The following is a 117,663-nucleotide window of genomic DNA, read 5'->3' as shown; positions in this document are numbered from 1 at the left end:
TTCGTATATATCCAGTCGTACGAAATTAAGGGTCTTCGAATCAAGCGTGAAGTCTGCCATTCTGAATGGCTGCGAAACATGGAACACGGTAATGTGCGATACTCCAGCTCTGCACGGACTGTGCGCGTTGTCTGGCCAAACACCATCGTCAACACTCACCTCTGGAGTTTGACGAAGCAGGTTTCTGTCTATCTCGATTTTCCGCGATGAAAATAAAAATGGATTGGGCCTACACTTCGGAAGATTCATGCAGATATTACAAAATCAGCCTTGGATTGGTGCCCACAAGGAAATCGAAGATCATCCAACACGTGGAAGCGATTTGTTGAAACAGAAGCGATTCAAGCAGGCCGTTCCCGGCAGGAAATCAAATTCCTTGCATTTAATAAACCTAACTTTAACTTATTTGTTGAGGCTCTATGTTCCTCCTAGTAAGCGCGGAAGCAAACATGTAATTCCTCCTCCTTTTGTTTGTTTTGTTTTGGAAGGGGAGCTGACGTCAGAATTGTCAAAATCGCGAAAAATAAAGTATCCATTTTGGCAAGGCGCTATCTAAGGTATTGAATTCGCCCTGAAGACTCCGCTTAAGATTTTGTTGATTTCAACTAATTTGATTTCGATTCGACTTACAGTTTAACGACGCGTGTGGCCGCTTTAGAGGACGTCATTGAACAGTTGGTCGGCGATGCTGATCGAACAATGCGAAAGGTTTTGCGGCGTCGACTTAGAAGACCAAATATTAGACAAGAAACGTCGTCAGAAGTTGAGAGTCGTCAAGGCTGATTTCTGTAAAAATAGTTTGAGTTATTTTTTCCTTAACAGAATTGTTGTGTTCGTTTGACTGGTAGATAGATGCCTTATTTGTTTTGTGAAAGTTATGATTTACCTCTAGTGGATGTCTGAAATGAGTTCAATTTCGTAAACATTACAAGTAAAACGAGCTAAAAATGAAGAACATTATAAAAATAGTTTTGCTTTTGTTTTTAATGCAGAAAATATAGAAATTAAAAACATTTCTATAAAATTTCAAACAACTGAGTTTATGTTTTTTTGATATTTCGAAAGTATGGTACTGTGCAATTTGTATGCGGAAATTCCAAGTATTAAAGCTTCTACAGCCCATAAACTAGGTAGACGGCGGTTCGCGCGGTGTTGTACCTCAAACTTTAAACTGATTGATCGCGAAACGACTTTTTTCGGCCTGGCGTTGTGAAAAATAACTATTCCAACGAGTCGTCAGAAATGTTAATATGTTGTTCACAACATCAATGATAATCGCCCGTACTAGAATCATATTATTATTTCAATTAGGTATTTCGTATTTTTTTGATTAACAAAACTGAAAAAAAAACGTTTTTAAGAGTATCAAATTCAAAGCCGCGTAATTTTGTCAACTTTTTTTCTTCTAGTACGGAACATAGCTACGGTCATACTGATTAATAATTTTTTTGGTTTTTGTGTTTCAGATAAACAGAAGAGCCAAAATGGACAAAACCGTACCAGGTCTAATTTTTCGAGAGGGTCAACTTCAGCGTCATTATTCAAATTATTAAAATTAAAAACAAATTTTTTTCTTTTTAATTTTTGTGTGTAAAAGAAGTTAAATAAAAAGCCCAAAAAATTTGAATGCTGCTGCTAAATCACCGTAGCTGTTTAAAAAGAGAGAGAGAGAAAAAAGCAAATATGTTGAGTAAACTCACCGCCCCATGTTCTCCTCCAACGGCAACACGATTCAGCAGTAAACCTATTTTAAGTGCATATACATACATACATACATACAAGCGAGAATATGATTAAAGACGGCTTTGGGATATGTAAGGGAATTTGTTAATGAAAACCAATTAAGTTACAAGAAAAGTTTTAATTACAAAGAAGATGTGGCAAAAATGTGGCAAAAGTCACCATCCAGCACTACTAATAAATCCTGACTTCTAAATTGCTGAAGAGGTTGAAAGCCAAGGATGATAGTTTACTAGGTTTGGTCAATAACTATGGTGAACAACAAAACTGTGAGCAGAACTTCGGCTGCCACTTCACGGGAGTATTCGCCAGCCGAAATCTGCACATACATTCTGTCCAAAAAAATATCGGGAATTGTTCAATTAAAAAGCGGGCGTTACACATTTTTATCTGGTAACCCATCAACGTATGAAAACGTCGAGAAAGTCAAGGAAATGGTACTGGAAATCCATCATGTAACTTCGAGGAAGGTAGCCCGTGGCCTTAGCATGTCTCACAAATCAATTCGCAACATTTTACACCATCAGTTGGGAATGAGAGGTTTGGCTGCTGGAATCGTTCCAAGAGAGTTGAATTTCTTTAAAAAACAAATCATCGGAAGAAGGAGGCTGGCAACGTTTATCCAGCGCATCATAGCAGGTGATGAGACGTGCGTATATGAGGTTGACATGCAAACCAGTCAACAGGCGGATGAATGGCGCCATCCACATGAGTCGAAACCCAAAAAACCTCGTCAAAGTCGGTCAAAAGTGAAAGTCATGCTACTCGTTTTCTTTGATTCTGGTCTGGATCGTGGAGTTGTGCACTCAGAATTCATTCCAAACGGTTCTACGGTAAATGAAGAATATTATTTGGAAGTTATGCGACGTTTGAGAGAGAATGTGCGTAGGAAACGGCCAAATTTGTGGAAAGAAAACTCATGGATCTTGCACCATGATAACGCACCGTCTCAGAAGGCTCGTATTGTGAACACTTTTTTTAACAAAAATTCGACGAATATCATCGAACAACCCCCGTTCGCACTAGAATTAGCACCATGTGACCTTTTCCTTTTCCCAAAACTTAAATTGCCACTCCGCCGACGCCGCTTTGAGTCGATAGAGGCCATTAAGGAGAATTCGCTGAAAGAGCTAAAGAAGATCTCTTCAAATGCGTTTAAAAGGTCCTTTGATGATTGGACTAATCGGTGGCATATGTGCATTGCTTCAAATTAAGCATATTTTGAAGGTGAAAAAATAAATTTTGATGATTAAACAATTATTATGTATTAACACATTCACCCAACAAGTCATTTTTTCCTAAATAAACTGATTCGTTACCCGGACTATGTCAGCTCAACCGTTGATTCTGTCAAATTTGCTTAGAGCCGGCTAATGGTCTGATATTGGCTACACCGTTAAACATCTTTTCGCCATGATTATAGGTTTCTTCTACCCTCCTGTGGTATGTTCTGCAAGGGGTGCGACTCATCATGGGGAATAAGAAAAAATCATATGAGGTGATATTGAGGTTATAAGGTAGGTGCGGCGACTTTGTCCGTTCTTTTTTTTTGTTTTCTGCCAAAAGCTCTTATACAATGAACGAGGAATTTCCAGCCCATTTCCGCGGTGCAAGATCCGGCTTTCTTGTATTCATATTCTCACGTAATGTCTTGTGAATGGTGTCTTTGTTGTGATTTAACTCGTCAAAGAAAGCATGAATGCTCAGTCGTGATCAGCAGCGCAGAGAAGTCAACATTCGCGTTGTTAAGAGAGATGACGGAAACTTGGTTACTCTTCTCATCATTTACGATTAGCGTACACTTTACACCACTTCGTCCTTTCGAACAAGCGCGTTTTTGACTTGCACTCATCTCTATATAAAGGGTGGTTAAATTTCAAGGGCCTTGTTGAATGTGAACCACACCTAAACGTCAACGACACCGTTGGACTTCTTTCTTTGGGGTTATTTGAAAGCAAAGGTGTACGTCGATAAGCCAGCAACAATTCAAGAGCTAAAGGATGAGATAATTCGGCACATTAACGGCATAGAACCTCAATTATGCCTCAGCGTCATCGAAAATTTGGATCATCGGATAGAGGTGTTCCGCCAAGGCCAAGGCCGCGGCCGCCATTTGGTCAATATTTTGTTGTATGCGTAATTGAGCTATATCAGTATTATCATAATAAAGAGAAATGATAATAATTTCGTAAAAAAATTGTATTTTGTTTAAAATAAACACCGGCTCTTGAAACTAAACCACCTTTTAGATAAGGAACTATTTGCATTTGGTGGTCTTTGGAGGTGTGCCGCCAAGGCCGCGGCGGCTATTTTGCCAATATTTTATTCCACGCGTAATTGAGCCATATCAGTATTATTAGAGAAATAATAATAATTTCTTAAAAGACTTGTATTTTATTCAAAATTAACACCGGCCCTTGAAACTTAACCACCCTTTATAATCTGCAACTTTCAAGGGTTTTACTTCTTCTTCGTCTTGATTGGGGCGATAACCGCTTAGGCGATTTTGGCCGAGTTTAACAAAGCGCGGCAGTCAATTCTGTGTCGTGCTTACCGCCGCCATGTAAAGCCAAGTCCTTCTCCAACTGATCTTTTCAACGCAGAGGAGGCCTTCCTCTTCCATCGAATATTTTCAGAGCCGAAGCGTTTGTATCTATTCGGACAACATGATCAGCCAACGAAACCGCTGGATCTTTATTCGCTGCGCTATGTCTATGCCGTCGTAAAACTTATACAACTCATCATTCCATTTGCTTGCGATATTCACCGTGGCAACGTGCAAAGGTCCAAAAATCGTCCGCAGAATCTTTCTCACAAGCCCTCCAACCTTTCTTTACTTCACATTACGCTAAAAATCGTATCCCGACACACTGCTTGTATTGCTAGTCACTCATTTTTACTAAACAATTTACTGTAACGCAACTCACGGAACTTAATTGCCACACCTCGTATGGGCACCTGCTACGATAATAGCTTTTATAGCAATTTGCCTGCGGCACTCAAATGTCGATTGCACATTACAGCATTGCAATTTATGTGATGCTTATAAAACTTTAAATACATGCACACACACTTGTATAATATAAGTAGATATGTATGCAGTATAACAGACAGACGAGTAATTTTAAAACGTTAACTCGAAGTTTATGAGCGCATTTTCGAAAGATATTAAAAAAAAGAAAGTGTGTGGTAGTTCACGGAACCCGCACGATTGAAGTGAAACTTCTTTTATCAACAAATCAATAATTTAACTATTATTTCAATATAATGCATGCAGAAGTCATGGAAAGCATGGAATGGAATTTTATTAAACAGAATTATTTATTTATTTTAATATAAAAAGAAATGAATTTATTGTACTCAATTACATTTGGTTCTCGGCATTGTCATTATCATTATTGGATTCGTTTTCCAAAAATGAAACAAGGGCTTTATGGTAACTGAAATACGTAAAAAATGATCTATATTCTAATCTATCAAGGTATCGATGAAATACTGCATCAATGGTAGTTCCGCATCTTGTTGTTGGTACTACAAATTATCACTTATCGTACAACCGGAGGATTCACTGTCACGGTGTTCAACAGTAGCTCTTAATTTTTTACGCTCCAAATACTCACGTTGCCGTTCAGCACCTGTTTTCGGTTTCCGTTTTTGTTGATTTGATGCCATATTTAACAGAAATCAATCAACAAAACAAAATATGTTTGTAAGATTTGCTCAAAACTACACACACACTCTATGACGCGTCTCGCGTTACTAATATAATATTGTGTTTGGGATAATTGTCAACTGTTTCCACCGAAATGCGTTCGCAAAGTGTATGGTCTTTGGTATGGTAAACAGATTTATGATACATTATTTTGCGGCGACAGCACAGCGCGATAGCCCAGCGGCTAGCAATGTGGGCTTCCGATCCGAAATCCTTGGCTCGAATCACAAGAAAATTTTTTTTTTTTTTTTTTTATGCATTTATTTCATTTTGTTTTATGATATGTTTATGAGCAGATTTTTTTCATGGCAGAAATACACTCGGAGGTTTGCCATTGCCTGCCGAGGGGCGACCGCTATTAGAAAAATGTTTTCATTAATTTTGCTTTCACCGAGATTCGAACCAACGACCTCTCTCTGAATTCCGAATGGTGATCACGCACCAACCCACTCGGCTACGGCGGCCGTCAATCAAATGTCATATTTACAAATTACATTCGATAAGAATGCAATAATAAACGACCGCATTACATTCACGACGACACGCCACGCCAGTCTTTTAACAGATGGCGCTGGCATAGCGTGAGTTTTACGTAGTTTAGCGTAGTTTTACTCCTCACAGCGTTTCATCCACGCCACGCTTTTAACAGATGGCGCTGGCGTAGCGTCACATATCGATGAAACGCTATGGTTTTACTCCTCACAGCGTTTCATCCTTCGAGACAAAAGAAGTTTCACTTCAAAAATATTATTTTTTACTACGAATTCAATTTCTTATCAGTTTGCACAAATACACACACACACACATACGTACATTTTGTAATTAATTCTGATCTTATATTTTGCTTAAAGTCTTGCATCTATTAAATAATAAAAGAAATATTAACTACAAATCGCTTGCTCATGCCTCTCACCAGTAAAATATTCATGAGCGGTACTAAGCATTAGTGGTGAATTTATGGATTCCAGCAAGTGGTACTATAGGTATGCACATGTGTATGTGGATGTGTTATAATTTCTTTGATGAAAGCTTTTTAGTAGATGAAATTAGAAAACTTGTTTTAATTATTTTTATTATTCATAGGAATGAGTTCCCTGTAAAACAAATTGCAAGCAACTTCTGGGCAAAGAGTTTCGGGCTACTCCAAAAGCACTCTCAACCTAGGTATATTGGTTACGAATTGGCACAACTAGGGCTGCTGTAGGCCCACGGTGATACTACCAAGGCTGTTCCCTCTCCTTACTCTACACTGCCCTCATTGAACCAATTTGAGGCTTTTATTTATCGAACATTTTTTGTTAGTTGTAAATTGGCTACTTTTGCTAAATTATTCAAAAAACTTTTCCTACAGGGTCGAGCACTCGAAGTGTAACCAATTCAAAAGGCCATAAATTTAGTTAGGAAAATTACTTTTACTCAATTTAAAGTAAAAATGTGTGAAAATATAAAAAGAAATACTAAATTAAGAATCAGTTTACTTTTACTCGATATGACGACCTTTTGCCCTGACTATGGCCTTGAGACGGTCCAGAAACGAATCGCAAGCAGCCCGAATGTGACTTGCAGTTATTTTGGCCCACTCGCGGACAGTGACTTTTTTCAGCGCCTCTAGACTGGTGAATCTTTTAGTTCGCACCTTACTCTTCAAAATGGTCCAAAGAGAATAATTCATCCAATTCGCGTCTGGTGAATTTGAGAGCCATTGTGTGGACATTTTGAAGTTCGGAACGATGTTTTTGTCCATTCTTTTTTCACTCGAGCTCTGAGAGACGGTGCCGAGTCGAAATGTTTGTCTGCCCATGGCTTCAAAGCCACCTCCAGAATACTTTCCCGATAATATTTCGAATTTACCTTAACGCTAGGCTCGAGAAACCACTGGAGAGAGCCCATTTGCGGTTACAGCGCCCCAAACCATTATCTGTGGCGGGTGCTGCCTCCTGGTGGCCAATTGATGACTCAAATTCTCGTATGAACGGTCGGTCAAATAAACCCTATCGGTTTGGGAGTTAATAAATTGCTCAATTTGAAAAATTTTCTCGTCAGAAAACACAATGTTCAGAAATTGATCGCTTTCGGCCAAGCCAACAACTCCCTCGCTCTCTCAAGTCTGGCTTGTAGCTGCTTTAGTGTGAGATCAAGTCGCTTCTTCACTTTTCGAAACATTTCACGATTCGTTGCATTCTTTTGATGACCACTTCCATTCCGTTTCGCGATGCTGCCAGTATCAGTGTAACAAGTAATGGTGCGATAAACAAAAACTTTATTTACTTTAAGGTGCTCGAGCTCACGAACAATCGCTGGTTGTGAGTTTCCAGCCAAATATTTATAATGCAATCACACTATTACGTTTGAAATCCATTACTGATATTCTTTTTTTCGCGTTTGCTTTCGGCAGAATGTTTCCGCGCGCTTGTAAACAATACTCTGGACTGTCATTTAGCCAACTAACAGACAGCTGATGCCCGTGCACCAGCTGCGCGAGCGGTCTGAAGTTGGTTACACTTTGAGTGCCGGACTCTTTACGTAGGTAGGTATAGTAGTTGCCAACTGGCACACCTAGGGCTGCTGTAAGCCCGTTGTGATGCCACCAGGGCTGTCCCACTCCTCACTCTACACTATCCTCATTGAACCAACCTGTAGCTTTAACGTATCTAACAAAGATGTGATCGCCAAAATATTTCACATGGCTTCACTTGTGAGGACGTTGGTCGTTGATCTGTTGCATCCAAGCAGACATTTAATGTTTATATAAGAATAAACTAAAAATAAAGTAGCAAGAATTCATAGAAATATTTTTTTTATTAAATTAATTTAAGCAAATGAATAAATAGTCAAAATGTTTGGTGTATACTTTCCTTTGAGGCTGACAGTATAGTACGAACATATTTTTGGTTTAATTTTCTCAAAGGTGAATTTTTATATTTTTTAACTCCATTTCTGAAAGGAGTAGTTTTCTTTTAGAGCAATCATGGCAATAAGGTCTAGAAGTCGGCTTCTAAAACATTTTTTTATTTGATTTGGATTATGAAATAATTTATTTTGATGATGATGGTAGTGTCCTGGACTTGCCAATATATGGAGTTCACTTTCTTTTAACGTTGACTGTACTTATATATGCAAAAAAAAGTACGCGATTTACACACCGGGGTAAATTTGATCTTATCACCTTTTTAGATCTGCATAAATTCGGTGCGCATCAACTTCTGAGGACTTACTGCATGAATTTGAAGCAAAAAATCCACGTTGCTAAAATACAGCCAAAGGTATATGGAAAGACGTTAGAAATAAACAATCTACAACCCATGAAATATTTCGTAGGGTGACTCACACCCCAGTTCGTTTTTCGACGGTTAATGTAAATTATCTTTAAAACAGTCTATGAGTATAAATCTCGAATCGGAGCCCTTAGTGGCAAGTCTCTTGTTAAATTTTAGTGTATTGTAATTGGCGCTATAACCACTTATGCGATTTTGGACGCCAATTGGACACACCAAGTGAAGCCAAGTCCTCTTTCCAACGCAGAAGAGGCCTTCCTCTTCCTCTACTACCCCCAGCTGGTACCGCATCGAATACTTTCAGAGCCGGAGCGTTTGTACCCATTCGGACGACATGACCCAGCCAGCGTAGCCGCTGGATCTTTATTCGCTGCGCTGTGTCTATGTCGTCGTAAAGCTCATACAGCTCATCGTTCCATCGTCTGCGATATTCGCCGCTGCAAAGGTTTAAAAATCTTGCGCAGAATCTTTCTCTCAAACACTCCAAGCGTCGCTTCATCGGATGTTATCATCGTCCAATCTTCTGCGCCATACGTTAGGACGTGCATGATGAGAGTCTTGTAGAGTGTTAGTTTTGTTCGTCGAGAGAGGACTTTTACTCAGTTGCCTACTTTTCAAAGTAGCACTTGTTTGCAAGAGAGATTCTACGATGGATTTCAAGGCTGACATTGTTATAGGTGTATACACGAAGTCTTTTACAACCTCGAAATTATAACTGTCAACAGTGACGTGGGTGCCGATACGCGAGTGCGCCGACTGTTTGTTTGAAGACAGGAGGTACTTCGTTTTGTCCTCGTTCACCACCTGACCCATTCGCTTTGCCTCTTTATCCAGTTTGGAGAAGGCAGAACTAACAGCGCGGTTGTTAAGGCCGATGACGTCAATATCATCGGCATACGCCAACAATTGTACGCTCTTATAAAATATTGTGCCTAAGCGATTAAGTTCTGCGGCTCGTACGATCCTCTCTAACATCAGGTGAAAGAAATCACACGACAGCGAGTCACCCTGTCTGAAACCTCGTTTGGTATCAAAGGGCTCGGAGAGATCCTTCCCAATTCTGACGGCGCTACTGGTGTTGAGCAACATCATCTTGCATAGGATCGGGCAGAGCACACTTAAATTCCAATCGGCAGGCATGCCTTTATTCGACCATATTTTGCATAGGAGCTGATACATGCACCTTACCAGCTCCTCGCCGCCATGTTTGAATAGCTCAGCCGGCAGTCCGTCGGCGCCCGCGGCTATTATAATTATTACTCTTACAAATAAATAAAAAAAAATAATAATATTTTGTAGGCCTTTCGCTTGCATTAAAAGCTGTGCAAAAATTATGAATTTCGAAAGTTTTATCAATGGAATATATGACGACAAAAGCAGTAGCGACAAAAAGCAGCATTAGGTAAGAAATATTTCTGAAAAAATTTTAAATATTTGCAGAAGTAGTGTATTATGGCGCGTGCGGAAACATACGTGTACAGGTTCTGGAAACTCTGTCCGTGTTATATGTACGCACATACGTACATATACTCGTATCTGTATTTAGTATTGGTAGCGTTCTTTGTACCAACAAAGTCATTTGAAATATAAGAACTCACACACCTGCAAGTGCTAATCTAATACACATGACATCAGCGCCATTCCTATGGCTCTACGTATAGATATGTGTGTACTTATATGCACAAGCGTACATATACTTATTTTTATGTACGACTACACAAGTGTGTGTTTGTGTGTGTATGTTTAAATTGTAATGTGAACCACCTGTTCGATTATCTCAGATTATGCGCTCAACTTGCGAATAAATACTTTAAAAGCAGTTTACACCTTGCGATGGAGAATATTGTTTTTGTTTTGAAATATGGTATGCAATATCAGGCAAACCTGTAAGCACCACTACGACGACCAGAAGCCTCCACCCAATTGTCTGTGCGTTGCATGAGTGCAATTGAAGTGGTGACGAAGGTGTGCAACGCGATCGGTGGTTTATTTACATAAAAACCTGCAAATTCACCTCCAACAACAACAACAACAATGGCTGTAGCGCGGGAATGCTTAGAACGCAAAAAGTAAAAATTCAAACCACTTTATTTATCCAGCATTAGAATACAAAGAGTGGTGGCAATGCGTCGACCAACCGACCAGCCGAGCAATCGAGCAACCCAGCAAGCGGCCAACCACAACAGCACCAAGCTGATCGACTATTACAATTTTACGCGAGTCATGGGCAATATTTTCTTACTACCATCACTCGTTGCTTGCTGCTGGTGGCTGCTGAAAAAATGCCCTGACTGTGGCGGCTATGACCACATAACCATGTCCGCCGTCCGCCGTCCGCCGCCCGCCTTTTGTCTGTTTGGCCACCATTCGCTTCGGCCGCTTGTATGCAGCGTTGCATGGTTGTTGTTATTCTCATTATTGTTGCGTTAGTTATGGTTGATTTCAGACTTCTGGCGGGTGAATTGTTTTTGTGAAATTGTTATGTTTGCCGCTTGCGGTTCGTTGGCGATATAAAAGCGTACGACTCGTTGATTTTCTTTTGAGTTCGCTGTTTTGCTGGAGTCTGGTGCAAGTGCAAATTCGGTTTTTCTTCAAGTACGAAAAGTACCAAGCGTATTTGTAGTGCGCCATCATAAAGCAATTACAAAAACAAAAACAAATAGAAAAACAAAATAAAAAACAATATTTAATTAAATGACGAGGATTTACAAAAATTGTGTGAAAAATTAAAAGTTATAAAATTAACGAAAATTTCTAGCAGAATTAAGAATAAACAAAAAACTCTTTGTTTATTTCATATTTTCTGCATAAAATAGCGCAAAACTAATAGTGCTTGTGTTGTTATTGTAAATTGCGGATTATTTTGGATTTTTAAATTACGCAGCCATAATGAATAAATTGGTAAGAAAATGGAAAATGTGAAGTGCAATAAAAAGCAATAAAAATTAGCTCAACAGACTGCACAATTTCGAAACTTAATTACAATTTTGCTATTTCAAAATGGGAAAGGGATTTGAGTGAGTTGAAGTTTAGTGAAATGAAAATAAAAATACAATTTTTCAATTGCTGAATTAACTAAATAAATTAACTCACGGGAATACCGTTTTTGGTACCGTTACTTGCATATGCACATATGTACATAAATATGTAGCAGTCTATGCATGCAAAGTTTTATAAAAATTGCATCAGTCAAAAAAACTAAAAAAAAGCAAAAAACCTACAATAAAACAAAAACAAAAAACAACCTACAAAAGTTCTGAGTGTTTTTTCTTTTTATTACGACGAAATAGCTTCTAGATAGAGATATATATATAGTAAATAGATTATATGTATATATAATTGGCGCGTATACCCTTTTTGAGTGTTTGACCGAGCTCCTTCTTCTATTTGTGGTGTGCGTCTTGACGATGTCCCACAAATGGAGGGAGGAGCTTTTTTTTTTTTTGATGGCAGAAATATACTCGGAGGTTTGCCAATACCTGCCGAGGGGCGACCGCTATTAGAAAACACTTTTTATTAATTTTGGTGCTTCACCGAGATTCGAACCAACGTTCTCTCTGTGAATTCCGAATGGTAGTCACGCACCAACCCATTCGGCTCCGGCGGCCACCGATAAAATTTTCTAATAGGGTGATTAATTTCGCGCCACCTTGTATAAGCGTGCCATACTGTAATGCATAACTTCGATATCAGATTAAGCGTTTCTTTGTTTAAGTGCTTATTAAAACTTTTGCCTCCTAAATAAGTAAATTAGTACCCACTTTCCCTATATAAATCAAGAATCTTGGCATAAAAATAGTACAATAGAATTTTTTTTATTCTAAAAGTAACTCCACTTTGTTGTTAATTTCTGTCTGTTCCGGGCCATTGTGCAGCTTAATTCTATAACTCAGCCGAAGGTGGCCGTCACACCAATCCAGAGTCTATGTGGGCGTTAGCTATGGGTAAGCCGCAGTTGCATTTGTGTTTTTTTTTACTTTTGGTTTGCTTGTGCGAGGCGCTGGATTACTACAGTGAATTGCTGTCATTGCTTCAGTGGCGTAGACTCTTGCGTTAGTTTCGAGAATATATAAATTAACTTAAGGGTTACGCTACAGAAGCGATATAAAAAGTTCACTTACGTACACGTAATTCTCTTTTTATACGATTTTTTTACACAAATTTTATTTAACTCCAATTAAAAAAAATCTTTTTTAAACGAATTGTTTTTTTTAACACGTTTTTAAATATTTTATAAATTTTTTTTAAATCAAATAGAGCAAATAGAGTGAGACTTTTCGACGCATTTACGAAGCGTTTAAATTAGTCAAAGGAAAAGTTCCTGAGACTCGGTAGATTTTTTCTTCGTAATTTAATAATTTACTTTTTATAATATATTTAATGAATTAAAATGTGTAAGTAAGTACGAAATATATTTTTAAGTGATCTGTAAACAAAATTTTGTAATATTGTTTTCACTTAATTCTCTGTTTACACGATTTTTTTTTTAACGAGTTTTTTAGTAAAAAGAGAATTAGGTGTATATAAATTGGCTTAAGGGGTTAGGCTGTGTACTTTTTTCAGCGGATCAATGAAATAAGTAAAAAGTCAGAAAAGGGTCCTTTATTGCACACGGAGGTAACTACTTGTAATGGGTTTTCCAATAACAGGTGTTACAGGTGAGTGGGTTGTGCTATCGAGAGAGTATTAACGATTTTTTATGACCAGAATTTGATGGTATTGATCTGGACAACGTTTATTTTCAACAAGACGGCGCTACGTGCCACACATCACCAACGAAACCATTGATCTTTTACGGGAAAAGTTTTCGGATCATGTTATCTCTCGAAGAGGTGATCACAATTGGCCGCCGAGGTCTTGTGATTTAACACCTTGTGACTGTTTTTTTTTTTGAGGCTACGTGAAAGAGAAGGTCTACGCCAACAACCCAGGGTCGATTCAAGACCTCAAAGATGGATTTCGTAAGGCTATCGAGGACATAGGGCAGCCACTTTGCAATTCGGTTATGGAAAATTTCATGAAAAGGATATTGTCCTGTAAGCGAGGTCGTGGTGGTCATTTGCCTGATATCATTTTCCATGGCATACCTTCCTCTTTATAATGAAATAAACATCCGATGATTTATATTAAAAAATAACATTTTTCTTTGAATACCAAAATAACACCTCTTATTAATAAACCCTTTATATACGGTGCACTCTCTCTTAAATGGGCACTTTTTTCGGTACATATCACAAATCGTTAAGAATTTTCTTAAGAGAATTTTTAATTTGTTTTCTCTTCAGCTGGCAACCCTACCATAACACGTTAACCCTCAAATAACATATAATTCACTTTTTCTATACTTTTCCTATAAGCGGACAAATTTTTTACTCCCTTGCTGCCCGTTTAAGAGAGAGTACACATTGGTTCTTTTTTGCGTTTAAGTAAAATAAAACAAAAACTTTCTAGAAATGTTTCCAATTTTAGGTGCGCTTTAAATAATACACCTTCGATTATAGTTTTAGATTTGCTTAAGAAAAGAGACCAGGACTGCAACTACTTGTCTTTATCCATTCTTGGCATTTCATGCCAGCATCAATGGAGATAAAATTTCCGCGGAGAGGGCGATGCCATTTATGTAGAGCTCAACAGATATACCATCTTTGCAGGCAGCCTTGTCATTCGGTAACTGTTTTATTGCTGCAGAGATTTCAGCCAGATTTGGTGGTGATGTTTTTATTCTCGATTTTATTCCGATATTATCGTTACAAACTGCGGACTGGTCGATAAAGGGATCAAGTACGTTGTTGAGTACTGCCGAGAAATGCTCTTTCCACCGATGAAGTGGCTCTTACTCAGTATTTAGGACGCTACCATCCAGATCTTTTATAGGCTGCTCAACGGTGGGGCTTCCGTTAACCAACTTTTTGGTAATATTAAATAGCGATCGGCGGTCTCGGTAGTCTAGCGTAAGTGCACTAGCCATCTCAGAGGTTGTGGGTTCGCATTCCACGTAAAGCACGGTACTCGCACTTCCAAATTTACCTACTTTTCCTGTTTTTAAAAAAAATCTCATTTTTCGAACCCAAAAACTTATCCTTTCCATCCTTACTTCCGCACAATAGTTAAGGCATTATTTGCATTGTGGCTGTTTTTGGCATTATTTGCGTTGTGTAGTTATACATTGCATCAGTTGCGCCAGCAAGAGGAAGCGGGCGACCGTAGTAATAGCGCAGACAAAAGAGATTTAGCGAAGTCCTCAACCATCTGTGCGATCCTTCTGCCAGAAAAATTTGAGATACAGATGGCGCTCCAAGAAGTAAGAAGGCGTTTTTCCTAAGCAACGATAGGTGGGCATTCCCACTACTTAGGGCTGGTAGCGGCAGGCTAACCACCTACCTTGTCAGCAATCAAAACAGATTAACGAAACCAACGCAAGACCGAGTCTTCTCGAGGCCCTATGCTCCCGAGAGGAGTGAACAAGAAAATAAAAATAGCGATCGGGAGGCATCCGCACTGGCTGCACATACGCCGTCGACGACGAAGTTGTTGATATGCCGTCTCTTGTCTCCGCGACCGGAAGTTGGACACTCGTATACACATTGCGATACTACTCTTCCAGCTCTCTGACTTGTGGAATATTACGATTAGCTTTACTTGTGGTTTGTTCTTCAATCGACTTGTGTTCGCTTATTTTGTTCCACGTTTCGTCATTCATTCATGCCTTTTTTCCTCAGGACCGCAGGTTTTCATAATGAATTGGGTTGTATTCCATTTCGACTCTAGCAACGCATGCAGCAGTTTGGTGGTGTCTACATAGCGAGTCGCGGTACCGTGCCTTTACTTCAGCATTCTTGGCCGCTCAATGTTGTATTTCAAGGGCCGAGTTCTTTTTTTTTTTATTTATTTGGAGTGCAATGCCTATGCGTGTACAACCAAGTTACCTTGTGGCAGTCCCTATACTCGAAAAGGGTGCTTCCAATGACCAGACTACTTGCGTTACAAAAATCGACAAATCGTTCACCATTATCATTGCGAGTACATACTCCCTGCTTACCCATAAAGTGCTTTAATGAGGTATCATCAGTGTCGACTTTTGCGTTTCTCTTATTATAACTACGATTTGGAAACATATCACAACAGGATTAATTATTAATTCTTTTATTTTGATACACATTTTTTTTTTGGTCGGTTAATGCATTCTCCAGATATTAGAAATTCGTATGATCTACAATATTTTCTTTAATCAAAAAAAAAAAAATCACTATTACTACATAACAAAAAAAATTTAGATTTTCGATTTCGGAGCGATCGGTTTTAAGTGAGAATTGGATGGTTTAATTCTTAGCTAATACTCTAGACAGACAGTAAAGTTAATCAGGATTAACAATTTAATTCGGAACTATCTCAGGAATTAAGTGCAACTAATGCGGATTGACAACTAGAGTCAATTCTCATAATTTAAGCGGATAAGGAGAATTTTTGATGACAACACTGACGAAAAATGACTGTCAATATCTATTGTGAATTAGAAATAATGAAAGCTTCAAAGAGAAGAACAAGAAGGACTCAAAACAATCATTGCGGTATGGATGAGGTGGTACGGATACGATCGAAATTTCGTTAAATGTTTTAATATTTGAACAAGTAATTTACGATTTTTTAAGGGGCCCAAAAAATTTTTTTTCTCAAGACTGTTTTGACTTGACTTTAGCAAAATTTCAAAAAAGAAAATTAATAATTTTAAAAGTTATCGCTGTTTGTGGGGAGCCCGTTTCTCTAGAAGTCCCTTGCGGTGATCATCACAAGTCCTTGAAGATTCATCTCAAATTAATCGGACAAGAGAAATTAGTTTTATTAATAGATAATCTAACAATATGGGGACCTCAGGAAATATTTTACAGATTTTCGAGAAGAAACAGACAATTAATTGTTTAAAAAAAATCGAAATTTTTGAAAAAAAAATCCTTCGAGCAACACGAGTTTTTTATGTTTTCCAAAAGTAGTATAAATTTATTGAAATCTACTAAGCGTTTTTTAAGTTGCAGTGATCACCGGTTCAAAAAACATAGTTTTGAGAAAAACGCACTTAAAGTTTTGCTATCGATTTATGTAGAGTTATACGAATTATTTATTATTAGCAGCTTCTAATCAAATCTGGCCGCAAGTTAGGGTTGCTAGCAGTTAAAGATGGGAAAAATTGAAGGTTGAGTGAGAAGAAGCTAGCGCGTAACATCACTAGTCTAACAAGGATAGCGATTGCCAGCTGTACGACATTTTAAGGCTAAGAATAAGAAAATAAGAATAATAGTTTTTAACGAAAAATACTTCGAAATTAGCACTGTATAATTTATATTATAACTATAACCTGTATTTTTTGTATTAAATTGAAATTTTACTTACTGTAAGTGTTTTGCAAAAATTTTCAAATTCTTCTTTATCTTTTTGTTTTAAAACTGTAATTTTTTTATGACACTCTGTATGATATCCAAAATCCTCAAAACACTTACAGTAAGTAAAATTTCAATTTAATACAAAAAAATACAGGTTATAGTTATATATTAATATAAATTATACAGTGCTAATTTCGAAGTATTTTTCGTTAAAAACTATTATTCTTATTTTCTTATTCTTAGCCTTAAAATGTCGTACAGCTGGCAATCGCTATCCTTGTTAGACTAGTGATTTTACGCGCTAGCTTCTTCTCACTCAACCTTCAATTTTTCCCATCTTTAACTGCTAGCAACCCTAACTTGCGGCCAGATTTGATTAGGTTGCCGTATATCATAATAATGAGAAAAAAATTAGCTATATTTTGATTTATAACAGATCAATATACGTTATGGATGTATAAATATATCGAAATCATACCTGGCTGCGGAGAGGTACGGCCAAGTGCGCAACGGCAACTACGGTTTGTTTTAAGTCTTTACACCTATTGCAGTAAACCGAACGATATTTTATCTCAAAACTTGGTTAATTAAATTTAAAATACTTTCAGCCACATTTCTACTGGCACCGTGGTGAATTTTTATTCTCCTAATCATAAATGTGGGTAAAAATGTGGATTTCAGCATGTACTCGATGACTACACCAAATCTGCAGCCGGATCTTAGACTATTAGTAGAATATATTATTTTGATAAGCAAATGTTTCAACTAGATCAAACAGTACACGGATTTTTGAGATTTTTTTTCGGACGGGGTCTTGTGCATTTTCTCTATATAAGGCCTACTCCGCAAGGACAACCATTTACCCAACAAACGATTCAAAACGCCAAGATAGAAAATTGCATTGACGGTTTCGCCTGTTGACCCGTTGGTACGAACTCCTTGTGGACAATTCCCCTGGAATCTTGATTGGATTCCTTGGAAACTTGAATTTTGACGCGATTTTTTGGGTGATGGCTCGTCTAGGGCCTTCCATTCTTCACCTTGACGCTTAGTTTCAGGTTCAAGTTGGAAAAACCAGGTTTCAGCACCAGTTACGATATTGTAAAGGAAGTTCTCGTCTTTTCTCGCCTCTTTAATGAGGTCTTTCGAATGTTGAATTCTAAGCAATTTGTGGTCCTCAGTTAACTTGTGCGGAATGAGACCTTTCGTAAGCCCAAATGATCAGTTAAAATGAGATAAATCGATGGTTTGGAGATATTTAACTTGAATGCCATGAATTTCAACGCTAATTTCGGTTCACTTTTGATACATTTACGAACAATTCGATGGAGTTTTCGGTGATTACTGATTTCGGGCGGCCCGTTCGTTCATTGCCATTTACACCACTCATGAACTCTGGCACGAGATAGACAATCATCGCCATAAACTTTTCTCATCAATTCAAATGTTTCGGTAAACGTTTTACCGATTTTCAAACAAAATTTGATATTAGCTCTTTGTTCGAAACTCATTTTTGTATCGATGACACAAACATACTGACACTTTAGACGCAATAACTTCGCTTCCACAGAAGTTTTCTCTGGAAGTCAGCTAGGGATAAACTTCCAACGCACTAACTCATTAAAAAGATGGCGAAATTAAAAACATTTTTATGACGCCAGTCTTGTTTATTCTGGGCTTATCCTTGCATAATTCCACGAAAACTTTATACAGAGAATAGTGCTGAAAAGGTATATCGAGCTACTTTATAATTATATTAGAAACTAAAAACATCCATCGGAAGTAGTTCTATTTTTCATGGGATAAATTATTTTATGTAGATTACACATGAAATCCTGCTCACATTTTAGTCATGTTTGGCCACAGGTGCCAATGTGGAAATAACAGCATTCCTGTATAAACAAAAAATAGCAAAATATGCTTGGAATGCGATCAAATGTAAATATCCCCTCTCTCTCTCTCTCTCATTACCCAGCACGCCCTCACATCACTCATTCAAAATAAATAGTTTACTTACAAATACTAAACAACAACAACTACTCTAAAGAAACCAGTTCACTGAGTGAACCAGAAACCTCCATTGACTCATAAACACAAGAATGCTTATTAAAGCAACACAAAGGCACATATTTGTGAATGTGTGTGGGAATGTAGGCGCATAACTCGACAAGTTTGCACTGAAATAGGTACAAAAGCTTAATTAAGTAAGTGCAATCGGTACCAAACATGCAGACATACATACATACATATGTTCATATGGTGAGTGGCTCACACACATGCATATGCATATCGTTATAACCAATAACTGGTGCATGGGCATGGTAAGTATGAGCACAACAATGCGTGTTCGCATAGCGATTGCCATAACTGTTGAAAACACAAGACGGCCTTGAGAAACTGAAAACGCCTGTTGCAAGCTGCGGGTCCCCTTCAACTGCACGCCTACATTCTTGAATTGGTTTAACAATTAACTGGTGCAAAGTAGGCAATAATGAAAGGTGCTGCAATTATAGCTAAGACTTGCATGCTTAAATGCATAAATGTGTTATATGTACGTAGCCAAGTGCGTATGTATGTATGTATATATGTACCGGAGGCAAGTTCTAAATTAGCAAGCATTGCCAACACTTGTGGTAATATTTTAATTAGTGAAAAATTATATGAATATAATTTAATGGATACTGAAGAATATTTTTGCAGTCGTAGCTGGCGGACTGTGGAATAATTTGTATTCGTTATTTGTATTCGTTGCGCAATACTGTGAGGTAAAAATAAAAAAAAAATAAATAAAAATAATAAATCATTCAGAAATCTGTGCTACTTGTAACTTGCACTTTAATCACTGTACAGATCCATAAGTATATTAAAAACACTCTCAGCTGATCTTAAAAAAAGACCCACTGCTGAGATCAGCACATTGCAAAACGCCCTTTTATGGCGTTATACTATATACAGTTAGACGGCCGAAATAAGCTAATTTTCCAAAAACATTTCTGAGACACCTTTTAAATTTATTGATGTAAAAATGTGTACACATATTATGTTATCTTTTAACTGTATTTTAAGATTTAGTATTAGTAAAAATATTTATTTGGAAAGGAGCCTCAGCTGATCATCCTCCCAAAAAAGACGTTTTGCGGTGACCACTATATCTCTGACCTGGATCCTCTGAAATTAAAAAACCGAACAGATTTCGTTGAATAATGTTAAATCTAGTAATTAATCGAAGGAATAAGCAAAATAAATTTTTTTGACCAAATGGCGGTTTCTCAAAAAACAAAAAAAAAACAGATTTTTGACCAAAATTTCGGTCTTAAATTAATTATAAAAAAAATGCTTCGGTGAGAAAAAATTCTCGAGTAACTACTAAACACCATATTTAAGAAGCTCGTGTTAAAATTTGAGACTAATCGGTTTAGCCGTTTTCTAGTAATGTTGGTCACCGACTTTGAAAACACCATTTTGAGAAAAAAGCGCTGCCGCTCTGGTCTTGTACTTTCAACCACTCTGAAACCCCTTGGAACGCGTGTAACTTTGAAAATATTCACCGGAACGATATTAAATTTTCTGTGTGTTTTCTTAAATATATGTACATTAAGAAAAAAAAAATACAAAAAAAAAACGATATTTTGAAAATTCCAACTGTATATAACCTAGGCCGTAGCCGAATGGGTTGGTGCGTGATTACCATTCGGAATTCACAGAGAGAACGTTGGTTCGAATCTCGGTGAAACACCAAAATTAATAAAAACATTTTTCTAATAGCGGTCGCCCTTCGGCAGGCAATGGCAAACCTCCGAGTGTATTTCTGCCATGAAAAAGCTCCTCATAAAAATATCTGCCGTTCGGAGTCGGCTTGAAACTGTCCCTCCATTTGTTGAACAACATCAAAACGCACACCACAAATAGCTCGGCCAAATACCCAAAAAGGGTGTACGCGCCAATTATATATATATTATATATGTATATAGGATTTTAACAGTCGGCATTTTTAATACAGAATTTTATGCACAGAATATTCTCCAAAAAAAACTGTGTACTCAACTCGCATCAAAAATAACCCAATTGCGAATCTCTGCAGTCGTTTGTCAGGAAACTCATGATGGAAAGAATAAGGAGGTGGCGCCTATAGTGGTACCGTTACTTTGCTCTCAGCAAATTTGACAATGAGTGATGCCGTATTAGCACCAGTATAGCCAGGTTACCATTTTCGTAACTTGATTTACCATTTTCTTTGTTATTTAGTCTCGGAGTTTTAGTTCTTTCTTCATGGCAATTTTCTAGCCTGTTCTAATTAAAATGTATTGTTTATAATTTTGTAAAGTATACAGTTTTTAAAAATTAGTTCAATAATTCACTCAGTTTTATTTAGCTTTACTTTTGTTAGATATTAACTGGTCGCATTGCCCCTTATTGGGGTTATTGTTGGTCTTCTTTTCCTTTCAGCAATCAAAGCCCTCTCTCGCTACTGCAGTGTTGCCTAGCTTTGGATATAAAAACACACTAAAATGCCCATTTAAAGAAAACAAAATACCAAATTTTTATTGAATTACCTAAAAAACTTTGTAGTGGTGAGAAATTGTCTTTTAAATGTGCGTTTTTTTAAATAAATGTGTTATGGTTGCGTACAATTAATTTATGAGCTTTTTGTTAAGAGAAAATCTTTGGTTAAAAGAGCGACTTATTTGCTTTATTTCAGGTTATGTAACAAGATAAGGCACTCTTTTTTTTAAATGTAGTTATGGTTTCTTCAGTATTTTCTTGTATTTTGTTGCTTATGTTTTACATAGTAAACCACCTCTTGATGTCCCTTGTCCCACGAAGCATTGAGGACCGGAAGAAAAGGTTACGCCTCAATGATTTTAATTCGCATTCAATAAATTCAAACGCTTTTTATAATGTGTGAAAAGCTTTTCAAGGTTAAGAAGAGTTGAGAGAAGAAGATTTAATATTCTAACATAACCTTAAAAGGAGCAAAAAATTAATTTTTCAATTCAAAATATCAAATTTTGTAAGAACCAACAAATTTTCATTAACACTAAAATCTTCTCAGAGGGACCTTTTTTAACCTTCTTTTGTTTAATAATACCGTTTTTTTTTTTAACTTACAGATTCGGTAGCTTGAAATTAAAAAAAAAAGAAACAAACACCAAACTTAAAAATTTTCGCATTTTGGGTATAAAAAAGCACTAAATTTATTGCGAAGCGCAAATGGTTGGCAACACTGCACAACTCAGCTAATGCGACGTCACGCACTCTCTGATGGGCGCAAACTTTTTTCTATAATTCTTCAGGAAACTCATAGCAGTTGTAAGAGCTACATATGTATGTGGGCCGCGCTCTGAGCGGCTCTGGGGCGGAGAACAAAATTTGTTCAATGCTTAAATATTATACATTTTGAGTCACGCTTATTCTGTATGATATACAAAAACAAAATTACGTGCATACAGCGGCACACCTTTTTGCTAAAGGAAAATATCACACGCAAACTTTGGTCATTTAAAAAGCTTATGGTAAACATCTAAAGACATACAATTTTTATGTAATGCCAGTAGCGAAATTCAATAAAATCGGAGTCTCGTTATTCATATCTTAAATTGCCACCACAAATCCACAAAAATGTCGTTAATTTAATGCTCTAATAATGCAGTTCTTTGAATCATTAAATCGCCTTTAAGTATTAATTGCAAAATTGCTGCTGTTATTACGTCTGAGCCAATTCAAGTGACTCAAATTCAAGGTCGGCCACATTACCAAGTAGTTGTGTCATGGTGTGTGTAATTATATGAAAAAATACCCAAACAAATCCGTTTACTGCGCTTTGTTTATAATACTTTTCATTTTTTAATTATTTTTCTACCAGTATTTACCTTATCCACGTTTTTCTATTTTATTATTTCAGCTCATAGTCAGCTGCCTCTTATTGGCCATACAAATCCAACAGTCACACCAACAACACGACTACACGACACCAGTGCCTATATTGAAACAGATCGATCGCCACAATGACGATGGTTCATATACGTACGGCTATGAAGCGGCAGATAAGAGTTATAAAATCGAAACCAAATATCCTGGTGGAGAAGTCTTTGGCAAATACGGGTATCTAGACGATCAGGGCAAGTTGCGTGAAATCGAATATGGTGCTAGTAAGCGTGGCTTTGAACCTGCTGGTGAGCTCATTTGTAGCCTGAGATGAGCATTTCATTTTACTATAATACATTTTTTACAAACATTTTAGGCAGCGACATTAATGTGCCACCACCAACGCTCACCAACAACAATCCCTACCCGCTGGGACCGAACGAAATCGACGATGGACAGTATCGCGAAGATCCTGCTGTCTACTATAGGGATCAAAAGTACAATCGTCCGCCAGTGGCAGCAAGCAAATTCAGTTTGAATAATTTGAATCAACCTCAACGATCGCACTACAATCCGCCTGCGCCGCAGTACTATAACCCACCCCCACCACCACCACCACAGCAGCCGCGTTATCAACAATTTGGTTTCCAACATCAACCACCTCAATATAGGCAGCCAGCTCCCCCACCACCACCACCGCCACAGCCCCATTACCAGCCGCACTATCAGCCACAATACCAACATCGCTCATATCAGCCACAACCACAGCCTCAGTATCCATATGGCAGTTTGCCACAACACCACCATCCCGCGCTGAAGAATCTCGATATCTGGAGTGGTTCGTATAGCATTGATTACACGGGACGGCGTAAGTAAGAAGGTCGGAATGTGTGCCAGAATGTGGGTGGTTTTGAACTTGCAGAAAGCTGTGAAGGTTTAGTTGAGAGCGTGCGAAGCGGAATGAGCTGTGGCGAATGCGGTGAGATCGTCAACATAAAGACTTGTACTGATTTTGTTGATGACACCAATCAGTTACTAAGATTTTTTTTACATGTAAATACTTGTATTTGTAATTTTCTAATAACGCCGATTAGTTAAGGCGAACGAGTCGAAATATATGAATATTTATCTATACTGTTATGAAATACTTAAAAATTATTGATTTAAATAGAAATGTGCCATGCATGGAAAAATGATGGGAATTGTGTGCGATTGGAGTATTAATTCCATGCCGAGTTATCATTTCTAATTTTGACTGGTTGTTTTTTAATAGCAATTAAGGCTGATCCAACAGTAAACAGATCAGACGAATAGATATCCCATGAATTAAAGCTCTGAAAACACTCTGTGCTCACCACGAAACACTGCAGCTCACGACAACTTCAGTTTGGCATATGGAAGAATTTTTTTCTTCTTTATTTAATCGATAATTTCTTTTTTGTCGGGACAACTAGCAAGTGTAGCACTCAGACAACATTAAGTCCATTGTACAGCACTCGGGTTCCTTTTTTAATTTCATTTGAGTCTACCCGACCTCTGAAGAAATCTAAGTAGATCTTGTAGTGCAAAGGGGCCAAGGTGGTCGTTTCTGACCACCACAAGCCTGATTCGAGGGAAGGCGGGGCAGACGCGAAAAAAGTGGTCCGCAGTTTCATCTTCCTCTCCATATGCTGGACAGAGTGCACTGTCCGAGATGCCTACCTTTTCCATGTGCTTCGCATGCCATCAGCCCAACCAGCTGCCTTCAGTCCGTCTTGCTGAATGAGAGGAGGATCTACGACAGTTATTCGGACATGACAGGTAACATCAGTTTTGTCCATCTACAGCCTCTCTCAGCTTGCCAAGCTTGGCTCCAGAAGGGAGCAGCAGAATGGGCTCAGGGCCCATCCTAGCTAAAGCGTCGGAGGTTTCGTTACCCGCGATACCGACATACCCCGGGCCTCATGTTAGCAATAGGATATTATGTATACCGACATAGTCCAGCCGGGATTTACTACTCTTGCAGCGGCTGGAGGGCTGCCTCAGGCCATGAGCGCAGCCTGGCACACAGATCTGCTTCTTCACCTGTTTTCCACAAAATATGTAGTTCATTGCTTCTTGAACAGCATACACCTCCGCTTGAAGCACAGATGCGTACATTCCAAGAGCAAAGTGTAGATTTGTTCCGCTAGATTACACGTAAACACCAGAAGCGGAACCGTGCTCGGTCCTGGAGCCAACCGTGAAAATGCAGAAATCGTGTTTGCCGGACTCATTTTCAGAGTTTGACAACAATTGAGCCTCTGGCAGTACCACACTGCAACTCTTTTAAGTGCGACTCTTGATGGCATGGAGTCAAGGGGTATGGAGAGAATTGTTGGATCTAAGTGCATACCTTCTTTATTGTCCAATGCTGGACAGGGGCCGTATAAATTCCCATTGGGTTTTATCGTGCAGATGACCTTTTAGGCCTCTCCTTGGATGAAAACATCAAGTGCTGGTAGGCCAACCAGAGTATCTAAATTTTGTTTAATACTTTAATTAATTCACAGTGATCTGATTCCTCCAAGGTAACTCTTTTTCTTTACTGCACAGTAATCGTCTAAATGATTTCGACCGAGTTCGACAAAGCTGGGCACTTGCTCGCGTAAACTGCTGTCAATTAGAAAACAAATCAAAGATTTACCTCATGGAATACTCCCAAGGCTGGATTATTTGAATACATTCATTCAGCATAACTTATTTACGTTGGATCTTTATTCACTTGAGGATATACATATATCGAGTGTTTTTAGCTGTATGAGACATATAGATATCAATAACTATGGTTTGACAGCTGAGAATGGCAAAATGTGTTAACATTTTTCTTCAGCAAGGATTGTCAAGTGATGAGTCAGAACAGCGCTTCCAAATTGTGGAAATTTTCTTTGAAAAAAAATCTGTTCGCGGATTCCTAGAGCACTGGCGGCATTATTGGTCTTTATTTCTTTCAAAATGAGGAAGAAGCTGCCATTACGGTGAATAGCGAGCCAACCTTTGTTTCCAAAAATTAATCAGCTGAACATCGACTATATTTGGTTCCAACTAGGCGGCCATACATCGCGCTCAGCAGGCAAATATTTTAAAATATGCAAACCACCATTGACGCCATACGGCCAGATTTATTGGAAAAAGTAGCCAACAATTAGGCCGATCGAATAGACCATGTAGCTCAAAGCCGCGGCGGGCATACATATGCCGGATATCATATTCAAAATTAAATGGCATGAAATTATCTATCGGATTATAAGGTTATAATGAAAAAACTTTCATACCAACAATATTTTTGTTCTGTGTCATCATTTTATGTTCTGAATCTCTTAAAAAAAAAGCCCATACATGAGTGGCTGTAAAACACACGCAGCTCATCGACTCAACCTCTATGAAACTCGCGGTCCTCATAGCCACTTTCTGCGTTTGATTTACATAAGGATGGGTTCCTCGTTCGTTAATCTCCACAGTGCGTCGTTACTGATGGTGTTTGGCCAGAATATTATGCAGATGATGCGGAGGCATTTGTTGACGAAAGATTGTAGCCTCTGTGTGATGGTGTTAGAGACCAGCCATAATACGAACAATAATACGAACTTTACGCATGAGCCCAATACTGGTAGTTTAGTGCGCTTGGAGATTTGCGGACTGAATGCCACCCTTGCTTTGTTTAGCCTGCAGTTGACATCTTGACATCCACCATCTGCGTGATGATGCAGCCGAGCCAGCAGAAGTTTTTGACAAATTCTTCCTGGCATCTTACGAAAAAAGTCTTTTTTTCGATGAAACGTTCATGCAATATTGAATGGATCCTGGTCACACTATTTTTCAAGGATGACTCTATGTCGCAATATGTCACATGACGATCTCCCGGTATCAGTTGACGTACAGAATCGATTGTTTCTGGTACAGCAACCGTTTTTGGACGACCTTCACGAAATTCAGCCTGCAAGGATCGACGGTCCAGAATGATCAGGCTTTCGCAGTGGGTAAGTATGGTAATTCATAGCCAAAAGTTGAACTAAATTGATCGTAGTGCTTTGATCTCTATAATCCATGTCGTAAAGTGTAATAAATTATCACACGAAAAATTTCACGAGTTAATTCCTTCTTTTGGTCGAGATGAATTTTTGAACTCACTGAAAAAAAGCACAAATAAAGCTCTTAAGTGAAAATATTATATGTAAATTTATGCTAAAAATACCAAGTTTTCCATAAAAATATCGAATCACAGCTCATCACACGTAGTGCAGCAAAGGCGATCCTGTTAATATGGAATTAAATAGTAAACATTTTTGTTTGATCATACACAAGAATGCATGGACGAACTAAAATTTTTATACGACCAGCAAGTTGCATCCCTTAGCACTGTAAAAGAAAACCGGTGCAATGAATTTCCTTTTGGTCGCTGATCGCTGACCCACGAATTCAGAGAAGGTTGGCCAAAATCAGTTGCTGTGCCAGAAAACACCGATGCTGTGCGCGAAATGATTGAGACAGTTTGTCCAGTCATATGACGTGAGATAGAGGAATCTTTGGGACTCTTATTATGATGAACATCAATAATTTTATAATTTTCTATGATCATTTTGTGTTTTTCGCTTTGAATCTCAAGCCCTGGAAACGCGACGGGACAAAGTTCTTTGATCAAAATTGATATAAACGATTGCAAAAGTCTCCAAGTCATCATGGGACATATTTTTAAAAGCTATAAAACCGTTTTCAACCGCCAATGTTAGTCCTTTCTTTGTTAGGCTAAGCTAGTGCCTCTTTTTTGTAATATAGTTATTTATAATTATATTTCATTATTAATAAATAAATAAATAAATAAATAAATAAATTGCAATCCTTGCTCCATAAATGTGGGCTAGGGATTGGAAAAGCGTGAGAGTTACTGTAGATCTTACTGGAAATCGGTTGGTTTTATGGCGCATTCGAGTTTCTTTTTTGGTGGATCGAGCCTTAATCAGCTTTTGTTTTGATTGAAAATACTCTCAATATTTTTTCAACAATTCTATGAACCACAAATAAAAAATATCTTCGTTCGTTACGTTTTTATCATATTTTTCGTTTATGAAAAGTTATATATGTATTTCAAAGAAGTCATTTTGCAGTCATTCTATAAATATCAACACGGATTTGTTTTCCTTAATTTTTGTAACTTTGCCTAAGGGAGCTCTAAAAAAAAGGAAATCTTCCTCGCCACGTGTGGATCGGAGGCGTTCGAGGGATCTTATGAGGTTGACAAAAACTCAGCTATCGAATTTCGTGGGTATCCTAACAGGACACTATCCACGAGATGTGAGATTTCAAATTACATCGAGTCCTTTTGGCCTCAACTGTATGGAGGATTAGGTGGTATCATATCCTTAGCTGCCCTGCTCTCGCGGAGCTAAGATTTCATCATCATTATTTGGCGCTACAGTACTGTGTGAGCTTTGACCTGCTGCACAAAATATCTCCATTTGACCCGATTCTTGGTTGTTTCCCTCCAATCGGTGGCATCGAGTTTCCTCATGTTCCCTTAGTTCGTCAATCCATCTTGATCTTGGTCTACCTCTTGCTTTCGTTGCAAATGTTTTAGCGTTAATTACTTTTCGTTGAGCGCTCGTTGGGTCCATTCTCATGGTATGGCCTAGCCATATCAGTATTTGAGCTTTGACGAACCGCATAACATTTTCCCTTCTTATAAGTTGGTTCAGTTCATGGTTTCATCTTATATACCACTCGCCGTTATCTTTGACTGCACCGAAGATTTGCCTCAACATTTTTCTTTCGACTACTTGGAGGTTGTTTTTGTCTTTTTTACTTATTGTTCCAGACTCCGATCAGTAGCAAAGCACTGGTTGGACTATAGATTTATACAGCGAAATATTGCAAGCTCTGTTCAGCAACTTCGTTATTTAGACATCGTTCGTAATCCATAAATACTCAGCCCGCTCTTTCCCACCACTCCTTTTCTCACTCCTTCCATCCTATCTGTTGCCTCTACCTTACTTCCTTTGCAATGGTATTACAAAGGATGATTTTGATTTCTTCATTCAAGTGGGCTCACTCTCTTGGTTAGCATTCTAACATAACCTAACGTAAAAACGGGACTTAAAAAAATTATTGAAAAAGGGAATAAAAAGGGCTTAAACAAACAAACATACAAAAATGATTTCTATTATTAATGTAAATTAGAAAAAAAACATACCATTTTAAGTTTTATATTCAGAACCGATTTCAGTATATTCGCCAGTATTAGCTAAGCAAAACAAAGCAATGGTAATGAATTAATTGAAAGGAACTTTCAATTATGAAATCGAAATTCATTCGAACGCTAGCAATGCATTAGAGAGTGGGTGTGGAGCATAAAAAATAAAAATCTTGATCAAAAAAGTGACAGTGCGTTTAAAGAATTGGTAATCGAATGGTAAACACACATCGGCCTAACTACACTCAATTGTCGGTGCATATTTGGAATTTACACCAAACTTAGCTGGGCCCAAATGCTCTTTGTAGAATGGCTTCATAGAAAATTGAGCGATTTTCATACACAATTGTCCAACTAGTCTATCTGCCTGTGAACCATGAGCTTACCGAATCGATTGGGTAAATAAATAAATGACCAACTAGGCGCCAACGGCGCACTGGATAAACCGAACCAAGCCACCAGCCAACACCCAAATATATAAAAATATGTGTATAAATATGTAAATGTATAGATAAAGCTATATGCATGTGTATATGCATAGGTATGTATAGGATGCATATTGAATATTCTGGCCGTTTCGCGCTTGCATGTGCAGCGTATTCACTCCGCTCGACAAGGTGATTTGCTGATTGAGTTTGGAAAGGTTGTTTTTATGGTGCTTTGCCGCATTGCATAAGTATGTAAAATAAATCGAAAAGGAAAAAAATAATTAAAACGCTAACCAGAGCAATATTTGCAACGTCACTTGCTCTGTGCGCCTGGGCGACTAACCGCTAGTCTATAAACCTGTAAGTCCACCCGCCGCATGCCAATTCCTGATCCAGTTCAACGGCTTGTTACTTATCAGACTGTTCGGTTGCTTTTGTATTTTTTGTAATTTATTTTAGTTTTTAATGCAATTTGCCGCAGTAAACAATAAACGAATTGCATGTGGCATTAAAATAAAATTAACTGTAGCTGACACACATACACATATGCAAGTATATGAAATGGTTCCTTTCCTCGTCTTAAATTATTCAACTTTAAATTACTCGAGTTCACAAAGCAAACACAGAAAAATTGCTAAAACGGCACTCTGTTGGTGTTGGACTCGCAGTTTCTACCAAAACAAATTGTTGCCGTAATTTGGTTGAATGAGTTTTCTATTGCAACTTCAAAGCTTCAAGCGGAACGATAGAGCAATGCAATTTTTCCAATAGAAAAAAAATGTGTATCATGTAGTTATGGACAATACAAAAAGTAATGCATACTAATGAATTGAAATTATGGTATTTAGTACAAAATGCGCTTATTTTAGGTAAATAATTCATTATTGGAAGGTCGTCTTTGCCGCCATGCCGTTGAGTTATGTGAAGGTGGGCCATTCCACAAGTACGTGGTGGTTATAGTTTTATCAATGCCGAATTGTTTTGGTTAATGCATTTTCTTATTACAATGAAATTTGAAAAATACGAATTAGTACAGAATAATTATCGGGTGATTGTTATTGTATATCTACGTACATACTCTTATATGGCAGATCAGCTGTTAGTTCGTAGGCTTTGTATTGCTTCACATGCTTTCGAACATGAAAATCAGAAATACCCATCAGCAGGCTGTCTGACTCACCACAGAGCGCATTTCTCTTACAAAACATTTTTTTTAATAATAACAAACCCAAGCCTGCACTCGCTCAACAGGGCGCATATGAAGGGCGCGGACTGCATGACATACGAATAGTTATTGTTTTCACGCCGAGCCGTGAAGAAATTCATGAACTGAGTATAAAGATGAGGGAATATCAAAGCGGTATCCCAAGGCTGAAGCTCCACAAAGTTGCGGCCGACGATGGCATACAGCCTGACGTAATAATTGCCGACCCGTAAATATCAGCGGAAATTCTTCATCCCCAAATCACCGCCGTCTGGAGCAATGAAAAGCTGTCTCCGTCCTGAACAAAACGCATCATAGTGAAGCTCCCCAAGAAAGGCGACCTGTTCGACTGCGGCAACTGAGGAGGAATAACTCTACTTAACACCATCTACAAAATTGTAGGCGTGATCAAACAAAACAGGCTCAAAAACTTCGAATGCTCCTTAAGAGAGCACCTTCAGCGAAGCTGTGTTGACCAAACCAACACACTTCGGATTATAGTTGAACAATCAGTTGAGTGGCACTTCCCGCTCTACATGCTGTTCATAGACTTTAAGAAAGCATTCGACACTATCAAATGAGACGCAATATGGCTGCCACTGAGTGGAAAGGGAGTTTCCGCTAAAATAATCCGCGTCATCAAAGCCCTCTACTAGAACTCCGAACTGACAGTGCTCCACAAAGGCGGTATCAGCGATCCATTCACTACTAATTCAGGTGAAAGGCAAGGTCACTGTCACTCCTTCTCTTCGCCATCGTCCTTGATGACGTCATGAGCCAACTGACCCTGCACAAAAAAGGTACCGTATAGAGTTTCATCAGACATCATGAGGACTTGGACTTCGCCGATGACATCTGCCTACTCTCTCACAAACTCTCATCGCCAAGACCAAGGCTATGAGAGTTAACCACAATAACGTAAAGCAGGCTAAACAAAGCAAGGGCGGCATTCGGGCGAATGCATACAGTATGGGGGAGCTCCCAAATCTCCAGGCGCACTAAACTACGAATATTCGGCTCAAGCCTAAAGTCCGTATTGTTGTACGAAAGCGGAACATGGCTAGTCTCTAACACCATCACACGGAGGCTACAATCTTTCGTCAACAAATGCCTCCGCATCATCTGCATAATATTCCGGCCAAACACCATCAGTAACGACGCACTGTGGAGATTAACGAATGAAGAACCCATCCTTAGGCAAATCAAACGCAGAAAGTGGCGATGGATAGGTGACACGTTGAGAAAATCACCAGATAGCATCACCCGAATGGCACTAAACTGGAACCCGCAAGGGAGCAGAGATCGCGGTCGACCATAAACACTTGGAGAAAGTCGATGTTGCACGAACTAGCAGATGACGACATCACATGGAACGGCGCAAAAAGAACAGCCCAGAACAGTGCACGATGGAAGAGTCCTGTAGAAGGCCTACGTTCCCGATAGGAGTGATCAAGGAAAAAAAATTATAATAACAGGGAGGCCCTTAAATATAGCAAGACAATTTTTATATCAGACTTTTTAATCTTTAACCCCTCCTCGGTACTACTATAGGCGAAGATATGCAAATTTTAGTCCCAATTCGAGAAAGCTAGTGCAAAATTCAGATTCCTCTATGGAGACTAAAAAAATGAAAATAATTTTTTTTTTAATACCCAAAATCGCTTTTACTTTAAATGAAGATACCACATACAAACTTTGGTCACGATTGGAAACAGTTAATGTGGGCCAAAATTTGATTTTTTCTATGGAGACTAAACAAATTAAAACTAAATGAAAATAAATAAACGTTATATTTAAGCAGATATTTGCATATATTTAAACAGATATGTATATTCATAACAAATTTTTTGAGTAATAGATTTAAAAAATAATAAATTTCCTACGGTAATCTGAATTTGGAAGCCTGTGCGATGTGCCTTAACCGTCGGGACCAAATTTATACATGATATCTCTCATCGTGGTTTTAGGTATTGAGGAGTGAGACTGAAAAAATATACATTTTTTGTTTACAGACCACCCTAATGTATATATCAGCATGAAGGTTGAGCATCGTGCTATAAGTTATTGAGGAGATAGACTGAAAAAAAGTTAAGTTATTTTTATGGGTGGAGACTGAAAACATAGTTAATTTATTTTTTACCTACCCACCTCCACCCTAATGTATCTATATATCGGCATGTAGATTTTCTCTAAACCCGTCACATACATGAGTTGTGAATTGAAATAAATTAGTGATTCAGGGTTTTTCAAATTAAAATTTTCTTCATACTAGCGCATGTTTTTCACAAAAGTCACAGTCCCACGACGTCTAATCCGATAAAAGCCAAGTAGGAAATCAGCAAATTCATGAAAAGCTAGCATGAGAAGTATATATTGTAAAAAAAATGGAAACCTACTTTGGAAATATTGGATTTATTATTTTCTTGTTATAATATATATATATATTTGAGAATACACACAGAAAATTTAATATCGTTCCGGTGAATATTTTCGGAGTTACACGCGTTACAAGGCGTTTCAGAGTGCTTGAAAGTACATACTATACAAGGCCGGAGCGGCAGCGCTTTGTTCTCAAAATGGTGTTTTCAAAGTCGGTAACCAACATCACTCGAAAGCGACTAAACCGATTAGTCTCAAATTTTAACACGAGCTTCTTAAATAAATTTTTTAGTAACTAATTGAAGATTTTTTCTCACCAATAAATTTTTTTATAAGCAATTTAGGGCCGAAATTTTGGTCAAAAATCTAGTTTTTTTTTGTTGAGAAACCGCCATTTTGTCAAAAAAATTTATTTTGCTTATTCCTTCGATTAATTACTAGATTTAACATTATTCAACGAAATCCGTTGGTTTTTTTAATTTCAGAGGATCCTGTTAAGAGATATAGTGGTCTTCGAAAAACGTCTCGGAGATCAGCTGTAGCTCCTTTCCAAATAAATAGTTTTACTAATACTAAGTATTTAAATTCAGTTAAAAAATAACATAATATGTGTACACATTTTTAGATTAATACATTTAAAAATTTTCTGAGAAATGTTTTTGGAAAATTCGCTTTGTTCGGCCTTCTAACTGTATATAACCGCCAAGCAGTACCAAGAGAAAAAATTTCCCTCTGCAACCTCTCCATTCCACTGCCTTTTTGATTTTCCTTCTTAGATTAAATGTGGCTTTAGTAATACAATTAATTTGCCTTCAGTGTTTTTTTTTCATCCTTAAATATATTTTATATAATAATTAAACATAAAAATATTTTATATAAGAATTACATATTTTAAAAAATAATGAAAACACATTCTAAATTACCTTTCTGCGAATATTTTTGAAATGAAACTTCTTAGGCGTCGATGGATGAGCGAGAATGGAGAGTAAAATTTCAAGGCCATGCAACGTTTTGGGCATTTTCGTTCCGCGCGAGAGAAAAAAGATATAACGTAGAGGAAAAGGAGAGAGAGCTATACCTTAATATGTATATCTTAGATATACTTTAGGCTATTTTTCCTTTTGTGGTTGCTAATTTCTAGTGAGAAATAACACTGCCCACTTTTTAGCGCTTGTTTGTTGGTGCAAACTTGTAGGAAATATATTTTTGGTGCCTACTTTTTGGCGTTAACATTGCTTGGCGTTTACCTACACCGGTCGATCCTTCTCCGTTTTTTGTAAATTTTGTCTATTTGTATTCTCTGCAAATGTTGTGAATTTATTTAGATATATATTCTTTCTCTCTCTCTCTCATTCTCTCTCGGGTCTCTCCCTCTTTCTTTGTCTGCCTTGAAAGTTTCACTTCTGTTATGTGTACTACGCTACACGCACTTTTTTTTTATTCAGAAAAATTTAGTTAAAATTTTAGAAAAAATAGGGATAATTAGAAAATAACTCAGAGCAACAGAATTGAAGAAAAAATCGGAAACTCCTTTTAATGCAATTTTTATATTTAAAATTAAATTAAAATATAAAAGTAAGAAGGTAAATTAAATAACTAGTTTTGACAATTAGAAAGGCAAAGTTCTTGAGGTGGCATTAGATGATATTAAATAAGGAATTAAATATTTTTTATTTTTGTTTTGTTGTTCTGTAAAATTAGAAATACCAAAAAAAATTCTTTGAACGTTTCAAAAAATATTCTACTATTTAAATCTCACTGCATTTTACAGCATTTTCCTTCGTTGTGTATAGTCAGTTATCGACATTTACAACAATAAAAGCATTCACTCGTCTACCCAACAAAGTTGCGTATGCAAAATTACGGCAATGACCTCGCTAAGATTTTTTCTTTTCTATTTTGACCGCCCATTGCGCACTACCCACCAACTCCAAGTGCAAGTTCAGGAAATGAATGAGAAAAATAACCCAAGAAATGGTATTCATGCGTCACTGCAGTGTAACTTTTACGCACAAAGCGACAAATACAACACAAGCAAGTATTCAAGTGCATTTGTACGTAGGTAAGTATGGATGTATATTTCGAGCTAATTCACGCCATGCCAACCAGCCACAAACCGAAGCAATATTACCAACATAAAACCAAAAGGCAGTAGCGTAATTTTTTTTTTAAGACACATGTATATATGTATGTGTGTATATACGTTTGCTTAGAGACCTCAACTGGCTTTACTTGTATTACGTGCACATTTTTGAATGAATGGCTGCGTGTGGTGGATTTACCACAGGTGTGCGCATTCAGCTGTAAAACTGCGTAGCTGCATCTTTGTAATTACATACATACATAGGTATAACATAAATGTTATGTGCTTCGCTCTGAGCATTGCCCCTTGTCGAATGCTGACTGCAATTAATGTGTTTGCGCACCATCATCTCCCACAGATTTGTTAGTGCATATGAACCTACCCCACAAAGGGTAATGTTGTGAGTCAGAAGAATGTTGGTATTGGCAGTGCCGCTTGTGAAAAAAGTGGTAATAAAAGTGCAGTGACTGGGTGGAGCAATTCTTAAGTGTTCTCAAGGCTAACCAGCATTAGCAGCCAACAGTTGCATGAAATCCAGATTAAATGGCAATTCAAAGGCAGCGGTTGACAAACTATTTTGGTTCAGCTTTATTTCAGATGGGCTGCAAAAAAGAGGTTTCGGAGACATTCTGCTGGTGCTAGCAGAATTTTGTGGGCTTTGCTGATTCAAGTATACAGCTGAAGCTACTAAATTAGGGGCAGATAAGATTTGGATACGTACTGGGCGTCGTAGGGGCGGGCACAGATACACAAAGCTTTTTGGATGCCTTATTAATAAATCAAGCGACTGCGTTAATAGCTGTCTTGTTCTATACAAGTCCACGAGGCTATCTCAAATCCGCTAAGAAATTAGGAGTCAGATTGGAGTAGTATTTGGAAACAAAGCCCTGTGAACTTGTTCAGGAACGGCTCGAAGCTAGACGGTAAATTAGTCAGTCAGTCTTTTGCCACCGTTTCTTGTCCACCAAGCTTAAGTTTGAGCTACTGACTACCTATACTGCATATCAAGCGCAGATATCTCCTATCAGATAAGCAGTGTAGTAACTTTTCACTTTACGACTGCAACAAATTTCAAAGAAATACACCCCTATTCTGACAGCCAAGCCGCGATCAGGGCTCTGGGCTCTTTGATGGTGCCCTAGTCTAGACTAGTCACGGAATGCCTGACGTCCCTTTCGATTGCCTCTAATTACTCCGATATTCAGCTGAAATTTTTACAGGAACTTTGCTTGCCAGATGAGCTGGTAGGACAGAGAGTACAAGAGTTTATTTTTCGATACAATGGAAAGGATGCTCTTAGCATGGCTGCCTGTGGTTTGTTCCAGGAAAGGTTTTCGGTGAACTCTTAAGTTTACCAAAACCTCATGTTCTACTTGTCAACTCAATGGATGCTGGGCAAGAACTTAGATGCAGGTAACTCCTAAGACAGACTCCAAAGCATCAAGTCTCGATTGTAATGGGAGTTCTAGCTGTCCATGCTGCGAGGTTTGGCATTAAAATGAAAAAGGGTGATGTTTCCACTTCCACCTTAAAGTCTTTTGTACCCCGCCTGACTTAAGTTGGTATTACTTCCAACCAGAAGGATATTTCTATAACCATAACCGGGCTTTGCTCCATGATTTTGCACTTACCAAGCCCTACTTGCTTCTCCTATTTCCTATCAACGATACCACAAAATACGAATTCAGGGTTCTAGTCCAAGTGATCTATTCTTGGGGACAACCACCTAAGCTTGGGTTACTTGATGGCATAGGAACCCCACGAGTAAAACTTCAGAAAGAACCTCTGGAGCCGAATAAATAAATGAATAAGCAAAGCAAAAAAAAAACGCTAAGGAATTTAGTTGAGTTTCAAATTGAAAGGATAGTTTTATATATATTAAACGGAATGAGGTTTTCAAAAAGATGAAATTTATCATTAATTGAAAATGGTCGCTCATCAATGGAAAAAGCACAACGCTTGGAAATTTGATATCAAACTGTACTTAATGTTTTAAACGACGGAATATAAAGGCTGCAAAGGTTAGAAAATGGCGCCCGAATCTTCTTCCGGACAGAGATGCGCTAGCAATGGAGCGGTTATTGATCCATCAAGTAGCTAAAGCACTAAAATAAGCCGCACAAAAGAATAAAAAGCCCGTCAGTGAGTGGACAGAATGAAGAGCGCCGAGAAAATCGGATTGGGGGCCATCATCAAGCCACAAAAGCCAGAATTATCTGACAAAAAACCAAAAATGACCAGAACAGAACACTGATTTAATCACCATTAAAAATGTATGGGCTATTCCAAAGAAACGGCTAGCATCTTACGAAATGGCCTCATAAAACATCGACGAACTATGGTCAAGAGCTCAGAAGGAATGGTGTGATCTTCCACACTAAACAATTGAAAAACAGGTGGAAAGCATGCCGAGATGTACAAATAGCTCCATTGAGACTAAAGGTCTGTGAACAAAATATTAATATTAAGTTGTATGTAATAAAAGTTATCGCTAAGCAAAATTAGCTGGATAGAATTTTTTTTATTTCGCATCATACAGGGTGCGGCACTCGAAGTGTTACCAATTAAAAAGGTCAGAAATTTAGTTTGGAAAATTACTTTTATTCAATTCGAAGTAAAAAATGTGTGAAAATAATACAAAACTAAGAATCAATTTACTTTTGCTCGATATGACCACCTTTTTTGCCTTGACCATCATGATCTTGAGATCCTTCAAAAATGAATCGCAAGCTGCCCAAATGTGGCTTTTTTCACTGCCTCGAGACTGGTGAATTTTTTAGTTCGGATTTTGCTCTCTAAAATGAGCCAAAAAGAATAATCCATTCGCGTCTGGTGAATTTGAGAGCCATTGTGTGGACGTTATAAAGTTCGGAACGTTGTTTTTTAGCCGAGTCCTGTTGAAACGTCCATGGTCTACCACCGAAATGTTTGTCTGCCCATGGCTTTAACGCACACCCATTTGATTGGCACTTCGCCGGGGACTTCATTCAAGTTACTTCTTCACTTTTTGAACCATTTCACGTAACGTTGCAGTCTTTTGACGACCACTTCCATGAGGTTTCGCGATGCTATCAGTACAATTGTAAGGAGTAATGGTGCGATAAACAAAAACTTTATTTACTTTAAGGTGCTCGAGCTCACGAACAATCGCTGGTTGTGATTTTCCAACCAAATATAATAATATATTAAATAAATATATACATATATATAATTGCCGAGTACACTCTTTTTGGGTGTTTGGCCGTCGTCTTCCTCCTATTTGTGGTGTGCATCTTGATGTTGTTCCACAAATGGAGGGACCTACAGTTTCCAACCGACTCCGAACGGCAGATATTTTTATGAGGAGCTTTTTCATGGCAGATATACACTCAGAGGTTTACCATTGCCTGCCGAGGGGCGACCGTTTTAGAAAAACATTTTTCTTCATTTTAGCCTTTCACCGAAATTCGAACCTACGTTCTCTCTCTGAAGTCCGAATGATAGTCACGCACCAACCCATTCGGCTACGGCGGGCGCCATTACTGATTTTCTTTTTTCGCGTTTATTCTCGGCAAAATGCTTCTGCGCGCTTGTAAACTATACTCTGGACTGTTATTTAGCTAACTAACAGACAACTGATGCCCGTGCATAAGCTGCGAGAGCGGTCTGAAGTTGGTTACACTTTCGAGTGCCAGACCCTGTAATTCGTGGCATCCTACTACGGTTTTTGACGTGTATTTTACTGACTCTAACGGTTTCAGAGCTACCTGACTATCCGAGGAGATATACTTAAATAGTGTAAGTCTGGAGTAGCTGAAAAATTGCGTTGATTTTTCGATTTTTTTTTTGTTTTGCTGATGCAGTTGGGTGTTTTTCTATACTAATATTATAAAGAGGAAAACTTTGTTTGTTTGTTTGTTTGTAACGAATAGGCTCAAAAACTACTGGACCGATTTTAAAAATTCTTTCACCATTCGAAAACTACATTGTCCACGAGTAACATGGATTACATTTTATTTTGGAAAAAAATAGGGTTCCGTAAGATATTTGGATTTTTCGGACACAAACTGAAAAAAATCTTATATATAAAATAAAGTCAACTTTTTGTGTGTGTTCGCTAACCGGCCGTGTCTTTGCACCGAATTAAACCAAACTTACACACATTGTTAAGAAGGTATTGAAGATGGTTTCCGTATAGTTTGGATACCTATTGGTGGATAGGGCTCGAGATATAGGTCAAAACGTGGACCCGGATAACCTTCGGATGTGTATGTACAATATGGATATCAAATTGAAGCTGTTGGTAAATGCTTTAGTACAGAGTATTTTTAATGCCGCTCCGTGACTGGGGTCTCGAGATATAGGTCAAAACGTGGACCCGGGTAACCTTTGGTTGTGTATAAACAATATGGGTATCAAATGAAAGCTGTTGATAAGTGCTTCAATACGGGGTAATTTTCATACCTATTGATGACTAGGGTCTCGAAATATATGCCAAAACGTGGACCCGCCGTGTCTTTGCACCGAATTAAACCGAACTTACACACATTGTTAAGGAGGTATTGAAGATGGTTTCCGTATAGTTTGGATACCTATTGGTAGATAGGGTCTCGAGATATAGGTCAAAACGTGGACCCGGGTAACCTTCGGACGTGTATGTACAATATGGGTATCAAATGGAAGCTGTTGGTGAATGCTTTAGTTTAGAGTATTTCCATCCGCTCCGTGACTAGGGTCTCGAGATAGAGACCAAAACGTGGACCCTAGAATGTGTTTGTACAATATGGATATCAAATTGAAGCTGTTGGGGAATGCCTTAGTACAGAGTATTTTTCATGCCGCTACGTGACTGGGGTCCCGAGATATAGGTCAAAACGTGGACCCGGGTAACCTTTGGTTGTGTATGTACAATATGGGTATCAAATGAAAGCTGTTGATAAGTGCTTTAATACGGGGTAATTTTCATACCTATTGATGACTAGGGTCTCGAAATATATGCCAAAACGTGGACCCGCCGTGTCTTTGCACCGAATTAAACCAAACTTACGCACATTGTTAAGTAAGTATTGAAAATGGGTTTCGTAAAGTTTGGTTGTAATTCGGAGCAGTGGCAACGGGTACAGCGTTCTTTTGAGCCAACCATAATGTCGCTTACTTTTTTAACGCTTGGGGCGGAACTGAACTGTCAAATTGACAGTGTGAGTTACAATGTGTCAATATTTCTTTCTGATTTGGATGCCATAAGGAAAAAACGTAAGTGCAACATGTAATTGTTTGTTTGTTTGTGAATTTTTTTGGAGTGGGTTTTGGAACAGTGAATAATTTCTTACGAAATTTGAGAATTTAATGTGAAATCCGAATGAAATTATGTGTTCGTGAAAAAAACAATTTTTTTCGTTTTTTTTTTTTTGAAAAATATAAATGGATAATGGTTAAAAAAGCTCCAATGCTTAATAAAACATATAAATTGAAACGAAAAATTCATGGATGATCAGGAAAAAAGACGATTGTTTATTCATATGCGTTGATTTGAAATTTAAAAACAATCTTCTTTTTTCCTGATTTTCAATTTATATTTTATATTTACTCAAAAACAAATAGAAAAACAAAAAATATTGTTTATGCCAAAGCGCTTGAATAAAGAATAAAGAAATAAATAATATGAAAACCATATATTTCCTGTTCTAAACCATATCTATTCTATTTTAGTGTGCCCAGCGAAGGGGGCCGGGTTTGCTAGTATTTTCATATAAAGGGAATTTCGATCATTCGTTATGTGAGAACTAAATTACATTATTGAATTGAAGAAGTAGGTTTTACTAGAGTATTGGCACCCAATAAAATCATTTTCTTAATCTCAAAAAAGTTAGCTAATAAAATGGTTAGCTAAGCACATGTAAGTATGCACTTAAGAAGTATACACGCATACTCACATACATACATACACACGTACACACATCACATATTATATCACACACAAAACTCGTTCACTACCAGCTTCTATGGGTTTCCTGATTTGTAACACTTGCACCGTTCAAGTATGGCAATAATGCTCACAAACGCACCAACTGCTTGCATGGAGACAAATTATTCAGCTAGATTGGAATTTCGTAAAATATTCTACACACACTTTTACTCTTGTTTGCTCCACTTTGCGCTCAGCTTGCGACAATTTTACTTTCGATTTGCATTTGGTCAGAACAGGAAAAAGAATTTTTAATGTTGCATGTCTGTATGTATGCGGCCAGAATGGCACTGATATGTGCCTGTGTATGTATGTGGTATGCGTACACAAGTAAATCATGTCAACGATTGCTTATAGGTGTGGGGAGCTATTGCTTGGCGCCTCAAGCAGTCGCATGAAATGCTGTGTGAATGTGTGCGCGGACTAGTTTTTGATTTTACACAACTCACACAATTTTATCTACCCACGTGCCTGTGTATGACGGTTTAAAGTATTGTGTACACTTAGTATTTAACTGGTACGAGGGTAGTTGAATACGTGCGCGCATAATAATTGGACACACTCGATATTTTTACTTTGGCAATTCAATTTTCGATATTCGTTTTGCATATTTCTCAACTGCGTTCGAACGAAAAATGAACCTCTTTGGCTCCCTATAGATGGCGTCCAACCTCACTTTTATATCCTCCACTTTCCACCCAAATTCTAGTGAATGTCTTATCCGCTTGTATTCTGCGAGGAGCTCCCAATCAAACACAAATTAGGCTATTGGATCACCCTTATGTTTTCGTATCGTCGATAACTTACTAAACAGGGGACCCTCTAGAATATGTCACAGCCATATGAGAGGATTGGAGCTCTCTTGAGAACCTCTGGCCTTATCCTGTAAAGATGTGCTTCGTGTCAACTCAGCGAGTGCTGGGTTAGCACAACAAGCAAAGTCGCGAGATCCTTCTGATCACGGGTAGATCGGGGACCCTCGAGATGGAATCATCCCAGCACTTTGTCCTCAACTGAACAGCTCTCGTCGGGCTAAGATTCAGACATCTGGTCAGATTTACATATCACACACCTGGTGAATTTCATCATTCCTATATTTTCATTCAGGATTTCCCTGTATACCTTCCAAAGAATCCGGTTTATCAAGACCCAGTTTACTATCGAGATCGGGATAGTTTGCTTTCCCGTCATGGGAACTGCGATGAATCACAACCATTCTTTTATAATTACCACAAAAGATTTCTTTACGGTGATGTTAGCTGTCTGTGTTGCGGACACCTTCATTCTTTCGGCTTCATATCCCTTCACTCGATCTTTTGCGCTTGCCTTGCGAGAGTTGTTTTTGGCCTTCTCCCGGTGTTCGGCAATGAAGGCTCCAGTGCACGCCTTGCAGCCAGACCGTTACTCCATCAGATTCTCTAGTCCGATGCCTTTCAATCTTTCCTGGATTGTGAAAAGCTGATGGCTTGGGACGATGGTACCTTTTTGAAAGACTAATATGTTTCCGAAGATGGTTACTACTCGGGGAAGTGATGGTGTCAGAAGGGCGACATTGTTAGGAGTGTTAGTCCTTCCGGAGTTCTCGTCACCTTGAGTGATGGAGGCAGCAAAGTAAGCTTGTCTCCTGACAGGGCAGTCTTGCTTCCCAAGAGTTTAGTTGCGTGTGGGATTGGGGGCTACTGCTGGCTGCAGACGTGGATGGACCACCAACTTGTCTTGCGACAGGGTTGGGATTATTAATTTGGTGGCCAGTAAGTAGCCTTGGTGCCGTAAGCGCAGTCCCTGAAGGGACGAAGCGAAAGCAAGACCCTGGCGTAGCCATACGCTTTACATCACTCGTATGTCCGATCTTTCTTGCTAAAAGATCTGATCTTCCGGAAGGACTGAATCTTAATTTATTTGTGCCTTTATTATCCGAGGGTAGAGTTTTTTGTTCATTATATCATTTCATAATCGTTCAGGCTTCTCGACGTGGCAACCGGGAGGGACTAAAATTTTTAGGGAAACGTCGATAACGGCAGTCCCCTCTACCATGGCAAAGTCATTCCGTCTCCTGAGGGGATCCAGTTTCAGGAAAATGCCGTTATAATACTACCGGATACCCTACCTGTCAACTATCCAATGGGCATGGAAACGCATAACACCCTGGAATAGGGTGGTGCAAGGAGAGGACGTGATGGGTTGACGGGGGCTAGGAATAACAGGCGGACTATCGGCGCTCTGGTGATCTCTGCATAGTGTTTGGATGCCACCAATTTCGCCGTTCCGCGAATGGCTGGCCAAACCCCATATAGAGCTTCTCTCTTAGTTCGTGGCGAGTTAGCTCTCATGATATGGGGGTTCAACTCTCACATAAACCTCATCCTCGTGGTACGGAGTTGAAGCGATTATTACAGATGTAGTTAACCACCATCTGGTAGCTATCCTTCAACCGAATCCCTCTTTTGATTCTCCTCCCTCTGTTATTCCTGTATGAGGCATCAGAATGGACGAATTTGATTCTCTATCCAAGTAGGCCCCTCGCTTGGGTAGCCATTGATCCTAAACTAAACTTGTCCAAAGCGAATTAACCAATAAAGCAGTTTGAAATAAAATACAATTAACTTCGACATCCGGTAAAATGCGATAACAGCCTTCAGCCGTGCCATTTGTATTCAGTGAGCCACTTCTCGAACGACTCTCGTTTGTAAAAGGATTTTATTACATATACATAAGTATTTATATATACAGATATCTTCATATGCTCGTTTACATACCTGTGCTGTGTTTTTGCATATATATAATTGCCTTCCTGTGCTGCGAGTTCACTACACTGTACAGCGCGTGCCAAGGAAAACGAATTCCCAAACAAGTTTCAATTACTATTATCCAGTTTGTAGAGCAACAGCTCTAATTAATTGATTTATATTTTATTACACTAAATTACGAGTACACTTTACTTTTGTGGTGTCGGGTGGATTTGTTGAGGCATATGGAATGAGCAAGCTTCGTACTTGTACACTCATACATACATACATACCATTCGTTGCTCGACAACAGGATCGTCTGACTTTAGTCTGATCATTTCTACGGTGCGTCTTTTGGTCTTGGTTAACAAAATCATAACCTCTCAGGTACTTCAGGGTGCTTCATTTTGTTGAGAAGGCGTTTCGATTAAATAACTCGCTGTTTTCGTGTTTGCTCCGACATAAACTGTCTCCAGCGCATAACGCAGGAGTTATAGCGGAGATCTTCATGGATAAGAGCTTCAAAAACATTAAGTTCCTTCACAAGGGTATTCATTGATTTTAAAGAGTCCTTTATCAATGTTCGCTTGGCTTGCACTTGATGAATAAATTCAGCAGTTCGGACAGTGTTAGAACGTCCCTCGTATTTTTTGCGTTTTGCAACAGGTTCTACATCGACGGCTGATGCTTCCAAATCACGTCGAAGCTTATAAACGAATGAAAAGGCGCACTGAAGAAAATTTGAGATTTCCAATTCGGCGTGATTTGCACTTATAGCACCCATAACTGCATGTCACTTCATTTTTTGAGTCGTAGTCCTCCATTTCTTATCTGGAAAAGAGCAAAAAGAAAAATAATGGCTTCGGGATGTCATACCCACTTATACTTATATGCATGCCTTCAAATATCGTATGCACCCTGTATTTTTTCCTAGAGATATAACCCGCTACATTTCAAAAATGCATATCTATAGTGCGACTTAATTCATATTTGGAATATAACTTATTAGTTATTTGAAAATAAAAATGGGTATGCTAAATGACGGCCGCCATAACCGAATGGGTTGGTGCGTGACTACCACTCGGAAGAGAACAAGAAAGAAATTAGGAAAGCGAAATGTAACAGTTTCAGAAGGTTTTGCGTAAACACTGATCAAAACAACGAGGTTTCTAGACCGTACAAAGTGTTAGGTCGAGGAGGATTATATACTCGACCAACCCCAAGAAAGTGAAGATGAGAAAGTTATACTACTTCTTCCAACACATATTTCAAGCTCCTCCACGACGGTGAAGGCGAGAACATAACATATTGAAACCCTAGGAAGAATTGAGTGAATGAATGAGTTGAGGAATGAATAGATTATTGCTAATGAAAAATATGCGACAATAAGATATTGAAGTGAGCGATGAACAGCTTCGAGCCGCTAAGATCAGTGGAAGTTAATGGTGTCTTCTCCGCATTAATCCAACAAGGCATAGATCTGCTCCTTTAACCACTTACTGGGCAGCTAATACCAAATGCAGAAGAGGAAGACCCACTTTATCTTAAATACTTCAGACCGGTTTGTCTTACATCATTAACACTAAAAATGATAGAAAAGTTAGTAGCCAACTACATCAAGACCATACTTCTAACAGATGCTCCACAGCATTCATGTCAACATGAATACAGGGTTGAGCGATCTACAGAGACTGAGAAAAATAAAGCAAGGAATTCCGCAGGGTGGAGTTCTTTCACTCTTGCTTTTCAACTTCTATGCCCAGCCATCAGAGGGAGTCTTACTGGTCTCCTACACCGGCGACTGCACGATAATGGCGTCGGGCAATGACATTGGTGGCCTGTGCGCCAAGGTAAACAACTACTTCGCCTGCCTTTCTCGCTTCTTCACTGCGAGGAACCTACAACTTTCTCCCACGAAGTCCACGGCGACCCTCTTCACCACCTGGACAAAGTAGGTCAAACTGCAACTTAGGGTAAAAGTAGATGACACACCAATTCCGACTGTTAACAACCCCAAAATCTTGGGAGTTATCTTCCACAGTTTGCTCTCCTTCTCAGCGCATACAACCGCTATTGCCACTAAAGTCCAAAATCGCAAAAATATCCTCAAATCGCTTGCCGGCAGCACTTAGAGCAAGGACAAAGAAATGTTGTTATCGACATTTAAGGCAATAAGCCGGCCGACACCATCCACGCAGACACCTGCTTGAGCCTGAGCCGCCTCAACTACGCGGACTAGATCCACGACAAAACAGACAGACAACTACTGGATCGGACAGTGTTCAGACAGAAAATTAACGGCACTCATCGGTAGACTCTTACCACCTTTTTAAGCTCCCGACCCCCGAATGCCGACATCGGAGTCCAACCTCCACCCATTGTAGACGAAGAGCGCCAACTTCCCCGAGAGTCCCGCGTAATCTTGGCACAATTATGTTTTGGATATTGGAGCAAGCTAAACTCCACAACTAATGTGGAGCTTAGTAGTGATGGAATTAGAGAGCAACAGTTTATCAGTTGAAAGATATGCTGAGGGAAATTCGAAGAGATTAATATTAATATTAAACTAACTTTAGAAGGTGGTGTGTTAGGTTGGGCTGAACATAAATCCATCAAAAACAACAGTCGTAACAGTTGAAAGGAAATACAAACATCTTCAACCAATTCGCTTAGATAGAAATAATATTCTTGGAAATGACATTTAACCAAAATTTACTGAGGTACACATAGAAGAGAAGGCGAGAAAGGCCATTCGGGCATTCATGATGTGTAAATCGATTGCAGGAAAAAGTTGGAGATGCATCAATGGAAGTTCTTCTCAAATTCACACCTCTTCAGGGCTATCCTAAGAACAATCAAAGCTACCGTTGGCTCAGGTGTTCATCAAAATCGCAAGAAGTTGGACATGATGCTGCTGGGGTTCAGTTTTGTCAAAAGCTTCAAAACTGATCTAGCAATCAAAAGACTTAGGAAAGGTTATCTTAAACCAACAAGATAAACCTGAACAAGATGACATGGCAAATGAGCGGATCCCTCATCGATTAAGGTACAGGACCAAGTATTTACGGCCGAAGAAAAGATGCTCGGAGGCGCTAGGCAATAATACAAATATATTTCAAGCGGAAGTCTATGCAATAGAAAGATGATCTCACTTTGACTTTGAACGCAAATATAACAAGAGATCATTGTTATCCTCACTGATAGCCCGGTAGTAATCAAGGCCTTCAATTCTTTGCAGTTTACATTAAACTTGAATATCTTAGGCTAAGACAATCAGGTACCTATTTTACGGGTTTCTGGGACCATAGGTATTACGAAAGCGGCTGCCTCCACATTTATATGACTAGAGCTTTCTTATGGCCTAGGAAATGGTAACTTATCCTCTCTTATTCAGGAAGTAGAGGGAAGCTGAAAAAGATCATACCGGGTTTACACACAACAATAATAATAATTTTAGAATCATCACATCAACTCTAAAAAAGTCATTGTGGATTGAATCATCATCTGTGTTGCTTATGAATTAGGTCTGGGTATAACGTCAGCCGATGCTTGGCGACTTCATCTTCCCCCCTATTGAACCTATAAGTTCCCTTGAAGTATATTATATTTCCAGGATAGTAAGATTATAGTTCCAGCTACAATGTAATGCTAGTTCCCCCTGAGAATTTCTGTGATGATCCTAAAATTCTCTAATTTCTGAAATTTTAAAAATTTCTTTCTTTTTTTTAAACAAATTTCGTATGCTGTCATTTATTTTTGGTACGCCCTTAATTCTTGTGCTCAACATAAATCCAACTCTCTTGTGTGATGGAACAGACTCGATTTATCTATTTTATTTTATGCACTTTTACAAAAGATGGAAGGAAAAAGAGAATAATGTAGAGTTAAAAGTTAGAAAAAATATTTGTTGTATAGACATATATCCACGAAGTTATTATAAAGCCACCACATATTGACAAGTTTTGACTATTTTCTTCAAAAATTAAATTTGAGTTGGACGAGACAAAGAGCACCAAGAGATTTGGTTGCTTCTAAAACAATCAGGCTAAAAAGCTTAGAGCTCTGGAAAGAGGGTACATAATCAAGGAGGAAAGGAGAAAACATCAGAGAAAGAGATAGTAAAGAAGAAAGACAGAGATATAGGTAGTTAGTCACAACATCGGAGCCCAAAACTCGTAGTCTTGCTCTAGCAAACGCAGGACACTCACAGAGAAAGTACTCAGTGCTATCCGGCTCCTCCAAGAAAAACATGTAAATGGACCATCAACCGAACGTCTTTTCTATCAAGTTTTAGAAGAAAGTTCGACAGTTTTCTGTTAGGAAAACAGTTGCCATTCCTCCCATACCATAGTGATACTTATTAGTATCGTTTAAGTACCATACGGCCCTCTTTCATTCTTGGACAAATCGGTAAAGAAAATATCCGTCAAACCTCTCTGAATGCATTCTGGATTACTCCATTGCTCACGCAGTAGAAATCTGACATCAAATGTCTTTCCAAATGAAACTATAGGTATCAGGTCGTCTTTTGGTGCCGTAGATACTACCCAGATAGCAACTTAAAGATTTCTCTTCCTGAAGTTCCGTCTCCGTGCCAGAAACCATATTTATGGAGTCTACACATTACTTTTATTGCTTCCTGTTATATCTTAAGATCCAAGGTGAGCAAATCAAGCATAGAATTTAGAGCATCGCCGGAGGTTGTACTCATAACACCCGTTATGCTTATACATACAATTCTTTGCAGTCTGTATAGTTCCCGGATTGTGGACTTAACCATGCTTCGTCGCCAACAGACCACAGAGGCGCAAGTGATGATTGGTCTGATAAGTGCTGTGTATATCCATAGAACCACAGCAGGTTTCAGACCCCAGGTTTTACCAAAGGCTCTACGGCATTGCTAAAAAATCCTTCATGCGCGATTCACCTTCAGTGAAAAGTGTGTCTCCCAAGTGAGCTTCTTATCCAAGATTACTCCCGGATATTTAAATTCATCGGAAAATCCATGTGTCACACCTTTCAGAATTGGAAGACTAAGCCCAAACAATTTCCGTTTTCCCGTGAACAAGGCTATGGTGGTTTTGTTCGGATTGACGGAAACACCTTGTCTCGTGCACCAGTCATCGATTTTATCCAGAACTCTCTGAATTTCCATACTAAGCTTTCTTAGGGATTTATCCGATGTTAGCGCACAGACATCCTCCGCGTGTACTTGGACATGAAAACCGAGTTCCTGCATCTCCGCTTGTAGAGAGTCTACGACCAAGCATCACAGCAGCGGAGAAAGAACACCCCCTTGGGGACATCCTCGCTTGGGCCTGACGATGATTACTTATTTTTTAATTTGATTTTTTTCTTGTTTTTCGTTTATGAAAATGTAAACGTAATAATCAAATTTTTAAATTTTGTACAAAATTTATAAGAATTCGAAAAATTTTCACCAAAATTTTAAACTTTTTTATCAGACTTAAATAACAAAACAAAAAATTTGGGTACACAGCCATTTAAATTTTGTGTAAGAAAGTGCAAACTTGAAGTCGCTCAAAATTTTAATCGAGTTTTAATAATTTTGTTGTAATAATTTTTTCCCATAGCAAAAAAAAATCGTGCGTATAAAAAATATATACAAATTTCTTTAGTGCATAAGTAAACGAATTCTACATTGTGAGCCAAGCATTAATTTTATTATAAATATTTTGGAGCTGGTTATGGAGTTAACAAAATACGTCCGTAATGTTTTCTAGGGCTTATTTTGCTACCGCAGTATTTATTATTATTACGCTAATCCGCAATTGACGTAATGCGCCATTTGGGCCTTCGGGAGTAGAAAAAAACATGTTCTCACTCGCTCTACGTTCGATTAACAAAGTGCCACATCTATGCATAAACATACATGCGCCCTCACATAATCTGAAAACTATTTGTATACACACTTGGAAGTTTACAAAAACTTTATTGCAAACCAGCGGCAAACAGACCAGCTTACATACATACGTACACATGTTTGTAGGTAAATAGAGGTAAACAAGCAACGCTCAGCTTACGAGAATTGGCCGTCTCAAGCCAAGCGACCAAGCGACAGAGTGCTGAACAGCGCATAAGTACAAAATCAATCTGACTTGGCTACTTGACTTACATGAGCATTCAGATTTTTGAAGTAGCACAAAAAAGTGTGACTTGCATTTCTGTGCGGATATTTGCACGTTACACTTTGCCTTTCAATGGCCATCACCGTTTTTGGCCATATTTGATAAATGAGCTTCTGGCCGTAAACCTTGTTTTTCCTTATAGGCTGCAGCTTGTACGTCTACATGTAGAGATGTACGTAGGTGCCGTTACTCGTTAGTAAGTGCGTTTATTTTTCTCACATTTTTCACTGGCGTGTGACAGTTTGGTTGGATGTCCAAAAGTAGTAAAATCATGCGAACGTTGCGGTTGCCAAGTACAAAGGCATACACATTCTTGCATATTTATAGATGTGTGGCAGGTATGTATGAGTTTAGCAATTCTCTGTGAATTCACCTTTTTCGTATACTGGCATCCATGGACACGTTCGCTCTTATTCTTCGATTAATTAATTAGCCGCTAATCAATTACTTTTACTTTTCGGCATTACTTACCTGCTGCCTATCCGTTGGCGTGTGTGTTTGGGCTTCGCTATTCACATTTTACATATATTATTTTCCTTATTATAGCGGATATTTCCTCCAATATTTTCGAGCTATTTTCGAATGAAAATCTTAGTTGATAAAATATTTACCCTAGTTTATAAACATGAGTATAATAATATTTTTCCCGCAATTGCCAGACCATCCAATTAACGCAAATTCTGTCGCTGTGTCTGAAAATCGGCTTAATTTAGTAGTTTGGATTAAGAAAAAAGGTAGATAAAAAAAACGCGGTATAACGCATCTTATACAACGCGGTTTCGATATAACGCGATTTGGAAAAATTAGGTTTCAGTACATCGCGAAATTTAGGCTTATATAACGCGAAGGGGAAAATACATAATTATAAAATCTGGTAACACTAATTTGCGTCCCACATATTTATAATATGTAATGTATTTTTAATGTAAACCGGGAATTACCCTTTTTTGCCTTCACAACATATGTGAGTATAGCAGGCTTTGACGATATGAACGAAGATGACATTTATGAAATTATGAATGAAGGTACAGACCTCACCGAAACAAACCTAATTCAATTAACAACTGAATCTCCATCCGTCTCAAATCTCGCACAAGATGACGTCACTTCGGTAGAAGATATCTGTGAATCAATTCCCAGTTTCACTCTGAAGCGCATACGAGAGGGTTTAAGTTTGGTTGAGAAAATGAAATCTTTCTTTACAACTAATGACCCTTCGCTAGAGAGATCCAGCAAAATAATAAGGGAAATAGATATTAATCTAGCACCTTATTACGAAATTGAAAAGGAGCTTTAAAAAACCACCCACCAAAAACTGATAACAGATTTTGCAATTATAAAATCACAAGGTCCCACAACTAGTTTCTTATACAATAGCGAAAATAGCGAAATATCTTCTGATGAAGCTATTGCTCCCCCAAAACGCCCACGTGCTAAGATCTTTGAAGACAGTGAAACAGATTAATTACCATATGAAGTTTGAAGAATAACAATAAAGTTTTTAATAAACCTTTAATTTGTTTGTTTAGTTTGTTTTTAAATTTTTTAATGTGCACATAATTATTTAAATTTTGTTTTTTGAATTTTGAAATATGTATGTACATATATATTATATTACTGTTCATATCTTGTGTTTTTAATTGTATAAGAAAGTCTGAACTTTAGTATTGAGTTGAAATATATGTGCATCTGTTATTTTGTATGTATTTTATTTAAAAACCTATTGGAACATAGCCCCCAAATTTATATGAAAACTATGTTTTAGATAACGCGGAATTACATAACGCGCAATTCTTCTGGAACGTAACTATCGAGTTATACGAGGGATACCTGTATTAATATTTCGGGAATGTGCAAACCGACCAGCACAAGTGATATATCAAATTAAGGGTACTGAAATTTTCTATTTCATTAAAATAAATTTAAATTTCAAGATGTTTGCAAGGTTAAAAAATATTGATTTTTCATTTGAATTATTTGAATTAATTTTTTTTTGTATTGAGTCTATGGTGTAAAAACTATGCAGACTGCAAAATAATTTAAAACGATTGCAAATAATCGACATAATTCATTAATATTGAAGAGGTTGAAACAGCTACCTCACAGAAATAAGTATAAGTGCAAGGGTATTTTCAAATGAAAGACTATAAAGAAGCAGGAGAAAGGTTCAACCAAAAATTTTAATATTGTACATATTTAGGAAAAATAGGAACAAAAAATTATACAACAAAAATTCAAAGTTATAAAATTAAAAAAACTTCATATGAAATAAGTATATCGTCACATGAAATCAAAAAAGCCCTAAGTTACATTTTAAAAATTTTACAGGAGAAGCAAAAAACCTTTTAAAATGAAAATGTTTTATTCACCTTTTTTTTTAACACTGATTTATCAAAATTAGTTTCGTTAATCATTTTTAGAGATTTTTAGTTTTAATTAAATAAACTCTAACCCAGTAAAGCCTCTTAGAAACATACAAAAGAAAAACTAACTGTTAATACAGAGATGCAAAAAACCTTATCGTCAATACTTTTCGTCAGTAACTGATAAATAAAAAACTGATAAATAAGAACACACACAATGGCATGGCATACTATGCCTTCTTGTGTTTGTTGTTTATTATTTCTGTAAAAGCGTAAGTTACAGTTTTGGTTGGCAAATTTGTTACGCTTGCACTTAGGGCTTTTCGAATTTTGTTTATACCAACGTCATTATTGGTTGTTGGATTATAAAATTTTAAAGGAACATGTATTATGATACGGTGCATGATAATCAACTAAAAAGTCGATTTTGAATTTTTTGTAACTTAGGGCTTTTTTGAATTCATATGACGATATGTGCATTGGCCTTTCTTTACACTTTTTTTCAACGTTTCTATTATAACTTTCGACTTTCTAATAATTAATATTGTATGTTTTCCATTTTGAGAAAGGGCATTATTTATATGTTTAGTCATAGAGTCTGCCAAATTTTGAAGAGTGGAATCATCTATCTTATGCCACTCTTCCACTAAAGCACCTTTCAGGCCTTTGATTGTCTTAAACTGCTGAGCATTTTTATAAACACGAAACAATACAGACAATATTCCTCAGAGGTCCTCAATTGGGTTTAAATCAGGATTTAGTGCTGGGCAATCCAGAACTGAAATTTTTCTTGACGAAGGCCTCAGTTAAACGAGCCCGATGGATTGGGGCGTTGTCTTGCTGGGACTGGGGACTGGGACCGGGTTGTATCCGTATATGTTTCCCGCAAAATCAATGAAAGCATCTTCTAATATTTTAATATAGAATTCTGCGTTGGTTCTTGTCGGAATAAAACAAATTGGAGACTTTCTACCATATCCGAAAGCGACTCAAATCATCAAACACTCACCACAGTGGTTCCGCTTATGGCGCGTTTGCCGTGGTTGCCTAAGGTCCCGCCAACATTTCTGGCAATCATCTGGACCATCTAAATTGAACTTTTTTTCGTCCGAAGACACAACTTTTCGGAATTCGTTAGTCCAAAATTTATATTTTCTTTATATTACATTAATTACATAAGTTTAATTATTAGCTTTGCGGTAGTGAAAGAAAATTTAATTAAAGTGAGATTCTAACCAAGTAAAATTCTGCTTAAAACCATGTTTTTGAAACTAAGTAATTATAGTATAATAAATAGTAAATCACTATACATGTAAATTAGGAACACCAAAATTAGTGGTGGTAGTTGCGGAATATTTTAAAATAATTTCGGGATCCTCAGCTTTAGCAAAAAAAAAAGTATTTTTTCGGTTATTATTAATTTTATGAAGGAATTCAAAACAAGAAAGATAAATATTAAATAGTATTTGTATGTTCAAAGCAATTAAAATAAGCAAATTTTTAATGAAGTGACTAATTAATGAGTTCTTAAAAAAAATAAATAAAAAAAAATAAATTTAATATAAATACAATATTAATTACATACTTAAAATTATTACAAAAACAAAATATTTAAATAAAAACCTGCAAAAATGAGTTTTTTATACCCATTTACTGATGCCCAACACAACAAATCGTGTGTGGCCAAATACATATTTATGAAAATAAAAAATAATTCTCTTTTAGCGTGAAACATGTGGTTTATTACATTTGCCATCTATGTTTAATTTTAGTAGAGCATACAGATCAGACAAAAAACGATTGAAATTGAAATTACTAAACGTAAAGGGAAGGGTGGCCAGCCAGCACTCCTTACGCAGATCAAACCACGACATCACCAGTTGAGTGCAGCTGAGTGGAACCCGCAGTGCAGCTGTCGCAGAGGAAGACCATCAAACACGGAGAAGGATGATAGAGATGGAGAGAAGACGAATAAAACATGGAACGCAATCAAATTACTGGTGCAAAATCGGGATCAGTGGAAACAATGAGTTTCATATGTTCCATAGAGGAATTAAAGGATCAAATATATATAGTCCAAAATAAAAAACGGCACCATCTTTTTAATGAGTTAATGCGTTGGAAGTTACATCCCTAGCTGACTTCCAGTGAAAGCCTGGTGACATTCGGTTGAGTGGAAGCGAAGTTATTGCGTCTGAAGTGTCAGTATGTTTACGTCATCGGTACAAAAATGAGTTTCGAACAAAGAGCTAATATGAAATTTTGTTTTAAAATCGGTAAAACCTTTACCGAAACATTTTAATTGATGAAACAAGTTTATGGCGATGATTGTCTGTCTCGTGCCAGAGTTCATGAGTGGTTTACACGTTTCAAAGATGGTTGTGAGGACATAAATGACAATGAACATACGGGCCGCCCAATCGAAATTGTTCGTAAATTTATCAAAAATTAACCGAAATCAGCGTTGAAATTCACGGAATCGGAGTTGAATATATCCAAAACATTTAACTGATCATTTGGGCCTACGAACGGTGTGTGCACGTTTCATCCCACACAAGTAACTGAGAACCAAAAAATGATCAGAATTCAGCATTCGAAAGACCTCAGTAAAGAGGTGAGAAAAGATGAGAACTTCCTTTACAACATTGTAACTGGTGATGAAAGGTGTTACTTCCAACATGAACCTGAAACTAAGCGTCAAAATGCCGAATGGAAGACCTCAGACGAGCCACCACACAAAAAATTGCGTTTGAAGAAGTCAAAAATCAAGTCGATGTTCATTTGTTTTTACGATTCCAAGGTAATCGTCTATAAGAGGTTCGTGCCAAAGGGCCAAACCGTTAATGCAATTTTCTATCTTGTCGTTTTGAAGTGTTTGTTGCATCGCATTCGTTGAATTCGTCCTGAATACCGCGAAGGGGGAAGCTGGCGCTTATTGTATTATATTCCACCATCTCATCGATCCACTCTTGTGACTAATTTTTTGAGTAGAAATCGCATTTCAACCATCAATCACTCACCGTATTCCCCTGATATGGCTCCATATGACTTCTACCTATTCGGCAAATCGCATTTGGCCATGAAAGGAAAACTTCTTGTGTCCGTAGAGGCCATCCAAAAGGCATGTACCGACATCCTGAAGGGCATTCCGGATTCCGGTCAATGAACTGAAACACTCTTTCAAGAAGCATTTAGTTCGCGCAAAATAGTGTATCGAGGCCAGAGGAGACTATTTTGAATAATTAAATTCGAAGTTATCAGAACAAAGATCTTGTCGTTTTTATTTTAGCACAGTCTTGGTAATTACGGACTGCACCATATGTACTTTTTTCTGTTTCAAAACGTTTATTAACAAGAAATGGTTACACATTTAACTTTTTGCTTCACTTTCATAACCTTCTGTACACAGGTAGTTGCCAATAGAATGATTGTAATATTTACTATATCAAGCATCCCACGCTTTTAACTCTAATTTGAATTATTCTATTTGTATCTTAATTTTTGTTATAATTCTGTTCTGAGGTAGTTGACTATGACTGATCGTTCGATTTGCTATTACTTCATTATAGGTATCTTCGTCATTAAAATTTATTTTCTACTTTTTAGTTCGATTAGCAATAAAAGCGTGTTTTTTAGTTTTTTTAAACTATTTTTTATTCATCACCCGTAAATACAGTAAATACAGTAATACAGTAAAAAATAATAAAGAGTCGATGCTGTAGCTGACTTACTTTCAAAATTGAGAGCAACTTTCTTTAATTGAAAATATTTACCACAGTTATGTAAACCACGTTTTAATTGGGCTTGGAGGGCACTCAAATTAATCGTACAATTATTATTATTATTTAATAAAATACGAGCCTGCATAACATTATTAAGCTTTCGAAAATATTCATTTCCAATGCTCACAAAATAAACCGAGTCTAATGGGTAACCAAAAAAAAAGCAAAAACAACAGAAAAAGCTGCGCTAACACAAATATTTCACATGCTCCAATTAATTATGAATTTTATTTATATAATTGATCAGTGAGGCGAAACAAAAAAACTGGCATGACATATTTACGCCAAGCGCAATCAATGCAAAAGCTTGCCAGAAAGAGAGTTGTCGAAAGGATTTACGAAAGCTATCGAAACTGAAAACTCCAATACCAAAGTGTTGAGAAAAATACCAAGTTAATAGTTTTTCACTAGTTAACATACAAGTATATTATATTTTATATAGGTTGATGTATATACTTGACACTTACATACATAAGCATGCTAAAAACAATTTTTTTTAATACAAACTAATGAAATGAACCCTTACACCCTTGAATTTTTTCTGGCATTTAAGTGGGGTCCCGAGCTTTGATATATTAAGCGACTTCTGGTGGCATTTAATGCCAAATATAGTTTTGTAAATTTAAACCCGCTGAATTGCTCGTTATGCGTATTTTTTTAGAAAGAGACAACAAGTAGCTATCTATTGAGGAGTTAGAGGGTTGAAATGTTCCATAAAATATTTCTGTTTCTTTTTTCATACAACTGCCGAACAACTTAAATATCTCAAATGTAAGGATAACATAGTTTTCTATGTATAGTTTTCAGTGTAAAAAAGTGGGACGTAAACTCCCAGCCGCGACCTCCGTGGTCAAATGGGTTGGTGCGGAACTACCATTCGGTAGTAATAGAGTTCGAAATCCCGGACACGAACCCCAAATTATACATAGAAGAAGTTTTTTTTTACTAGCGGCCGCCCCTCGGCAAGCAATGGCAAGCCTACGAGTGTATTTCTGCCGTGAAAAAGTTCCTCAGAAAAAACCAACTGCTGTTCCGAAGTGGCGTAAAACAATATCTTTCCGCATTTTTGGGAAAATATGAAGACACGAATTTCAAATAGGAGGAAGAGCTAGGCCAAACTACCCAGATAGGGTGTAAGTAAGCGTCAATAAAATATCACCATGAATAAAATGTTCCTTGAACAACCGCCAGTTCACGCCCTAAGCCAACTGATTTGAGTTCTGTTTTTTTTTTGTTCGGGTGCCAGATCCGTGATTAACGTTCCCACCAAAAATTGTATAGCCATTGCTTGATATTTGTAAAAGTTACGTAGTCTTGAGTAAATCTATTTCTGTGCGAGTTTTCGATTTTTTACAGTTTTAAACATGAATTTTAATATTCGATAAAAATGGATTGAATGTTGCGAAAACTTTACAAGTATTGAGAAACTATTTCGATAATGGCACTCTAAAGAAGAAAGAGTCGACTGCCGTTTAGGAGTGGCATGAACGCTTCAGAAACATTGTAAAGCTGTCGAGGATGACGAACGTAGTGGCCGGCCGTCGACATCGAAAACTGATGAAACCAACGATAAAATGAAAGAAAAGTTGATCAATAACCACGAATCAATGAATAACCATCCGAGAGCTGGCAGAGGACTGCTTATGGATCCGTTCAGGACATTATAGTTAATGATTGGAATTTGTGCCATGCTGCTAAGTTTGCCCCAAAATACCTGACTTTCATGAAAAAAGTGAGAGCGTTGATATCGCCATGGTTTGCAAGGTTGAATTCGACGAAACACTCACGAAACGCATCATCACTGTACACGAGACGTGGGTTTAAGAGTGCAACACGTAATCCAGCCACCAGGTGAGTCAGTAGAGAACTCCGAATGACTTGCGACTTTTATCTGTTTGATCGGTTCAAAAACCACTGAGGGCAGAAAACCACTTCGCGTTTAAACAGTCGAAAGTAAGTAATGAAAAATCGATGGCTATATAGAAACGAGAGCTCCAGAAGTATTTCAAGATTTGGATCAAACGCTGGCATACGGCACAAATGCGTATAAGGTCGAACTGCAAACCTTCAACAAATCTAAATCTAAGGCAGTGCGTTGCAGTTGATGGGAGTACTTTCAAGTCGCTAATATAACTTTTGAGGAAGAAACTATATTAGTAATTTGAATTTTCTGAATATATTCGGGGAACTTAGGTATTTTTATTTTTGAGTTATTCTATTTTTTTAAATAAAATTTTTTAAGAAAACCCATAAATATTTACTTATTTTATATATTAATATTACTGAAAATATTTTATACAAAAACCGCCATTGAAAATATGTCCTGATTATGCACTTCTGCTGGAGGATAAACTTATCGTGTTTCTCTTGTAACTCTTATCGTTTTTCTGCAATTAGCAAAATATTTCTGTTATATTAACTCACTTGCTTTTAATATTCCAGATAAATTATGGCTGGTGTAGAGATTGGCGCATACACAAATTGATTATATTACCTAGGAGCGGATTTTCCAGTTTGCTTCTTGGTATACAAAATTTGGAATAGGTATAAACCACCGATCAGTATGTTTTTGTTTTTTCTTGTCCTCTCGACCAGAGTCTTTTCTAGGGAACTTTGCTATTTTTTATGTGTTAAACAGTGTAACCGATCCAAGTGCAAGATTACTCACTTCAAATCTGCACTTAAACACTCGTACGCTTCATTGCTTGCAGTTCTTTCGCTCACAGGGAGCAGTGGCTGGAAAAGCATACGCTCGCTAAATATTTATTTTCACCACAGTTGTTGCCAAGCAAAAACATAAAACTTCTTGTAAGCTCAGAAAATGGGAGAGCGCTGACGCCGACGGTGGTGCTGAGTGATCGCATAACTGCAAATTTCTGCAAAACTATAAAATCACCACAATGTGCGAATCACTATGCCGCTCAACAGGCTCTCAATTCTTGCTGTTGCTGTTGCTGCTGCTGTTGGCATTGGTATTGGAGTTGGTTGCGCTTGCACTTGCCCAGCATGAGAGTGTTGTATACATCGCGCTCTTTTCTTAAATGTTGTTGCTACTCGTAGCACTATGATTATGCAGCAAATATTCAATAAGCTTTTGATTGATCGAACTATTCAACTTGCTTACTTTGCCTGAGTCGACCTCAACGAATACATACGCATATATGTATATATGCGAACACTTTGGGCTTTCAAGTCCTGCGTCTGCCCGCGCCTATGCTACTTAAGTCGTTTGTGGTCTTTGGGGTTGGTGGTTGGTATAAAAAGGCCAAAACCACTTTGCGGCGGTTCAGTTGAAATACACGCTTAATACAAATACAAGACAATACCAAACGGGGCATGGTAAATAATATCAAACGAGTCGATCAGTACCGATAACTATAGTTTATTTTTCACAATATAAGAAACGGGCAAGAAAAGCGGCATAACGTGTAAAAAGCGTGGTGGGTGGCCACAGAGATTTCTTGAAACATCCGATAAAAACGATAGCGCAGCAAATAACAAAAAATTCCGTTAAAGGAAAAACTAAAAAGAAAAAAATAAATCAACGGAAAGTACATTTGGTGTGTTCCCAACAGCTCTGCAGATAATTGTGCAGCGATGAATGTGGTAGGTAGCAACAAAAACAACAGAAAACACAAATTTGTGTGGAAAGACTGTAGCGCACCAAGTAAATACATTCGTACATATACGCTAGTATACATATAATTTGCATAAGAAAATGGCAAAATAAATTAAATTACATAAATAAAAAGTTACAAAACAATGAAAATAAAATAAATGTAACGAAGTGCACCGAAGATAAAACGATAGAACTCAGCAACGGTGGCAACTGGACGGTTATTGGCTTACACTGCGAACAGCTTAACTTAACTTAACTTATCTTAAGCCAGTGATTGTGGTAAGGCCAAAGGTGGATTCGCGAGCAGTTCATAGTTAGCCGAATGCAAATATTATTCGGTACGGTGAAGTTTTTGCCGTCTTTTAACTTTAATTTCAACTTTTTTAACTTTAACTTTAACTTTTTTTTAACTTTAACTCGGTACAAATTCTCAACCAGTTCTAAGAAAACTTTTAAGTGTAGTGTGAAAGGTAGTGTCTTTGAGTTCCTAAAAAATCATTTGGAACTGGGTTTCTTAGTAGTGAACTCCTTAACATGTCAAAGCTCTCACACAAGGCAAGAGTCGTACCCAAGAGCTTAGTAAACATCAAGGCCTTAGGACTGCTATACACTTTTTTGGTGTTGCTAATATTTGTTTTGGTGCTGTTATTTTAATTAAAAAACAACATTACGTTTTTTCTTGCTTAAATTTACTTGAGACAGTTATTTGAAATAAAAGTTATTAACGCATGAAAATTTATTTCGAAGGCCATTGATGATGACGCCTATCACAACCATTCATGAAAGTGCAGAAAATGCCGATTACTTGATAGCTAAGCGGCCGCCGTAGCCGAATGGGTTGGTGCGTAACTACCATTCGGAATTCACAGAGAGAACGTACGTTCGAATCTCGGTAAAACACTAAACTTAAGAAAAACATTTTTCTAATAGCAGTCACCCCTCGGCAGGCAATGGCAAACCTCCGAGTGTATTTCTGCCATGAAAAAGCTCCTCATAAAAAAATATCTCCCATTCGGAGTCGGCTTGAAACTGTAGGCCCCTCCATTTGTGAAACAACCTCAAGACGCCCACCACAAATAGGTGGAGGAGCTCGGCCAAACACCCAAAAAGGGTGTACGCGTCTTATATATATATATATATAAGTTACCACCAAAAGTTTCGATTACTTCTAGGACATGAAAAGTTGCTACGAAAATGGTTTCTGCAGAAAAAAATTGTTGAAGAACATTTTTATTCTGCTGCTTATACAGATTTAATTTTTTCACTGGTGATGACACTCTTGGTAACTGTTAAATCTGCTATTGCGACTGCAATGATATTTGAAACTAATTTAATGATTGTACTAAAAATTAAAATCGAACAAGTTGCTAGCAGCTGACACAGCATTTAATATCTATTTGCCTTATTGTATGTTTGTATCAAATGAAAAGTGCTTATTAGTATAGTTTTATGTAGAATATGTATGCCAGATACAGTTCTATAAGGGTTCTAAACAATGCCTAGGAATCGTTAATAAAAAAAATATTTAAAACAATTAAAAAAAAAAAAAAATCAATTTAATTATCACATAAAAAAAATGTTTCCAATTTTTTTCACCACGGGATTTTCGGTATCTCCTTATTACAAATCCCTGGGAATTGTTAATAACAAAAAAATTAAAAATAAATATTAAAAAACAAAATTTTTTAAATTTTTCTTTGTTTTCAATTTTTTCACCACGGGATTTTCGGGATCTCTTGCTTACAATCCCCTGTATTCGGGACTAGTATCAGGATTTATATATTCGTTTTTTCACAACAACTTAACTCAACAAATTTTATCAATACAGTTCCAGAAATTCTCCAATTCTATAATATAATAACAAATAAATGGGTTTTAATTATATCATATTTTTCTATTTAAAGTGAAAAATAGGTTATAAGTAGCAATAAAAGACTCAACAGTTAAATTTATATGTACTTAAGAGGGCAGCCTCATGTAGAAGCCTCAAAATCGGTAATTTTTTAAACATATTTTTTAAGGTGATAAAATAATTATATTATTTTGCAGCTTTAACACAACTTCATTTAACCTTTCCAAAAAAAAAAAATTTAATTTTTAATTTTTTAAATGGCGGCTCAGGATCATTTCTTGTCAGATGCCTACAGCGCGAGGTCCCAAACTGCTCTATTTATTACTCATAATCTATCGATCTGAAACAAAAAAATGAAATTGGTTTTTTTTATAACATATTAACGGAAAGGATGAACCTATAAAATTTAAAAACAAGTATAAAATTAATTATAAAATAAGCCTTTGAAGAAAAAGTCAGAATTTAGGGCTATTTTATTGACATTTTTAACCCTCAAAAAGTTATTTATCAAAGCGAAATATCTGAAATTTTAGGTTTGTCCTTCCGATAGCAATGTAGAGAAAGGCCTCACCAAACTTCAAACAAATCAGTCGATAACTTTTTGAGTTACAACACGAGCAGTTTTTGAAAAAGTCGTTTCGAGATAATTGAGTTTAAAGTTTGAGGTACAGGAGCGCGCGGACCGCTCTCTATCTATAGTTAGTGGGCTGTAGAAGCTATAATATTGAGAATTTCGGCATGAAAATTTCACAGTATATTAAGATACTATATTTTCAGATTATCAAAAAAAAATTTTTTTTGAGGCTTCTACAGAAGGCTTCCCCCTTAATAATACTTTAAAATCGCATCTCCAAAATCGTTGGATAGCTTTTTATTCCACTCAAGAATGTTTTAAAATCCTCAACACCTTAGTATCAAGAAACTTTGTTACCTTGATGTGGGTTGCGGGACATGCAGGGCACGAAAAAGGCGGCAACCTTTCTGCGGGGTAAATAACAGTTTCAAAAGTGCCTTTCTACGTGAGCAGGAACAATGAGGCTTATTCGATTACTGGAGAGCTCAATCGGGCACGCGGCAATCGAAAAGACTCACAGATGCAGAACGGATAAAGGTAGAAGCAACCTTAACCTAACCCGAAAGGACATAAAGCTTTACAGTGAACTACTAACAGGACACTGCAAACTTAATTATCACATGAAAAAGATAGGAGCCATAGAAAACGATTCTTATAGACTCTGCAAGGAGGCACAACAAACGGCAAAACATATTCTATGCGACTGCCCAAAAGGGCACAAACAGCCAATCAATAATAATAATAATACTTTAGCGCACCTATATCCGATAAAATACCTTAAGGGATGTATAATAAAAAACATCGTTGCAAAAAATCTCATACAATTTAAGGCGAACGAGCGGAAAATAATAGGCTCTAATAAATAATCGTTCATTCATATACCATATGTTAAAACAAAAATAAAGTAAGTCACTTTTTACGATGGAAACTTACATATGCACGCATTGCTTTTCATATTAAAAAGAAAACAAAAAAATTGAAACATATCTATATTTCCTAAAAAGTTAAAGTCAAGGTTGCGTTTTTTACTACAAAGGGAATCTTTCCGTCTCCATTTGATATGCTACGTACGAAATTACAAATCCCGAAAGTTCCGAAATTGTAGACAAATAATAGCAAATAGATCAAATTTATTAGCAGGTGATTCGAGAGCTTTCTTATTGGAATTGAAGATGTTATCTCCCTAAGTATAAACAGAATAAAATCGATAAGCGGGCTTCAGCACAGCAAAGTTCGCTGATAAAATTAAAACACACTGCAGTACGCAAGTGTGCACACAGCCTAAGCAGGAACAACTTTATTCTTAATTTGGTCGTTATCGCCAGTCGACAAAGTCAGCTGTCAGTGAAAAAATTAAAATATAAACAAATCTCTTGCTCATTACAAATAGGTTATTTAAAACTTTGATAATTGGAATTATCATGGAATTGGAATGGCGTCACTGCCTCGTTGTGAATTTAAATTAAGTTTGGCTTGCACAGTTTCGGTTATTTTCATAAAGTGTAATTGGGTGGCCACTAAAATCGGTACATAACTCTTGCATTTTAGCCAATTAAGTAACGAATGAATGCAACGTAAGTAGCGAATTATATATTCCATTCTTTTTATCGTTTATTTATTTGTTGGAAGTTATCATTTCGCATTTGTATTTTTATATTTTTTATTTGCCAACCAGCTGTTACGAATTTCGTTTTGGTTATGTTTTAAGGGGTAACACCACTGTAGAAATTTCAAAAAATTGATTTTTTTTTATAAGCTTAAAAAATTCTTTGAACCTTTTAAAATACAGAACAAAAAGTTTTATACGTTACTGAAGTCTATTTCATAAATAGTTTAAGCTTTTAACCAAGCGTTAGTGACTGCTACCTAACGACTTCTCCAAATTTCCAAACTTTAAACGTGTTTTTCTCAAAACACGTTTTCTGAAATTGGCACGCAGCATAACTCAAACAATTTTAAATATTTTTAATCAGGTTTTTCACTACGTCTGTATAATAACCTTCTTAAGAGAAGAGCGTAGGGGATTTTCGATAAATTAATTTAAACGATTGTTATAATTATTTAAGTGCCGTTTTTTTAGTCCAAAATAGAGTTTTTTCCTTCAAATGCTTGCTAATTCCACAAAAATAAATATTTTTTAAATCCCCTACGTGTTTCTCTAGCTATTCTTATCTAGATTAAGAAAAAAAATGTTTCTTTGTTCCAGATTAAAATTTGCACCCTCTGTGCTGCGTGCCGCGGAGCTCCTTCAAGAGAAACCACATTACAAAAATGTCTCCAATGCCGCCATTTTGTAAAATTTTTCGATCAAACTTTGTAGTTTTGTATTTTAGTATATAAGTAATAACTTCCCAAATCAGAGTGATTGTTTCTCCTTTCCTTCTATACAAAAAAATTCTTTAAAAATCGTGTTTATTTTACGCGTGTACAGTGGTATTACCCCTAAATGGGCGAAATGTAGCGATGAATATAGCCCAATGCCCGCTCCGTGTGACGAAATTTGCTCAGCGATTTGGCTCTATTAATACGAAATGATTTAGGAAAAATGATAGGCTTTGTTTAAAAATTCATTTAGTTGTTTTATGTTTGTTTCTTATTATTATTTTTTTTTTCATCACACATTTTCTGGAGGGAAAAACTGTACATTTATTTTTAAATACTTTGACTGCCATATGGAGTGCTATATATCTTCAACATAAGAAAATACTGAAATATTGAGCAAAAAAGAAGACCTTCCACTGTCTCTGAGAGAAAGATCAACCCAAAGTAGGTTTATATAATATATCCAAAAGATAGGGCGCTCAACTGTACAAAGTTTTTGAAAGTAAATTTTGTATATTCTATAGTGTTCATCGTCCTCTTTGCAACCAGTCAGTTTCCCTAGGCTTAACAAATTGGACTTTCAGTTTCATTTTAGCGAACTTTTAGAATCGTCACGCTTGAAATGGTATTACCAGTGTTATTAGTGTGAGTTTAGGAACGCCAAGCAATTACAAAGTCATCATTAGAAAACCGGCATTTCGTCCCTGAATGCAATTGTATATTTTTATATTTGGGATGCAAGTAAAGTTTTAACAAAATAATTGCCGATTGGAATTTATGTAGATATTCGTAATCTGCCCTTACATTGGGTATCACAATAATTTTGTCCTTGCATATCGGAATAGAAAATAAAGCACTGCAATTCTGCTGGCAGAATTTTTATTAGAAGGAAATTCATACGAAAAGGATGTTGAACCGAGGATTACTTTCCAAGGCAGAACAAAACCTAGGTAGTGAGGGTGCACAAATGTTGACCAGAGAATCGACAATTCTGCGGTAAGGAAGTCGCAATCCTGCTATTGAACCAAAATCCTTTTGTTTGCGACGAAATGACGACAAAATACTTTAGCCTGAGACGAAATGAGTACAAAGCCAAAATCCTTAGGGAAACCATAATCCTGCAGCTACGGACGAAACGACGACAAAAAATATCAGTTAATTTATTCACTACAAATTACGATTTACAATTTTGACCCACCATTTACAAAAATATTCTCCTTTATATATAGTACATAAAATATTTCAACCCAAGCCTACTTATTTCTATAGAAAATCAAAGCCTACTTATTTCACAGAAAAACAAGTGCTGATAAACCTTAAAGTGTACAACTCACAAATGTCATATACTGTTTCAGTTTACATTATGAGTGAATATTTGAGTATTTTAATATTCGTTGCGAATGACATTAGGATGACCCAACATTCCGGCCCCGTTGAAAGTACCCTCTTTCAAGATACAAGTAAGATGGCTAATTTGTGTATCGGGCGACAACAAGACCCACTAGCAGTACGAAGATGTACAACGCGTACATAACCATCTTACCCAAGGACGGTGGATTCGACACGACCAAGTTTCCATCGCTGTGGTGGTAAATTGTCGTAGTGAATTATGACTAACGCTCTGACTGTGAGGTTTGGTGTAGGTATCAGCCACTTGACCCTTGCCCGTAGTTTATTAATATAGTCTGCAGACCAGCGACGCCAGAATCGTTGTTTAATTGAAGTGATAATTTCAAAATGATCCAAGTGGGAAATATTTTTATGTTCCATGGAAGGCTCATAAAGACCACGCAATGAATCACCAACCAAAAAGTGTCCTGCAGTATGAGCTCCAAAATCGTTCGGGTCTGACGACAGCGGCGAAAGTGGACGGGAGTTGAGTATTGCTTCTATTTCAGCTCTTCAAAAGTTAATTTCGTCTTTGCCAACGTGCGGTTAATGGTTAATGGTTGTAAAGGGTTAAGGAGTAGCCCTTTAGCACTGCGACCATATTGATCTATTGTGCACCCTATGCTGTCTATTGACTGTTAAGTATGCTTATGAATTGTACCAGCTCCTTCTGAGGGAGTGATTGAAGGTCTTCATCTGTAAGCATGAACTTGTTTAAAAACCTTTTCCTTCTATGCGTCAACCCCGGACATTCGATAATAAGATGTTCCATAGACTCCTCATCTTCGCAGCAGAATCTGCAGGTGCTGGTGTTAGTTATGCCTAATTTATGTAAGTGTTTGTTGCAGGTGAAGTGACCCGTGAGGGCGCCTGTGAGAGTGCGAATGCTCTTTTTGTTTAACGTGAGGGCCATGTTGGCTCTTTTAGCGTTGAAACTTAGGAACTTTTTGGAGTGTCTAAGACCCTCTACATTGTTCCAATGCTGATTTAATAGAGTTTTGGCCCAGTATTTTATTTTTTGTTTTAGGTTGTTTTTGTTGAATCCGAACATAGGACTAGGTCCGATGAAGTTTTCATCTGCCCCTTTTTTGGCTTGAACGTCTGCCTTTTCGTTGCCGTCATATCCCTCATGTCCCGGTACCCAAATTAATGAAACATTGTTTTTGGATGCCAGATTATTGAGTGCCTTGTGGCATTCTAAGAGGGCTTTTGAGTTGTAGGTATAGCTATCTAAAGCTTTTAGAACTGATTGGCTGTCCGAGAGTATTTTAATCCTTACTCTCTTGTGGTTTCTGCGTTGCATGATGTTTACTGCTTCCATTATTGCGTATAGTTCCGCTTGGAAGATAGTGGTGTCCCTGGTGAGAGTGTATGATTTGTGGATTCTGGGCCCCACTACACCTGCTCCTACACCGTAAGGTGTTTTTGATCCATCAGTGTACCATTTTTGTGAATCATCATTCATCCATTTCGGGTTTGTTTTCCACTCTATCCTCTCTGGAAAGGTAATTGAGTATCCTTTTGTGAAACAGAGGGTTGGGTCAATGTGGTCTGAAACTTGAGCCCTGCTTATGGTGTTTTTGATTTTGTTTAGGATATTTAGGTGACCGGTGAGGTTGCCAAATTTCAAATTTACTTTCATGTGTAGCATGAGTGCTTGCGTAGCTGCTTCCTCTTGGATTGCTATATGAAGTGGTGGGAGATTAAGGAGTGCTTCCATGCCAGCTGTTGGGGTAGTTCTCATAGCCCCTGTGATGCATAGGCAAGCGAGCCTTTGTACTTTTCCCAGTTTGGTGATCGCTGTTTGTTGGATAGATTTGCTCCACCATACTAGTGCCCCATACAGTATGATTGGTCTAACCATTTGGGTGTATATCCAGAGGGCCATACTAGGGCTGAGGCCCCAGGATCTCCCTAGTAATTGTTTGGTTGTCCACAAGGATTTCGTGGCTTTTTTTGTTATATTATTTATATGTGATTCCCAAGTGAGTTTTTTATCTAAGGTTAAACCTAGATATTTGACCTCTTCCTTTAGTTCTATCACTGTTTCATTTATTTTCAATGCAGGAAACTTTAACTTTCTTTTTCTTGTAAAGGGGATTATTGTGGTTTTGTTAGGGTTGATCGACAGCCCCTCCTTTTTACACCATTCCCATGTTGCGTTCAAGGCATTTTGCATTAAGTCCGTTAGTGTCCTTTCATGGTTGCCTTTTATTATAACAGATATGTCATCTGCATAACCAATGGTTATGAATCCCTTGTTGTTTAGGTGCTGCACCAAGTCATCAACTAGTAGGGACCATAGCAGTGGAGAAAGAACTCCTCCTTGCGGACATCCCTTTACTGTTGTGACATTAAGTTCAGCTTGGCCTAACGAGGCTTTAATAATCCTCTGATTAAGCATTTGGCTTATCCAGTGAGTTATTATTGGGTCTGCCCCTCTTTTTTCGAGTGCTGTTTCCATGGATTTGTAATTTGCGTTGTCGAAGGCTCCCTCTATGTCCATAAAGGAACATAGGGCTATTTCTTTTTGATTTAGGGCCTTTTCTATATTGACAACGAGTGTGTGCAGTGCTGTAACTGTGGATTTCCCTTTTTGGTAAGCAAATTGCAGCTTATGAAGGGGTTTTTTGAAGATTACTTCTTCTCTTAGATGGTATTCGAGTAGTTTTTCCATTGTCTTTAGCATGAACGACGATAGACTGATTGGTCTGTAAGATTTTGGAGAATCAGGGGGTTTGTTACCCTTGTCCCTTAGGAATAAATATTACCTTCACTTTCCCCCATATCTTTGGAATGTATTCCAATATTAGGCTAGCTCTGAAGATTTTCACCATGACTCGGATCAGTTCCCCAGTGCCTTTGGATAGAAGTGCTGGGAATATTCCATCCGGCCCTGGTGATTTAAAGGGTTTAAAGGAGTTAATTGCCCACTCTACCCTTTCGAAGTTTACGATTTTATTGACAAATGAGACCTTTGCGGTTAAGCAGACCCTTTGCGCTTTTTACAGCTGCTTCCCAAAGGCCACCGAAATGAGGTCTAATGAACAGAAGTGGTAAATACAAAGTTATTAGTATTTCATTTCTGTATGATTTTGGTTATCACAAATTCTTTGTTAAGCTAAGAGCTTTTAGATTCAGCATAATCATCTTTCTAAAACCTGATAAAAAATCAAATTTGGGAAACACTACTAAATTAAAGCTTCACTAACAAAAATATAGATGCCAACCAGACGCGTTCTCAATATGTGACAAATCCACGGGACTTGTTAAGGGGTTAGGCGTAATCCGAGGATAGAAAAAAGTATGATTTTCACTAATTTTTTTTTGCTAGTCAATTGCTTTATTTTACAAAAATAAAAATAAAGCATTAATGCGTCATGTTTGGACTTGACGTCAGAAAATTTTAGAAAAAAAATTAATAATTGTAAATGTTTGTGTGTATTTTGTTTCTCCAGAAGTCCCTTGCGGTAATCATCACAAGTTCTTGGACATTCCTCTAAGATCAATCGGACAAGAGAAATTAGTTTTATTAATAGATAATCTTGTGCCTGATCAAAGCTTTTCTCTTTTCAAATTTAACAATATGGCGTCCTCAGAAAATATATTTTTCAGATTTTCGAAAAAAAAACCGACAATTAATTGTTTAAAAAAATCGAAATTTTTGATTAAAAAATGCTGCGATCATGCACGAGTTTTTATGTTTTCCAAAAGCAGTATAAATTTTATTGAAATCTACCAAGCGGTTTTTAAGTTACAGTGATCACCAGTTCAAAAAACATAGTTTTGAGAAAAACGCATTTAAAGTTTTACGAACGTTCCGGAGCGCCCGAGCGGCCTTTGTTAATTGTTGAATAACTCGAAAAGTATTTGTCGGATTCACTTCAAATTTTCACACAATATTTTTAGGATATTATACTTTAAGAAAATGCATATACTTTTTGAAAATTCTGACTACCCCTTACCCCATAAAAAAACAAGAGTTCTCACCGCGGTTCACAAAAAAAACAAGAAACAATCGAGTACGGTGATTTGGGATGTTGACTTCATAACCAATAAAATGGAAACTTGTATTCAATTTATTTATTCACATGGACATACTTCAAGAAGTGATGCTCCCATTTGATGAAGAGGATATGCCAGTTTAGTTGGTTTCTCTGTAAGTTAATGATCCAAAACACTCCTTAATATGTATTAGTACTTGAATGGCTTTGACAAAACAATAATAAAGTGATGGATTGGCCAATTGAAGATTTGTTATCGAAAAATTTGTTTACACCAGATACATTTTGTGGCAGTGACAAGGTGACTTTCGCCCTCCTCCAAAGCTAATCTATTCTATTTATCAGCTCCACTGCGAATACTTAACATAAAAAAAAAACTTATAATTTCATCAATGCATTGATGGCTCTAATACTTTTGACTGTGTCTGCTTTTGCAAATACGTATAAACGCACATTTTATGGTGGTGCGGACGCATTAATAAACCTCAAGATGTCTGCAATAGGCTGATGTGATAATCGACATATTTTCCAAAATAAATAAAAGATAAATGTGAGAAAAATACACAAACACTTGCTACTCACATACAATAATTTCAACACACAAAGTTCAATTTAATTTTTTTTTTTTCGTTTGCTATAAAGTCATTGCTTTTGTCTCCCACCAGCAACCGAAGCTATAATTTTCTATGCAAATTCGCAAAGCCCCGCGCTAATTCAATATGCGCTTACCCAGTCGTAAGTACGTAGCTTGTGGCGTTGAGTATGTATATATATGTATATGTATGTGTGTATATAGAAATACCTGTGCACCACCGCCATTAATGACTTTTTACTTTGTAACTATTCTGCATGGATCAAACCGCTTGCCATTACAGGCATCTGCTTTGTATGCAGCAACCCGTTAAGTTATTTGCATTTATTGCACGCTGTAATGGCATTTCGTTCCAACTGAGATTGGGACCACCGTCAAGTGGATTGCCACGGTTTTTCACCTAATTTACAAAACCGGAATGCAGCACTGACTTTTTAGCTGCTGCAATATTTTCCGATTTCAAAACTAAAGTAGAAATGGTGGTTACGATAATTCTGTGGGCTGCATGCGATACTGTTATTTAGTGGCTTGGCCATTTAGTCACTTGCTAGATTGGCCTCACCGGTTCATTGGCTCTTTTGTACACCAGCAGAGACAAGTCGAATGAGAATTCGTTATGGTTGGCTTGCAATTGATTCGAGTGAATTTGAAATCGATAAAGATTCGTATCGTTTAAGAGGAAATCACAGCATTTATGAAATGCACTGGAAGGACTTTTCTTTGTTTTTGGATGTTTTGGAAATAACGAATTATAACAAATAACTCAGGCGCACACAAATTTTGATTCAAGAATCTTATGAAATCTGGGGAAATGTGTACCGAAGCTAGTACCTCTGACTTCACTGACAATGCCAAGATGAAATCGAGAGTTGGAACAGGGGTTTTCTTTAAATCAGCCAATTCTTCTATAAATACTGCCAATTCTTTCCAGGCAGAAGTCTTTGCATCTAGGGATCGCGAGAGCGAGGGAGATTTTTTTTAACTCCATTCATTAAATAGAACCCGTCCTAAAATATTAATCGCGGATAGAAGCACGTGTAGTTAAAAAATTAAATGGAATCTTCGAACGCGTATAAGAGGCATATTTTGCATTTTTTTATAAAAGTGGTAAATATGCAACACCTCCTGCTGCAGAAATAAAAACTGATCACGGAGAGGATACCGTGAGTGTAAGGACTGCGCAAAAGTGATTTTTAAAATTCCGAAGTGGTAACTGCGACTTGGAGGATGCCCCGCGCGCTGGTCGTCCTGAAGTCTTTAACTCCGACGCATTGTTCGAACTCGTGAAAGCTGAGCCAAATTTGACAGTCGATATGATAGCTCAGATGTTAAATTCGTCGCATGGAACAGTTCACAGGCACCTGGTTCAGTTTGGAAAGGTTACAAAGCTGGGAAAATGGGTTTCGTATAGACTTTCCGTCGCCAACCTTTAGCAGAGAGTGAATGTGTGTTCTCAACTGCTACAGCGGCTTGAAAATTAAAGTTTTTTGAACCGAATCGTTACTGATGATGAAAAATGGGTCCTTCATAACAATCCTGTTCGCAAACGCCAATGGTTAGATAAAGATGAAACACCAGAACCGACTCCTAGAGACGGCCTTCACCCCAAGAAGATTCTCCTGTCTATTTGATGGGATGTGACCAGTATTGATTATTATTCCCATCAGCTATCAAACCTGAATGGGGCACTTAAAAAAAATCGACCACCACAACGCAAGACCTCATATCGCAAGGCAAACATTAGACAAGCTAAACGAGCTCGGATGGGAGCTAATTCCGTATCCACCATGCTCTCCGGACATTGCACCTTGTGATTATCACCTTTTCCGTGGACTTCAATCCCATATGAGGAACAAGAACTGCTCCTCAAAAGAAGCTATAAAAGGCGATATCAAAGCTTATTTTGGCTCCAAGGAGAACACGTTTTTGAGCAGGGAATTAAAAATTTGCCTAAACATTGAGAAGACATTGTGAATAATTTAGGAAAATATATTATTGACACCTTTAAAAAATGGACGAACTTATGGACTGACCTGATAATAAATATCAAATCGCTTTTATCGGTTGCTTTTGCTTTTGGTTTTGCCAAAGTATTTTATAACTCGTAATAAATGAAATGAAAATAAAAATAAAAAGCACAGGTGCAGTCACGATAGCTTTTCTTTTGGCTGCGTATTTACGCCACTGAATTGGATTTCAGTGTAAAATGTTCAAATGCAGTTGTAAAACCCTGCCAGTGAAAAATAAATAAGAAATTATAAAAGTTTTGCAATGTGGTGAAATAAGGAAAGGAGTTGAAATGAGGTTAAAATTCACATATAAAATATGCGAAAAATGTTCCGAAAAGTTTCGAATGAAAAAATAAAATTTTGGTTCCGAACATTTTTTTCACTATATTTTAACTTAATACATTAAATATAAAAACGAAAAATGCATATAATGTTAAATAGAATCGAAAATATTTTGTTTAAAAAAATCTAAACCAAAATTTTCAGCATTGAAATCAATAACGCAATAAAATTTCCAAAGTACTGTAAGCAAGTATTGGCTATTGCGTGTGTGAGTGCCGAAAAGTATTTTTTCATTTTATTTATTTAAAAGAGTAACAGTTATTAATAACTATTCCACTTATGAAATAAGCACTGGCTGCCAGGGCCTTCGGCGTATGGTATCTTAAACTAAAGTAATAATATAGATAAGTAACCATGCAAGAGTATGGTAGGAAGTGTTAGAAGATTAGTGGGTAATGTGGGTTTGAGTGGAGTATAATTTTATATTATATTATATATAGTTTTCGCAAAGAGTTCAGGTTTTATTTTAGTTAGTTTAATAAATTTACAAATTAAGTTAATGCTATTGTTATCTGCGTTGTTGAGCAAATTCGAAAGTTCAAGGTTAGGATGAATTGCACTTCTATTGGGCATTTCTGCCCAATCCTAGGCAGGTGGGACCAATCCGAGGAGGTGTGTTGTCGTGTAGTCGTTTGAGTTGCAAAAAGGGAAGTCTGGTTTGACTGTGCCGCTTAGGATGTGAACATGGGTGGCTATAGTGTGACCGATTCGAAGGCGTGTAAATAACTTGAAGTTCTGAGAAGAATTTTACTTTTTGTAGTGGTGTTGGTAATTAATCCATTGACTTTTGTACGCATCCTGAAGAGATTTTAGTATAACTTTCCGAATATCTTTGACAGTGAAATGTGCACTGAAGTGAAGGGGTTCTAGGGCAGCTTCTTTGGCTCTGGTACCAGCGCACTCGTTGCTTTGTACTCCGGCATGACCCGGAACCCACTTGATCTTTATGGACTTTTTATTTAATAAGATATTATTTCGGATTTCGGTGATTATTGGAGTTTCGTTAGAATAGAGCGTCCATTAAGCATTTACTATCGCTCCAGGACTATGAATAAGTTCGTGCGGTTTTTTCCCATCTTTCTGGCAATTCACGGATTCCCTTTGTGAAAAATTCGGTCGGTTTTGCCGCAATCCACGAATCGATCCACTTTTTGACTTCATCGTAATTACGGAAGTGCTGGTCAGCCAGGCCATGTTGCATCGATCGGAAGAGATAGTAATCGGATGGCGCAAGGTCTGGACTATACGGCGGGTGGGGTAGGACATCCCATTTGAGCGTTTCTAAGTATGTTTTGACCACTTGTGCAACATGTGGCCGAGCATTGTCATGTTGCAAAATAACTTTGTCGTCGGTAGACATCCCCCGTAATCGTTTCATTCGGTTTCAGTAGCTCATAATACACAACACCCAGCTGGTCCCACCAGATACACAGCATAACCTTCAGGCCATGAATATTCTGCGCCGACGTCGATGTTGAAGCATGGCCAGGGTATCCATACGTTGCCCGACGTTTTGGATTGTCGTAATGGACCCACTTTTCATCGCCAGTCACAATTCGATGCAAAAAACCCTTTCTTTTGTGCCGTTGAAGCAGTTGTTCGCATGCCATAAAACGGCGTTCAACGTCTCTTGGCTTCAATTCATACGGCACCCAATGGCCTACCTTTCGGATCATTCCCATGGCTTTTAAACGTTTGGAAATGGTTGATTGATCAACTCCCAAAGTTTTTGCAACCTCTTCTTGCGTTTGAGCCGGATCTTGATCGAGCAATTCCTCCAATTCGGTATCCATGAACTTTGGCGGCGCACCCTCGCGTTCTTCGTCTTCCAAGCCAAAATCACCACTTTTAAAGCGTGCAAACCACTTCTGGCACGTTCGCTCAGCTAGAGCATGCTCACCATAAACTTCCACCAAGATACGATGACTTTCGGCTGCTTTTTTCTTCATATTAAAATAATGAAGAAGAATTCCCCGCAAAAACACATTATTTTGCACGAAATTCGACATTTTCAAGTGTGGTAAAAATATTGTTGTTTACGCTTCAAATAAAAAGCTTATACTGACGTTTGTGCCTTACGACAGTAGCTCTCCAATGAATGTTTGGAAATGTGGATCGATGGAATAATAATCAAGTTACGCCATCTGTTGTAAAACCGCACGAACTTATTCATAGTCCTATTAATAAATTTACTGTCTTTGTCGGAGGCATAAAGTACCGCTTCCAGCAATGAAGCTGCTTCCGCTGTGAATACTGAGCAGTAGCAAGATAAAGCACCGACTGAGGCTGTGACACCGAGCTGTTTTGTGGCTGCAAACGATGACATTAAATTTGGCAATAGTTCAACACATCGTTGTATGGTGGACGGTTTGTGGCTGTTTTTATATTGTTGGTTCGCTGAGTTTACCAGTCCATGTAATATTTTATTTCTGCAGTGAAGAGGCTGGGGTAGGTGCAATTGCAGAAAGTTAGCAAGAAAGCTACTTTTACGATGGGAACAGTGCATTGCTTACATATTTGCAATCACTTTTCGAAATTTTTCAATATGGCAATATCGCACAAGATTTCTTTAAGCTGAGTGAAACAAAAGACTCAAGTAGCAAACTTGACTTAATAGCCAATTAAAATAATCAATAAAAACGAAAATATCGATGCTTGTCGAAAAGAACAAAATAAATTAAATAAAGTAATAACTAAAGTAAATAGTTAAAAAAAAAAACTAAAAAAATACAAAATAAAAAACAATAAATATAAGCAAAAAACAAAAAATAAAGTAACCAATAACTAAAACCAAAAATATCAATATTTGGGAAAAAGAACGAAGTAAAATTAATAAAAGCATAACTAAAAGAAACTAAATTAAAATACACAAAACTAAATACAAAAAAATACTTTCGAACACAAGAAACCAAAACATAAAAAAAAATATATTAAAACAATACAATGAAAACAAAACAATGAAAACAAATAATAACTAAAATTTTAATATATTAAAAATTTAAGAAAATTCCTTCCGATAAAAGAAAACTCAAAATAAAAGCAAGAAAAACTAGAAAACGAAGAAATTTCAGCAAAATATTTGCAAAAACTCATACTAAATAATATATATCCTGTCAAAAAAGTACCGGCAATTGTTCAATAAAACGCATAAAAATTTATTTTGTCGTCTTCAAAGTAGGCTCCATTCGAAGCAATACACCAACGCCAAATGCCAACGATTAGTCCAGTCATCAGATCACCTTTTAAATGCGTTTGAAAAGATCTTCTTCAGCTCCTTCAGCGCATTCTCCCTAATGGCCTCCATCAACTCAAAGCATCTATCAATATCTGCGGAATGGCAATTTAATTTTAGACAAAAGGAAAGGAGAAAAAAGTCACAGGGGGCTAAATCCGGTGAATACGGTGGTTGCTCGATGATATTTGTCGAGTTTTTGGTCAAAAAAGTGGTCACAACAAGAGCCTTGTGAGACGGTTCGTTATCATGGTGCAAGATCCATGAGTTTTCTCTCCACAAATTGGGCCGTTTCCTACGCATATTCTCTCTCAAACCTCGCATAACTTCCAAATAATATTCTTCATTTACCGTAGAACCATTTCGAATGAATTCTGAGTGCACAACACCACCTGACCACTTTTGACCGACTTTCACGTGGTTTTTTAGAGTTTCGACTCGTGGATAGCGCCAATCAGCCACCAGTTGATGGTTGACTGGTTTGCATGTCAAACTCATTTACCCACGTCTCATCATCTATTATGATGCGATGATGCGCTGGATAAACGTTGGTTCCGAATTCACTTGCTCAAGCATGTCTTCAGCCACCTTCCTCCGATGAATTTTTTGAAAGAAATTCAACTCTCTTGGAACGAGTCGAGCAGCACTCATCTCATGCCTAATTGATGGTGTAAAATGTTGCGAATTGAATCGTCAGACACGCTAAGGTCACGAGCTAACTCCCTCATACTTGAATGTTGGTTTGATGGTTTTCCAGCACCATTTCTTTGACTTTGTCGACGTTTTCATCCGTTGAAGACGTTGATGGGCGATCAGATCGGGGTAAATCTTCCACGACTTCTCGCCCACATTTTATTCACATGTCAGTGTCTACTTGTAATTAATTATTTTATATATATAAGTATATGAGAATAAGAGTTTTATTACCTTACACATCACATTTTCTCCTCGTGTGAATTGTGAGATTAAATATGACTTAATCTGAAAAAAATAATTAAAAAAAACACACTTACTTAGAATATAGGGCGTTGTAACAATTTTTCGGAACATTTTAAGTTTTTAGATTACTCTTTCCCAATTTTATGCCATATTTTCCAAACTGGTTACTGAAATATAAGATTACTGGCAAGAGAATTCATTTGGTAGGCCAAGATAAGCAATAAAAGAATTAGAATTTGTTTGAAAACTACTGCGTCACGAACGAAGGTTTAACGGTAACGAGCAAATCAAAGCTTTGTGAAATGCATTTTAATTTGGCTCAATAATATTCAAGACAAAAACAAATTATTTAAGTTCAACTGTGGTACCGTGCAAAATTTAATATTTTGTAACGAACGTCCTTGACCTTGAAACAGAATTGAATAGGTACAATACACTTTTATACAAAGTTTGAAGTGTTTCAAAAGTTGAGTTGGTCTTTTAATAATTGTTTTGTTGACGGTGTAGGATAAAAAAAATTTCAAGCATTCGTTATATGGAGAAAATGTGTACAGTGCATAATTCAAATGGCGCAAATTTACAAATCGTTTAAGCTACTGACTCGGGAGTAACCGACGTATGGCAGAATCACTTAATACTAGTTTTTTTCAATATTCAGCCGTGCGCCTTTTTGATTGTCATTAACGAACACAAACGAATCGGAAATTAAAGTCTATCGAATTTGAGTGCGTAATTTTTTGGGATAATTGGAATTCAGCACTTAAAACAGATTCTCCTTTGCGGCAACCAGCCAACATATCAGCTCAGTCCATAAGTTCGTGCGTTTTTTAAAGGTGGTTTTAAAATTAATAAAAAAGATGTTTAAAGTATTTATTAATCAATAATATATTTTCCTTCATTATTTACAATGTCATCCCAACGTTTAGGCAAATTTTTAATTCCCTGGTCAAAAAATTTGTTGTCCTTGGAGCCAAAATACGCTTTGATATCCCTTTTTATATAACTTCTTTTGAGGAGTAGTTCTTGTTACTCATATGGGATTGAAGTCCACGGAAAAGGTGATAATCACAAGGTGCAATAAAATAAAATACATAAAATATGCCATAGGTTGGTATTTTGTAATAAAAATCAAAAATCAATAATTGGCAACACCAAATAAAAATATGATTTCATATTGTTTTTTAAAAACATTCATTCATTTTTATATCTATATCATTATATTCAAGTTAAATTTCAGGTTATTTGCGACTTTTACTTTAAAAAATAAGAGGCACCGCAATTCCAAAAATCGGTTTAATTAAAATTAATTATTTTAATTAAATTTTAATTCTCCACCGATATTTGTGTGGTGCCCACATCCTAAGATTAAACTTATTTCAAGTGTTATTTACCATTTCCAACTTAAAGGTTAGATGGCAACGCCATACAAAAATATTTTTTAAAGTCTTAATTTTTTTGTATTAAATCTAGTTGTTTTGACACTCATATCCTAACCTTTTATTACATATTTTTTATTAATTTACAGTTTTCCTTTAAAATTAGGTGGCAACGCCATTTAAAAATATTATTTATCTTATCCTTATCTTATTTATTTGTGTAATAAATCTACATTCTCTCAAAAAAATATCGGGAATTGTTCATTTAAGTGTGAGGTAGGTAGCTCATGACCTTAGCGTATCTGAAGATTCAATTCGCAACATTTTACACCATCAATTAGGCACGAGATGAGTGGCTGCTGGACTCGTTCCAAGAGAGTTGAGTTTCTTTCAAAACATTCATCGGAAGAAGGTGGCTGAAGACATGCTTGAGCAAGTGAATTCTGAACCAACGTTTATCCAGCGCATCATCGCATCATAACAGGTGATGAGGCATGGGTATATGAGTTTGACATGCACACCAGTCAACCTATCAACAGGCGGCTGATTGGCACTATCCACATGAGTCGAAATCAAAAAAACCACGTCAAAGTCGGTTAAAAGTGAAAGTCATGCAACTCGTTTTCTTTGATTATCAGTTAGTGTTGTGCACTCGGAATTCATTCCAAATGGTTCTACGGTAAATAAAGAATATTATTTGGAAGTTATGCGACGTTTGAGAGAGAATATGCGTAGGAAACGGCCCAATTTGTGGAGAGAAAACTCATGGATCTTGCAGCATGATAACGAACCGTGTCACAAGGCTTTTATTGTGAGCACTTTTTTGACCAAAAACTCGACAAATATCATCGAGCAACCACCGTATTCACCGGATATAGCCCCTGTGACTTTTTTCTCCTTTCCTTCTGTCTAAAATTAAATTGCCATTCCGCAGATGCCACTTTGAGTTGATAGAGGCCATTAGGGAGAATTCGCTGAAGGAGCTGAAGAAGATCTCTTCAAACGCGTTTAAAAGGTGCTTTGATGACTGGACTAATCGTTGGCGTTTGACGTTGGTGTATTGCTTCGAATGGAGCCTACTTTGAAAGCGACAAAATAAATTTTGATGATTAAATAATTATTTTGCGTTTTATTGAACAATTGCCGGTACTTTCTTGACAGAATGTATTCCTGTGGTTGATTGATTAATTTACAAAAAATAGATGGCAACCTCAGCGAAATATAGTTTTTAGCAAAGGTTGTTTAAATATATTTCATCCAATGGGCATATTTTAGTTTTTACGAAAAATGTGTTATTGTAGTTGGTATTTTGGAATAAAAATCATTTGGCATCAAAAGATTAAAGTATTTCTTATTAAGGCTTTCTTAATACGTTTAATTTTGATTCTATTCCTTTTTATTAAAGTTAAACTTGCGATTGGTTGTTAGAAATGTATGGAAGGTGCCCCATGTACAAAAAATTATCCTATCTTTTAAGTTCTAAACAACTTCGATACCACAGTCTATACAGATGGCAGTAAAATGGGCTGTGGTGTTGGAGCTGGTATATATTCTCATAGACTTGGAATTGAAAAATCTGTGCGTCTCCCTAATACCAGCAGCGTCTTCCAAGCGGAAGTACTAGCAATTGGGGAAGCCTGTAGGTTACTAATCGCAGATTTCTCTTTTAAGGGCAATATCGCTATTCTTTCGGATAGCCAAGCCGCAATCCAGGCGCTGGACGCGACTATAACAACCTCTAAAGTGGTGGAGCAAAGTAGGAATAGCCTCACCAACTTGAGTGAAAACCATAGAGTAACCTTGATTTGGGTCCCGGGACACCGGAACATAGAAGGTAACGAAAAAGCTGATGAACTGGCAAGAGGGGGATCTGCCATGAATAACGCTCTTGCAGTACCAGTATTCACTCCACTAGGTGCGGTCAAGAATGCAATTTCCCTAAAATACCTTCGAATTGCAGATTGTAGATAGAGAGACCAGGCGAAATGCAAAATCAGCAGAACGTTATGGCGCACCTACAACATCAAGCAATCGTCGACATTGATAAACATGAAACGACGGGACACCTGTAGACTTACGGCAGTCATAACTGGCTTCTGGTCTATCGGAGAACAAGCCGCCAAAATGGGCATCCCTCACAACACATACTGTCATAGTTGTAAACAACCGGAGGAAAAAGAAACAATCTTCCATTTCCTCTGTGAATGCCCTGCCCTATGGAAGGACAGAATGTTAACCCTGGGCAAACCGCTGTTCAAGAGTCTCGAGCAACTGTCTGGCGTAGACGTCAACAACCTAATAAGGTTCATAAACCGCACAGACTGGATATAGTCCTGCTGCAAATAACTGTTAAACAATTTGGTAACGAGGATGTGGCAACAAAATGGTGCGAAAGCGCTAGTTGGATTCTGGATGAATCACCACTCTAACCAACCAACCAAGTTGGGTTAAATGACATCAGTGTGCAAAACTTCATGACGATCGGTTATGTAGTTAAAGCGTGAAAGTATAACAAACAAACAAACTCACTTTCCTATTGCAAACAGCAAAATGTTGGCTGAACATCGCTATGCTGAATGTGGCATCCGTGAACATTGAGGAAAAACTACCGCTGCAAGCGCCGCAATCAGACTAAGGTGTTCGGGCCATAGGCTAGAGTTCAGCTGCGGACACTTTAACATTCTTAAAAATTTTGAGTTCACCCCATGGTGCTGGATTATTGCACACCCACGCAAGGTCCGAGCGGAGCTTTTTCCACTCATATTCCCTCAAGGAAGGAGTGGGCGGGGTGTAACATTTTGCGGCAAGGCATGGCAAACATGTTCAAGGATGGCTCGAAGTTGGACGGAAGGGTTGGTGGGGGAGTATTCTATGAGAAGCTCCCCATCAAGCTCAAATTCAGGCTTCCGGACCACTGTAGTGTTTTCTAAGCTGAAGTAGCCGCAATTGAGGAAGCAGTGGATTGGTTGCTCACTTCGGTAACTACCAGTCAAGCGGCATTTAGGACCTTAGGCTCGTTGTTTGTGCATTCAAAATTGGTCGGGGAATGTTTCTCCCGACTGCTTCCGAATACTTCGATATCAGGCTCCTTTGGGTTCCCAGTCACAGTGACATAGAGGTAAACTGCTGGACTGATGAGCTGGCCAGACAGGGAACTTTGGAGACGGTTTTGTCGTAAAATGAAAGGATTGGGGTTCTTCTAAGAACCTGTGGTCTGCTCCTGGGAAGATGGGCCTCGAGTCAACTCAGCGAGCGCTGGGCTAGTGCGCAAATGTGCAAGGTCGCGAGATCTTTCTGGCTACGGGTAGATCGGGGACGCACCAGAGAACTCCTAAGCCCCAGCATTGAATTTGGTGAATATCTTTACCGGACACTGTCCGTTAAGTGTTCATGCGGTGAGACTTGGGATCGCCTCAAGTCCGTTCTGCAGAAGCTGTCTTGAGGACGAGGTAGAATCATCTCAACACCATTTTCTCAGCTGCCCTGCTCTCGCCTGACAAAGATTTATACATCTGGGCTCTCACTTTTTCATTACACCTGCGGATATAGCAAGCCTAAATATCACAAATCTGGTGAAGTTCATCAGTAGCTTACGAACGTAAATCAGCCACCGTTGGCGTCGCTGTAAGTGAATGGTAATCATCCCCTAATCTCTAGGCTCGCTTTTCCTGCCCTCCTCACCCCTGTATGTCATCAAAACGGACGAATTTTGTATATTTGTCCAAGTGGACTCCAAGCAGGAGCAGCCATATAACCTAACCTCACCTAGCTGAACGTCGGAAATTATTTATTTTAAAGGTACTGATTAGTAATAGCATAAAAATGTAAAGTAATATGAACTCAAATTCAAAAGTGAATAGATATTCTTAGTTATTTTCGCATGTTTGTTTGGACATTCTTCTATTAAACCAGACAAAAGCAAACTTTAACAGTTAAGATTGGATAATTTGGTACCTACCGACGCCTGACAACAGATTTCATCCATTAAAACAGAAAACCAGAAAAAAAGTTTGCTTGTCGACTCGTGTTACATAAGCCATATTTATACTGTATATATATATATATATATATATATTATATATATATAAACAATATATATATAAACAATATATATATATATTTATATACAAATAAGCATATTTTATATATTTATATTTTTTTTTTAATTATATTATATTTATGCCTTTTATAATATTAAGCGTTCACACCTTCCTAGTATTTGATTCAACCACTCACTCAAGCTGTTAGACAATAAGGTCTCGCCCATTAAAAACTTTAACAATAACTAAAATATTTAGTAAAAAATTTGCCTCACAAAAAATCTAGCTACGTGCACACATATCCATGCTTACATACCATACATCCTCCTACTTCTGTATATGCACTTGTATATGTTCGTATGCATGCACATGAATATGTGCTTAGAATGCACTGCAGCTCAGCCAAACAAAGCATTGTCCAATATTTACTGCACGCTCTCCACTTCCAATTGCATGACTTGCCAACTGACCAACTGGTCAACTGGCCAACTTCGAGTACTTACTTAGTAACTGAACGTGGCTTTTGGGTCGTTTAATAACAAAAGACTTCACTGCAGCGCAATCTTAAGGCGCAAACTGCCGAGCAAAACAACACTCAGCTCTCCAGCGAAGCCAGCAACAACTGTTGGATAAGTGAAAGGTGTTGCTAAATGCACATACAAACACACACACGTACTTACTTATATACTATATAAAGTAAGCTTGAACTATGAATAAACCATAGCCGCATGAACTTAGTGGAAAATCTTACTCTAGCACAAATATGTTAACAAAAGAAAAATTAAATTATCTACATGAAGTCTTTCTATGTCTGTGTGGTGTAAAAACTTGTATGAATTAAACTTTTTTTTTGTGTTTTTTGCTGATAAATGCTCTTTACCAACTAGTTTCAAAAGCTTTAAATGACCAGTTTATTTACTTAATGCACAATATCGATTATACAAATGCATGTGCCCTGTGCGAATGGACTCATATTAGTCATTGATTTTCAATTATCGGTTATTATAAACTAAGAAATATGATGGTATTTATGGGGAGACATATCAGGAGCGGATATGCGGTGCATGGCGTAATAATTACACTGTGATACTGTGAGGAAACGGGAAAGGAAGCACAAAAACGAAAACACTAAAAAAAAAAAACAAATACCAATTGTGTATGAAATGAAGAATCGCATGAATTTTATTGTTGGCAGAATTTTACAACTTTGTTTAATCATTTAATATGATTATAAAGGGCGCACTATCAACCGATTCAATCAAAATTTTTCAATGAATATAAATCTATTACAAAATGTGCATATTCGTTTTAATGACACAAAGTCTGTACATGTAAACTTAACATGCAACAAAATACAATACCTTCCTACACAAGGTGAATTTCAAAATAAACAAGACTTGCGTCACAAAAATGTGTTTAATGCTGCCAACCCTTTAATGAGTTAGTGCGTTGGAAGCTACATCCCGGGCTGACTTCCAGTGAAATCTTGGTGACATTCGGTTGAGTGGAAGCGAAGTTATTGCGTCTAAAGTGTCAGTCTGTTTGTGTCATCGGTACAAAAATTAGTTTCGTATGAAGAGCTAATATCAAATTTTGATTGAAAAAGGGTAAAACGTTTAACGAAACATTTGAGTTGATGAGAAAAGTTTATGGCGATGATTGTCTATCTCGTGCCAGAGTTCATGAGTGGTTTACCCGTTTCAGAGACGATTGTGAGGACATAAATTACAATGAACATATGGGGCGCCCAAAATCAGAAATCACCGAAAACTCCATCGAAATTGTTCGTAAATTTATCAAAAATGAACCGAAAGCATTGTAGAAATTCATCGAATTAGAGTTGAATATATCCAAAACATTAAACTGATCATTTGGGCTTACGAAAGGTCTGTGCACATTTCATTCCACACAAGTACATTCGAAAGACCTCAGTAAAGAGGTGAAAAAAGACGAGAATGTCTTTTACGACATTGTAACTGGTGATGAAATGTGTTGCTTCCAACATGAACCTGAAACTAAGCGTCAAAGTGCCGAATGGAAGGCCCCAGACGAGCAAACACCCAAAAAATAGCGCTTGGAGAAGTCAGAAATCAAATCGATCTTCATTCGATTTACGCATTTACGATTCCAAGAAAATTGTCCACACGGAATTCGTACCAGGGGGCCCATCCGTCAATACAATTTTCTATCTTGGCGTTTTGAAGTGTTTGTTGCATCGCCCTGAATATCGTGAAGGGGGAAGCTGGTGCTTATTGCATGATAGTGCACCATCTCATCGATCCACTCTTGGGACTGATTTTTTGACTAGAGATCGCATTTCAACCATAAATCACTCACCGTATTCGCCTAGTATGGCTCCTTGTGACTTCTACCTATTCGGAAAATTACATTCGGCTATGAAAGGAAAACGTTTTGCGTCCGTAGAGACCATTCAAAAGGTGTGTAGCGACATCCTGAAGGACATTCCCGATTTCGATCAATGACTTGAAACAGTCTTTCGAAAAGCATTTAGTTCGCACAAAACAGTGTATCGAATCCGGAGGGAACTATTTTGAATAAATAAACTTGTAGTTATCAGAACAAAGTTCCCGTCGTTTCTATTTTAGTTCAATCATGTTAATTTTGGACTACTCCTTGCAAATGGGACAAACATTCCGTACTCAAATAGAGCAAAGTACTAAGACATGATATGGGATGCTAAGCTCAGATGAAGCGAACACATAAAGGAAAACAAGCGGAGCTTGAATTTAAATATAGAAATATGTATTGGCTTATGCGTAAGCAATTACCACTATTTACCCGAAACCAGAGAATTTTGTAGAAGCAAATACTAAAACCTGTGTGAATTTTTAGCCAAAGCAAAATTCAACTAATTCAAAGGCCTGAACGTGATTCAGTTCCAGACACAATAAAGAAGATAGCCAATTCTCATGAAGAGTGGCTGAATAAAGATATAAACGCTGACGCATATCTCCTTGCTGACATAAATAATGGCTTAAGGCCTGATCAATTAAACTTCACTGTAACCTGATAAATTTTAAAATTGATGCGTGAATCCGTGCCCTCAGAGATTAAACTAAAGAAATAGTTAATATATAGTAAAATGCTGCCCCGACCCCGAAAGCCCATTGGTTTATTTATTTTTTAAGAAATTTATAGATAGGTGTAAATACGTAAAATTTTGGAATTGTTGGCAATACTGGGAAGCCGGTACTGCCGTTTAAGTGCGTAATACTTTTAGATAAGCAGCAAAATATTGGTGTTTAATTGTTCCTAAAAAACAGAGTCTAATTATGTCAAAAAAAAACAGAGTCTAATTATGTCAAATTCCAGCTCCGCGGAGACCAAGCCGATGCATTGTCAGCTTTCCCTTGAGGAGCTGCATATTTCTTTTTCGGCTTTCGGCTAGAACACCATAAACTTGGAATATATCTACTATATATCTGATTTTTTTCGACACATTGTTTCTCCAGGGACGTGATTTAGTTCGATGTTAACTTTTTGAAGAAGTTGAGAAGATTTTCTTAAAATTGATATAAAAATTTCGAATGCATTTTAAGCGAATTTTTACATTTTTCGCAGTTTAACTCTGTTAAGTGAAAGCAGACAAGATCGCGGTCTTGTGAAGTACTACTAACGGAACTTGAAAACCTATAGGCGCTACTGAAGAAAAATGGTTTTATAAAGGGTGGTTAAATTTCAAGGGCCGATGTTGAATGTGAACCACACCTAAACGTCAACGACACCGTTGGACTTCTTTCTTTGGAGTTATTTGAAAGAAAAGGTGTACGTCGATAAACCAGCAACAATTCAAGAGCTAAAGGATGAGATAATTCGGCACATTAACGGCATAGAACCTCAATTATGCCTCAGCGTCATCGAAAGTTTGGACCATTTTATTCCATACGTAATTAAGCCATACCAATATTATCATAATAAAGAGAAATTACAATAATTTCTTAAAAAGAATGTACTTTATTCAAAATCAACACCGGCCCTTGAAACTTAACCACCCTTTATATACGTCAGCTTCACTCCAGATGATCACAACAAAGAAACAATATCGCGTTTCTAATTACTTTTGTGTTTTATTTTTTTTAATAATTTTTATTTATATTTTTTTGTTTATTGGACAAAATAATTCACAAAGCTCTTTTCTTCTGTACCGAGCTCGCCCACAGACTGTAAGTGTCAGAAAGAAGGAACCGCGATTATTCAAGACGTACTTTTTTTACATGAAAGTATGTACAAAACTACGAGTCGCAATTACTCAATTAGCCGTGTAGTCTCCATCGTTGTCGAGTATAGCCTGACATTTTCTTGGCATGCTTTGAACCAGCTTTCCTTCGTAGCTTGTCGACAAAGAGGACCAGATTTTGCGAACTTGGCGCATGAGTTGCCTTTCGGCAAGATGCGTTTTCATAGTTCCCCACACATTTATTGTGGCGTTGACGTCTGGGGACTGGGAAGGTCAGTCCATTACTGTGACGCCATTTCCTTGTTTTCTTGTTTCTCAATGTGTTTTTCTGAGAGCAGTGCTTTTGACGATGTGGGATGGTAGGATATGATCGCCTCCTTCAATCGTCGTTCGATGGTGTTGATACTCACATCTATTCCCTTTTTAGCAAGAACAGACTCGCTTCAAGCCGCGCTCAGAAAAGTCATCAACAATTTTTGTACAACTTATACCGCTGATTCCACATCATAACAAACTTTTTTGATTTCTTAATTACCTTTTCAGCCATGGCGTGAGATATTTGGGGCTCGTTCGAATGCGTGCATAAAAATACCGCCTAAAAACGCTTCGCGCACTTCTCATTCATTTTTGTGTGGTTGCGTTTACCAGAAAGTTTCGAACGATACTAACCTGAGTTAGCACTGGTGTCGTAGCCCTTGAGTGGGACTATTATGCAGCAGAAAGCAGAAGGAAATGAAGTTACAAGAAAAAAAACCGGTTCTTTTCTTCTGACACAAACTGTAATAGAAAGAAGCTGGCAATAATTGTGTATTTAGCAATGCCAATCTAGTTCATATGTATATACGCTGAGTTGAATCCCGAAATCAGATACAGTTGAATAGTTCATGCAAAAGTTTCATTGGCTTTCCTTCTGAACCATTCAACAAAAGCGGGCATTATCCATCTTCGCGCGCATGCATTTTCACAGCGTAAAATTATACAAATAAGCTGGTGTTAGACAAATACTTATACATTATATGTTTATAATAAAAATATTTTTTAATCGTGTAATTGACTAGAATAAAATCATTTTTATATGGGTGGTGCGTAGGGCCAAAAATTATTTGCGTTATGTTTTCTTAAACATTTTGGTTTATCCTTTATTATTTATTCACTGAACTGCACCACCATCATAACTAAGCTGTAGATTGAGCGTGTGATCTGGAAAAAATTTAAAAATTTATTTGGAATATTTTATATGCGTAAATACCTAAGTAATTATTTATGGGATTTCATTCTCACTTCACCTTAAGCGCAGTGTTCACGGACAATGGCTCGACTCCCGCTATGGTTATAATGCGTGGCACTTGAGATTGTAAGAGCATTAGAAGCACAGTCCTCTGGTCGCAAACATCTAAATCGTACCAGTTGATATCGTAAATTCCATCGCAAAATTGATCATTCTGTTGCAAATAAAATTTTTAATTTTTAGTCTAAGAATTACTACAAATTCCATTTTCAAATGTTGATACCCACGCATATTTCAACACGTGTGCCCAAAATGCAATATATATATAACCAAGCAAAGCACATGAAAATATAGGGATAAGCACCTGGCCACTCCTTCAACATAATTATGAGCAAAGTGCTCAAAATGCCCAAAGTCGTACAGATGATGTGCGCCGAAATGGTCCAAAAGAACATCAAATTGCATTTATCATTAAAGCTGATGAATAGAAACACAAATTTTTGCTTACATAATTCTGTTATAGGTGCAACTTTAATAAAAAAAACTCACTCCAAGTAATATTGATGCCATTCCGCTATATTATTTATTACGGCGGTTACTCGCTTATCCTTCGTGTCCTGTTGCAGCAACTCATGCAGATCACTCACTTTCAACTCGAATATGTCGTAAAAGAAAATTGAGTGCGTTAAGTAGAGGAAAACATACAAGTCGGCCGCATACAATCCAAATGCTGCTATGAAAACACATAAAACATTGTAGGTGATCGTAATAAAGTAGCCTTGATTGGTGTCCAAATCGACATATGGCATCTGACACATAATAATCAGATGTCTTTCACCTTTGAGGATGTATAAAAAAAGTGGTGCGACTAGAGTTAGACACGAAGATGTAAAATATATCAAGGCAAAAACAATCAAAATTTTCTTCATTCTCTTATTCCATTCTAGTAATTTTTCCTCGTATTTTTGTCCCAATAATTGGTACTTCTCATAGATCTGCCCAAGTTCCTCAGCTAATTGTCGATATAATTTCGGATACAAAAGAGCTGAACATAGTTTCACAAACCCTTGAGTGGCACAACTGATAGGTGCGAATACATCCAGGAGTATTGTCCAATCCGTGGCAACGTTTTTGTAGATCGTAAACAGCGAACATAAGAAATTCCACGCAATGGCAGCCACAATAAAAACAGTTACGTAGTTAATTTTAAAATCTGGGTTTATAACATCAACACCCATCAGGCGAGAGCAGAAGCGAATTATGGTGAGCACCTTATAGTAATTATCAGAAGGACGTCTTCGTGCTTGCATTTCGGAAAAATTTCGGCAAGTTGAACTCGAAAACACTTTACTATTATCTACGCTTCCAGACGTAGTGGTGGTTATACCAGTTGAAATATTATTGAAAAATGTTTGAAATAATGGAATGGCAAGGCCATTGGCCATTATCTCACGCTTACCTATATCTGTGTGCTTACGACATGTTAATGGAGTCATTAATACTAACGGTTTAATTAATTGCCAAGTAGAACAATTAATTGTGATTGAAAGAAAATTACTAATCAAAGACGTAAAAGCGCCTACACGTCTAACTACACGCATACATAAGTAGAGAAATACAATAATGCACATAACTTTGATGGATTAGAAGCAATCTTCTGCTGGGTGATTTGTATATCCCTGCCTAACATACAAATTGAAAGGGCCCTCGATTACCATTTATTGGTTTATGGCATTCACACTCTTGAATGACACTTTGATGCAAAGTTTATTTAGTAACTGCGGTAACTGTATACGAATAGCAGTCGAATTAGGAATCTATTTACTTCGACTGAAGAATTGGGAAAAATCAGCGAGATATAAATGAGTAAATAGCTTCATCCATAATTACATACTGCGAAATGTATTTTGACACATCATTTTTATAAGTGGAATATATGGATTGCACCAATACCACCAAGGTTGGGTAGCCATTTTCTGCTTAGTGCAGGACATTTACAAGGGCTGTATTCTGAATTTTCAGTGTCCATTACACCGAATCGGCAGATGATGGTGTCTGAGAGACGAGTTTTCTTCAGCGGGTATCTCAGGCTACACTGGCACGCAAAGTAACCAATTTGAAGTCTTAAGTCCACTCTGGTGAGTGAAAGTAGTTTATCAGAAATTCATCCGTCCGGCGTTAAGAATAGTGTCGCTTGCCGCTGACCCATAGAATTTCGCTAGTGTTCAACGAACTTCTAACTATTTACAATTATTTTAAAATAAGCCCCACTTTAAGAAAACTTTCGTTAACTATTTCTGATAACTTGGCAGTAAAGTTCTTAATTTATTATTGTAAACTCCCCAGTGGGTTTTTCGTATATGTCTAAACTTACCTACTTGAGGGGATCTAATGTCGATTTCAAATTCAATGTACCGATGGTCTAAGAACGATATTTCGTTTGAAAGTCGCCATCTTTTAACGTGGTTACAAAACAGGTCAGAAGCCAGGGTGATATCGAGAACTTCCTCTCTGTTCATTGTGACAAAGGTCTGAGCCTAAATTCAACACACTTAGCAACAGGAGCCGTAATCATGATGATTTTGCTCAAAAAAGTTTATTTAATTATTATTTTGAGATGTTTAGTTTTTAATTTGGATTCAATTGTAATAATAATAAATTTATAATTTAAAAAAATTTCTGAGTTTTATTCCAGCGTTCAAAAAACATAATCAAATCATATATCGGATTATATTGGGTTTTTAAAAAATAAGAACTAATTTTTCGGGTGTTATTTTTTCGCTCTAAAGTCATCATAATTTTCTGAGTTCTTTTGCTTTTTTAACAAGAAATAATCATTAGATTTGCAGTTGAACATTTTTCTTCAGAAATAATGATTACTTTTTTGGTTTAATTTTTTTCTTCAAAAAAATCTCATTTCTTGAGCATTATTAATTCCTTGAGAATTACAAATTAGTTTTTGAATTTTATTAAATTTTTTTTTTGGTAGATCGAAGCTATGGTGAAAAGATTTTTCAAGGTGTACTGCCTAGCGGACCGTTATTCGGCTCTGAGCAAATTTGACAGATATGCCGACGTCATTCGTTTTCTGTGAAACACAGTGACGTAGAATCCACAGTACCGCTCAAAAATGTTTTTTTTCCACCATACCTAATAAGCAAACCTGGTATCTATCATCCTTGGATCGAAGCCTCATCTAAACTCACCTCAACTCATCTCAACACACCTCAAGTATACTGTCATAGTGAAATGATTTACAGGAGTGGCCCATATGAGGCCGTTAACCAGCTCTCGGCGAATTTAACAGACACAGCTGAGCGACCGATGTAACTGGGCTCACAAAGCGGTTTGTTTACGAAAAAACTGAGACTGTGTTGTTGGTATATGAAAAAAAAATCAATTCAGTATTCACTTATGTTGCTTTGTTGCCATCTTAACAATGACTGCCTGGACGAGTGTGTGAATGTGTATGAAATAATGGTGCAAATTCGTCATTGTCCCTTATGACGGGGCAGCAGAACTTGTTTGTTTCTTTTTTTTTTTTTTGTTTTTCACCAATGCTAATGTCTACGCCTCTCCACGAGAGCATGCTGATGACGGTGAGTTTGAATTTGTGTCTGCAACAGAGATGGATTTGATACAGTGTGTACATACTGTCAAATCTAATGATATAGGGACCAACGGCATTTGTCTTAAATTTCTTAAAATTATTCTACCATTTGTAATACCATCACTTACGCACATAATTAACTTTTCAATCACCTCATCTACATTTCCATATCTCTGGAAGATAGCAAATATAATACCTGTGCCAAAAATAAAATGCTCTACCGCTCCTCAGCACTTCAGACCAATAAGCATTTTATATGCCCTATCGAAAGTATTTGACAAATTTTTGGCGCGACAAATTACCTGCTACTTGGACAAGAATAATCTGCTGAGTAATTTCCAATCGGGTTTCAGAAGTCTGCATAGTTGCTCCACAGCTATGCTTAAAATTTTTGAAGATGTTCGCTCTGCTTATGATGAAATTTGAAAAGGTCAAGCCAAGGAGCACCAGGAGATTTGGTGGCTCCTAAAACACTCAGGCTAAAGAGCCCATTGTAATATATTTAAAGCTCTGGAAAGGGGGTAGATAGTCAAGGAGGGAAGGAGAAAAGAGATAGGGAAGAATAGAGACAGAGACAGAGATAGTTAGTCCTGTGAGAATTTTCCAGATTCTTTAGCAAATCTGTAAATATCCTCCAGTTTTAGAGAACGAATATTACGCATTCTCATGACATCGGAACCCAATACTCTTAGCCGTGCTCTAGCAAAGGCAGGACACTCACAGAGAAAGTGCTCAGTGCAGACGGGGGGCTACTGTCATTGAAATTTCGCACTTGTCGACAGAAGGGGAAGTAAAGGATTGGGATAAGATTGTATGAGAATCATTCATGATGAGCAGTCCTCCACGGTCCAAACACATAAGGGGTACCGGTGTTCTAGAGCTCAAAAGTTAAGAATATTTTCACGAATTTTTGCTTACAACAAAAAAAAATGAAAAACGATATTTAAATTTTTTAGGCTTTTTGTTGAACTTCTTTTACATACAAAAAAGAAAAGAAAATTTTTTTTTAAAAACCTTAAAGAATTTTTTTTTTTAATTTGAATAATTTTAAAAATGGCGCTGAAGTTGACCTTCCCGAAAAATTGGACCTGGGCGGGGTTACGCATTTTGGCTCTTCTATTTATCAGAAAGACGACACACAAAAAATTAAACACTCTAAAAAACGGTTTTTTTCTACTTTTTTAATCAAAAGAATACGAAATAATTGAAATAATAATATGATTCTAGTACGGACGATAGCCATTGACTTAAAATTAATTTTAGACGATTCGGTTGAACAATTTGTTTTTTTTTTTTGACAACACCAGCCCGAAATCAGTAGTTTTGAAGTTTTTTGAGTTTAAGATTTTGAGAGTGGATATTTTCCATTAATGCCGCCGTGTCACGAATCTGACTGTACCTGCAAAGCCGGCTGTAGAATCGAAAATACTGGGAATATCCTTACAAATATTTGACAGTATATTCTTAAAAGCCTATACTTTCGAAATATAAAAACAAAAACAAAAATAGTTTTCTTGAAAATTCTAGACCACTTGGTGTCCGCTTAATTCGGACACCTACTATCAACTAGCAGATGGCCTGTTGCCTAAAATTAGACTAGAAACGACCAGAATTAGCGAATGTGAAAGGTGTCGCATGCCATCAAGACAACGCTAGGGCGCACACATCTTTAAGAGAGCTTGGATGAGAGGCTCCAATATATAGCACGAACTTGATGCGAAGAGAATACCACATCTAAATCTTATAACCTTACATTCTTATATATTAATGTCATTTCCAAGAAAGAAAAAAAAACTTGGCATTATTCTACGTGCGATTTATTTAGATTATGCGAACGGCTAAAATAACATTGCATAACTACAAAAGTACTTGTGTTGCTTTTTGGTTTATCGAAGTTTGAGATTATTCACTGAACTGCACCACCATCATAACTAGGCTGTAGATTGAGCGTGTGATCTAGGAAAAATTTAAAAATCATAAGGAATATTTTTGATGTAAATATTTATGGGATTTTTTTTTCACTTCACCTTAAGCGCAGTGTTCACTGATAATGGCTCGACTCCCGCTATGGTTATAATGCGTGGCACTTGAGATTGCAAGAGCATTAAAAGTACAGTCCTCTGGTCGCAAGCATTTAAATCATACCAGTTGATATCGTAAATTCCATCGCAAAACTGATCATTCTGTTGCAAATAAAATTTTTAATTTTTAGTCTAAGAATTATTTCCAATGTTGATACCCACGCATATTTCAACACGTGTGCCCAAAACAGAGTACATGTACAACCAAACAAAGCAGACAAATATGTAGGCATACGCACTAGGCCAATACTTCAGTATAATTATGAGCAACGTACTCAAAATGCCCAAAGTCGTACAAATGATGTGCGCCGAAATGGTCCAAAAGAATATCGAATTGCATTTATCATTAAAGCTAAATAGGAACACACATTTTTGATAACATAATTCTGTAATAGGTGCAACCTTAATAAAAAAATCTCACTCCAAGTAATATTGATGCCATTCCGCTATATTATTTATTACGGCGGTTACTCGCTTATCCTTCGTGTCCTGTTGCAGCAACTCATGCAGATCACTCACTTTCAACTCGAATATGTCGTAGAAGAAAATTGAGTGTGTCAAGTAGAGGAAAACATACAAGTCGGCCGCATACAATCCAAATGCTGCTATGAAAACACATAAAACATTGTAGGTGATCGTAATAAAGTAGCCTTGATTGGTGTCCAAATCGACATATGGCATCTGACACATAATAATCAGATGCCTTTCACCTTTGAAGATATACAGAAAAAGCGGTGTGACCAAACTTAGGCAAGATGATGTAAAATATACTAAGGCACCAGCAATCAAAATTTTCTTCATGCTCGTATTCCATTCTAGTAATTTTTCCTCGTATTTTTGTCCCAATGATTGGTATTTCTCATAGATCTGCCCAAGTTCCACAGCTAATTGTCGATATAGCTCTGGGTAGGCCCAAAGCGAACATAGTTTCACAAACCCTTGAGTGGCACAACTGATAGGTGCGAATACATCCAGGAGTACTGTCCAATCCGTGGCAATGTCTTTGTAAATCGTGTACAACGAACATAAGAAATTCCACGCAATGGCAATCACAATGAAAGCAGTTACGTAGTTAAATTTAAAATCTGGGTTTATAACATCAACACCCATCAGGCGAGAGCAAAAGCGAATTATGGTGAGCACCTTATAGTAATTATCAGAAGGACGCTTTTGTGTTTCCATTTTGGAGAAAATTCAGCAAGTTGTGCGCAGAAATAATTTGTGGCTATGCGCGCTTTTAGAAGTGCTTGTACTACACAATTTGTGATATAAATTTTAAGTGTTTGAAAGTTGTTATTAAATATACCATTATTAAATGTGTAAATGTGTACGAAGTTCGAGTATTGGCCTTGTTCTCACGCTTGTCAATGGATGTGATATTTCGACGTGGTAATAGAGTCATTTACACTAATAGTGCAATTAATTGTTACGAAGAGTTGCGAGTGGTTGCTGAAAGAAAATTCCTCAGCAAGAGCATGCAAATAGAAATACGCATACAATAGCGAGCATACTTGCATGCATATTGGAATTTTTTTATTGTATTTACATATCTACTATAAGGACTACTAAGGATTTATTTTATTGTTGTTTGTTTTATAAAATTTTTAACCTTATAAATCGGACTTTTCAACTCTATGAAAAGAGTAAGAAAATGCAAATAAATTTTCTGTTAAATTTCCAACTTCTAATCTAAATCTCTAGAAAAAATCGATTTTGGCGCCCTGTGGCAGCCATTTTGTTTTGGTGACATCTGTCAAATCTTTTGTTTATTATTCAGTTGTTTATGCCAAATTATCATGGCAAGTTACACGATTGAACAGCACGTTCAAATGATAAAACTTTATTATCAAAATGAGTGTTCATTAACGCAAATGTTGCGCGCATTGCGCCCATTTTTCGGTAGACGTGGGGGCCCTTCCAATTTCTTATGGCCCATATTGAACTATATGGGCCTAGACGACATGTGGTTCCAGCAGGACGGCGCTACGTGCCACACAGCAAAAGCCATTTTATTCCATTTCAACATCTACCCGCCCTTATTGAAAAACAAATTTTTCTTTTCTGTAGACTTTTTGCATTTATTTCATATAGAAACGAATTTCTTTATGAAGAAAATGTGAAAGACCGTTTGCAAAAAAAAAACCAAAAACACAAAAAAAAAAACAAAAAATAATAATCATTAACTCCAGTGTGTTTAAATTGCTATTATTTTATGAATAAGGCGCGGTGAGAGCTGTCGAAAAAAACAGAAGAAAAAATTTAAAGCAACGCAATTCTGTAACCACTTAAAACTTCCCTTTTATTATATCAAAATTTCTTATACCAAAAAAAATTTATTATTCCAATATAATACAATGGTCTATAGAACTACATACCCGAAAATTTTCGAAAAATTCAGTTTAAAAATATAAAAATTTAAATTAAAACATTTTCTTTTACTTTTAATAAAATTTTTATTCCATGAAATTTCTATTTTTAAATTTTTCATATAGCTTGAAACTTTGATTTATATGGCTTTGGTTACATAATGTACAGTATTAAGAAAAAAAAATTAATTTAACTCGAAAAACAAAAAAATCATCCCGCACTCAGCTCTACGCGCCACTGTACACACTATATATGGTACACATAACTGTCAGAAGCTCAAATTCATTTTCTTTTGTGTGTGCAAATGGTTGTCGAACCTGATAGGCCATATGGGAAAATGTACAAATGTACTGTGTAATTTGTATTGGAATCATCTTCAATTCCTAGAGCTCCAAGTTGGATCCTATGCTCCACATCGAATTTCTTCCATTCGGGTCTCTTTTGCCTCAGTCCCTTAATTTCCTTCCAGCTAAGGCGCATGGCGTTGGTTTCTGACTCCAGCAGTTGTTTCCAGGCGTTCGCTGCTTCTCCTCGCCTGCGGTCACCTTATGGGTTCCAGGCAATCGAGGCCCTTGTTATGCCACTTCTTTTCCTCCGCAGTACATTGTAGATCCAGCCCCATTTTCTTTATCGGACTTGTAGTTGCTGATGGTATTTGGTCAGAATATTTTAAGCATTTTACGTAGGCATCTGTTTATAAACTCTTCTAGTATCGCCTGACTTTAGTTTTATTAGAATTAAATATTCTAATTTTTGTGCGCCGTGATATGAATGATGCGTTCCGAATTGCTTGCAGAGAGGCGAATACTGCCGTTGCCTCCTTTGGTAGGTTTTAGATATCTTCGCCCGAACCGTCAGTCACCGATATAAAGCTAGCCAAGTAGCAGAAATATTGTACCTCTTCAAGTTCAATACCATCAATTGAGAATGTTTGTGTATTTTGTGTGCTTATATGCATGATTTTGGTTTTTGGGATACTCAATGTCTGACCGGCTTTCTCAGTTGATACTTGCACAGCTGGGATCTTCGCGGACATACCTATATAAGTAGTTTTAGGACAGCTGACTTTACCAGACACTCCTTACCAAACCATTACACCGAGACTGGATGGTGGCCACGCGAAATTCTTGGAACAACATTTTTTATGTCTTTACAAAATTTAGCATGGATTTTGTAGTCAACAGTGAAAGTTTCTCATCTGTAGAAATAATATTTTAATGGACGTTGGCTGCGTGCCACCAAAGAACCTGCTTGTATCAGTCGAGTCTAATTTTCTTCAAGCGCTTTGTCAAAAGATGACCAGTCGAGCGATGGAAGGCTTTCACGTGGAGATCATCTCTAATTGCCTTGTCTTGGATCTGGTCGATACATTCATTTCCCTGAACATGATTTTCTGCTTTCTTCCTCGAGCGACTTTTAGGGCTGCACTGGTTCGAAACACATGAGGACGTCCACTGCTTTTTCTGTCTGTCACTTCAGACGTTTGAGAAAACGGATTGATCTTGCGGTAATCAAACATTCTCGAAATATTAATGTTTTTCAGCAATTCGTAAATCTCACTTGCACTTTTATTACACTTTTGTAATGCAATCCTTGCAATGCGATTTTCCTTAGCTCCCAACTCCATGTTTACAGCGATGTTTGCCACGAAACTGAGTATAATTTATGGGTAGACAAGACATACGAACAAAAGCAAAAATAACGGAACTTTTTTCTGCGCATTAGTTCTCGCCGTATGACTAAGTACTTGTTTTACATAATATAAATAATCCAAAGTAGTATGCACGATATATACAGATTAGGTTAGGTTGAGCTGGCTCGCTGAAAGCCATCACATAGGCCTGTTGGTCCTTAGTGGTACCAGATGAAGCTTGACCCTTACGTTTCCTTGCATTAGGCTTTTTGTAATAAGCCTGCGTCTTTTGCGAACCTAAGTAAGCTCTGAAGCTCTAACCCCGAGAGACAGTTTAACCTCTCATATTGTAGAGCTCCTAAGCATTTCATTCGAGTTTTAGCTAATGCAGGGCAAGAACATTGAAGGTGTTCTAGCGTTTCCCTCTCTTCCAGTTCATTGTAAAACCTGCATCTTGTATGAGTGTACCCGCCAACAAATTGTGGCCTCTTAGAATTTTTTTTTTTCTTTTGTCGAGACAACTAGCAAGTGAAGCACTCAGACATTAATAAAGTCCATTGTACTACACTTGAATTCCCTTTTAATTTTCTTTAAATCTAGTCGATCTCCGAAGAAATCTGAGTAGATCTTGTGGCGCCAAGGAGCCAAGGAGGTCGCTTCTTAACACATCAGTGCCAAAGACCTCAAACCTCCACCAGACACACAGGAAGTGGTCCACCGTCTCATCCTCCTCTTCACAAGCTGGGCAAAGTACGCCATGTGCTTCGCCCACAGAAAGTAGTCCGTCATCAGTCCAACCAGCTGTTTGCACTCCCCTCTTCTTAATGACAGAAGGATTTGCGACAGTCGATCGGACATGACAGGTAACATCAGTTTAGCCCTCTTAGTATACCCACGATAGTTCTGCTTTCCTTTCTAGAGAGTGATAGTATAAATCTGGCGTATTTGTCTGCATTCTGTGAACACATGATTTCCGCGGTTTTACAAGTGGCTAGATTATTCCACCTCCTATCTGTCCGTATTTTCATGTCCGCAACGATGTCATTGTATACCATATTTAAAGGTATATCGTTTTCTTGTTTGAATTGTCTGTAAACAGCGCTTTTGGCAATCACATCTACAATTTCGTTTCCTGCAATGCCCTTATGCACGGGTACCCAATAGAGGTGCAATCGTCTGTCTGCGGCTAGTCTCTCTATGGCTTGTCTGGTTATAAGAACGTTTTTAGATGAAATTTCATATGAGTTTATTGCCTTTACGCTTGACTCTCAACGTATATATTTATGTTGGAGTTGCTCGATGTCTTTGCTAGTGCTATTTCTACAGCCCTTCCTACCGCACACGATACATACAAATAAAATTTAATCTAATGGCTAAAATATTTACTAGTGTCCAAAAAGGATTTAGAAAGTTACAGTTTACAAAAAAGAACGAAAACGGTTCGAACTGACCTTGAACTTGAAAATAGCCTCAGCAATTTGTGATAATTTTTGTTCCACACGGGTTGACACATATTTTGCATTTAGCTCTATTTCAGTTATTAAGAACTGTAGACATTTGAAAGTGTTTTATCATTTAATTAAAGTTCCGTTATATCAAAATGCCTCTGTGTACTTACGTGATTGTGTACATACTTACAGAAATGGAAAAATGTAAAGTTTTAGCTTTTATATATATACTCGTATATATGTATATAATTGGCGCGTACACCCTTTTTGGGTGTTTGGCCGGGCTCCTCCTTCTATTTGTGATGTGCGTCTGATTCCACAAATGGAGGGACCTATAGTTTCAAGCCGACTCCGAATGGCAGATATTTTTATGAGGAGCTTTTTCATGGCAGAAATGCACTCGGAGGTTTGCCATTGCCTGCCGAAGGGCGACCGCTATTAGAAAAATGTTTTTCTTTATTTTGGTGTTTCACCGAGATTCGGACCTACGTTCTCTCTGTGAATTCCGAATGGTAGTCACGCACCAACCCATTCGGCTACGGCGGCCGCCAAGCTTTAGCTTTTACTGCCTAATAGGAAAAGGTGGTAAAAAGATTGTGCCGTGCGAAATTAAAAAGAAAAAGAAAAGTACGTGTACAAAACGACGAAGTGGGAAAGGTTATTCGTTTGGCGCGAAACAGTAACCAGGCTGAATGTGACCTCGTTGTTTCTACGATAATTTGAGCAAGTAAATTTCAAAGACGCCAACCAAAATATTAATATTGAACGAATTGTTTACTGAAATTTACTGACTAAGTATAGAAATGGATATAAAATTAAATAAAACACACATTATATTTGAGTCCTGACCTAGCCATTCGTAAATTGTATAGCCTGTATGTTGAGAAATGTGAGGTGAAGAACCAATCCTTTGTTAAAGGCAACTATTTAACACTGAATTTAAGCTAAACTTCCATGCTCCTTGAAAGGGCATATGCCACAAATGCGATTTTCTGAATGTAAAAATCCAAGCATGCAATAATGAGCAAGAGAAATTACATCTCAGAGAAAGTCATGATGTCAAAGTGCCGAAAAAGCCGGGACCTGTCTTGTTGGGGACCAGAAAATAGGCAAAAAAAAGATTCCAGCGAGTATTATGGATTCTCGTTTGATTTACAAAAAGCACTTCCGTACGCTAAACTGTCTGTTTCGTTAGCCTCTTATGGACTTCCATAATTTCCATAATGAAAATGTCAAGATGTATGTATAGGATGAAATACAGCATCAAGAGGTGCACAAGAAGTAGCATCATGCATTTTAGCGTATATGGAGGTTATTATCACCACTCAAAAACACGTAATATTTTACAGTAATGCATGTTCAGGTCAAAATCGTAACATTAAAGTAGCATTAACATGAATGAAAATGGTTCAGTCAAATAATATTGATATTGAAACGGTCAGCCACAGATTTTTGGTATCATTCTTTTCTACCGAATAACCGTGATTTAGGTTTGATAGAAATTAAAATCAAATAAGCAACTTACTTATACAACCCTGAGCATTAGGCCGGGTCGAATCATATTCTAGGGATCAAAATAAGAAACTTTATCGAAGGAACCATACCTCTAAAACGAATTCTGATGTCCCCCAATTTGAGTCGAACTTTTTAGTTTCTTTTCTATAACTCACTTAAATTACTTGATATTTTGAAATGATTGTATGGGGAACCCCCGAGAGGGTGTGCCACTGGCATGGGTGGATCGGCCGTCCAAAGTTAGTGGGGGTCGGTCATACATTTGGACTCGATTGGAGCACTCTAAGTGGGTCAAAGTGGGATTTTTCAAAATTTGCCCCTACCCAAAAGTTCGACCCAAATTGGGGGACATCAGAATTCGTTTTAGAGGTATGGTTCCTTCGGCAAAGTTTCTTATTTTGATCCCTAGAATTTCACAGAGCAATGAGCGATTTTTAAATCGACCCGCCCTATTATGAATTGATAGAAACGGGTAGAAGGAAAAAGCCATTTTTGGTAACGAATGTCACAGCCAGATTTTATTTCGACGAAGTCACTATTAGAAGAATCAATAACAAAAAGAGTAAAAAATACCGCGCGCGAATCTGTCTCTTGGTTAAAAACTCAATAGACGAAATAAAAGATAAGGATGTTATGTGTTTATTACCACACTTCCCTCCAGTTTAAAATGAACATTCTTAAAAACTAGAAAAAAAAGATAAAAATGTATTAGTTTTTAAAAATAGTTATTAAATGAATGAATGAATATGAATTATTTCACTATTCATTATTGTTTGAAATTATCACTCATAGTTCTTTATTACATTAAGTCAATTACAGGGCATTCAAATAATTTGCAAAATGGTCTAAGTCAATTAGAGCCTTAAAAACAACATTTTCGTATACGTACAAAATTTCATGTTGATAATAAATTTTCATTAATAAAGCCCAAAAAAAATTATAAATTAAAATGTCGCGTAATATTATATAAAAATATTTTTTAACTCATTCAAACGCAATTCATTCTTCTTCTCCTTTTTCTTAATTGGCGCGATAACCGCATACGCGATTTTGGCCGAGCTTAACAAAGCGCGCCAGTCGTTTCTTTCTCGTGCTAACCGGCGCCAATTGGACACACCAAGTGAAGCCAAGTCCTCTTTCCAACGCAGAGGAGGCCTTCCACTTCCTCTGCTACCACCAGCTGGTTCCGCATCGAATACTATCAAAGCCGGAGCGTTTGTATCCATTCAGACGACATGACCCAGGCAATGTAGCCGCTAGACCTTTATTCGCTGCACTATGTCTATATCGTCGTAAAGCTCATACAGCTCATCGTTCCATCGTCTGCGATATTCGCCGTTGCCAACGTGCAAAGGTCCAAAAATCTTACGCAGAATCTTTCTCTCGAATACTCCAAGCGTCGCTTCATCGCAATTCATTCAACATCTCGAAATAAGAAATATTTGACTTAGACTACTTTGATAATTATGGGCACATATGGGAAACCATTAAGAGTGCAACGCACATTTCAATTTTTAATTTTTTAATACTTTACTTTCAAAATTCAACTCTGAAAATATTTTTGTGATGATCTTCTACTTGCCACAAGCAGCATGCGGCTCCTTTTCGTGTTTTTCGATTATATTTTTTTGATTTTATTATTATTATTTAATTTTTTTTTTCTATTTTTATTTTTACTATTATCGTTTACTAAACTTACGTACCATAATTTAAAAGCTCAATAAAATACAAAAGAGCAGCACTTCAAGGTCATAAGCTCGCCGAGGTTGAGGTGCCAATATAATACGAATTTTCTACTTGCAAAGAGCTACTTTTGCTTCGTACATTTGTTTCTGTTACTCATCGGAAATAGTTTTTATTTATTTTGAAAACGTAATACCATCATAACCAAACTGTAAATCGTGCGTGTTATCTGCAAAATAAATTGAAAAAAAAAATCAATTATTTGCACATAAATTTCCTCAGTTTGAAATTTTCATTTTCTCGCACCTTAAGCGCAGTGCTCACTGATAGCGGCTCAACTCCCGCAATGGTTATATTTCGTGGCGCCTGCGATTGCATTAACATCAAGCGAATGGTATTCTGATTGCGCACATCCAAGCCATACCAGTTAATATCGTAGATGCCTCTACAAAACTGATCATTCTATGGGAAAATACATACAAACACAACTACTTAGTATGTGGAATTAATTGAAACCAATTTCTCGAGGCCATACTTACACAAATTTCCACACGCGTGCCCAATATACAATACATGTACAACCAAAGAAAGCAGACAAATATGTAGACATAAGCGCCAGGCCAATCCTTCAGCATGATTATGAGCAAAGTGCTCAAAATGCCCAAAGTTGTGCAGATGATGTGCGCCGAGATGGTCCAAAAGAATATCAAATTGCAATTATCATTGAATCTGGGGGGATATTAAATATAAAAAGAAGTATAGAGATTAACCAAGTTAAGCAGGAATTTACCGTTAAGTTAATATAAAAATACTCACGCCAAATAATACTGATGCCATTCCACAATATCATCCACCATTTTGGTTATGCGTTTATCTTTTCCATTCTGTTGCATCACATCGTGCAGATCGCTGACTTTTAATGTGAATATATCATTAAAGAAGATTGAGTGCGTTAAAAATAGTAGCAAATATAAATCGCCAGCATACAGGCCAAAGGCTGCTATTAGCACACAAGCGGTATTAAAGGCATTGTTCACCATATAGCCATGCGATGTGGTCACATCGAATCCGGGCACTTGGCACAGCAATACGAGATGTCGCTCGCCCTTAAATATGTACAGGACAAGTGGCGTGCACAAAATTAGCAAAGTCGTTAGTGAGTACACTATGCCGCAGGATATTAATATCTTTTTCATGTTCCTATTCCACTCCAACAATTTCAGCTCGTATTTCTTGCCCATCAATTCATATTTCTCATAAATATCGAGTAGTTCCAATGAGAGTTGCCGATAGAGTTTGGGATACATTAAAGCTGAAACAAATTTCACCAATCCCTGTGTGGTACAGCTTACCGGCGAGAACACATCCAGCAACACTGTCCAATCCGTTGCAACGTATTTGCTAATCATATGCGCCGAAAAAAGATAGTAGGCGAAAATGAATCCCATAACCATGAATGTTTTTGAATTTATTTTAAAATCCTTGGAGACTATATCGGCGCCAATTAGTCGAGAGCAGAAACTAATAACCGAAAGTATTTTATAATAAATCTCGGAAGGACGGTGTTTCGGATGCATTTTGGAAAAATATCACAAAGCGCAGCAGCGGTACGAATACTTGTTTCGATTTATTATCTATGGTATTATGGCACCTTCGTTTGGCAAAACTGAGAAATCACTGTAAATGTGAACAAGAAAAATTAAAAAATTTTATACTTTGAAGGTTTGGCCATGCTCCCACGCTTGTCTACACACTTCCGCGTTTTTGACACGCTAATAGAGTTATTACCACTACGTAATTAATCATATTAAGAAAACTTTAATTGCTTGAATCATTTGCAATTAAGAGTTATGGTGCTATGGCAGTTTGAAAAGTGATAATAAAATAGCAACACTCCGGACGCTATTTCCGTGTGCTGCTATTTTATGTGCGTGTGCGTGCTATTCCATCTGCATCTAAATGGTCTTTCGAAAGTGACGCCTCGAAGTCAGTAGTGAATAATTCCTAGAAGGTACCTTTTTCATGTCATTGACATTTTTCAAGTAAACAGATGGAACAACCCGTTAAAACTATTGAAACTTATTACGAAAATGATCGATTTTTAAAAACAACACATCGTAAAGTTCGTGACTTTTTTGGTGGAAATCATTATCATCGGTTCCTGTTTCTCTTACTGAAGCATAGGGCCTCAGTAAAACACCTCCATCTGATTCTATTTCTTGCAAGAAGCTTGATTTCGTTCCAAGTTTTTCCTGACGTTTCAACCTCCTTCTAGACAGTTCTCCTCCAAGATATTTTTGGACGGCGAACCTTGCGAGCACCTTGTGGATTCCAATCCAGTGCTTGACGATAGATTTCATTTGCGTTCTTGTGAAGCGTCTGCCCAATCCATCTCCACTTTCGCAGTTCTATCATATAATATGAGCTATCGGCTGGATTTTGCACCTCTCGTATAGATCGTCGTTACTTATGGTGCTGGGCCACCAGATCTGCAATATCCGGTGTAAACATCTGTTCGCGAAACAAAGTAGTGAGCACAAGAAGCAAATTAAGAGTTTATAAAACTTGCGTTCGACCACTACATAATGGTGTATGCCATTGAGCGCAGATAGAACAGCTATAGAACGCGCTATCTCAACTATCGAAATGGATAACTACAAAGAGATGGAAAGAGTGCTGAACATCGGAATTAACATCCGATCATTAATAAGACTGACTTATGTATTTCATATTAATATGAGGAGCAGGATAAGAATGCAAAATAAAGATGAAGAAGAAGAGAGGAAGAGTCGACAATTCAAAGGCTCATGAAAAATTTCAAGAAAATTGTTTTATCGTGCTATAAAGCCGACTGACAGACCAAACGGAACCAAAAGCGGAACTGAAATTGGGCTGGTGAAATAAATGGCCCATTTTCTTTGAAGATTAAAATGTAAGAGCTCATTATCAATGGATATCGCTATGGAAAATTGATTGAAGATTTTTAGTGGCGTCTTCGTAAAAGAATAGACATAGGATCTTTACTTTCACACAATGTTAGAAAATACTACATTAATGCGTTTTAATTTCACGTTATGGTGACATAAACTGGCCATGTAGATGGTGCGATCTAACTTCAGTAGACTACTTTTTGTCAAAAGTAAAGTCCATGTGAATAAGCCGGCAACGATTCCAGAGCTGAAATATAACATTTGGATCGATATTGCAGAATTGAACTCAATGCGTTAATGTGTGAGTGAGTCCTTGTTCAGCCTGTAGGCGTGCTCATGGTGGGCATTTAAATTGTGGCATTTTCCACATAAGACCAGTGTTAAGCGCCTTATTTTCCGTATATTGAATAAAAATAATGAAATCTGAAAGAATCTAAATTTGTATATGTTTTGTTTTGAAACAACATCAAGGCGCGTCTTTTGAAAAACCCTTTACTGGGCACATAAAAACTTGGAATGACCTTGACAGATGTTGGGGGACTTGCTTCTTCTTCGTTAGCGCTTCAGAAACGTCTGTGCAGTACAATTTCAATCATGAAATGGTTCGTAGAATGCGTAGTAATTGTAAAATTTTATTTTGAAAATTACTCGTCCAATATCTTGACACAACCTGCGCACACTTCATTCCCAGCGGAGTTGTAAAGTTGTAAATAAAAAAAATTGACTGTTTCGGGGTACTGAAGATCAACGAATTGTGCAGGAACTATCTCTGCATGATGTTAAAGTCACTGCTTGCCGTGGGGTGTGTGCTATGAATATTCTCGTATGCTCTATGTTCTACTTTTTCGATAACCAAACTTTTGTAGCCGTACATTGAAGAAAATCAGTTGATGGATCACAGATTGCAGGAAGATGACACAGCATACCAAAGGGCACAGCAGACCATAAAATTACTCAAGCCAATATTTCGTCGGCTGCTTATCTTCAAAAACGGCGATTTTCTCGCCTGATTTGACTGTGCGGGATTAACATAGTTCTAGCTCATACAGATTATGGAAGTTAAAACGGCTGAATGGAAATTTAATAGGAATATCTAACTGTCCCCATATTTCCTTAAAAGTCGGCATATAGCACTTGAAAAATACATAAATTATATCGAAATTTTTAAGGATGAAATTTGAAAGTCGTTAAAATGACGGTCTCGGAAGTTCTATTGTTAAACAGGATATTTTACCCTAAAAAATTAAAAAAAGAAAATGTTTAAATGTTAAAAAAAAAACAGAAGAAATTTCAATTAAAACATTTTTTTTTTATTTCAAAGCTACAAATAAACCAATTTTCAGAAAAATTTACGACAAGTTTTATAAAAAACTTTTTACTTTTAGTTCTATTTTACCTCAAACCAACAAATAAATAAATTTTCAGAAAAATTTACGGCAATGTTTAAAATAACTTCCATTTAATTAAAAAAAACCAGATGAAAAAAATTTTTTTTTTTAATTAAAAAAAAAATTCAAATGTTAAGAAGAATCGAAGAATTTTCAATTGAAAAAAGTACCAAAATTATAAATTTTTTTATAAAAACTTTGTTACTTTTACTTCTATTTATTCAAACCAACAAGGAAACCAATTTTCAGAAAAATTTACGACAATGAACAAAATAACTTTTATTTTACTTAAAAAAATCAGATCGAAGCAATTTAAAAAAAAAAATTTTAATGCTAAAAGAGCCCAAGAATTTTCAATTGAAAAAGCTACCAAAATTATAAATCTTTTTATAAAAACTGTTTTACTTTTGCTTCTATTTTTCTTCAAACCAACAAGGAAACCAATTTTCAGAAATATTTACGACACAATCGTAAAAATACTATAATTGGATCATTTAACATGAAATCGCTCACGATCGCTATTTGCCATGGTTTGGATAGCAAAGTGCTCAAAAAACAAAACAAAAAAAAAATACTTTTAAGTGGAAAAAATATTCATAAGTCCTAAATTGAAAAAAAAAAAACGAAACTCTAATAACTAAATTAGAGCGTAGTTGTTGGTATTAGAACCATACATCATGAAAGTAGAGCTTAGAAAAGAAGCAACAACGAAAATTAACTACACAGAATAAAGACAGGAGAATAGTCTGTTAGCACAAGGGCTGTTAGCACCAGAGCTGTTAGTGGGCTATCAATGCCAGATCTGTTAATCTCGAGATGTTAAAGGCTGAACTGTTAATGCCAGAACTGTTAAAGGCAGAAATACTCATGGCATTTGAAATTTTTTTAAATAAGATAATATATTTTAATTTAGATAACAGTAATTAATGTTTTCATCATTATTTCTCATTGTTCGCCACTTTCAAAATTTATTCATTATTAACTTAAATATCTCAATGGTTACCAAAATATGCAATTCCTTGGCCTGTATTTTAACTGAAAAAAATGGTTAATTGAGTTTTGAACGAAACTTTTTGTAGACTGCCAATTTCTGTTTCTGTATTCGCTTGGAAGTTCATGCATTCCATACACTGTGCAACGCCCCTATTCGTATTTTGAGAATACGACCACCTCCGGTAGTTATTGGTAGTTGTTGTTAATTGGTTGCTTTAATTTGACACATTTCCGGCAGCTGTAATAATACAACTTAACTCATATTGCGCGTTTATTTTTTCCAAATAGGTATTTATGATTTATGAATTGTTTTCGCGTACGACTCCGACACTCGCACACCATACGGAATTCGTCGGTACTTCTTGGTTCAATGAAACTGGATTGTTTTATTTTTCTTCACTCATAATGATCGAATTGAAATTAATGGCTTTTATTAGTATTTCTATGTTAATGAATTACCAGCCGGCGTAGTCAGGTTTCTTCGCTCATGCGTGGCTTTCCTCTAAGGCTTCCTAGCCGTCACGGCCGCCTGGCATCTTTTACGATATGCTTTCAATGGGTTTAATGAGCCAGTTAGTGAACAGGTTTGCCGCCTCATTGGCAATACATGCAGAGGTGTGTATTTCTAATGGATATTTCATTCTTTAATTCGTTTTTATTATCTACCAAATGTACGAACACAGTGAAAAGTTGAATCGTGGATGTTGCCTCAAATGTGGTGACTGCTGCCACTGCGTTTGTGCCACGCTTGCCTCTGCTATGCGAATTTGGCATTGACGCTCAACCAAATGAAAAAATGGTTACAGTAAATGTTACAAATTCGGCCGTTGGTTACGCATATTCAAAAAGTTTGGCTTAGCGTTCGTACGATGGTTGTGCATACAGTACTGGAACGGGTCGGATTTATATCAGACCAAAAACTGCCATAGCTGGACGAATGTGGATTGTTTTTCGTGGAAGCGGACCGAAATTCTACATTACAATATTTTTTTGGGTACAAATTCTGGAAGAAATATGACAGCCTAAATTCCTTTCGGTCATAGTTATGTACATTAAAAATTCTGTAGTGGCAAGAATTGTAGAAAATGTAGAATTAATATTCTGGGTATACAAAAAAAACCATATTTATTAAAATATGGGTATCAATATTACATTATGAGCGTCAGAGGAAAGAGGTTTGAAAAATCTTTATTTCGAATATATTTTTGAATAGTGTTGCCATCGGTTGAAAAATTATGTTAAATAAATTCTACAATTAACATAATTTAGAATGAATATTAAATAAAACACAATTATTAAAGCTTATTTTAAAAAATAGTTTTGAGAAGTGTTGCCACTTGTTTGAAAAATTGAGTTCTATTAGAAGTATAATAATAAAATAAATGAAATGTTACAATACGAGTGCCAAAGGAAAGATGTTTGAAAAATCTCAATTAGAAATATATTTTTGAGTGGTGCTGCCACCGGTTCAAAAATTTAAATAAATAAATGAAATAATTATATTAATAAGAAATAATTAAAGTAATTGAGTGTGGTTGTCAAAGGAAAGACATTGTTGAAGGCTTATTTTAGAAAACATTTTTGGAGATGGTTGCCACATGTTTGAAGGGGTCTTTAATTCAATGTAACAAACAAGTCAATTGATATTATACTACTTTACGGGAGCCAACGATTGAATTACGAAAAATAAATATTTTGAATATATTCTTAAATAGGGTGGCCACATTTTAATAATGCATACGGATAAATTAATAATTTGTCAAATAGCCATTTCAACAGTCGATACTTTGAACTTTTATCGCCATTTGAACAGCAATACGTTGCAAAATATCATACTTTAGAACTTTATTTTTATGATTTCCAAAAATTTTTCCACAAGCTTTAGAATTTTCCTTTATTTTACATTTTATTTTTTATATGTTGCATTTTATATTTTATATTTTATGTTTTATATTTTACATTTTATATTTTATGTTTTATATTTTATATTTTGAACTTGATATTTGATAATTTGTATTTTATATTTTTTGTTTAATATTTTATAACTTATTTGTTATTTTTGCTTTTTTCTTTGCAGTTACAACCTTTGCTGCTTCTAGCATTAATATGTGGCGTGGCCATCGCACAAGATTATCAGGACTATCAAGAGAACACACCGCGTCCTGCACCAATAAGACTGCGTCCCAGCGCTGGTTTGGCAGATGCCCCGCGGCCCACACCTGTGCCAATTCTGAAGCAAATAAATAAGTACAGCAATTGAAAGCTCCCGATTATATTCATTTTACTACATAAATATTCTAATTTATAGGCACAATGAAGATGGTTCCTATACATATGGCTATGAAGGCGCCGATGGCTCTTTCAAAATCGAAACCAAACTGGCGACCGGTGAGGTGAAGGGCAAATATGGTTATGTCGATGAAACAGGTAAAGTGCGCGTGGTGGAGTATGGCGCAAATCAATATGGTTTCCAGCCATCTGGTGAAGGCATCACTGTTGCACCGCCCACATTGGTGGATGAAACGGCAAGGGACGAGCCAGAGTATGAGGACGAGCCCGTGCGTCCGCAGAGGCCTTATGTAAGTAAATTTTGATTTATACACATTTCTTCTAAACTTGCTCGAGCGTTTTTCTTTCTGTATTCTTTTCATTTCAGCGTCCACAACGCCCACAACATTCCCGTCCTGCACCAGCGCCACGTCCACAACCACAACCACAACCACAGCCGCAACCTCAACCACAATATTTGCAATACGAGGAAGAGCCTGAGCAAGCACCAGAGCCACCACGTCGCATTCAATATGCTCCACCACCGCAACATGCATCCGCCGGACCAGCGCCCCAAAGATTACAAGTGCCAGGTGCACAACGCACCACCGATGTTTTATACTCGCCGTTGCAAAATGCCCCACGCCCCGAGCCAGACTACTCACAAACACAGGTAGACAATAAAGTTCACCCAAAGCAAATAAATTTTTTAACTCAGATTTTTATTCGTTTTGTTTGTTTTTGCGCATAGAACTTTGGACAAGGCCCATCTAATGTACGCATTTCTCGGCCTGTCTATGCACCCGCACCGGCTCAGCCTGCTCCTGCAAGCGCACGCGCTAATAACTTTTTAGGTCCACCATCTGGCGGCCGCCCAATATTGGAGCCAGCGCAGTTTGGACCAGCGCCACAGACCCGTCCCGTACAACAGGCTGCACCAGCGCCGCTACCCCGCTACCAACCACAGATCAATCATCAGCCCCAGGGGCAAGGACGTGTTGGTGGTGGTGGCGGTAGTTTGTTGGATCAACTGGCGCGAGATTATGCTCTGCCACAGGGCAATGCTCAACCTCTGCACGATATATCATTTGGGTACTATTAAGCCGAAACTGAACGTGAGTTCTCTGGAGTTGTGTAAATTTATGTGTATAGTATTTTAATGAGCCCGATAAAAAGAAAATTGTAAATCTTTATAAAGTTGCCAATTTTGTTGGAAAATCTTAATTTATAATTTGCTTAAGTTTACTTTCGACCGTCGAAAAGAACAAAATCAGATGAAAAAACACAATAAATAAAATTAGTTGAACCACGTTTTTAATTGAACTCACTTTTTTAGGTTACCAGACTGAATTCAAATGAGTTTTTTCCAAAATTGTTTCAATTAATCAAAAATATATAACTACTTCGTTGAGCTCATCAATCGACTCGAGTTATTATGGCGAAATCGTTTTGAATTTTTCTTTTTGTTCTCAAAGGTCTGCAGTGAGTGAAGGTTGACGTTTTTATTTAAAGGTATGAGTGATATGTTTCTTTAATTATCCTGCTCTCAGCGTCACACCCTCATATTTATTACATTATTTATTTCCCCCAGCTGTTAAATGCTATTAAATGCCGCTCCACAGGGCACTAGGACACAAAGGTAAAAAGAGAAGAAAGTAAAGAGCTAGACTAGCCACAACGGCTCTTGGCGGTGCCAACAAATTTATTAAAATTTTTCTTTCTTTAGTTGATTTTTCGTAAGATTGGGAAGACATTGGGTAAAAGCAAGAATGATAGATTACAAAGTTTGACCATCAAATTGTGAGAGTAACTTCGGCTGTGACGTTATAGAGGACTCGCCAGCAGAGCACTAGAGTTCCTGGCATTCAAACTGAATATGATGATAATGAATACCGAAAAAAAGTATGTACCTAGTATGAGACAAGGCGAATCTATTAAAGGTGGTGTTGATAAATCAGCTGTGTTTTTTGTTTTTCTTTCGCCGTGTCCATGTGGCTGTCAGCTCAGAATGAAACAAGGCGAATTCATTACTTGTTTTCTAGTTTCTCAATACTTTGCTTTAACAATCAAACGTGCAGAACATTGTTGTTGGTCAAGTTCCACTACCTTCAATGAATGCGCCTTGGTTTGAGAGTAGTCACGCGTGATCTGTCATAAAAACCCAATTGGAAGGAAAAGGATCTTCCAATCTGTTCACCCTTTAGAACTAGATTTATATCCTTCGCAATCTAGCCTTTTGTAAAAACTTGCAGGTAAAAACATTTGTCTCCTTCCTATTTTTGTGACGGCATCCTATGTATGTAGGTGTGAGTTTGATAGGCAAACAAGCGAGGGAGTGCTTAGTCTTTTTGCTTGAGCGTATAGCTGCGATTGCTGATAGCATACGAGATCGCAGTTTTCTCGCATACGAAACAGTCAACCAAAGAGACAATTTTTTCATGGGAATTTCATCGCATACAATTTAATTTTAAATTCATCTGATGCCGACAGGCAAAGCGCTCCGCTGCTTTAATGCAATCAAGATGTTGCAAGATGTTTAAACTTGAAAACAATTCATGAATCCAAATCTCCAACGAGTTGAATAGAGAGGTGCAAAATGAAGAATTTGCGGAATGCGTATGTTGCACAGAATAATAAATTCGACCAGGTTAGAAAAATATTAGAAAAAAAATCAAATAAATATAGTACAAAATCATGAATATTCAAATGTCATTCCGCGAATTTCACTGTTTCCCGCATTATCAACTTCTAAGTAAATTTGACGAATTAGCTGTCAAACCTTGAATTTAATAGTTCATGGCATGTGATCAAAAGCATACGATGTATCTTAGCAATGGTAATGGTTGTACGGGTTAGGCTAAGGCCTTTATACACTGCGACCAGATTGATCTATTGTGCGCCCCTAATTACTTAATTATAATTGTTTTATATACCGAGGAATCGAACCAGCTCCTTAGGAGGGAGCAATTGTAGGTCTTTCTCCTCTACTAGTAGGTTCGAGCCCAGGATTCTGTGTCTCCTGTGGATTAATGCCTCACAGTTGGTGATTAAGTGTTCCACGGACTCCTCGTCATCACAGCAGAGCATAATCTTGTACTAGATAATCCTATTGTGTTAAAATGTTTATTACAAGCAATGTGACCTGTGGGTGCTCCAGAGAAAAATCTGAGGCCCTTTTTATTTAAGGTTAGAGCAGATTTTGCTCTATGTGCATTGAAGTTCAAAAACTGTTTGGAGTGATTAAGGCCGCTTGAGCCGTTCCAGTGTTCCCTGATTTTAGAATGGATCCATTTTTTGATTTCCTGTTTCGTATTATTTTTGTTAAAGCCGAAAAATGGGGTTGGTCCAATAAATAGCGCTTCTGCCCCTTTTTTGGCATGAAAGTCTGCCTTCTCGTTTCCTTCGTGCCCCTCATGTCCTGGTACCCAAATCAGTGAGACCTGATTATGAGTGACCAGTTTGTTGAGTGCATTGTTACACTCTATTAGGACTTTTGACTTGAATGTGAGGCTTTGAGAACCGATTGGCTGTCGGAACGTGTTTAAATTTTTTTTTCTCGAATCCTCTTTTGGATATGATTTCCACTGTTTCCATTATGGCGAAGAGTTCCGTATGGAAAATTGTGGTATCTGTACTTAGTGTTAGAGATTTGTGTGCTCTAGGCCCTACCATCCCTACTCCTACTCCTTGGAGCGTTTTGGAACTATCTGTGTACCATTTTTGTGAGTCATCAATTAGCCATGTTGGATTAGTGTTCCACTCTTCCCTAGACGGGAAGATAACCTTATATCTCTTTATAAAATTGAGTACAGGTTCCGTGCGGTTACTCGCCTGGGTTATGCATACTGCAAGTTGAACCTGTTCAAGATATTAAGGTGTCCAGTAAGATCTCCTGTATTCATATGAAAAGAAAGTGCTTGCATAGCAGCTTCCATGCCAGCAGTTAGAGTAGTTCTCACGATGTATCATAATTGATATCGTATACCTTTTGATATGAATGGTATAAACAAGCGATTTATTTCTTATGATGTATCGTATGAGGATGTTCAGAGCAAGTATAGATGATCAATTAGAATTTCTATGGTAACATTAATCCAACGTTAGATACCTTTTTTAAAACTTTCGGTCGAGGATCCTTTTTAAAAGTTGATATCCATAAATCGATAGAAAATTAAATTTTAGGGAGATGCCTGGAAGCTCTAGTCGTCCTGTAGTCAGTCCGGCTAGACCCGGGTGTGCAAAAAAAAGAACATTTCATTGAGTTGTACAATTTAAATTTGTATGATATTTTTAGACATCTTGATACAATTTTCTCTGAAATTTAATAATTTTTTATGCAACCTTTTTAAATGAAAGAGCGTTTTGGAATCAGGTGATCTCATTTTTCGACGCCCAGCTGAGAGTGTTTTTACTTATGTTTCTGTACAATGGTCTAGACCGGCCTTCCATTAGAACAGTAATTCTCCGGGTAGCACCTATAGGGAACACGTGGGAGGCATAAGCAGTTTCCTTCTAAGGACTTCTGCCGTGAAGATCGTAGAATCCGTAGCCAACCACAAAATTGTATCCTTTATTACAGAGTCGTAGTGGTTTCACTACACTACAAATTAGAGGGTGAACTCGAACTCTAACTAGAGCTATTATAGTAGGCCTACAAACCTGAGTAACCCTCTATACCCTCATAGACAGTGCCAACCACAGTACATAACCTAACCTAACAAATCGAATTAACAAAAAACCATTTTTTAAGTACTTTACTTTTTATTAACCCGTCTTACTCGTTTATCGTTTTTAGTATGCCGTTATTCGAAAGGTATCATAAGCACCTCGAACCAAAATACAGATTTTTTAGGCATTTCATCCAAAATCTGCAAGTACGCTTGCACTTTAACCAAGGTATCTCTACCGTCATTGCCTTTGCTGCCACTCCCGCGAATGATTCGCTACACGTTGAGAGAAGAGTGTCATTCGACATTTGAGGTCCCTTAGCCTTTGCCTTTTCAGGTAAAGGCTTATCTGCCTTGGATTGGGTCGAGGATATAGGCATTTCCGACTTCTGTCGATCGACTTTACTCTCCTTTGCCTCGAAGTTGACGGAGCTTGAGTACTTGCCTTAGCTAATGCTTCAGCTTTTTGCGCTTTCTGTCTTTTTCATTCTATCTGCCTTGCGGATAGACCAGCACACCTGCGTTTGAATCTCCGATAACTTCAGTCTTTCAGTCAGCCTTACTGCATGATCATTTCACATGTATTCACACACTCGTCCAATCTCAGTTGTTTCGTAAACACCCCATGTGCCGACAGGCCATCATCTGATTCTGTCAAATTCGCTTATAGTCGAATCAGAGTCTGTTAAAGAGCTCAGCTTTAAAATCTTACCAACATACACTTCAACGACACTGCCACTCAGCTATTAGAATAATGCAATTTACACAGTACGGAAATCATATTGGTTGAGCGATTTTTATTTTCTAAATTTATTTTAACCCTTAACCGCCGAGAGCTGTTTTTGTAATATAATATTCGCCCATTAGATGACGGAAAATTCGGTGAAAGTCTAAAACGTTTATAAGAATGAAAACTTATTGTAACATTTAAATTGATTTATTTAGATATGAAGTCAATATATTTGCTTGATTTATAATTTTATAAATGACACTAATTTTTATAATATTTAAAAGTATGATATTTTTCGAAGCAATTGCCTGTGTGTAGTGATAGATTTGCCGGACATGCTGAACAATCGTTTACGACCGTCTTTAATCTTTCTATCAGAACATACTCGACAGTCTTTGTTACTTACAAACCGAAGAATATGCAATTTTCCATCAAGCCGATTTGCAGTTTCGGAGGTATGACGTTTCCCTTGGGGTTTCTTTTTCTTCGAAAATCTCCTCTCAGTGAAGAATTAACTTTTTAACAAACTGTAGATGAGCTGTAGGTATCTCACTTCTTTGTACTACGGTATCTTTATACAGAATGTATGCATTTACTACGGATACATCTAATCCCCGCCACCATTTAAAACTTTTCCTCATAAACGGATAAGAAGCTGCTCTATCTGCTAGATCTGCTCTATCTAAAACTATGGTGGGTTTTTGAACAGTCAGAACACTACTACCGCGATTTATTCTCGTAACAGTATGCGCATCGTCGCTTGGCCTCAAGTTCTGAGCACTATAACTTCTCTTTTATCTTTCCAGGCATTAAGTAACAACTTATTTTTATGGAAAAAACTGATTTTATAGACGTGGTAAACTTTGTCTTTTTTATTGTACCTTTTACATTTTATTGTACCTGTTAGATAACATTTCTTCTTCAACAGTTCTTCTGCCAATGGTATACTTGTGTAATAACTGTCGGTATACATATGTATGTACATCTGAGAACCTTGCCCAGTGGGGACTTTATCCATTAACTTTTTGTATAATGTTAGAGGTATTCTGGCAGTTACAGGTAAATACGGATTGGCTAATTCTTTTGAAGTTAGACTTCCATAATACTCGTATGGGAGGATACTAAAAATATATTCAGTACGTGCATCAGCAAGCACATAAACTCTGCTACCCCATTTAGTGGGCTTGTTCGGATTATAAGTGATGAAGCTTATTTTGCCTTTAAATTTTATAACAGATTCGTCGACACTGATGTGCTGATTTGGTAGAAAATTAGTGGAAAATTTATCATCTAAATATTCTAGATACAGACTTACTTGCTGTAAGCGCGGTCTCAAAGATTTGGCAGCGATTGGTGTTTGTTTTAAGTGAAGCGTCCAAAAAATTTGAATGAATTCATCTCTAGTAAAGGTATTTGCATAAAATGGAATATGACTTGCTTCAGTAGTGTACCAATATTCATGTACAAGGTGTGTTCAAAAAGTATCGCAAATTTTTTGTTTTTTTTCAAAAATTATTTATTTATTCCGTAATATTTTATCCATTTTGTCCCCTTCAAAGTAATCCCCATGAGGTATTATGCACTTGTGCCAACGTTTTTTCCAATCTTCGAAGCACTTCAAAAAATCATTTTTTTAACTTGTTCAGCTTCTCCTTCAATGCCGTCTTTATCTCGTCAATCGTAGAGTAGCTTCGTCCTTTCATGGGACTCTTCAGTTTCGAGAGCAAGAAAAAGTCACAGGAGGCCAGATCTGGGGAATACGGTGGCTGTGCCATCTTTAGTGTGTTGTTTTTGGTTAAAAGGCTGCGCTCAAGCAACAATGTGTGCGCAGGGGCAGGGGCGTGATCGTGATGCAAGAGCCAATTTCTGTGCTTCCACAAATCCGGGCGCTTTTGGCGGATTGTTTCGCGCGAATTGCGCATAACTTGCAGGCATAACCCTATAGCAAGAACTCATGATTTGCAACGCCCCTGCAATCGAAGAAAACGTTGCTTATTGACCGAACTTTGCTTTACATTCGACCGAACTTGGCACGCTTTTTTCGCTCTTTAGCAATGTTCATGCGAACTGCTTTTGGTCGAAATTGAGCAGTTTCGGTACCAATTTTGCGGCAACCCGTCTCATGTCCAAATCATTGAAAAAAATCGAATGGCACGAGCCAATCGATATGTCTAAGTCCTCAGCAACTTCTCTAACGGTGATTGTTAAAGTGCTCGGGCGTCCGGTATGCTTTTCGTCATTCACATGTTCTCGGCCTTCTGAGAACATTTTGTACCACCGATAAACGTTGCTTTGGTCCAAGGTAGCTTCTCAAAGGTAGCCACAAAAAAATCGAAATTCGAGTATACGTAACCTGCGAAAATTCAAAATTCGCGATACTTTTTGAACACACCTCGTATGTTGC

The 117,663-nt window shown here is 37.3% G+C and overlaps 3 protein-coding genes across 3 annotated transcripts; 2 read left to right on the top strand and 1 right to left on the bottom strand.

The window, feature by feature from the left end:
- The first annotated feature begins 11,263 nt into the window (after nucleotides 1-11,263).
- On the top strand, nucleotides 11,264-24,112 carry LOC129236124 (circumsporozoite protein). Its single transcript, XM_054870341.1, has 3 exons — nucleotides 11,264-11,628; nucleotides 23,005-23,275; nucleotides 23,344-24,112. The coding sequence occupies exons 1-3, from the start codon at nucleotides 11,617-11,619 to the stop codon at nucleotides 23,841-23,843; spliced, it is 783 nt and encodes a 260-aa protein (XP_054726316.1). The 5' UTR covers nucleotides 11,264-11,616; the 3' UTR covers nucleotides 23,844-24,112.
- A 35,422-nt stretch (nucleotides 24,113-59,534) lies between these two features.
- Nucleotides 59,535-111,168, top strand: LOC129236123 (uncharacterized). The gene is made up of 5 exons (XM_054870340.1): nucleotides 59,535-59,836; nucleotides 109,672-109,841; nucleotides 109,903-110,173; nucleotides 110,251-110,535; nucleotides 110,614-111,168. The coding sequence occupies exons 1-5, from the start codon at nucleotides 59,828-59,830 to the stop codon at nucleotides 110,962-110,964; spliced, it is 1,086 nt and encodes a 361-aa protein (XP_054726315.1). The 5' UTR covers nucleotides 59,535-59,827; the 3' UTR covers nucleotides 110,965-111,168.
- LOC129236122 (odorant receptor 67d-like) lies at nucleotides 93,414-94,872 on the bottom strand. The gene is made up of 4 exons (XM_054870339.1): nucleotides 94,059-94,872; nucleotides 93,800-93,989; nucleotides 93,584-93,739; nucleotides 93,414-93,512 (listed from the first exon to the last, which is right to left on the bottom strand). The coding sequence occupies exons 1-4, from the start codon at nucleotides 94,817-94,819 to the stop codon at nucleotides 93,459-93,461; spliced, it is 1,161 nt and encodes a 386-aa protein (XP_054726314.1). The 5' UTR covers nucleotides 94,820-94,872; the 3' UTR covers nucleotides 93,414-93,458.
- Nucleotides 111,169-117,663: the final 6,495 nt, after the last annotated feature.

This window comes from Anastrepha obliqua, chromosome 1 (genome assembly GCF_027943255.1).
Source record: "Anastrepha obliqua isolate idAnaObli1 chromosome 1, idAnaObli1_1.0, whole genome shotgun sequence".
NCBI classification, from domain to species: Eukaryota; Metazoa; Arthropoda; class Insecta; order Diptera; family Tephritidae; genus Anastrepha; species Anastrepha obliqua.
This window is presented reverse-complemented; position numbering and strand designations above follow the sequence as displayed.

Bases quoted from the DNA above. Each gene is read 5' to 3' on its own strand.
- LOC129236124 (XM_054870341.1), top strand. The intron at 23,276-23,343 runs GTGAGCTCATTT...CAAACATTTTAG, and splicing joins GCGTGGCTTTGAACCTGCTG to GCAGCGACATTAATGTGCCA.
- LOC129236123 (XM_054870340.1), top strand. The intron at 109,842-109,902 runs GTACAGCAATTG...TCTAATTTATAG, and splicing joins ATTCTGAAGCAAATAAATAA to GCACAATGAAGATGGTTCCT. The intron at 110,536-110,613 runs GTAGACAATAAA...TTTTGCGCATAG, and splicing joins CAGACTACTCACAAACACAG to AACTTTGGACAAGGCCCATC.
- LOC129236122 (XM_054870339.1), bottom strand. From the start codon at position 94,819: ATGGAAACACAAAAGCGTCCTTCTGATAATTACTATAAGGTGCTCACC. The intron at 93,990-94,058 runs GTGAGATTTTTT...GTTCCTATTTAG, and splicing joins TGGCATCAATATTACTTGGA to CTTTAATGATAAATGCAATT. The intron at 93,513-93,583 runs GTGAAGTGAAAA...AATTTTTCCTAG, and splicing joins CAGTGAACACTGCGCTTAAG to ATCACACGCTCAATCTACAG.